General features: G+C 48.2%; 1 protein-coding gene and 2 pseudogenes across 2 annotated transcripts; 2 read left to right on the top strand and 1 right to left on the bottom strand.

Moving 5' to 3' along the window:
• Nucleotides 1-44,786: 44,786 nt before the first annotated feature.
• ANXA11 (annexin A11) lies at nt 44,787-93,587 on the top strand. 2 transcript variants are annotated; one of them, XM_028109500.2, is made up of 15 exons: nt 44,787-45,000; nt 76,827-76,889; nt 78,832-78,944; nt 79,872-80,261; nt 81,577-81,664; nt 81,893-81,987; nt 82,689-82,802; nt 84,795-84,885; nt 85,268-85,347; nt 85,445-85,501; nt 87,603-87,696; nt 89,286-89,381; nt 90,780-90,838; nt 91,036-91,158; nt 92,781-93,587. In XM_028109500.2, exons 2-15 carry the CDS (start codon nt 76,835-76,837, stop codon nt 92,838-92,840), a joined length of 1,515 nt encoding a protein of 504 aa, XP_027965301.1. In that variant the 5' UTR covers nt 44,787-45,000; nt 76,827-76,834; the 3' UTR covers nt 92,841-93,587. The 2 variants fall into 2 exon arrangements, with proteins under 2 accessions (XP_027965301.1, XP_027965302.1); XM_028109501.2 differs by lacking the exon at nt 44,787-45,000 and adding an exon at nt 57,397-57,461.
• An 84-nt stretch (nt 93,588-93,671) lies between these two features.
• On the top strand, nt 93,672-104,531 carry LOC148162165 (Y-box-binding protein 1 pseudogene; annotated as a pseudogene).
• A 22,318-nt stretch (nt 104,532-126,849) lies between these two features.
• LOC114214064 (nucleophosmin pseudogene) lies at nt 126,850-128,074 on the bottom strand (annotated as a pseudogene).
• Between the last annotated feature and the right edge of the window lie 14,938 nt (nt 128,075-143,012).

Genomic DNA, 143,012 nt, shown 5'->3' with positions numbered 1-143,012 from the left:
GGCAAACTCAGACTCCTGCTTGTTGCCACCATCTTGGGCTGTGTCGAAGGAACAGGATAGCAGGGGCGCTGGTGGAGGGAGGGGGCGTGGAATAGGAGCCCTCTCGAAGTAGCTTGAGCAAAAGGGAAAATTTGCCAGAGAGATGCAGGAATAGCTCATGCTACCTGAGGGGTGGCAGGGCAGGACTCTGGAGGAGTGAAAACAGGAAGGGAAAGCTGTCAGGACCCAGGGCAGGCCCCCTCCCAGCCTCCCTCGGAGCACTGCCCCAAGCTTCACCTCGGCTTATGTAAGAATCCTCACGACTGACCTTCAAAGGTCCTATTTACCTCAAGAGCCCCGCATCGGCTAACATCTGACCCTGACCATCTATACTCCAGTTCGAGGAGACATAATCTGATTGGATCAATCCAGCTTCTGGATTGATTCCCCCAGGGTCAAAAAGCCACCCACAGTCCCATCAATTGGACCTCAGAAGAGGCTGGGGGACGTGGGCCACTCCTTCGGTAATCTCAGGATGCTTTGCGCCGCTAAGCGGTGGGACAGGCAGGGCCGAAGAACCCCTGAGCCGGGGACTCAGTCAATCATGCTGTGTCTTTTGTCTCTGCTTCTCTCTGTATGTCAGCTGGTGCTCCCCATGTGGCTTCCAACAGCTTCGAAACCAAACGCCTTGAAGAAAGAAAGATGCTTCCACTTTCAACATGATGAGTCCCAGAGAAGAACCCTGGTTAGCCCAGCTTAGGTCACGGAGAAGGTCAGATCAACAGGATCCCGGGGGATGAGTAGTAATCTGGCACAGCGCTCCCTCTGTACACACGTGAACGGGGTTGGGACAGTTCCCAAGAAGAGAGAGGGATCAGAACAACAGGTGTCTTCTAGAAGGTCTATAGAAGTTGGAGGTGGGGGACAGGGTAGGACCACTGCCCTATCTGTTCATTATGTGAGGGTGTCTTAGAGAAAGGTAGGAGTTCAGGAATGTTTCCGTGATAGAAGAGTTACCATCTGATGCCTTCAAAGTTGCAGGGCTACCAGAACAAAAGATTAATAACCGTCTCAACAGATCCTGATAATCCGGGGAGCATGGAAGGAAGCTTTCACCACTAAAGCTCCATAATATACACATCTGTTAAGAACCTGGCCCACGCCGGGTGCTTTCACTTTCCCAGAATGCCTCCAAATGCGTTCTTTTCCCTGTTTTTCAGATAAGAGAAACTGAGGCTCAAAGGGGCAAAGTCCCTCATCCCAGCGGAGCAGGATTCACTGGAGGACTTGTGACTCCAGCTTGGAGTCTTTCCATTGTTGTGTACTGCTTCCCTCTTTGCAGACCCCTGAGGTGAGGAGAGGTCAGGGCTGGGGCTGGGTGTGGGGCCTTGCTGAATGTGGCCAGACGGGAGCAGCCTAGACCTCAGGACTACAGCCACAGGGCATGTGGCCATCGCAGGGCACTCCAGAGCTCCCATGGAACTGCTGGGGTGGGAGGCAGGTGGAGTGTTTGTGTGTCTGGGAGTTCACATCCTCCAAGTAAACACATCCATGAGGGAACTGGGGCGCCTCCCTGTGACTGAGACCGTTTGATCAGCTTCTGAACAGTAAACTGTAGCTGACCTGGAGAGACCGGCTGATACTTCCTAAGAAACCCATCTGAGGCTCCACCATCTCCAAGATGCCTGCCCAAGGACCTCCCCCAACCCCCTACTCCAGATGTTGGGGCCCTTCTGTGGCCATGATGTGGGGGATGAGAGGCCTGGCGGTGGTCAGCGTGCTCCAGGGAAGTCTTGGAGGAAATGCCATCACTGTTTACACATCCCCGTGGGACTCAGATTTAGGACAGATGAAACAGATGTGTCCTGGAAGCCCCAGAGAAGACATAGGAAGATTCCAACCCGATGTAATGAGAGACTTCCAGTGGTTAGAGATGTCTCCAGGACAAAGGTGTGTTGCTGGGTGAAGAGCGGGCTCCCCAGCGTTGGACGTATACACATTGAGATTGAATATCACGTTGGAGGACAGACGAGGAGCAATGCAGGTGGGTTATGCTAGGTGACATTCTTAGTCCTCTCCCAGCCCCGAGCTTGCAAGTGTCTGTAGTCTTCCTCTTGGAAGCTTTATTTCCATTCCATTCCTTTTGTTCTAGAGAATACTTAGATGATGAACTTCGCCGTTTGCTTCCCAGGATCCTCCCCGCCCTCCCAGCATTCCAGAACAGCTGCTCTTCCGTTCTGGTGGGACTGGCCCCACCCCAGCGCCAGGGGGAGGACTGGGCGCACCTCAGGCAAGGAGCATGAGCCCATCTCTTGCCACAGTGATAGGTGGCTGGGTGGGCAGTAACTGAAGACAAAGGCAATCAGGACCGAGTATTCTCCTGGACACGGGTTTCAGTTCATATGTGGGCATGGGGGACCTCAGCAGGACAAGCCTCAGTACACCCCAGGACTGTGGTGCACCAGCTGTGGGAAGGACTGCTCCCTCTCCCAGCGGGCAGGACTGAGGAGGCACACACTTGGGGTAACAGATACACTCAGCGCCCTCCCCAGAGCCCCTGTCCCGTTGTCAGTTGCCAACTCTGGCTTTTTTATTTGGTTTGGTCTTGTTTTTTCGGTCTGAGGCTTTTTTCGGCTGCTGGAGCCTACTGTGCCTGCTCTCGGCACAGGCCAGAAGTACCAGGGCCACTGGGTGGGATAAGTGATACATGGTTCTACACTGTTCCCCCAAATTCCTCAGTGGCCTTGCACTCCAGTTCTCTAATTGTCTAGATAACCCTTGATGGGCTATTTCCCTTCCCAAGTCAGTTTTCCATTTTCCTGCTCGTGTTTCCTGGGATCACGTCCCAAATAAACTACTTAATCTCACATCCTCGGCTCAGGATCTGGGGGAAATCTAGCCTAAAGTACCCAGCTTGCTGCTGACAGCCATCCTGAAGCCTTGTGAGAGCTCGTGTAAGGATGAGACCAGGACCACGGGAGAAGGTGGGGCAGGAGAACAAGGCAAAGTGGGTCCCTGGGGACATCGACGAGCTATGGGATCCACACTTGCTGGAAGTCTGCCTTTTCTCTAAACATTCCATTTCTGTGAACCGCACGTTTTCTTTCTAGCTTAAGCCAGCTTGAGTTGGGGCTTCTATCATTTGCACCCAAAAGCATCGTGGGTGATCTAATTCACAACAAGGAGAGCCCCCAAGCATGGCCTTGGAGGTTGGGGTGGCAGGCAGTGAATGTTGGGTGAGACAGGGAAAGAGCATGCCGTGGAGATCAATGTCACATGGACCCTTCAGCTCGGCCACCCAGCAGAGCCGCTTACTTGGCCTCTCCTAGGCTTGCTTCTTCCTCCCTGAAACAGGACAGTGTTACCAGCCTTTCAGGATTATGGATAGTTCTGAAAAAAATAACACTTGAAAAGTCGGCAGCACATAGCAAATATTTAATACACGGTAGTTATCACTGATAATAAGAGAAGGAGGAAGAAAGGAAGGCGAAGGAAGAGGGGGATTTCATCTTGCCCTTGGACTCCACGGTACAGCTCAGAGTTGGGAGGGAAACAGGGAGTGGTCGGGCCTGACCAGGGAAGGGGCTCTATCTTGGGACGCACAGGAGGTGAGGAGAGCGGGGCGCAGCTGCAGAGCACCTTCTGAGCACCAGGCACTATTCTGAGCCCCTTTTCCCTTGTTCATTCATTTCATCATCACGAAAACCCAAGAGACACACACTGTTATGACCATCACTTACTGGTCTGCAGAGAAGGAAACTGGGGCACAGAGAGGTTGAGTAACTTGCCCGAAGTCTCATAGCAAGTGTGTGGGCAGAGTCGGATTGGCACGCAGGCACTCCCCGCTCCTAACCTCTGTGTTCTCCTGACTGCAGCCCCAAGATAAGGGCATCCCTGCAGATGTTGAGTGGCTTTAATTACAGGACGGGTTCTCTCCCACAGGCAACACAGATTTACTGGTACAGGCCTGGCAACAGTGAGAACATTGCATAAGCCCCCGGTCACTGGTGAAATGGCTGTGGAATCATTCTAGGAACCAGATTTTCATCCCATCCTTCCCAGGGGAACAAGACCTCCTGTGTATTTTCCAGTGGGGAAACCAGAGAGCTGGGAAGCTGTTTTTAACCCCACTGAGAGATGAGCTAATGATGCCGGAGAAAAAATGGAGGTTAAAATAAACTCTAAGAAAAACTCGCGCATGTTTGTGAGGCCCTAAACTGTGCTGTCATAAGAGGCTGGGAAACCTCCCTCTCCAAAGAAAGCAGACTTTGACTCATCTTAAGATGGTTTAAGGGCTGAAGGAATACCACAAGGCCCTTCAAAAATGAACCCCAGGAGAGGAGGTAGGTGTTCTCTCAAGTTTCAAGTCACACAGCTGTCTTGCCCCTCCTCCAACCCCGGCAGCTCGAAGACCTAAAAAACTATAGCAAAGACATTTAAAAGCTAACAAATTAATACAGAACAGTTCTCAGAAACAAGAAGACGATATGTAAGTGAACCAGAAACTTGGAGGGATCCTTAAGAAACCCAAACAGATGATGGGTCCGGATCTAGAAAGGGCTAGCATGGCACAGAACACACACAGCTACTATACCTGGCAAACCATCACCACTCAGCTAGAGCAGGAAGGGGACTGTGGCCGGAGATACAAGTCAGAGAGTCCTTAGGATACAATACAGGCTGCAAGTGAGGATACTGAGTAGAAGGACTCACCAGGGAGAAGGTACTCCCGGTAGAGTGAAAAGAGATGAGGACAAGATTACTAGAGGATGGGCAGAGGGAGGTGATTCCATTCAATGACTAATCATTCAATTTCTCGACTATAACCCTGAACTTCACTGCTGCGGTCATTTCCCCAGAAGGCTTTCTGCAAGCAAGACACTGCTTGTTGGGAAGATGCGGATGGATGGACCAAACAGAGAGCAGAAGATGTTTCGTGTTCATGGGGCTCTTGCTCTCTTTGCCCCTTCCCGGCTGTCCCACACTGGTGTCATTTCTCCAGACATGTCCCTGCCTCCAGCTCAGAATGTTGAGCCACCCCCTCCCTTCTCCACAGGTGTGGGCCTTCAAATCCCCAAGGCAGTGATCACCAAGGGCAGGGAGCTGGGACTGAGGCCCCGGCTGGGACAGGGACCGGGAGACAGATTGGGAGCAGAGGGTCTTCTCCCATAACTGGAGTGGTAGCAGCCATGACTTGACAAACACGGGCTCTACCCACTCCACACCCAGGGAGAACAACTCGCAGCCTTGGAGAGAGGCAAGGGGAAGTTGGTGGTTGCAGTTGGTGGACTGAACACTGACATTTTCACTCCCTCCCACTAAAATGACAGCGAAAGGGTCAAGAGAAGGTATAAACCCACAAAGATAATGGGAGGAGAAGAGGGGATTAAGCAACATCATATTCCAGGCTGGAAAGCTGATGGAACAGTGGAACCAGCTTAGCACACCAGAGAAAGCTGAATTGCACGCACGCAGGTAGAAAGCCACGAAGCAAGTGGATCTACACCACAGAATCCCCAGAGGCTTGAGAACAGGCGGCATCCCTTTCCCCTGGAAGTGGGTGTGAAGGTGGGGCCAACAAAAAAATGATCGGTCACAAGCCTGTTGAATGACCCAGCTGATCTGAAAACATGTGCCCACACTTTGAAACCCTGCGTGCAAACGTTTACAACAGCTTTCTTCATAACTGCCCTGGGCTGGAAGCAACCAAGATGCCCTTCAATAGGTGAATGGATAAACAAACCAACAAAATTGTATATCCCCCTAATTGCATGTTATTAAACAAAATGAGCTCCAAAGCTGTGAAAAGACATGGTGGAAACTTCAACGCATATTGCTAAGGGAAAGAAACCAGTCCAAAAGACCACATACTGTGTGATTCCAAACAGATGGAGTCTTGGAAAAGACACGACTCTAGAGGAAGTAAAGAGCTAGTGATGCCAGGGAGTGGGGGAGCGCTGAGCAGGTAAAGCACGGGGAAGGGGTGGGGGTGTCTAGGGCTGCAAAACCACTTGGAACGATACTGTAGTGGTGCATTTGTCAGAACCCATGGAACTTATTTACACAAAGAATGAACCTTAATTTATGCAAATTTAAAAGAATCATCTAGAAGGTCATCAGATTCCAGGACAGAATGCAGGATGTGACAGAACAATTTAACTGAATTACAAATATGTGAGTGAACCTGACTGGAAGGGATGGAGCGAAGGCGCTGACCTGAGGCATTCTGGAAACGAAAGAAAATAAAGACAAAAGGAGCTGGATGTAACCATTGTGCTCTAGCTCTACTCGAAGACACGCCCCCACCCCCACCCCCCCATGGAAGTACAGCTGAACATTCTGACAATGCTATGCGTGGACTTGAGCACTTAGGTTACGGGATGGAGACTGACTTCTCACTGTCAGAGTAGGAGGTTACAAATAGGTAGGAAGAAGAGGCTAAAAATGCATAATGCAAAATAAAAATGCTAAATGCATATTTGGCTTAATATAGATACCATATAGATGGCTACATATAGGAATATTTATAGATATTTATATACACATGGCTTAATATACATACAGATATCTTTTTGCTCTATCTGCTGAGCAAGCCTGGAAGCAACAGCATCCCAACATCAGTGTGCACACCCGGTACCCAGATCTTGGTTTCTAACACTACTCTCCAATAAAAGGAACCAGGACTCCTTGGAGAAATGGCTGATTCTAGAACTGGGACCGGAAATACACAAATGAGCCAGGAGCATCTTGTAGTGCTAAAAAGTAAGAAAGTGCTCTCTTGTGTGCTCTCTCCCTCTCTCTCTTGTGCACGCGTGGGCGCGCACGCGCACACACGTACACTGCACCCACACCGATGAGGACATGTCAAAGGACACAGGAGCCAAGTGAAAGAGTTCCTAACAGCCAAAGCTAGAACAATTTGAGCAACAAAATAAAGCAGCATTGAATTACAACTCAAAGTATAAAATAAAGGTCCATGAGTCTGTAATGATATAAAAGAATAAACAGAGAACACTCAAATCTCCTGCACAGAAGAATTCCACATAATCTCTATTGATCCTTTGCCCTTAAGGGGGTAGAACATAACTCCCCAATCCTTAAATATGGGTTGTGCACAGTGACTTCCTTCCAAAGATCACAGTATGGTGGTGGGGGAAGGTGGAAAGAGCCACTTTAGAATGGAGAAACCTGAAAATAGTACCTCAGCCAGGCAACCAAAGTTACCCTCCTCAGTGATAAGCCATGTTGATATTACGTACTCTTGATAGAATCTGATGAAAATGGCACCATGCCTCTCTGTAGTCTTTCTCTCAAGAACACATAATTCCTGCCTGATCACTAGAGAAACTTCAGAAAAAAGTCCCAACTGAAGGACATTCTACAAAATACCCAACCAGTACTCCTCAAAATTGTCAAGATAATCAAAAACAAGGAAAGTCTTGGCACAGTTCTCGCCAGGAGGAGACTAAGGAGATATGACTGGACACAGAAAGTTTATTTTTTTAAATCCATGGAAGCAATAAATCCTAGATAAGACTAGCTAGAACCCAGAACACTTGAAGAATCTACTCAACAAGCAGATATAGAAATATTTTCTGATAAGAGTATTTTGTTCAAGTTCACTCATTATAAGAACAGATCAAGGATTTAAAAAAAAACTGGATCTTTGGATGAACATGACAGAAAAGTAAAAATTTTAGTAAAATCTAATCTTAGGATGACAGAGAAATAATTCTATCATATTTGTATTAAAAGGGAGTTATTAGAAATTAGTGTAAAGTACATATACTCTTATATCATCACTTCTGATTTTTAAATTTAAGTCCACAAGCGCCATAAAAAGACGTTAGATATTATTCTTGTAGAATACGAAAACATTGGGGGAAAATGAAATTTTCTCTTTGGAATGAACTCAATATATTCTGCCCCCCCAAATAATCTAAGAACAAGTGTAACCCCTGGAGCCATTCCCTCCCTCGCTACACAGGTTGGGGACTGTCTGTTCAGCTCAGCAGAAGCCTGAGGCTTCATTTTCTGGACAGGATAAAATGAGGATATCCAGACAGGAAGACAGCAGGCACGGATGAGTGGGGAGTATTAAAAATGGGATTAAATGTAAGTTTACTTAATAGATGTTGAAACCTTCAGTCTTCTTCCCCCACTCTAATCTTGGAGCACCAGCAGTGAGGCATATAGGTTCCAGGCACGGACTATGTAGGCACTCCCTGACAAAACGTCTGGCCTGATTGCCTAGAGAGAAGCCCATAGTCACCAAGCACCCCTTCAACACACCCACGCACGCACGCGCACGCACGCACAACACCCAGTCAGATTTTGGGGTCTTCCTCAGACAAGAAGACAGCCAAGAATCACCTATCTTTTGAGGAAAGCCTCTACTAAGAGACAAAAGCAACTTGGAATAAACAGAGGCTGTGTAGGGAGAAAACATAGGAAAAATGGTCATGAATATCTTCAGAGAGATGAGAGGGATTATTCCATACATGAAGCGAAAAGAGGAACCATAAGAAAGAGCATCCAAAGGAAAAAAACGAGCCCTTAGAAATTAAACACATAATTAGAACAAAAGTTCAGTACGTAAAGAGAATGAAAAAGACACGCCAAAGACTAGGAGAACATATTTGCAAAACACAGATGTGGTGAAGCCTTGTAGCTAAGATATACAAAGAACTCTTAAAACTGAGCAGTAAGAAAACAAGCGACCCAATTAAAAAATAGGCAAACGATCTGAACAGATTCTTTCTCAAAGAAGATATACAGATGGCAAGTAAACATATGAAAGGTTGCTCCACATCATATATCACTAGGAATTATAAATTAAAATAACAAGACACCACTACACACTTATTAGAATGGCTACAATCCAAAACACTGACAACACCAAATGCTGGTGAGCATGTGGAGCAACAGGAATTCTCAGTCATTGCTGGTGGGAATGCAAAGTGGTACAGCCACTTCAGAATGCAGTCTGGAAGTTTCTTGCAAAGCTAACCATAGCCTTCCATACAATCCAGCTCCTTGGTGTTCACCCAAATGAGTTGAAAACCTTTGTCCACACAAAAACCCGCATGTGAATGTTTATAGCAACTGTACTCATAATTGCCCCAAACTAAAGGCAACCAAGATGTTCTTCAGTAGGTGCATTCAAAAAGTATCAATACAAGCAAGTTATTTTGAAATATGGAAGTAAATACGAGCAGAATTGTTAAAAAAAAATTGGAAGTAGTTACTTCTGGAGAAAAATAAACAATGAAGACAGAATAAGAAACTAGTTTTTGTTGTAACAAAAGAACAATTTGCCTCTTTGACTATGTCCATGGATAAATGTGATAAAAATAAAAACAACAACAAAAAAAGAAAAATAGAAAACAAACTGGAGAGGAAAGAAAGCTCACACATAGACTGAGCACCACTCTGAGCCAGCACTGTTCCAGACACCTCTTCGTACTTTTCCTCACTGATTCCCCCTGCCCCCAACCATGAGCACGCATCACCTCCCCTATGATGTGGGTGAGAAAACAGAGGCCCAGAGACACCAAGACCCTGCCTGGGGACAGATGTCCAGCAAGAACTACTCAATCTGTCCATCTCCTCTTCCCACCCCTTTGGGCAGCTCTTACCAACACATTATTTTTCTTCTGAATTAGTTCCTCTAAAGAGTAAAGGTCTGGTCCCTTCCCCAGTGCCTTCCTCCAGCCCCTGCTGACTTGGGGACGTAACTCTGTCAGTGGTTTAATTCAATCCAGATGGAAGGCTCCACTTGGCTCCTAAAGCATGCCCTTTGAGAGTGCTGAGATTTGCAGATAAACCTTGAGATGTGAGAGGAGAGCAAGAAGACAGGAGGGTGACAGCATATGAAGTTTGGGGGTGGGGGAGTCACTTAGGGATGAGTTTGAACCTGATGGAGAGCCTCCTGCACAGCTGTGAGGCCTGTGGCCAGGGTTTGGGCTTGGGCCACCAGCCCAGAATCTTAGAGGCAGAGACTCATGTGCTCCGCCCATCACAAATTCCCCAAACACTTTTGAATGCCCAGCAGCAGGCTTTGGGGTGGGAGCTGGGGTACAGTGTTGAATCAGACATAAACCTCTGCCTTGAGGGATTCATGGTCTAGCAAATGAGACAATAAGATGGGCAGACAGATGGGTATCCAAATATTTATGGTCCAGTGGTACCAGAAAAAAAACATAATAGTAGAGGCAGGGGCAGTATAGCAGGAGGACAAGAGTCATAGTCTTGAAGGAATTGACATGGAACTGGCTTATGAAAAATGAACAGGCACATGCCAGGGAAAGAAGCTGGGAGGCCCACCCCAAGCCCAGAAAAGAGCAGGTGGCAAAGGCATAGTGGCTTGGAAGGATGGTTAATCATAGAAGCAGGGTGAGAAAGAACTCTAGGGTTGCTTGGAGCAGTCCCATATAGCTCAGAGGTGCGGATGTCATGAGACAGGGCCTCCATTCTTGGTCCTTCCTCTTGCTGGTGGTATGACCTAAGGAAAGTCACCTCTACTCTCAGGGCCTCAGTTTCTTCATATGATTAACGAGGAAAGTAGATTTGAATTTTTTAAAACAACATGAAAATAATATGTTACACTGTATTCTTAAAAAAAAGAAAACCCAAGTTATATACCTGGGGTGTGATGAAAAACAAGTTTCTTGGCCCAGTCCTCCCTACTTCTGACTTATGTCCCTAAGGCAACCTCTTTTAATCATTTATGTTTTGTTTACTGAAGTCCTTAGTCTCTGAAACTCTGAATAAAATGTTTATGGATCTGTTTTTTGATTTACTGACTTTAGTCTATTGACTTCATAGTATGAAAAACAAGAATTTAGTTGGGACCCCTGGGTGGCTCAGTCAGTTAAGCAGCTGCCTTTGGCCCGGGTCATGATCCCAGGGTCCTGGGATCGAGTCCCACATTGGGCTCCTTGCTCAGCAGGGAGCCTGCTTCTCCCTCTCCCTCCCTCTGCTTGTGCTCTCTCTGTCAGATAAATAAAAATCTTTAAAAAGAAAAACAAGAATTTAGTTCACATAAACTCCCTCCTTTGTCTCTTCCTCTCTGTTCTATCTTTCTATCTATCTATCTTTCTATCTATCATCATCATCTAACTCTGTGTTCTATTATTTACATTTGAACATTTTTAAACAATGTACTTATACTTCTATTTCTTGTTTTCTCAACGCTATTCAATATCTCGACAATCTGTTCAAAAACTAGGCTATTAACTCCTCCACTTTTTATTTCATTGTCCCCCCCAACTTAAGTATTCCATTGACTACACATGTATTTTTATATTATCAAGATCATTAACACTGACATTCTGTCTTTAATCCTAAGTTTCCATGCTTTGTTTACCAGTTATTTTTAAAATAAAAAATATGATGGATCATTAAATTCTACACCTGAAACCAATTTTACCATATATGTTAACTAACTAGAATTTAAATAAAAAATGAAATTAAAAATTTTTTTTACTGTGTAATCAATAGTGTGCTATAATTACATTGCCTTTATTGTTTCTCTTGCCTTTTTTTTTCTTGGAGTTGATAATTGCCTTTCTTTTCTTTCTTTTTTTTTTTTTTTTTGATAATTGCCTTTCTATTTTCCTCACATTATCTTATCTTGCCCTCCTCCTAGGTTATTCCAGTGTCACAAGAATAATATAAAATCTATGGAATTTCTAGATTGTAAGCTCCACCAGGCAGGCATTTTTGTGTTTTGTTCACCGCTGTGTGTCTTCATCTGCTATATTGAACCTGAAGTCAGAATGATTTTTATCTAACCCCCAAGACTTTAAAAACTCAGTTGTACCAAAATAACTTATTTTTTTAATCTTGATTTTTTAAAAAGTTTGTTTATTTGTTTGTTTAAGCAATCTCTACATCCAACATGAGGCTCAAACTCATGACCCCGAGATCAAGAGTCGCATGCTCTTCTGACTGAGCCAGCCAGGCCCCCAGTAAATTTATTATTTTTTAAATTTTATTCACTTGGGGCGCCTGGGTGGCTCAGTTGGTTAAGCAACTGCCTTCAGCTCAGGTCGTGATCCCAGAGTCCCGGGATCGAGTCCCACAGTGGACTCCTTGCTCAGCAGGGAGTCTGCTTCTCCCTCTGACCCTACCCCCTCTTGGGCTCTCCCTCTCTCACCCTCTCTCTCTCTCAAATAAATAAATAAAATCTTTAAAAAATAAAAACTAAAAAAATAAAATAAAAATTTTATTCACTTATTTTATTTTATCATTTTTTTAAGTAGGCTCCACACCCAACCTGGGGCTCAAACTCACAACCCTGAGATCAAGGGTCGCATGTTCTATCAACTGAGCCAGCCAGGCTCCCCTTCAAAACAACTTATTAAGTGTCGAGTACCATAAACATAAAATTATTTTCATTATTTCTATTTAATTCTATTACTTTTATTCAAATGTAGTAATCCTCTCCATCACCTCCCAGACTAATGATTATTTAACATCTGTATGCAGTAATGAGAAGCTCACTTTCTGTATTTGGGCATCTCTGATTCTGAGAACATCTTTCCTCTTTTAAGTTTAAAATTGCCTCTCTGTAATTTCTTGCCAGTGGGCCTAGCTCTTCTTTCCAGGGTCTCAGAGTGTCAGGCAGCTTGCTGCGTCCTGGGTCAGTCGTTTAGAAATAGGATAGCTGCATCATGACCTTCTTCAGGCTTAGCTTTTGTAAAGCGAACTGTAGCACCTCTCTTCCTCCAGCGACCCTGCAGGTTCCTATCCCTCACCATCTGACCATGCTGCCCAAAGGGCAGTGCCTACAACTGCCCACAGACTCGGGGCCCATTTCAACACTCACAGTAAATAGTAGGTGTGCAAATGGGTATTATTTTGTTAAATTTTCTTAAACTCTAAAGCCCGGGAACAGCGTGAGGACCAAATATAGAAAACAGTGGCAACACAATCTCTCTTTGCTTTAAAATGTCAGGTCTTAATATGACACAAAATACATACTGAAAGCTCAATACTGACCCTGCCTTAGTATTGCAACCACAACACAGCCCCGAGCATGGAGTTGTGTTCAAAGCAGGTGCTCATATGGGTTTGTGCCTGAACCCCAGACCAAAAATACAAGCGGGTTTGTGGTTTTTCACTTGTTTATGCAAAATAGAAAAATTGAGGACAACATAGGAAATATTTTGTAAAGTTAAATTTATTAATTTAGAGGACTTTTCTTTATTGGGACCCTCTATTCCTCTTCCTTGTTTTGATATTAAAATAAGAATATAGATCTTAAAATTTGTATTTGATTATTTTATAAAAGGTTGGGTGATTCCCATTTAAAAGCTCCAGGAACATTTTGGGAAAACTGAAGTGCAGATCAGATCATATTTTTTAAACTAATTAATTAATTATCTTTGTGAGAGAGAGAAAGGGCACTTGTGCATGAGCGGGAAGGCAGGGAAGAGCAGAGGGAGAGAGAATCTTAAGCAGACTCCCTGCTCAGCTCAGAGGCGACACGAGACTCGATCTCAGGACCCTGAGATCATGACCTGAACCGAAATCAAGAGTCTGATGCTTAACCCACTGAACCATCCAGGCACCTCAAGATCAGATAATATTTTAATGGGTTTCTTGGAAGTATTAAAAGTTGGGAACTTCATGTTGTCTTCTAAACTGGGAGTGTGGGTGAGTTTGCTTATAGGCCCGTGGAATCCGAAATCCAGGAACCACTGGGCTAAATAAATGAGTGGAGAATGGAAATCCAGACGGTCTCCAACTTCTGCTGCAACGTGAGCTGGGGGCCTGCATTAGGCAGCCTTCATTGAGGAGATGGTCAGCTGGGAAGGGCCCTGGGTCAGCTTGCTGGCTCTTGGGCTGTGGAACGGGCTGGATGTGTGTGGGCCTGGAATGAGCCTTGTTGTCTTTTCCTCTCTTGGAGCTGTCCTCCAGGAGGTCCTGTGCCTGTACTTCTCCTCAAGAAGGAAGGGAGGAAAGAGCTTTGTTATACTAAGATGGGTAGAGCTGAGCATCCAGTAAGTGACAAAAGAGGAGATATAAAGAGGAGTGATTTGAGGCCAGAAGCCCAAGAAGCCCCAGGCTGGGTGGGCTGAGGAGATCTGGGAAGCCTTCCTGGGGGAGGAGGAGTCTGTTTAAGCCAGTGTGTAGGCCAGAGTTGGGGGAGGCATAGAAGTGGCAAAGGTGCATGATGTCTGCAGGGACCATGGAGGGAAGAGTCCGGTCAGGCCTGATGGTAGTTAGGGTGACCTTTCTATATGTAAGGAGGTGTTAAACAGGGGAAAAGGGGTTCCCTGTTGATTAATTTGGGGAATGCTACATTTAACAAGTCAGGCAGCCTTCCTTACCACAGGGCTTTTAACATGGTGGTATGACCTGAGAATCTTTAGGAAGCAAGTATTCCGTGTTCCCCCAGTGATGGACCCTTTACTCAGAAAATGCTCCGGAAAGTAGGCAGAAAAACGTGAAGGAGCTTGCCTGGCTAAGATCATGGCAAGCGTGATGGACGTTCTCAGGCTCTCAGGCTTCCCGGTATAGGAATGTGGGCTGAGTACTAACCATGCAGATTCCCGGGCCCATCTGCCGATAAGAGCTCTGGAGCAGGGCCCAGGAATTCACGCGCCTAACAAGCCGGTGCCCATGCAAGGGTTCGAGCGACCACACTTTGAGAACCGGCAGTACAGATGGGACAGTATCAGTGATCCAAAGGCCTGGAAACTACAGTTCAGACAGCAGTCACGGATCCAAGCCTCTGCTGGGGTAAGGGGCTGACAGCTGAGAGCCTCTGATCAGCTCCTCCTCCCCCTGCTGTAAGGGATGGGGGTGGGGAGAGCTGAGCTGCCTGTGCAATGGAGGAGGGCCCAGCAAAGCCACTTGTCTTCCCCCTGGTGTCGGAGATCAGGTACTGCAGGTCAGGGCTCGCAGACTTAGAGAGCAGGCCGGCCAGCCGCTGCCCCAGGAAAAGTAAGGGGACAAGGCTCAGCTCAAACCTTGCTTCTTCCAGGAAGCTTCTCCTAACTTCCTCCCCCTCTCTATGCTCCTGCAGTGCTCATTTCTGAAACATACCACCTCACTTTGCTACACCTCCTCCTGATGTCTCTAAAACAGTTATTTTTGAGCTTATGCAAACACTGATAGCATTATCTCATTAAGTGGTCAGCCTTAGGGATGCTATCGACAGCTGAAGGTCTATGGATATTAATTAGAGTTACAAAGATAGCAACCAAGGAGCAAATGCCAGGGATATAGCTGAAGGGAGAAGGGGGAGGGGAGACAGAGAAATCTCCCCTCCAATATGACCCAACTTCAATAAAGTAGATCAATCAAGAGACAGCAGAAAGGCTACCCACTGTCAGGCTCATCTATATGACACTGTGGAAAAGGCAAAGTCATGGAGACATAAATTAGCTCAGTGGTTATCAGGGAAGATTTGGGGATGAGCTGAAGACAGTAATTGCTTTGCAATCAGGCTTGGAGGCGGGAAGAGGGGGAACCACACGGCAGAGCAGGGGTGGGTTAGAGAAGGTCCCAGAGCACACCCTACCTCCGGAGACCACGTGGCAGTAGTGGGGAAAGATCAGCCTGCTCAGCCAGCACACAGAACCCTCCCCACCCTCCCCACCCTGCCTTGGCCACTGACTAATGTCTTAAGGACGTGAGAGGCCCAGAAAATACGCTGCCAAAGATTCCATGAACGGCGGGTCACAGGATCTGGGGTAGAAAACGAGATCAACATTAAGAGCGACTGACTTGATTAGAGCTTCCCATGTACCGGGTATGGTGTGCTATGGGCTTTATAGGCATTATCTCATTTAATCCTCACAACAATCTTATGGAGCTATTACTACCCCCATGTAACAGAGGAGGGGACTGGAACCCAGAGATGTTAGGTAATCTGCACAAAGTAACACAGCTGGTAAGAGAGGATGGGATCTGAACACAGGCACCTCCAGCTTCAGAGCTCTTGGCCTTAAACAGCACTGCTCTCTATTGCCACACGGGCCATCTCCCACCGTCCCGGTGACAGTGGAGTCTCTTCCCCCACCTTCCTGCAATGCATCCACCCTGCCTTGGTTTGCACACCTCTGTTGGTGGGAACTCACTATTTTCCCAGGAAGGTCGTGCTTAAATGAACTTAAAGTTGACTTCTGAATACAGGCACCCACGCTCAGTTAGCCCTCTGGGCCCTGAGTTAGCCGTCAGTGCTGCCCAGCAAACATTGCCACCTGCTCTTGGGCACTGGGGAGGATTGTACTTCCTGGCCTCCGGGAATTAGGTGTCCCACGTGCCTTCCTCTGGCCAAGGAAATGGGGACAGACCCTTCATAGGCCAGTGTGCAATTCACCTCCTTCCTATACTGCAGTGTTTGGGGGGCTCACATCTGGAGGAAACCCCACTCGGCTTGGATCCCTGAGCAGCTAGGACGAGCAGAGCCCCCACCTGATCTGTGCTGTGCTGTGAGCAAGAAGTAAGCCTTGGCTGGGTAAGCCACTGAGATTTGGGGATTGTACATTACCGCTGCAACACTTAGCCTAGGCTGGCTGCATGGGCCACAGAGCAAGTCAGTCTGCTCAGGGCCAGCAACAATCCAACCTCCCCCAAATCTTCTCTAAGCTACATAACCCCAGTTTTTCCAGCCAAGCCTCCCATGACTTGGTTAGCTGACTTCTTCCCTGCTCTTCTCTTCTGGATACACTGCAATGTGACAACTGGACACAACACTTGGCAAAGCCAGTTGCCTCTTCCCTCCTCCTCAGTGCCCTACCCTAGGGATGCAGCCCATGTTTCACTAGGCCTTCACCAGGAAGGCAAGGCCAGCTCCACTGCCGGATTCCATTCTGACCTGCCTGGCCCTAATGCTTTGGGGCCTGGATAAAGAGAGGGCTCAGGATTTAGAGTTAAACTGACCTGGATTTTTAATCTTGGCTCTGCTACTAACTTAACTGGGTCACTGTGGGCAAGTTACTTAACCCCTCTGAGCCTTTTTCTCAAATGAAGAACGATATAATAAGACCAACCTTGTCAGTATCAGGTAAAGTACCCAGCCCCTCCCTGGGGTCCAGTGGCTCCGTGCAGATGCTATTTCCCTTCCTTCCCCCACTCCATCTCCTTTAGACTCCCAAGATGGGGAAAAGGGAAGGCATTTCTGGAATGAGGCTCCGGGTAACTCCTGTACCATGGCTGTGCCCTAAGCCAAGTCTCAGGCCAGTCGTGGGGAGGGGCCCTCCTGCCCTCCTTTGCAGGTCGCAACTGTCTGCCCCCCACCCCCATTCCAGGGGGCTGCCCCATGGGGCTGGGGAAGAGGGAAGTGGACTCCAGGCTGCAGATGTTCAGTGTTCAGAGACACGCTGCTGAGCTAATCCCAGGGCTGTTGGCAAGGCTGGGCCAGAGCCTCAGAAGTAGGCTTCCAAGAGGCCCTCTCCTGCCTGCCGGCTGCCTGTGGCTCAGCTCGAATTTCCGAGGCCCCCAGCTCAGGAACAGCTGTGGGGCTGCCCCTCCCCCCATCTCTCTCTTCCCTTCCCCCCACATGAGTCAAAAGGACAGTGTTGCTGCGCTAGCTGGGGGTCTGGACGGGACCCAGACGTCTCCCAGCCAGTTCTCTGAAGCCTCAAGGAGCTCAGGGCCATGGGGTTTCTTGGGCTTTTCAACTTGGAGACACGTTTCCTGCTGCTCTTCTCTTCGCAGAAAACCCCAGGTCCGGCTTTGCTGCTCGCATTTTTGCCCTCCCCTCTGCTCCCTGGATGGCGGCGCTTCTCAGGATACCCTCTATCCAGTGCGGTGGGGCGGAACTGGACCTGGGGTGGGGTTCAGCAGCAACCCCACCTACAAGCCTCCCCAGCCTCCGCCTCCCCCCAGGTCTCCACCCGCCTCTTCTAACTGCCTCCGTTCCCATGTCGCCAGCATCACCCCCCGCCCCTGGGTAGAGGGGTGTGCGTGTGCGTGCACGTGCCCGTGGGTGTGTGCTCACTACCATTTTCTGAATGCTTGTTACAGGAAAAGCTTGTGTTATTTTATCCTCAACTCTCTTGCTTCTTCTCTTTGACAAACACGGAAATAGACAAAAAGAGAGGGTGAGAATCTTGACTTGTTCACAGAAATAGGAAATGACAAAGCCAGGATGTGACCCCAGTTTTGATGCTCTGATGACTTCTGCACCCATGCCCTTTCTCCAACCAACCATGGAGCCTGGGAAGGACCAGTCATCTGCCTGGGAGCATGTGGGGCAGCTATGTGATTTACCCCCACTCAGATACAGAGCCCCACCTGAGCCACGGACGTATGTGCTCCTTTAGCTGAACACGTTTCAAGAGTGACACTGAGGAGAGCCTGATTTAGCTGGGGGAGCGGGGGGAGATCCCCACCATCCCAGGGTGCTGGGATGAAGTGCGTTGATGGGAAGGCAGAATCTGTCGCCCTCGGCTGGGTCCCCAGGCTCTGTCACAGGACTGTTCCTTTTCGGGTTGGGAGTCTTCCAAGTGAACATAAGGGTACTTTTCATGAATGAATTAAAATACAAGCCAGCGTCCACCGAAGAAACCAGGTTTGAGCCAAGCAGGGAGAATACCTGTCCTCCTGGGTTTGTTGAAGGATCACATGGAAGGGTCCACCAGGTGTCTCCTAAGATGTTCCCAAGGGTAATTTTGACACTATACAGTCTCTGCCTATAATTACAAACTAAGCCCAAGCATGAACACTTGTCCCTTACTCATGGGGAACTTGCTTCTAATGGTGAGATTCCAGGACTGGAGAGAAGTCTGGGGAGAGCCTGGAGACCTGGGGGCTTCCAGGGACCTTGGTCTCACTTCGAGGCCCCTGGAGGTCCGTGTTGCTCCTCCCCATCTAGATTTTCAGTGTGGGGCAATGCAGGAGTGTTGGACAGAGAATGGGATCTGGGCTCCAAAGTGGCTCTTCAAGGGGACCCAGGGCAGGTCACTTATGCTCCATGTGGCCCCCACTTTTCCCATCCGTCAGATGAGGCTGTTGGACAAGTAATCCTGCTGAGACTCTGGGGGCCCTTGGGGACTCCATCTGGAATGGGGAGGGCCCCAAACCCTGGCCCGGGGGCAGCACCAACTCTAAGACTTGCTGTATCTTGCCTGAGGTCCCTGGAAGCCTCTGCCCACTACTGGTGGTTGCCTCTGGTTCAGGGCTGGCTTCTGGATCTGCTTCCAGAAGACAGTATCATCACCTCATTTTCCAGGTGAGAAAGACACCTCTGTTGCCTGTGGGGCCTTCCCCAGCCCATCCCCTTTCCAATACCTCCATCCTCCTTCTGTCTCTCTGTTGTGAAGCTCCCATGTCCTGGCACTGTCCTACCCAGGCCTGCCCTTCTGCAGAGCCTCAGGCTCAGGTCCTCGCAGGACTCCCCCATAACCAACTAGGTGCCCCCATTCCCTGAAGGATTGCCCCCTACCCTTTTCTTCTGTTTCAAAAGTCTACATTTTGGCTTGCAATAGTCACAGGCCCAATTTCCTTTCAACACCAGCTGGGTGACCTTGGACAGGTCACCTCAACTCTCCAAGCCTTAGCTTTGACGTTTTGAAAGAGGGGCTACAATAATAACAGTAATTCCAGCAGTCACCATGTGTTGGGTGCTTATAATGAGCCAGACTAGAACTCAAGTCCTTACATACAACTCAACACCAAAAAACCCCCAAATAATCTGATAAAAAAATGAGCAGAGGACCTGCATAGACGTTTCTCCAAAGAAGACATCCAGATGGCCAACAGACACATGAAAGGATGCTCAACATCACTCATCATCAGGGAAATGCAAATCAAAACCACCATGAGATGTCACCTCACACCTGTCAGAATGGCTAGAACCAAAACGACAAGCAATAACAAGTGTTGGTGAGCATGTGGAGAAAAAGGAACCCTCCTACACTGTTGGTGGGAATGCAAACTGGTGCAGCCACTCTGGAAAACAGTTTGGAGGTTCCTCCAAAAATCAGAAATAAAAAAATTAAAAATAGAAATACTATATGACCCACTACTGGGTATTGACCCAACAAATAAAAAAATACTCTAAAAAGATAGATGCTCCCCTATATTTTTTGCAATATTATTTACAAGAGCCAAGATATGAAAGCAACCCAAGTATCCATCCATAAGAGAATGGATAAAGAAGATGTGGTATATATATGCAATGGAATATTACTCAGCCATAAACAAAAATGAAATCCTGCCACTTGCAACAACATGGATGGATCTAGAAGGTATTGGACTAAGTGAAGAAAGTCAGAGAGCGCCCAGCATTGGAAGCCAAAAGTCCTGTTGTCATCACTCAACCCTTGGGGTGAGCAGAGCCCCAACCAGAGTCGTCCCCAAAAAGTGCCATGGAGACGGTGAGTGCAAACGAGCCTGTCAGGCACCATCCTGCCCAGACAGCATTATGACAGCCCCCGAGGCTTGCTGGAACAGCTGCTGGGCAGTGGGTCCCGAAGAGCCTGGTTTGCTTTGGCTTTTATTTGGATCCCGTGGCCCATGGCTGAGGGAGAAGAGGATGGGAAGAGAAGGGAAGGTGGGAAGGAGGGAAAGGAGGAGAGAATGAGCTCCCTCAGAAGCCTCTGAAGCTCCTGGCCGGTGAGTGGAGTACCTGGTGTACAAAGCCTCCTTGTGCCTGAGTCTCACCGGAGCCCTCCTGAACGCTATCAACGGGACAGGGCTTGGGCTGTCCAGGTGGGGAAACTGAGTCTCAGAAAGCAGCAGTGGCTTGCCCAATCAGTAGCCAAACCAGGGATCAAACCTGGATCTTCTGATTCCCAGCATGGGTTTGCTCTGCCTTCTAGACATCAGTGCGGGGCCTGGGTGCGGGCTTGCAGGGACTGTCCTGCCCTTCCCGTGGGCCCATTCCACAGCCGGGCAAGGAAGTCAGCAGGTCAGTCTCCTTACATCCAGTGGGGAGGGGACGGAAGAGCCAGTGCTGGAGCTGGGGCCCTGGTTCCAGCTGCCCCCCACGGCTCCCAAGGCAGAAGCCTCTTCTGCCCTTGCACCTTCCCTCTCCCTCTGCAAAATGGAAAACTTTGGTTCCCTGGCAGGTGGTTGCAGGGCCAGATGGGACCATACCTGAGAAAAGGGGTTGCAGGCTGTAAAGCCCTAACCTGAGGGAAGACGAGCTCGTGGACTCCTCTGGCGCATCGCGGCCCCTGGGGAAGGTGAGGGTCAGGCTGTCCTGTCCTGCTAGAGGAGGGATTGGACCCAAGTGTGTATTTACCTCACCCCGCTCTGGGGTCAGCTTCAGGCTCTGCTGGCCAGGAACACAGCTGAACCCAAGCCTGGCCCTCAGCCCTGGGAAAGAACTACACACAATGACAATGTGCTTTCATCTGCCCACCTCCCCAGACATGGGCTAAATTAAGTGCATCCCAGGCAGCAGATCCGTCCCTATAAACTGTACACACTCTTCCTCCCGCCCCCTCCTACCCACAGCTAGAGTTGACAGGCACCCCAACCACAGCCCCAGGGGCTGCCCTCTGGCCCTTGGCCGACCCTGGGCAGTGGGTGAGTAGGGGGACAGCATGGGGAGGGGAGCTGCCTCCATATACCCTCACCACAGGCTGAAGCCCAGTCGGGGCAAAGTAGCTGCCCCCCGCACCTCCCGTCTTCCCCTCTTGCTTCCACACATACTTTCCCAGCCCCTTCTAAATGCTGCACCCTCTCGTCTAGGCTTGTGAGAGATAAAAATGGATCCCTGCCCTCACAGAACTTACATTCCCACCAGGGGCACAAAGAGGGGACCTCCTGGTAAATTGAGCAGTGTTACAAGGCGGCGAGTGCTACTCTGAAAACAGAGAAGGAAGAGAGCCCCGTGAAGGGGTCAGGCATGCCAGTGAGGTAGAGGGGACGAGGAAGCATGGCAGTGTGAAAGAGGGAGGTCTGGACAGGCTTCCCAGGGAGGATGGCGGCCCAGGCCACCGGACCTCCCCCCGCCAAAGGATTTAAGGTTTTTGATTGCTGGCATCTGGCATTAGTTTTGCCTTTTTTCAGGGGTGGGAGGACCCAGAGTGGTTGACAGGGCTATTCTGGGTCAGGCTCGGGGACAGCTTCTCTGTGTCCTGGGCAGGGGGGAGGCTCTTCTGGGGATGGAAGTCCCCCCTGGAGCTCAGAACAGCTTGTGTGCCTTGGGGAGACCTGTGGTGGGGATCGGGCCAGAGTGAAATCCCCATCTGCGCCGAGCATTTGGGCCTTATTTACACTGGGCCTTATTTAAAACAAAAGAAACCCCAGTCGAAACACACTGCAACAGGCCTTGGCAGGGCATGCTGACCTAGCTAGGCCGGGGTGCTGCAGCACCTGAGGTCCGTGAGCCATGACGTGTGTGCCACTAGAGCCCGGGGTGTTTGTGCCAGACCTGCATACACACACACACACACACACACACACACACCCCACACACCACACACACTCATACATACTGCTCATCACACATCCATCTACATGATGAGAACATACCCACCACACACACCCCCCCCACTACAGCACCAGACTCAGAAGGACCCACCACACACACTCACACAGACGGATCCTCACATGGCAGAGACCCACAACACATATACACACCCCATATGCACATACATGAGATATGACAGACCCGGCTCACATGGGCATGCATACACATACACACACGTCCAGACACACATTGTATATCCACCCACTACCACATACACACACGCCACACGCCACCACACTTTGTCGCACATAAGGAGCAGGCCTACCTAAAGCATCCTCTGTCACTTACATAGTTGAGTGAGTTCTGACTTTCTGACCTGGTCCACCTGACAACCACTTTATGATTGATTGATTGATTGATTGATTAGAGAAAGAGGGAGAGCAAGTGAGGGGAGGGGCAGAGAGGAAAATCTCAAGCAGACTGAGCGGGGAGCCCGTCAATGCAACTTGGGGCCCAATCTCAAGACCCTGAGATCATGACCTAAGCAGAAACCAAGAGTCAGGCGCTTCACCGACTGAGCCACCCAGGCGCCCCCTTTCTGACAACCACTTTTATCTCTGTTCCAAGGCAGCTCGGACTGGAGTGAGAAGGTCAGAATTTTCTATGTGTCGCTTCATAAAATGCCCACTAAGGAAGGGCATTTTTCTTTCATCACGTGGAGCTCTCTGGGACAAGGAGAAGATCCTCTGGCATAAATATCAGAAACCAGGTTTTACTCCTAGCCTCCTGGCTACCGGTTCATGTATGTCACTGGGTAAAGATACTTTACCCCTCTAAACCTTCTTTTCTTCATCTGCAAAATGGGAATGAAAACTGCATTTTCCAAACTTCTCAGCTGGAGTGAAACTCCATGCAAAATGGCTTTGCAACTTGAAGCAATGCCAACACAAAACAGGAATTTGGACGAATTGTATAGGCTTTGTTGCCTAACCAGGCAGGAAGCTCGGGTGGGTGGGAGGACAGCATGTCTTCTTGTCCCTGGTCTCCCCTGTGGCTTCCAGGAGGAGGCTTAATGGAGTCACGTGGAAATCGAGATGGGATCTCTTCTCATCCCAGGACCCCGCAGGAAGTGCTTCTTGCCAGAAACCATTCTCCCATGGGCTGTCCAGGGCCGAGAAGTTGGGGATAGGGAGAACAGCAGGGCAGGCAGAGAGCCTAGCTGGGGAGGAGAGACAGAGAGCTGCAGCATCACCAGGCCTAGCCTGCCTACCCTGCTCAGGGCTGACACCAGCCCACTCTGCAGAAAACACTGGAAGGATGCCTGTGCTGCAAGAGAGCTTCTCTGTGCGAGGTTATAGTTGCTCTGAGCAGTTGCAGGGCTGGGGGTCCTAGGCAAGAAGGTGAATAGGTCCCTGGGGCACACTGTAAAAACACGCAGTCAGCTCTTAAAGCTTCCTGGAAAATGGGGACTCTGTCCTTCTCAAAATCCCCAAAAGGTTGTAATGGTTTGTGTGGGGGCCCCAGGTTGGCAGCTCTGAGTCACTGCTACTTTGACAATCCTAATGGCACTGTCTGGAGCTGGGGCAGCAATCCTGTGGCTCTGGGGACCAGGTTCACTCATTCTAGTTTTTCTGCCCTCATCTTCTGAGGTGTCTGCATTCCAGCCCAGGAGATTGTGGGGTAGCCTGTAGTCTCTGCCCCAAAGGGCAGGGAAAGAAGACCTTCTTCTGGTCATCCTCTGTTTGTCACCCTTCCCCCCACTTCTTTCTTCCCCTTTCTGCTTTGCACTTGGGGAGGCTCACCCCTGTAGACCAAGTCCTCCTGGCTCCTCTGCCTCTGGTTAATGATCAGGTTGACCAAAGGGAGGCGCAGGGGACTTCTAGAGGGCAGGGAACGAGGCCCATGGTTATTCCTCCCTGGCTCCCCTCCCTCCTTATCAGCATGTCTCCATCACCAGGTGTGACTTCCATGATGACAGTTCCCTCAGGAGACCCCTCTTCCATGGCCCTGGCTCTCAAGGGGTCCAGAACACAGTTTCCTCTTCTAATCCCAGCAGCCTGGGATGGTACAGCCTTCCCACTGTGGCCAGTCTCTGGAGCCTCTCCATTTCCTGCCTGTTCCCCTCACCTGCCCATATATCTGTCAGTAATCTATTATAGTATCATCATGGGGGTCACCTGAGGCAACTCTGTTTCCTGTGGAGACCCTAACCCATATGGTCCTTACGCAAGAGTGATGTATAAACATCTGGCCCAGATGGAATATTCTTGACTCTTGGTGTCTAAGCTCTGGATCATCATCAACAACCCTTCTCCCTCTTCTCTCCTTGCAGATTCTGCTTCTCCTACTGTATTTCCTTCTAGATGTGCCGTGTGTCTCCCCCACCAAACACTGGTCTGAATATCTTCCATTAAGTAAAAAATGACTATTGGGGCACCTGGGTGGCGCAGTCAGTTGGGCGTCTGACTCTTGGTTTTGGCTCAGGTCGTGAGATCCAGCCCTGCATTGGGCTCTGCACTCAGCAAGGAATCTGCTCGAGATTCTCTCTCCCTCTCCCTTTGCCCCTCCCATTCATGCATCTCTCTCTCTCAACTAAATAAATACATCTTTTTAAAAAAATGACTATCTCAGTGCCTGAATGAATTGGCTGAGAACCCGAGGGGATGAGACTGCCTCTCTCAGGTTCAGTCAAAAACTTGGGGAAGCCAGAGTCAGTTGTCAACATCCCTCTTTATGCAGGAATCATGTGAGCTAGCAGATAGCCAGCCAAGTTCTGCTTGTGTACTTCCAGAGATGGGGAACTCGGTACTTCTTGAAGCAATCCATCCTATTTACAAGTGGCTTGCTCTAATAAGAAGCTAGAATCAAAATCTGTCTCCCTCTAATTTCTGCCCACAGGACACCGTTGTGACCTTCACACAAGTCCGCTCCTTCTTCCACACAGTAGCCCTTCAAAGACTTCAGTAGCTGTGTCCTCCTGAATCTTCTTTTTTCCAGGCACTTTGTGTCTAAGACATCCTCCATGTGGACTTTGATGTTGTGTACCAGCACAATTCACAAGGTTTTTGTTCATTAAGTCCCACACCTGACCAGTGAAGGCTACCCCTTCCCCTGTTACTCCTAGGTGGGGTAAAACATACTCCATGGCCAGCGAAACATAGCAAAACATAGCAGGTTTCCCGCCTTTGAAGGCCAGCTCTGATCGTTTCTGTCACCAGTTCCTGTCCTCAATGTCACCCAAATTCCAAGACACTCCCGTAATCGTGGACACACAGTAGGTGCTCAAGAAATACTGGTTCCCTTTCACCTTGCACGATCATCTCAATACCTTCATGTTATCATTAATCCAATAAAGAAATAACATGTTTCCAGCACATACTACTTCTGGAAGACACAAAGGCATTTAAAATATATTAAGGCTTCACCAAGGGGCGCCTGGGTGGCTCAGTCATTAAGTGTCTGCCTTCGGCTCAGGTCATGATCCCGGGGTCCTGGGATAGAGCCCCATGTCGGGCTCCCTGCTTCGCCCTCCCCCACTCCCCCTACTTGTGTTCCTTCTCTCTCTGTGTCTCTCTCTGTCAAATAAATAAATAAAATCTTTTTTAAAAAAAGTCTTCACCAAAAGGAAACAATTACAAAGACATGTTCCCTACCGACAAGAAGCTTAAAATAAAATATAAATAAGCAAGTGAACAATGATAAAACACTGTAATAAGTGTTATGTGGTCCCTCCTTCCAAATTTTTGAAAATTATTCTACATAGTTTCCTGGAATATTTTAGAGTGAGGTAGTATTTCAGTCCTCTTAGAGGTAACCAAACACAGAACGTGCATTTGTATTTTTAAAAAGTTACCATTAGATTCTGGATATATTATAATATATCTTGGAGTACACCATAATGATCTTTTCTAATTTGTACATTAAAAAATTTCCTTGGAGTAAATAATTTATTCTTTATTGATTTACTCTGTTTTATAGGTACTTAGAAGTTTTCATCCCCAAAGCCCATGGAACAACACTTTTAAAGTGTTGAAAGTAAACAAATCTGCCAACATAAAATTATACCCATTGAAATATACTTCAAAACTCAAAGTGTGAGGTTGTGGGAAAATGATAATGACATCATTTTTATTAATTTCTCCAAAGATTTATTTATTTTAGAAAGAGACAGAGCATGTGTACATGCAGCGGAGGGGAGGGGTGGTGCAGAGGGAGAGAGAATCTCAAGTTGACTCCTGGCTGAGCGCAGAGCCCAGTGCAGGCCTCGATCCCAGGACCTTGAGATCATGACCTGAGCCAAAATCAAGAGCTAGCCGCTTAACTGACTGAGCCACCCAGGCACCCCATGACATCATTTTTAAATCTCCCCTAATCATCACATGTAAACAGAGCAACTAGACAGCAAAACCAAAAACTCATGGACAACACAGCAGAAATAAATGATAAAATTATAGCAAAAACAAAACAAAAATTCTGATAAGACTGATCAAGGAAAGAGATAAAAATGACCAATGTTGGGAATAAAAGGAAGATACCATTTAAACCCTGCAGATATTAAAAACATAATAAAAGGGGGCCTCTGGGTGGGCACAATCGCTTAAGTGTTGGACTCTTGGTTTGGGCTCAGGTCGTGATCTCAGGGTCCTGAGATAGAGTCCACTTGGGCTCCGCTCTCTGCATGGGATCTGCTAAAGTTTCTCTCCCTCTGCCTCCTCCCATGCTCGCTTGCTTGCTCTCTCTCTCGCTCTCAAATAAATATAATAGATATTAAAAAAAATAAAAAGATACTAACGGAGTGTTATAAACGACTTTGTCAATAAACTTGACAATATAGATGAAATGCACTTCTTTGAAGGATACAAATTACCGAATCCAAATTGTCCTATATCTAGTGAAGAAATCAGACCAAAGAGAATCTACAACTGAGCTATTCGAATGGATAAGAATATTTAGCAAGGTCATGGAATACACAATCAAAATATAAAAACAGCTTGCATTTCTATTTACCAGCAGCAAACAGAAAAGATACATTTTTTAAAAGATGCCATTCATAGTTGAAATAAAAGATACAAGGTGCCTAAAAACAAATTTTGCAAAAGATGTACGAGTGGAAAAAAAGTGTAAATCTTTAGGAAAAAATATTAAAGAAGACAAGTTAAAGAAGATACAGACCACAGTCATAGATTGTAATATTCAGTACCTTAAAGATGCTAATCCCCCCACAGCTGACTTATAAATATAATATTATAATTCATATAAAAATCCCAACAGGTTGTCCTATGAAATTTGATGAACTATCTTAAATCTTATTTGGAAGAGCCCAAAGCCAAGACACTCTTGAAGAACAAGATGGGTACATTACTTTACCAGACATCTAGAATTACTAGAAAGCCATAGCAATTAACACAGTGTGGGTTTGTTACAAAGACGGACCAATTAACAATGACATGAAATAGAGAGGCCAGACACAGACCTTCCTTTGTTCAAAAACCGCATTCATGACCAGACTGCAGTTGCAGATCTATGAGGAAATGATGGACTAGTCAATCATTAGTATCAGGACAAATTCTTATCCATATGGGGAGAAAGTGGAGTCAGTTCTCTCCTTCACACTGAGGGGGGAGAATCAATTTTTAAGAGTTGTAATAAATGTGAAAAGGCAAAACTGGAATAATTCTAGAACAGAGTGTCTTCATGACCTCAGTGTATACAGAGAACGTTTTCTTAAACTCAGAAAGTAAAATAAATACAGGAAAATGTTGATAAGGACAACTACTATATTTGTTTTCTATTGCTGCGTAACAAATTCAGCACCCATTTGTTGGCTCACAGATGAGCAGCCCAGAAGCCCACCCACAGCATGGCTGGGTCCCCAGCTCAGGGTCCTACGGTCCAAAATCAAGGTGTTGGCTGGGCGGTGATCTCATCTAGAACCCTGGGTCCTCTTCCAAGCTCTTGGGATTGTGGCAGATTTAGCTCCTTGAGGTTGTAGGCCTGAGGTCCCCGGGTCCTCGCTGGCTGTCAGTCAGGATCTGTTCTCAGTTCCTAGAGACCACCTGCATCACCACGGAGCCCCCCTCCATCTTCAAAGCCAGCAATGGTACGCCAAATCTTTCATGCTTTGAATCTCTGACCTTTTCTGTTTCTGATCTCTAGACTCAGGTTTAAAAGGACCATGTGACTTGGTCAGGCCTACCTGGGTAATCTCCCACTTGATTAACTCATACTCAACTGATTAGTTACCACAATCACATCTGCAAAATTCCTTTTGCCACAGATGACACAATCACCAATGATACCTGTCATATTTGCAGGTTTTGTCCATACTCTGGTGGAGGGACATTATACCAGGATGAGGGTCATGGCGGTCATCTTAGAATTCTGCCTACTACAACTACATTATCATTAACTACTTCTAGTCTTCAAAAGACATTTATAAGAAGGTAGAAAGGCAAGCTACAGAACGGACAAAAATTTACCAATATACATAGATGATAAAAGAGTTGTATCTCAAATATATTTTAAAACTCCTACAGATTAATGAGGAAAAAAAGACAAAACAAGAGAAAACCAAAGAAATAAACAGGCATTTGACAGAAGGAATGCAAAATAACAAATGTATGAAAACATGCTCATTATTAATTGGGGAAAAGTAAATGAAAACCCAGTAAAACACCATTTCACCCTCACCCAATTAGCAAAACTGTAAAAAAATCTGACAGCATCAAGTACTTGCAGTGAATTTGGAGTAATGGGAACTTGCACACACTTCTAATGTGAGTTTCCATTGGTGCAACCTCTTGGGATAATGAATTGTAATTAAAGTTGAAAATGCACCTGGTCTATAACCCAACAGTTCCACTCCCTGGGTATATACTTGACAGAAATATACACGCATGGATGTCCAAGGGAGCAAAAAATCTGGAAACAATAGGAAACAATGCAAATGCCGTCCACAGTAGAATGCGTAAATAAATTAAAATATATTCATATAATAGATGACTTCAGAGGCAACAATATGGTTCCATTTCTTAAAATTGATGGAGACTACACAGGTGTTGGTTCCACTCTTCCTTCGAGAAGTATTTTCAACTCCTCTGTCCCTTCCACTGAGCAGAAAGAAGTCAGAGGAGGACAGATGCTTAGAGATCCGGAGCCTAACCCACAGCTTCACAAACAAGGAGACAAGGGAAGGGGACACATGTCAGGCTTTCCAAGGGCTTCTCTTGGCCTGTCCTCTTTTCCGTCTCAGTACCCGTCTGTAACATTCTCTTCCTCATTCAAGGTCCTCCTTTCAGCTGCACCCAGTGAGAAACCCAAAGTTCAGAGAGGCTGAAGGATGTGCTTGAGGCACACAGGCATGGGAAGGCGTCTCTAGCTCTCTGGAGTCGTGACCTCTTTATTGGCAGCATCCAAGGCTAATTCATATCTCTCTTCTATAGCATCTTTGAAGATAGTCCCTTATAAACAGTAAGTATTCACCAAATGCCACCTCCTCCCTTAGCTAAGTTTACACAAGAGCTTTGCAAAACTCTTATTTTGATGCTGCTACACAGGAAATGACCAGCAGATGACAGCATTTACCTTTCCTGGCTCCTAACTCTTCTCAATTGCAAGCAAAAAGGGAGAGAAGTTGGATTTTCCCTTCCCTTCTCCAAACTCAGCCGTCAGTATGTCCTAAGCGCCTGTTTCTCCCAGTCAAAGCACTCATCTGCCTACTCGTTTGCTGAAAAAAGCGTACTCTGCGTCTGCAGAAACTCTGGTATTAGACACTGAAAGCGGAGAGCACAGGGATATGCAACAAGGACATGAACACTCTTACTCCCTACAGAGCCTTATGAAATGCTGATTCCCCCCGCAGCGCTGGGATGCAGTGGGCAGAGAAGGCAGCTTGCTTAAGGTTCCCATTGTCATTCAGGGAAACAGGCTCAGAGAGGCAGGGCAATGTGCTCAAAGTCACACAGCAAGGTCAGGTTTTCTGATTCCGAATCCAATGCACCGTTTTACCAAGTTAGTTTTCGAAGGCAAAACCTACCCTGAAGGCATTGTTCAGCCAGATATGCAGACAGGAGATCTGAAAGTTAAAACACAATCCAAAACGCTATATGGTGAATAATAAAGGCACAGCATAGAAAAGGTGTGGGGGTTCAGAAGAGCACACCGTACCGTTTTCAGGGTGGGGGTGTGTGAAGGACTGTGAGGTCAGGGAGGAGCTCCGGAAAAGAGAGGAGCTCTTACCCTTGAAAGCAGTCAAGATATACAAAAGAAAAGGAGAGGAGGTGGAAATTGTAGATCAGGATGGCAAATGTGTGGCCTGGGTTCACTACTTCCTTTATCCTTTCGCTGTCTCCAGAACCCACGTCCATGACAGACATCATTAATCGATTGTTGGACTCTTTCCCCCTGAGCCCAGGGCCTACCCAGAATCCATTTTAGCACAGGGCTCTGGGCATCCCCTACCAACCCATCGAGGATGGAGCGACAGAGGAAGGCTCCTTGCTCCTCCCAACCCTGCTCTGCGGCCTCCCTGCTTGCTTGCTATCCTTTACTGCTCACTTACTGGGGGTCAGGAGCTGCACTGAGTCCTTTATACACACCTTCCATTTAATCCACTTGACCACAAAATCTCAGTTTTACAAGTAAGCAAAACTGAGGCACAGAGGTGCTAAAAACCTCTACACAGCAGAGCCAGGATGCACAACCCAAGCCCATGTGTCTTCAAAGCCCATGCTCTGAAATTGCTAGAGAGTTGTGTGAGCCAGTATGGGGGAAGGGCTGTGGTTGAGGCCCTTGATGGGAAGGTAGTAACAATACTAACGGGGCTGTGGTAGACACTGAGTCCCAGAGAACGGAGGGCATGAAAGATGCTTTGTTTGCTCATGCATTCCTTTGACATATATTTTATAAGCACCTAGTATATGCCAGATGCCTTCTAGATGCTGGGAGTATAGCTGTTAACAAAAGAGACAAGACACCCCGCCCTCAATCAGGGTGTCTAACAAACAAGTAGGTCAGCTGTACTATATGTCAGGTGCTATGGGGAAAGGGTGGAGAGAGTCATAAGGAGCTATATGGGCTTTCAAGTCTGGGAGATAAGCGAGGGCCTGGACGCCTGAGTTTTTTTGGAGTGACTGAGGCAAATGGAGATAAAGCCCTAATGAGGTGGACCCTGAGGCTCTCAAGGCAAATAATGGTGGTGAGGAGTACATGTGGGGAGGAGAGAGCGGGGCCTGACAGCAATATGAGGAATTCCAGAGGCCTTCTTCACTCTGCCGAATGTGATGTGGCTGGGGGAAAGGCAGTCTTATCCAGAATATACAGGCTCCTGAGTCCCCTCTGATTCTGGTAGGTGTGGGATGGAGGCAGAGTTCCATGTATGCATCATACAATATTTGAGCACCAGGGCGCCTGGGTGGCTCAGTCGTTAAGCGTCTGCCTTTGGCTCAGGTCATGATCCCAGGGTCCTGGGATGGAGCCCCGCATCGGGCTCCTGTTCAGCGGGAAGTCTGCTTCTCCCTGTCCCAGTCCTCCTGCTTGTGTTCCACTCTCACTGTCTCTCTCTGTCAAATAAATAAATAAACCTTTAAAAACAACAACAACAACATTTGAGCACCTAAGGGAATCGATTTCATTCTTCAGGGGTCTCTGACCACTACCAACATCTGGCCCTTTGGACGGGGTTGGAGCAGAATGGAAGGTGAATTTTCAGCTTCTGGGTCCTTACTCCCAGCAGGGCCATGAGTAGGCACTTACCATGCCAAAAATAGTAGAAAGTATCAAAACTGGTGTTTGTCACTATCGACAAGTAGCTTGGTGTTTAGTTGGTGGAGGAAAATGTCCATTAGTCTGTTCAATAGGAACCCAGGAAGCCTGCTGTTCAGAGCACAGTGCCCTCTGTGTGCCCAAGCTGACAGATGGATTAGCTAGGCTTTGGGAGAAATAAATACGCCAAAAGAAAATGGGCTTGGGGCTTGGGGTGGCTCAGTTGGTTAAGCATCCAACTCTTGATTTCGGCTCAGGTCACGATCTCAGGGTTGTGGGATTGAGCCCTGTGTCAGGCTCTTGTGCTCAGTGTGGAGTCTGCTTGTCCCTCTCCCTTGGCTTGTGTTCTCTCTCTCTCTCAAATAAATTAATGAAATGAAAAAAAGGGAAATGGGCTTGCCCTGCTAGGGTTCAGGTCTACCTTGGGTGCATGAGCAATGTGGAAAGAAGTGGAGAAAGAGGAAGAAATGCCACCCTCCATAACTAGGAAGGATTTTAGAAGTCTCATGGCCAGTTCTTTCATTCCATCTTGCCAGAGTTCAGTGCTTTATGGAGGCTTTCTTGTGGCCGCCAGGGAACCATGAATCATGTTCTTCACTTGGGGTGTGTGAACATTCTAGGAGTAGTATACCCCCAGAGCAGGGTGGATCAGTGTACATATGTGCACATGCATGAATACATGGATCCATACATGTGTGTATCCAGCTTTCTTCAAATGCCCCTAATGTGTCTATGCCAGTTATCAATTTATTACTTTTCAGCTCCAAATTCACCCACAAAGAGCTGCTGTGTGCTAATGGGCAGAATCCCCATAAGCATCTTGCCTTTACAGTGAGCATTCTGGTAAGCCTTCTCGGCAGAGCGTGTTGGGAGAACTCCACAGGAGGAAGGGGCTTCTGCTGCTGGTTTTGGCAGGTGTTGGACATCCTGTGGTGCTCTGCCCCAGCTATGTGACCAAGAGGGCCCCCAGATACCTTAGAGTCCTGTCCAGCCTGGTGATCACCTTCCCTTGACCCTCCCAACACAGACACCGTGTGCTCCTTGCCACCCACCTGCACTGCTATCTGACTCCCTCTACCTGCCCACAGATCCCACCACCGGGTTGTGACACACCTGTGCTCAGGCAGATTGCTTCACCCTTGTCTACCAACTGAAGACCAGCTCTGGCCAAGGCACCTGCAAATGTCTCCACCATCCAAGGGGCTGCCATGATACCTTCTCCAACAAGGTCTGACCCACAGCCTTGAGAGGTAGCCCCCTTCTGAGGTTGTATTCCCTTCCTTGGGTTCCCTTTCTCAGCTGTAGGGAGAGTAGCCCTAGAGGGTTCTCTTTACATCCTATAGTTATTCTTTTATCATTGCATAATATTCTTTATAGTAAACTCCCATTGCTTAAACCCCTATGTAATTCCTGTCTCCTGATTGGACCTATACTGATATAGAACTTGTGGCTCTCCAAAGATCCACCACACCTAGTCTTGGGTCAAACAAAAATAGAAAACTCTCAGCTCATTGCTTAGCACACAGAAAACAATAAATCTAAGTGGCTATGTTACTACTCTATGTCAGAGGTGGAGCCCAGTTCCCCTGCTACCAAAGGGTTGGCAGCTCCGGGGAATCTGTCTTAGGCACTTCCTCTTGCCTGTTCAGCTTGAGCTGTGTTCTCCCCTGGGGTGGCAGTAAAATAACAGGAAAGTAGAGCTATCATTTATGGAACACACTTCATAGGAAGTGGTGTGTCAAGAGCTTTATGTGTATTATTAGTCCCATTTGCAGATGAAAAAAGCTAAGGACTAAAGAAGTTGGAAAGTTGCCCAACATTTCACATCTGGCCCAGGAAGAGTTGGAATTTGAACCCTCGCATATCCTATCCCAAAGCCCAAACTCTTAACCACCATGATGAATTTCTTCGTAGCAAACATCTATTGCTGCGTCAAGCTCTGTGCTAGATGATTCACAGTAGTTATATAATGTGTTGTCATAACAACTGTGTTTGGCAAGCAGTGTTTTGGTTCCTGTCATACAGATCAAGAGACTACATTTCTTACCCAAGGCCACTCAGCTAGTGAGCATGGGGGCAGGATTTGAAATTGGCCCTCTGACTCCAGAGCTACACCTTTAACATCTAGAGTATACTGCTTCCCTGGCTCCCATAATGGAAGTGAATGTTGGGGGCAGAAAGTACTTAGATCTGGAAACCGTGATGGGTGCAGCATTGGGAAACACATGGCGCTTGACTTCATATATGGTGCCCATTCATTTCCAACCATGCCATGTGGGATAAAAGATAAAAAGCTAGTGAGGGAGGATAGAAGACTCAATAGGCCTCCCTCCCGGGTCATCACCCTACTATACCTGTCCAAACCCCAACTCTGTGTGAGAGGGATAATCTGCAGGCACTTCTATAAGACTGGTTTGGAGAGACTTATGTTGGTCTCCAAACTTCCTCTAGGGAGGGGATTCCCTGACACTCAAGATGGTAGGCACAGCCTCTAGAGCACCTTGCCAACACCCCATGCTCTGATTCCATTTCACCAACAGGGCCAACCTGAGTGATTAGTCCCCTTTGTACAGTCTCATGCTTCTTTATCAGCTTAGCTCTAAGACCCTAGCAGCAGATAGGGAGAGGGAAATGGACCTATTATAAGATCCAGAGTATTTGCAGGTTGCTTTAAAAAAAAAAAAAAGCAACTATTCCAGAGAGTGAGACCAAATAACACATTCGTTTCTACAAGTTGTCCGCTTAGAGAGGTCACTATGGACATAACAAGCATCGTGCTCAATGACATCCCTGCAAAAGACAAGGGGTCAATGTTCAAAGCCATATTTTGCATAATGTCCCTCAGTATAGATTGAGGGCCACCAACCAAAACACAATCCACTAAAAGTAAATCTTTAAGAAGCCATGGGAGGCACTCAAGCACACAACTCTGCTGCTCCAGCTGAATTGGTAATATATATATATATATTTAAGAATATGTGTCTAGAGATTGAATAAAATACATACTTCATAGGTACTTGTCCACAAACAGCATTTCTTTTGGCCAAACTTTTAAAAAGTACATTGTGGCTCTACGGCTGAAATTCGACTTGGAATGTTGGTACTTTCCATTGCCATTTAAGAAATGAGCCACATGCCTTAATAATAAACTCAACCGGGACTTCAATTCAATCCTCTGAGGAAAACTCAGGCGCCAGCAAGCACATGTTCCTAAAGCAAAGGCCAACACACATCCCCTACAAAGTGCGTCAAGGGAGTCCCTGCTTGCTTTAGGAGAAACCTGGACACAGGTGGGTAACTGAATCCCCACAGTTCCACCTCATACCGTGCAATGGCAATAAAAATCAGCCTGGAGATACAGGAAAGCAGGTATGTAAGCACAGGGCCTATTTGGCCACACAGGCAAATACCTGCAGCACATCTCATTTTGAACAGCAGGCCCTGCTAGTTAAACGTTGTGAAATGCACTCCCAAAGTAACCAAACAAGGTAGCTCTCTATTCATAACTATTTTCTATAAATCCCCTAAAGTTGGAGGATATCTCTTAAAATGATTGCTTCAGATCCAGATCCCATTTGCACCCCCATACTCTACCTTCCATCTGTAAGGCTAAGCCTTGCTGACTCTGGGGGTGGGTGGGGAGAATCAACTGGCTTCTCCTTGATTTCTCCCTCTGGGGCACCCAAGTTAAAGCATCCTCTATTCTACCAAGTCAGTTACCACTCCTCCATATGTTTTTGTCTTCAAAACATGTGTTGGGGGTGGCTGGTGCCTGGGTGGCCCGGTTGGGCGTCCGACTCTTGATACCCAGCTCAGGTTTTGATCTCAGGGTTGTGTGTTTGGGATCCACATTGGGCTCCATGCTGGTTGTGGAACCTACTTAAATAATTAAAAAAAGGGGTGCCTGGGTGGTTCAGTTGTTAAGCGGCTGCCTTTGGCTCAGGTCATGATCCCAGGGTCCTGGGATCAAGCCCCGCATCAGGCACCCTGCTCTGTGGGAAGCCTGCTTCTTCCTCTCCTTCTCCCCCTGCTTGTGTTCCTGCTCTCGCTAACTCTCTCTCTCTGTCAAATAAATAAATAAAATCTTTAAAAAAAAATAATTTAAAAAAAGTGTTGAAATTTTGCACACCATTTTCTTCTCTCTTGTTCCTTTTGCCTTTGCAGGTTTTCACCTACGCTATTCCTCTATTGCCGTGGTATTAGGATTTGGGGAGGGTGAGAAAAGAGATTGTTGCCAATCAACCACGTTTCACTGGACACATCCATTGTTCTAGTCTCTTTCTGTAACACCTGATGGATGGATGGTGGCTCTTCTGGAACTATCTTCCATGTCTATTATCTTTTCTTTTCTGGTTTATATTTATTTATCCCTTTCTGTTTTCAGGGAAAATTGCTTGGTCCAATCTGTTAGGTCACTAGCTCTTCAGCTACATACATTCTACCCCTTAGCTCATCCACTTGGGGTGGTTTTCTTTCTTTAATTATATTTTTTCCTTTCTAACATCTTTAATTGGTTCTTTTTCATTTCCTCTTGTTTGAGAATATTAATTATACTTACTTCAAAGCTCAGTACTGGTTGCCTTATTTGCTTTGTTGAATCTTGGAATCTGGAGGCAGACACCTTGGGTTGGCAGAATTGTGGCTTTGTGCACTAAGCTGTATAGCTTTGCAGGAAGTTACTTAATCACTTACACCTTAGCTTCCTCCTTTGTAAAAGGGGATTAAAAATAGTCCTACCCGAAAAGATTTCTGGTCAGGTTCAAGTTTCTTAACATATGCAATGTGTTTAGAATAGTGCCTGGCACATAAATGCTCAGTAAATATTAGCAGTGATTATTATGTTTCTTTAGTTATAAATCTTTTCTTTCATGGATTGGTGCTTCTCAAATGGTATTTAATTTTTTGGCAGTGAACTCATGTCTGCGCATGCGATTTCCTGCAGAATATCTGTTAGCATAACTCCCTCTGATGGAGGGATGAAAACCACTTTGCAAATGTGTGTTCCACACACTCGGAACAGGCAGGATGGGCAAGATGGGCAGGGTGGACCCTTGGGTGGATGCTCTTGTATTTGGTCTTTGGGGCTTAGCGGCTACCCTTTTCTCCTTGGCTTTGCCATCCATCCATCTGGGCCTTGCCCTGTCTTTCACTCCCTCATATGTGGAGACAAACACTCCCATCTTGGCCATCTTGTCTTCAAGGGTGGGGTTTAAGGAAATGTTCAGGAGTCTACTCATCTAGCTGCTCTCACGGTGAGTGTGGCTCACCCTCCCATCAGTAGCCTGTTAGCTGCCTTTTGTCCCAGGCCTCCTCTACCTCGGGCATGGGGTGTCCTTGTTGCTGGTCCTGCTTTTGTAGTGGATAGTATAGTACACACATTCAAGGATATATGTACTAGGTGCTCATGTGCTAGGCTGACGTGTTATATCTCATTCTGTCTGCTTTCAAGTTCTCAGAAATTCTTCAGTGCTTCTGATTCTCCAAACTTTATTTGTCATCTTCTTTAAAAATACCAGGTTTTTCCTTTCCTGAGATTTCTGGAGCTTGGGGCTGAGGAGATAGACTACAGCACATGCTCAGTCCCCCATCTTGAAGGAGGAAGTCTGAGAGCTTTCGGAAAAGATGACAGTTAAGCAGAGTCTTGGAGGATGAGTAGGAGCAACCAAGGTGAAAAGTGAAGAGAAGGATATTGCAGGCTGAGGGGACTAGATGAGCAAAGGTACGGGGACATGACATGGTATGGAGGGGAGGATGGATTACAAGCAAGTTGACATTTTGAGAGAGGCAAGAGTTGCATGCACTGCAAAAGGAGAGGCAGGGTATGGTCTTATGTGTCAGCCTTAACCTTATCTAAGCCTAAGCCTTAACCAGAGCTTAACCTTATCCTGGGGAGCATGATGGTCCTAAAGGAGTGACACAGTCGGATGTGAGGGGCAGATCTGAGGGGCATGAGACTGGGGGCCAGTAAGACCAGTTAGAAAGCTCCTGCAGGGGCGCCTGGGTGGCTCAGTGGTTAGGTGTCTGCTTTTGGCTCAGGTCATGATCCCAGAGTCCTGGGATCAAGCCCCACATCGGGGTCCCTGCTCGGCAGGAAGCCTGCTTCTAGAACCCTCTCTCACTACCCCTGCTTGTGTTCCCTCTCTTGCTATGTCTCTCTGTCAAATAAATAAATAAAATATAAAATCTTAAAAAAATAGAAAGCTCCTGCGGAGTCCAGGCTAGAAATCATAAGGGCCTGAAAACTAGAACAGTGGTACTTAAGCAATGGAAAGTAGGGGTCAGATGCAAGAAATATTTAGGGAGAAAAATCTATAGATAGGGAGGATTTTCTAATAGTACTGGTTTTCTTTAGTAGAATAGAAAGAGACCTCAGTCTTCTTCCAGTATGGTCATATGGTCTTGTAAAATTTGCAGAAGTAAGCTATTTGAGCTGTGAACAATTAATACTGCTGGTAGTATCATGTCGTAGGGGCCAGGGGCAAGCTGCCCAAAATATACCCTAATGGTGTATTGATTATTTTGAATTGATGCTATTTGGGAAAAAGCAGGTGCAAGACACTCAGCCCCTGCTCTGTCCTCCCAAAAGCAGAAAACAAATCTCCCATATAAAAATTACCCTCCCTACACTAAGAAGTAAAAAGACATCCTTATCACCAGATAGGAATTTTAAAGCCAAGAAAGCTGTAGAAACAAACCCTATTATTTTTTTACTAATTTACTATCTCAGCCCAAAATCCGCTTAGAACTCCTTACTAATCAAAGCTCTCCACTATTTCCTTTATCCTGTCAATTCCTCAGAAATGTATCATCTCTTTGTCTAAAAAGTATAAAAACTGCCTGCCTTGGTCATTTCTTCAGGGCTCAATTTCAATATTGGGCCTCTGTGCGCACATAATAAAACTGTTTTTTTTTTTTTCTCCTATTAACCTGTCTCATGTAAATTTAATTCTTAGTCCAGGGGCACCTGGGTGTCTCAGTCAGTTAAGTGTCTGCCTTTGGCTCAGATCATAATCTCGGGGTCCTGGGATCAAGCCCCGTGTCAGGTTCCCTGCTCAGTGGAGGGCCTGCTTCTCCTTCTCCCTCTGCCTCTTGCTCCACTCGTGCTCTCTCTCTCTCTCACTTGCTCTATCTCAAATAAATAAAATCTTAAAAAAAAGAATACATATTAAAAAAATTCTTAATCCAACTGGAAGAACTTGAAAGGTAGAAGAGGAATTTTTCCTTCCCTACACTGTATATTTGTATCACTACTGTCAAAGTTGGAAATACTTCTAGCAAGTTTCATGTATGGGTTATGAGATTTCTGGGCATTTAAGTTTTCTTATCTAAACTTAAACATTTCTTTAATTGGTATGGGTATTTGCCAGCTTGTCATGGATGTTCTTATTGTAGTGGTAAATTGAGTTTTGTGTTATTCTTGCTGATGTAGTTCATATAAAGTCATAATAAAATTTCATCTTTCTTGGCCTGTGCATCTAGAATTTATAGACTCCATTAGTATAAAATATATGGGATAAGTTAAGATGTGATACAGTGAGATACAGAAAGCATTTAATTTCACACACAGGCAGCACTTCTACAGTTGGTGCCATATTACACAGAGTGCTAGTAAAATATATTTCCTGAAATTGTTTTTAAAAATATCTATTTCTATATGTTTGTATGTAATCATTGCATTTGTTGCCTTATCAAGTATATTCCCTATGGGAGGGCTTCCATTTTAAATGGGTGTGGATGAGGGGTGCCTGGGTGGCTCAGTCAGTTACGCTACGGACTCCTGATTTTGGCTCATATCACAATCTCAGGGTCGTGAGATAGAGCCTCATGTTGGGCTCCATGCTCAGCGCAGAATCTGCTTGTCCCTCTCCCTCCTCTCCTCCTTCAGCTCACATGCTCTCTCTCTCTCTCTCAAATAAATAAATAAAATCTTTAAAAAAAACAAACAAACAAAAAATAAATGGGCCTGGATGAGAATAGACTTACATGCTTAAAACTTCATACATACAATGGTTGGAAGAATTTTCCATAGACTGGTTTCTGGTTCCAAACATATCAAATCTTGTTTCTCCTTCACTGCCTACATATTTCTGAAAACAGGTGCTATAGGACATGTTTATTATTGAACCATCTCTGGCTCTTCTGGCTGAATCAGAGCCATGTTCCTAGAAACCATTCCTACATTGAAAGGTGAGCAGTAATGTAACCACACACAGAAGTGACTGCAAATGGCATGAACATATCCTACTAAACCCTAACTAAGCGAAACTCCAGCTCACCTTTTTTTAGCTAAATCCCAAAAATACCTACGGCCCCTCTGCTGTGAGGGGTTTTTAGAGAACTCAGGGTAAAAAGAGCCAGATGTCTTAATTGTTTGTATTTAAAATAGCTTACTTTTGCAAACTCTACAAAAACATTGGACCACAGAAAAGTGTGCTAAGCCTCTCCCATGAAGAACCCGTAGAAGTGAGGGGCCCTGCAGTGGTATCTCAGCTGAGATACAGAATCCAAGAGAAAAAGCAGGTTGAGCGGGAAAGATGGTTAGTTCACTTTTTGGCATTATAAATTTGGGTTTTATGAGGGATATTCTGGTAAAGGTGTCTAATAAACAGCTATTTATTCGTATGTTTTTAATTCTAGTATCACCTCTCTATTAAACAAAGAAAATTCAAACATTCCAAATGGAAGTAGGAAAAGAGAAAAAAGAAACAAAGAGAAAGCGTATTTCACATGATATTCAAAATATTATTCCACCTGCCTGGCCCCTTTACTAACCAATAAGAGACTTGAAAAAGGTGCTGGAGGGCCCCCTGTGATAAGTATTGCCCCTTTTGTTGCTAGATCAGGGGAAGATCATGGGTGGGGGTACTATGAGGTCTCAAGGCAACCGCTATTTACCAAGCAGGATGGAAGAATTTTGATTTTTTACAATCTACAGCATTTTACCAATGTGTTTTAGGTGAATATCAGCCTTGAGTGTGTGTGTGTGTGTGTGTGTGCGTGCACGCACCCGTGTGTGTACATGTGTGTATCTCCTAAAAAGGGGCAGAGATAAGTCCAAAAATTTCTGTAATCATTATTAAAATAAACTAAACTCACCAATTAAAAGCAGATACTCAGATGAACTTTTTAAAAATTGTTAAAAAATTGTGTCATTTCCAAGAGATGAACCTAAAGAGCAGTAAAGCCTGAAAACAAGAGAGGAAAAACATACCAGACAAATACTATCTTAGATAGCAATACTAAAGAGCAGGCAATTTTTTAAGGAGAAAAGTGATAAAAGAAGATAAGTCACCAAAAGATAAACCAATTATGAACTTGTGTGAACCTAATAATTTGTTCTCAAAATTATAAGGCAAAATGAGATCAAATTATAGGGGAAAATTGGCAAAGCACAATAAAGGTAGAAAACGTTAAATCAACCTTCTTGGAAATCAACGGCTTGAACAGAAAAAAACCTGGGGTATAAACAACCTAAATAACTAGATTAGCAAACTGGATGGAGAAACACATAGAAAGAAGCTTGTGCATTCACAAAAACTGGGACATTCAAAAAAAAAAAAAGTCTATCAGGCCACAAAGAGGTCTCACCAAATTCCAAAAATCTCTAAGCATTAAAATTAGAAATATATGACAAAATGTTTTCTAAAAAGCCATGGAAACATGCTTCTAAATAATCCATAAATTAAGGATAAAATCCTAATGGAAAAAAAACCAAAATATTTATAACCAAGAGATAACAAAAGCATGACATGTTAAAACTTGTGATATGTAGTTAAAGCAGGATGTAGAGGGAGATTTATAATCTTAGGTACATTTATCAGAGAACAACAACAGAAAGATTTGGAAAATAAGAGACCCAAATGTTCAACTCTAGAAACCAGAAAAAGAACACCAGGGCAGATCCAAAGAAAGAAGGAACAGAACTCCAAAGATAAAAGCAGAAATGAAAGCAGTAGATAATTTTTTTAAAAAGAATGAACATGATTAAAAAAAAAATAGGGATGCCTGGGTGGCTCAGTCCATTAAGCGTCTGCCTTTGGCTCAGGTCATGATCCCAGGGTCCTGGGATGGAGCAGACATTGGGCTCCTTACTCAGCGGGGAACCTGATTCTCCTTCCACCTGCCACTCCCCCTACTTGTGCGAGCTCTCTCTCTCTCTCTCTCTCTCTCTCTCTCTGACAAATAAATAAATTAAAAAAAAATAAAAATAATTAAAAGTTGATTGTAAAGTCTGGCCAGACTGATCAGAAGCAGCCTTTCTGGATCTTGTACTCTACACTTCCCTCTCATCATTGACCCCAAGGATCCTTTTTACAAGCCTGTATTTTGTGAGGTATTAGGGATTTATTTGTTTCTCCACTAGAGAAGAACTGTGTTTAGAGCAAAGGAGTTTTCTTTTCTCCCTCTCTCTGGGGCACCCAGCACAGGGCCGGTCACATTGGCTGTACTCAAACACTGTCTGTACAATGACTCAATATAAGAAAGATTATAAGGGTCCTGTACTACTCAGAGCTCTGAAGCACCTGACCGGTTTACAAGGCACTCGCTTCCCCTTACCTCATCTGATGTTTGCATCAGCCCCTAGCAGCGATGAAGCAGTGGTTACTTTACAGATTTTCAGAGATTATTTGGAAGATTTCCTAAGCCACCGAGGCTCAAAGAACGGATCACTTCCAAGTGACAGGACCCAGGTGTTTGCGCACCAAACCTTTTCCCCGACACAAGTGTCCCCAGCGAGTCGGAGCTCAACACGACGTCTGTTAAAAATAAATGGTTGAAAATCACAGAAAGGTGAGCACAGTGGTAGCTATTCACCATCCTGGGCCTTGAAGAGCTCAGTCCTGACGTAGGAAAGTGTGTGCTACATGCAGAAGGAATTCCGCCCCTACTGATTTATTTTTTTTAAGGTGGTATTTAAGGAAGCAGTAGCTCATCTACGAAAAAAGTGAGCCATTCAAAGAAGCTTGCCTTTGAGGCCGCCGGGAGCCCCGGCACGAGCGGCGCCGGTGCAGGGTGTCCAGGCAGAGCCTTGAGTGGGCGCCAGGTGTGACCTTCCGCGACGAAGCCCCCAGCCCAGGGCGCACCAGGCGACAGACGCTCTCTCGGAGCGCCGCGGGCTCGGCGGGGGCTTCGCTCCGACGCCCGCTCCTGATGCGCCGCGGGCACTGCCACCGCGGTAATACCCAGGCTTGGAGGAGTCTCCTGGTGCCACTTGGCTCGTCTTCTGCTGGGGGTGGGGGCGGGGCGTTTCCTCCGAGTCGCACTGGAGCCTTTGGCTTGAGTTTCACTCTCAACCGCCCACTCATCGCTGAAAAATGCAGTTCAGCCCTGAAAAAGGGCCGCGCCTTTGCGGGGACAGGGGTGTTGCACAGGCCGCGGAAAATGACTGGGTCCCCGGGGTTCGTAGTCGGGCAGCGACTGGCTGCCCGAGGGCGCGGCTTCCACCCGGCACCCAAAACCCTACCCAGAGTCTCCCTTTGGACCTACAGCGCCCCAGTCCCTCTCTCTCTGTGCGCTCTTAAAATGGAAATAGGACCAGCAGTGCTGTTCGCAATAGCCCCAAACCGACAGCAACCTAAATGTCCTTCCCTAAGGACCTAGGTGACACGCACGTTTGCGCACCCCTTGGGTCCTTGGGAAGAACCAAGTAGAACAAGGTGCGCTTGCATGGAAAGACCCTCCAAGATGTAGTGAGTAAAAAAGCATGTCGCAGAAAAATACTGCAACACCGCTTTAAACAGTACATCTAGGTGAGTATATATACACAGAGTGTTGCAGAGAGAAAGATCTGGAAGGGCACACCTAAAAGTGAGCTGGAAGAGTAAAGTGTGAATCTCAGTTTCTAAAAACTGCTTTTAAACTACCATATATTCATTCATTACCCGTGCGAGCTTTTTTTTTTTTCAAAAATAAACTCTTTTAGAATAGTTTTATATTTACAGAAAAAATGAGAAGTTAACACTTGGTTTCTTCTATTATTAGCATTTGCTATCAGCATGGTGCTTTTGCTACAGTGAAGGAGCCAATAGTGATGCTTTATTATTAACTGACGTCCATAGTTTATTTAGGTTTCCTTAGTTTTCCTCTAATGTCCTTTTACCAGGATTCCCTTCAGGATGCCACGCTACATTATTTTCATATCTCCTTAGGCTTTTCTTGGCTATATTCTTGGAAGACCACATGGGCACATCGTATCACTAATGATTTATCTCTCTTGATGTTGACCTTGATCACCTGGCTAAGGTAGTTTGTCGGGTCTCTCCACTATAAAGCTACTCTCCCCACCCCCACCTCCATACTGCTGCGTGACCTTCTTATTGTGGAAAGTGATCTTTACCTGAAGGAGAGTCGCTAACAATGGTACACAGGGCTGGAGGGGGCTTGGGGAATACCCACCCGGAGAACGCGGCTCAGGGCGCGACTGACAGAGGAGGCGGGCGTAGCGGGGGGCTCCTCGCCGACCTCCCGGCACCGGCGGAATCCCCTCCCGGTCCAACAGAGCCAGAAGGCCTGCGATTTTTGTGCCCCGCCCCAGGAAGCGGCTCTCGGCTGGTTAGCCCTCCGGGCAATCCCCTGGGGGCGGGACCGCGCTCCGGCCCCACCCCTCGCCCCGCCCCGCCCCCAGCGCGAGCGGCTCCGCCCCGGGCGCGCTGGGCCGCCGCCGAGTTTTCCGCCCCGCGGGCTCCTCCTCCCGCCGGGCCCTGACGGTTGCGGCGCCCGAGGAGTGCCCCGAGTGCCCAGAGAGCTGGAGTGGGACAGAGCTCCAGGCCGACCGAGGCGCCGCGGCCGGGACGCCCGCGAAGAGAGCCGCTGCTGCCCGCGGCCCCGTTCGCCCCTCGCGGCCCCCACCCCTGTGGTCAGTGGCCAGTGGCCCGGTAAGTGAGGGCTCCCCGGCCCGCCGGAGGCACGGGGCGGGGCGGCGGCAAGGGACCGGGTGGCGGCAGAGCGCTGCGGCCCGGCCGGTGAGCCCCGGACCGCCCGGCGCCCGCTCCCGCCTCGGCCCTGCGGCTTCCAGGTTGTACGGCGGCGCGGCGTTTGGGGGGGGGGGCGATGGTGGTGTCGGGCTGTCGGGCTGGTCCCCGACGGGCTGCGTCGGCCCGGCTGCCTTGGCTCGATCGGCCGTGGGGAGCTGCCCTCCCTGTGGGGTCGGCGGTGCACAGGCCGGTCCCCTGTGGCCAGGGCCTCGTGACTGTGCTGCGCGGCTGGGGTCAGGGGTTCAGCCGCTCCTGGGTGGGCGTGGGACGACCGGGTGAACTTGCGACCAGGTGAACTTGCGACCAGAAGGCGACTGGCTGGTGTGGGGATGGCCGGTGGTCCGGGCCCCTCTGACCCAGCCGAGTTCTCGAGAGTGTAGGTGCCCTTCCGGCTTGTGCTAAGGAGAGCTCGCAGAGGAGGCTGGCTTCACGAACTTTCCTCCTGAACCCGGAGGACGCAAATCCTGGGAGCTGCTGCTGTTGGAGATTATTTGTAAGGCCCTTTGAGAGAATGCGGAACCAATCCCCGGGCGTTGTGTTCACCTGTGTGTTTACCCTCTCTGCCTTTCCCCTTGAGCTACAGTTTGAGGGAGGGATTCTTGAACTTTACTCACTTCCTGGGCTCTACCTAGCCCGATAAAGGCTTAAAAAGGCAGAAACCCAGTTTATTGGTTTAAAGGACAGTTGCAAAGTTCCCCTTCCGAGGAGAGAAGTTAGGCTAGCCAGTTCTAGCCCAAGCAAGTTAACAGTTGGTCCCCAGGGACATTTCTCTCCGCTTCCCCCCATCAGTGACCTTGCTTTGCTTTGGGTATCCAAGGTAGCCAGCCACTCTGCTCTCTCTCCCGATCCACCCCCCCCCCCACCACCACCACCACGCTTTACTTCTGGCTGCCCTGATGGGGGATGAGCCTCTTCCCTGCTCCCACAACAGGAACAAAAGCTTGCAGGGGAGGGCAAGGCTGGGTCCAGGAGCTGGACATGCAGGGTGTGTTCTTTTGCTCACTCCTAAATGACTCTCATTATGTTCCTTCATTCCTTCCTTGCTTCAGTCCATTGTTGGGGATTCCAGGAGGATTAACAGGGCTCCTTCCCTCAAGGCACACTCCTGTGCTTCTAGGTGGTCCCTGACAAGACAGACCAGGTGAGGTGCCAGGGAAGTCTGTTGCCCTGGCATTGGGTGCTCAGTACCTCAGGGTCCTGCATCCCTCCATAGTCTTGTCTCTTACTAGTCTCTGTGCCTTGTTTTCCTTATCTTTAAAGTGGGGGTAATAATACCTACGTGACAGGGGCATTGTGAGGATTAAATGAGTTAACACTTTACAACCATACAGCCCAGGCACTGAGCTGAAATGGTAACTGTTAGGCCATACCGGTGTGCTTTAGGTAGATGTCATCCACATGGGGTAAAGCTTACGGCAGGGCCTGGGACAGAAGTGTCAACAATAATACTACAGTAATAATAGCTGTCGTTTCTTTCATGCAGCTGGAGGTCCAAATTGAACTGCTCTCCTGCTAGCTCCTCTGTTGTAGTTCATGTTGTTCTGCCCTCCTGGAATGCCCTCCTCCCCCATCTCTGCCCATGATTCCCCACCCGCCCCGGAGCCATCCAGGGGCCTGCTGCTAGCAGGAAGGGACAAGACATACTCTGAGCCCACGCAGTCCTCCTGCACTCCTTTGGCATCCCTTCTCCCTCCCTGCCTTGCTTAGTATTTGTATGGCCACGTGTCTTATCTCTGCCCTGTCCTTTGTCTTTGGACGGCAGGGGCTGTTTCTTACTCCTCTCCTGTTCTCACAGCACCCGCGACAGGCCTTGCCTAATATATGTGCTCAGCAGAATTTCACTGCGCAGAAGAGGCAGACCCAGAAAGTAAGGTTTTCCTTGATCTTAGACCTTGAAGGCTGGGTTTGGGTAGGCAACAAAAGAGAGCCTGAGATGGAAATAGTCCAGATTGAGAGGTGGCAGTAGGGGCTGCCTGAGAGGCGCCTTTGATTCCTTTATGGAGCCAGGGCAAGGGTAACAGATAGGGCCCACCCTGGATTGCTGTACCTAGAAGGCCAAGATCGATTAGTGATGCCTTGCTCATGTGATTCCGGGGAGGATGGGTAGTTTGGAGTGACAGGAGTAAGAATCCAGCCAGAATAGGTTAGTGTGGGTTCTTGGGAATGCACTGCAGTACAGAGAGACAAAAAGCCGGTGTAGGCAGGAGGTGAATGTAGAAAGGAAATCTGCACCGAGTGCTGGGGGTCTGTGCAGAGAACCCAGGGCCTTTCTAGAGCTCTCTCCCTCCTTCCTCTTGGATTCACCTCCTTCTTTCCTCCCTCCTTAAGCCTGAGGCAGCTTCTGGCACTTGATCCCATGGGGGGGGGAGGGCGGCACCCGGGGAAGAGTCTGTGTGCTGATGTGCTTCACAGTCAAAGCCAAGCAGGCAGACTCAGGTCTTTCTGGACTTTTCCCTACAACACCTACTGATGTCATTGTCCCCTGGTGCATCAGGAATTTGAGTGATCCTAGGTAGGAAAGCTCTTAGGGGAAATGAAGAAACTGAAGTTTCTTTGTTGGGAATTTGCATTTTTAAAAGGAGTTGTTGAAATTTCAGTGGAGCTTTCTAATAATGGCTGAAACCACGCCACAGTGGGCCTGCTGACCCTGGCCCCAACACCACGTGAAATAAGGGTATGATGTCACCCGGTGGTTTGAATTTGGGAGGATCCTAACAGTACGTAGGGCCCTAACAGTAACTCGAACACGCTGATGGGAGAAAGTAACCGGTGAGGGCAACTGAGGACGCAGGAATCAAGAGTTCTCACCCGTTTTGGGTCACTGGGACAAGTTGTGGAGCCACACAGGGTCCCAGTGTTCTGGATGGTAAAATGCCTACCTCATATGGTTGTTTGCAGAATCTGGTGAGATGTTTGCAGAGGGGGTTTAAGATCAGTCAGGGTATAGCCATGACAATGTTGATCTCTTGGGTGCATTACTGCAAGAACCCTTGAGATGGGCAGGAGTGTGCAGATGGCTGACGCCTGGCTCTGTGATCCCTTAGTGTCTGGTCTTCCAGGGGCTTGTGCTCCTGAAAGTCCCACTGCCTCAGCAGAAAAGAAGGGAAGAATTGCTCCTGAAATTGCAAGGGAAGTCTGGTGTCCCCAGCCTTTGTCACCTGGAGCCTGGGGGGAGGCCGACTGGGAGGACCATGAGCTGAGAGGAATCAGAATGAAGGTGGAGAGGAGAAACCCAGAGGGGCTTAGCTGGGCCGGGGGAGCATGTAGCAGATTAAGCCTGGAAGTGGCATCTCTGGGGGGAACAGGGTGTTAATGTCGGGGGCGGGGGCTGGTGATAGCAGATGTGAGTTGGCCGTGTCCACCTAAAAGGTCACGGCTATTTTTAGGAAGTGGGTGACAAGGCATCTTTCTGTTGAACCAACATTAATGAGTACCCACTGTTTGCCAGGCCCTATGCTACCTGCACAAAAGCACAGTCCACCCCACCCACCCTAGGTTGTCTGCCTGGATTCCCCAGAGACATGGGATACTGGATGAGAACCAGGTCTGGAGGGTGGGCGAGATCATGATTGTGAATTCTGTTTTGGACATGGAGCATTTGAGGTGCCATTGGGGTACCGAGTAGGCACGTGTGTCTGGGCTAGAGAGACATTTTTATCTACATTGTATCTGCTATAAAGGGCATGATGAGGTTGAAGAACTCACCTTGAACAGCTGAGTAAAGGAACGTGAGCCCAGGAAGGAGCTAGAAAAAGAGCAGTCCATGAGGGGGAAGGAAGAACCAGACAGTGTGAGGTCACAGGATCGAGGGCGAGTCCACTTCAGTAGGAGGGAGTGGCCGGTGGTGGCTGTTGTTGCTGTGGGAAGTGACAAGGGGGACACTCAGCACGTGAGCTATGGCTGTTCTGCTGGGGTGTTGGTGTAGAAGCCAGATCAGAATGAATGGGCGGAGGAGTTGCAGGAGTGCAGATCTGGCCATGATCTGAGTGTAGACAAGCTTTGAAGGGAAGGAGAGGGACTGGGTGGTGCTGGGGGAGGCCCACACTGAGGGGGTATTTGTTTCTGTTTCTCAGCTCATCTTTCTCCCATTCCACCCGGAGGAGTTAGCAGTGTGGGTGACCTGCAGCCTAGGGGTCCCCCCTCCATCCCTCTGTGTCGTATGGACACAGGCACCTGTAAAGGTTTGCTGCTGCTGCTTTTTTTTTAAGATTTTATTTATTTGAGAGAGCGAGAGAGAAAGCACAAGCAGGGGGAAGAGGAAAGGGAGAAGCAGACTCCCCACTGAGCGGGGACCCCGATGCGGGGCTTGATCCCAGGACCCTGGGACCATGACCTGAGCCGAAGGCAGACGCTGAACCGACTGAGTCACCCAGGGGTCCTTGTAAAGGTTTGCTTCTTTCACAGAATGGATTCATGCTGCACACCTTACTCCGCAGCTTGTGGTTTTGATTAGTTTATCACGGTCAGTAACTCTGGGTGAGTGGTGCTCAGGGTCAGTAGCCACTGTAGAATGTTCTATAGTGCAGAGGGACCACAGTTTATACAACTTTTCCCTTATTGATGGGTGTTGAGACCATTGACTATTTTTATAATTTGAAATAGTATTGGAATAAACAACCTATAGGACCCTGATTGGGATGTCATCTAATGTATTGATAAGGAAGAGTTGACATTTTTATTTTTATTTTTAAAGATTTTATTTATTTATTTGACAGAGAGAGAGATAGCGAGAGAGGGAACACAAGCAGGGGGAGTGGGAGAGGGAGAAGCAGGCTTCCCGCTGAGCAGGGAGCCCGATGTGGGACTCGATCCCAGGACCCTGGGATCATGACCTGAGCCGAAGGCAGACGCTTAACGACTGAGCCACCCAGGCGCCCCGAAGAGTTGACATTTTTATATTAACTTTTCCAAATCAGGGACAGATTACAGGCCTTGTAATACATCTTTAGTAGATATTATGAATGGGATTCCAACTGGATTTGCTAACCAGATAATTTTTTTTGTATCCTTTCCACTCTTTTTCTGTTTCTTGGTCATTAATTTCAACCTTTAACATTATTCATTCCTTCTTACTTTTGGCTTACTTTGTTGCTCTACTTTTAATATCTAAATTGGTTCGTTTATATTTTTAGTCTTTTATTTTGATTTAAAAAGCATGTAAAGTGGGGCGCCTGGGTGGCTCAGTCGTTAAGCGTCTGCCTTCTGCTCAGGTCATGTTCCCAGGGTCCTGGGATCGAGCCCCGCATCAGGTTCCCTGCTCAGCGGGAAGCCTGCTTCTCCCTCTCCCACTCCCCCTGCTTATGTTCCCTCTCTCGCTGTGTATCTCTCTGTCAAATAAATAAATAAAATCTTTTTAAAAAATAAAAATAAAAAGCATGTAAAGCTCAACATTTTTCGTGTGTAGACAAGCTCTAGCTGGTGGGCCTTTGAAAGGCTCACCATTCTGTTTCTTTATGGTCACCATGTAAATCAGGGATTTTTTTTTTTTTAAGTTTGTTTATTTAAGTGGTCTCTACACCCAACACAGGGCACAAACGCATGACCCTGAGATCAAGAGTCACACATTCTTCCAGCTGAGCCAGCCAGCTGCCCTGCCATGTAGATCGGTCTTGATCCAAGGATGTTTTAGAAGACAGCATCCTGAATTTCTAAGTGGTTTTGTGGGGAGTATGATCACATTTTAATGTGGACTGCTGGTTTTATTGGGTTATGATTAGTGAATGTGATCAGCAAAATTTCTTCTCGCTGGGCTGTATTAAGATTTTCTTTGTGGCAACTCTATGATCCATACCAGAAGGTTTCACGGACAAGAAAGGCTATGTATTCTCTGTGGGACACAGACTGTAGATATATCTGTTAACTTGAGCTTGCCTGCCTTTCCTTGCATTATCGGTCTGTCAAATTCTGAGAGATGTTCCAAAAATTCTCACTATAATCTCTATTTAAGCCAGGCTGTACTTATATTTGTTCTAGATGTAGTAATCTGACATCCATGTTTGGTGTATACAGGTTTATCAAGCTTATCTTTGCGGATTGTACTTCGTGTCATTTGTTGCTTATTTAATGCTTTTGGCCTTTGGCTTTACGTGCCACGTTATCTGTGTTTCAGGAGACTATATTGCCAAGGGTCTGGGAAAATCCTTTCTTCTTGACAGACCTAAAATGAACAAACAAGTGCATTTTGTAAGACGGTAAGTGAAAGGCTCAGAAACATAGAGGCAGGCTCATTAGCCAGGGGGTTTACACCAGGGCCTATTTCAATTCAGGCTTATGGAGAGCAGGTGGTGCTCGGGTCTCCCCCACCTGCTTCTCAGCTCCCTGATTGTCATGAAATAATCTGGTCCCAATGGTCCCCACGATAGTCAACTTCTTAGGAGGGATGGGTATAATAATAATTTCCTGCAAGCTCCGGGGACAGGCCCAGGTACTGCTTCTCTCCCTTTGTGGTTCTTGCTCCTTCCTTTGCATCTGAAGACAGGGACAGCTCTGCCTGGCAATTATACTGTTCCTTCCTCATTTGCAACAGCACAGGGCCTTTCTCCATTCTGCAAAGGATGTGACAAAATAGTACACAAAAATGTCCCAAGGCCAAATGTGGAGCTATGAAGACTTGGGCCCTGGCCTGGGTGGCTCAGTCAGTTGAGCATCCAACTCTTGATATTGGCTCAGGTGATGATCTCAGGGTCGTGGGATCGAGCCCTGTCTCGGGCTCCAGGGTCAGTGGGGAGTCTACAAGAACTTCTCTTCCTCTGCCTCCCCCATCTAAAAAAATAAAAAATAAAGACTTGGGCTCCCAAGTCTTAGGCTCTTTTCTGTGCTTGTGTTTTAAGTCACATCAATGGGTTTGAGGGAAAATCCTAGTGAGTAGTGTCAGAGTCCTGTGTTTTCAGGTAAAGGCAAGTGGCTGGAAATGGACTGGAAAAAAACCTCAGCCTGCTGAGGCAGGATTATTGAAAAGTCCCCAACATATTTTTAATATAAATATTTCCACTTCTCATTTTCCTTTGTGTTTACTTAGCATGTCTCTGCCGGCCCTTAATTTTTAATCTTTCTTTCTCAATGTTGGAGCACCGGGTAGCAGTCTGTTGAGCGTCCGGCTCTTGGTTTCGGCTCAGTTCATGATCTCAGGGTTGTGGGATCGAGCCCCATGTCGGGCTCCACACTGAGTGTGAGCATGGAATTTGCTTGAGATTCTCTCTCTTCCTCTCCCCCTCTCCTGCTTGTGCGTTCTCTCTCTCAAATAAATAAATCTTTAAAAAAAAAGACAAAATGTTTCTTTTGTGCTCAGCACATGACTGGGGTTGGAGGATGGCAAAAGGCAGTGATAACAGCAACAAACCAAATTTGGTGGTTTCTGTCTTTGATAGAGAATTCAGACTTCACATACCAGATATTCTTGATTTTATTCCTTGCATCTTGTTTTCTGTTTATTATTTATTATATTTAGGTGTTATTTCTGCTGACTTGGGTAGGTTTCTCATCATCCCTCTTCCCTACCTCTCCTACATTACAATTCAGGTTTGGTCGTAGATTAAGAGAGGAGCCCCCCTCTCTCTTCAGAAATTGGAGGCCAGGGTCAATGTCTGCTCCATGAGGTCGTCCTGGCACCAGGCTCCTTGTGTAAAATTGCCCCCAGCATTCTCTAGGGCTGAGGTTTTCAAATGTGAACATATGTAAGAATAACCGGCAAGGTTTGTTAAAACACAGATTTCTGGGCCCCACCCTTAATAACGGCTCTGATTTAGGAAGTCTGGGGTGAGGCCTGGGAATCTTCATTTTTGACAGCCACCCCCGCTGTTGCGTCCATGTGGGGACCATCCCGGATAGCACTGCTCCAGGGGCTTCCCTTCACCCACGTGACCCGGGGCAGCTGACTTGCAGGGCCAGGCCCTGCCTGGTTGCCAGCGAGGCTTGGAAACTAGTCCTTATTTGAGGCTACCGTGTGCCAGGCAACGGTTTGTGTTCTGCGCCGGAAGTAAGAGAGGGCAGATGGTTGCAGGGGACAACCAGAAGTTCCTGGGACACCACCCACTGCTGTCCTTAATTTGAAACTCCTGCTGTGCTTAATTTGAAACTTCAGCCTTGCCATCGGCCAAGCCGGTATTCCTTAGGTCAGGAAGTGGGAATGGCCCGTCGCGACGGTGGCAAAGCCAGCAGGCAGCGCGGGGCACGGCCGCCGCCAACCCCATGGGCTGGCGCACTAACGGCCAGTAGCTGCTGCCACCGCTTTGCTGACGCTCTGAGGACCCTCACTCCTTCTAGGCTGCCCCCACCCCCGCCGCCCCAGAGTCGGGTCCTTTTCTCGTTTTGTCTTTCCCAGGGTAGCCTTTACATCTCCCCAGGCCAGAGGCGGGGGGGGGGGGGGAGCACCCAGAAGGGAGCTGAGTGGAGGGAGCTGGCGTGGGCCGTGACTGCGTCAGCCCGGAAGTCCAGAGACATGCTTCCGGTCTGTGTCCTGCCTCCAGCCAATCCTGAGACGGCAGGCAGATCCCCTCTGCCCTCGGGGCCGCGGCTCCCCACCATAGAAAAACAGGCCGGTTGGAGCAAATGATTTCATGAAGGCCACTTCCAGGTCCAGTATTCTAGGATTCCTGTGTAAGCCAATGCCAGGGCACCGGGAACCGACTTTTTATTTCTAGGACGTGTCTTTCAGAACTGGCTCGCTCAGGTTCAGCCCTGTGGTAAGGCTTCAACACTACCTCATTGCTACTCGCCCAGCCTCCCTTGTCCGGAGCATCTCCAGGCTGCTCGGCCCCAGGTGCCAACCCTCCCAGGACAGTCTGAGGTGCGGCCTGGCTAATGATTGACATAGGTTCTAGCGAGTCGTACTTCATGCATGGCCGGTGGGTGGGGAGTTCAATGTTTAACAGCACCTTGTGCAGCCTTTTTGTTCAGTGTGCCTGGGAAAATATGGTCAGGGTTGTGGAGTGCTGCCTGGGGCTCTCTGGCTTGTTTCCGTGGCTTCATGGCACTGTGCCCGCACACGACAGGTGAGGCAGATCCCCATGAGGGCAGGGCCCTGGGGCTCTGCCGTCTCTGCAGCGGATGAGGCCACTTACGCCCTTCCTAGCAGAGTTAGGGATGTTCATACACCCTTAAAGCACTTGTGGTCCTGCCTTGGTGTGGGGGGGAGAGAGGAGACTGTCCTTGCTGTGTCGTCCTCTCTGCCCCCGGAATTCCCGGAGCCTATGCCCCAGAAGCTCTGACCAAAGAGGCCATCAGAACAGGTGCCACCCAGGATGCGGAAGAGATGAATCAGGGTCCACTGGTATCCTGTCACCGTGCCCGGCCCTGTGCTAGCCAGTGGCAGGAGGGGGGAGGCCTGTCCTACAGCCTGGGCTCTGCCTCTTGCACTGAGAGGCCTAGGAGATCATAATTCTGGCTCTGACACCAGTTGGGTGTGTGACCCTGGCTTGTCAGTATCATCTCTGAGTCCTGGTTCCCTTGAGGTGATCGTATCTATCTTGTAGGAGCATTGTGAAGATGAATGAGGTGATATATAATGAGGTAATACATGTCTCGATCATGGGTCCTGGGAAAAGGGGAGTATTGTTTGTATACTAGAGGATAGAGAAAACATTTTAGGCTAAGTGCTGATAAGTTCCAGGAAGAGCAATCTTTAGGGGTGGAGAGATCAGGGTGGGCTTCCTGAAGGAGGTGGGGCTCTGTCTTGGCCAAAGGAAGGCCAAAATTGACATAGGCTTAAGGAAGGCATAAAGGAGCCAAGGAAGACAGACCGGATAGAGGGAACTGACTGAGCAGAAGTCCTGAAGATAGAAAGTGCCAGGATAACACCCTGACTGAGCCACAAGCATGTAGTTCCTGTGATTCTTTCCATCACACATACACGTCCAGGGACCTGCCATTTTCTTGCCATGGCACAGTGTAACTCTTGGGCCAGGGCCCTTTGGCAGAGCTTAGGATCCCCCCTGCACAGGGGTAAGCCCATGCCTGAGATCTGAAAGAGAATCTTCTCCGCTGTGATCTGTAGGCTCAGGGTATCTTTCCACTTCCAGCAGCAAAAGGTTGGCCGGGGACTTTGTCACCCTTAGAAGAGAAGCTGCTGGTAAGTGTTATTTGAAGGAAAGTTTTCCTGGAGACTCTAGGTGAGGCTGGGGGCCCTCAGTCAGGTGGTACTGGAATAGATACTCTCTCGTGTCTTACAGGTTTGAAGGGACTGAGCTTCTCCCAAGCCATTTGAACAGGCCCTCCCTGCTGCCTTCCATCCTGGTGCTACCCGTCACCCCTCTTACCCCAATTCACTGTGAGAGAGGGCCTGTGACAGGCTGTGGGCTTTCGGATGGATCATTGCCTCTTAACTGGCAGGGCCCTGGGTGATGTCATCTGTCTCTTTGACTACACATGCAGGTGCCTGCAGGGATAGCCCAGCTTGGGACGGTGGGCAGCTGAAGTAGGCACGCCTAGCTGAAGGGGTAGTCGCTGCCCCCCTAGCTGTGTGTTACCCCAAGGAAGTATTGGACCTGTGTTACCAGATGTCCTATTTTTCCATTAAAAAAAAAAAAAATTTAAGTCAGGTCCAGCTCTTTTATAGCCCCCTCCCCTCCCCCCCCGGAAATAAATGTGAACTTCAAAACCCTCATGGAGCCCCAGGTTCTGGGCAGCACAAGTCCACAACCACGGACCCCTCGCAGGCTCCCCCATTTAATAAGTGAGGGAGAAAGATGCTCAGAAGAGCCTTAGGTTGGTCAGAACCCATCAGAGAGAAGCCAGTTCTCTAGACTCTTCTCCCACCTTCCTCTCCCAAAGAATGCATTTCCTGATCTCTGCCGTAATCTCCATTCTTCCTAGGAATGGCTCTTAAACCCCTTGTGGGTAGCTTCCTGCAACTGCTCTATTGTATTTATGTCCCCAGGCAGAGGGAAAGCCTGCTGCAGGCCAGGACTTTGTTTTTTCCTCTTCTTTCCCCAGGTAGCCTAGCCCAGCCCTGGGTGCCTGTCTGAGCCCTGAAGTGGAATTACTATGAAGATAATGGAATGTAAGCTTCAGCTTCAGGAGACCCCCCCCCCCCCACCTCACTTGCCAGGGTGTGGTCCTAGCAGTGAATTTGCAGAGTCCTAGCAATGTTGTATATTCATTTTCTTGAAGAAGACCCCCAAAAATCGTATGAGCTCCAGGCCCCGCAAAACCGGGACCGACCCCTGTAGATGTGGTGACTGGCTGGCATCCTGTCTTTTGGACAGTGAGCTCTTATTCTGGGGACAGGAAGTGGGGGGTCCTGAGCCAGCCCTCTTAGGATCTTGCTGTGTCACCTGGGCATGTCACTTCCTCCTCTCTGGTTGTCAGTTTCCCCGTTTGTGAAATGAGAGCCGAGGTGGCGTGGGTAGGAATGAACTGAGTCATTGCTAGGGCAGAGTGAGCTCCCGTGCCCCAGCTGCGTGGTCCTGGCCGACTGGGGTGTGATTGCCCCGCCTGTGTAGACTACACTGCCAACCTTTGCCCTCCCCAGAGCATTTGCATTGCTGGCTGGGTGTGTCTGGCCTGGCCACACACAATCTCTCACAGCCCCGAGCCTCACCATGGTGATTCGTGTTGACGGATAATACAAGGGAGCAAAGCTTTATTGAGCTTTTATTCCCAGACCTGCAGGAGAGGCAAGCACCTGGTCCTTCCTTTCTCGGTTGGAATAGTTGATTTTGTGGTCTTGGTGGTTTATTGCTTCCCTTGTCAAAGAAAGCCTCCTGGGTTACGTAGACTTACGCTCCGATCTTTTACACAAGGAGAACAGAGGCCTTTTCAGAGAGAACACCATAGAAGGATCTGGAAGGAAGGAGATCACTGTCGTTGTTAGTTTTCTGTTGTTGCCATAACAAATTACCACAGACTTAGTGGCTTAGAATCACACAACTTATTTTGGTGGTAAAATATACATAATATAAAATTTACCATTTTCAGCATTTTTTAAAAAAGCGTGTAGTTCCAAGGCACCAAGGACATTCACACTGTTGTGCAGCCATCAGCAGCACCCATCTGTAGAACTTTTCCATCTTCCTCAACTCAAGCTCTGTCCATGAAACAGAAGCTCCCCAGACCCCCCTCTTCTCCACCCCCGGCCACCACAGTCCTCTCCATCTGCATTGGGCTGCTCCAAGCACCTCCCAGGAGTGGAATCACACAGTGTTTGTCTGTCCGTGATGGGCTGATTTCTCCGCACAATGTCCTGTCGTAGCACCTGTTGCAATCTCCTTCCTTTTTAAGGCCGAATAGTAATCTCTTCTGTGTTCTACACCGCGTTTTGTTTATCTATCCCTTTGGATGGACATTTGGGTGCTTTCCACCTTTGGCCCTTATAAATACTGCTGCTGCAAGCTGTGGTGTCCATAGGTTCGGGGCCCTGCTATCGGGTAAGTGCACCTGCCGTACTGTTTGCCACAGCGGCTGAGCTGTTCACCACACATTTCTGTCTGACACTTTTGTCTCACATGTCTCCTGGTGTTTGTGGGTGGGGTGGTATCCTTTCTGGAGGCTCTGGAGGAGAATGCACCCTCGTCTTTTACAGCTTCTAAAGGCCATCTGCATTCCTTGGCTCGTGGCCGCTTCCTCCACGGTTGGAATCCCCCTCATGCTTCAGATCTCTCCTCCTCATTTTTTCTTTTCATCCTTAACCAACCAGGAAGGGGTCTCTGCTCGGGAAAGGACTCATGTAATTAGGTTGGGCCCACCTGGATGGTCTAGGAGACCCTCCCCATCTCAAGATTGGCAATCTTCACCACACCTGCGAAGTCCCTTTGGCATGTCAGTCACATGTTCCTAGACTCGGGGGGATCAGGGTGTAGACTGTCTGGGATAGTTTTTCTTTAAGTTTTTTTTTTTTTTATTTATTTGAGAGGGAGAGGGAGAGAGAACCCCAAGCAGCCTCCATGCTGAGCATGGAGACCAACACTAGGCTTGACCCCATGATCCCTGGGATCACGACCTGAGCCAAAACTGAGTCCGACGCTCAACTGACTCCGCCCCCTAGGCGCACCTGGGATATTTTTGAAGGACCTCCTCAAGGAACCTGATGGTGCCCTGATCTCAGGCCTTGAAAAGCCCTCCCCTCCACCCCTTCTCCTTACCAGCATTGTCCTGAGACACCCCATAATCGTACAGTTGGTTAGGCATACTTCTGTGTGGGCTGGACACCTGATCCCAGACACTGAACGATTTGGGTGTATGTCCAGGATCTTGAGTGACCCTTTCCAGACATCAGAGCCTGTCCTCTTTGGCCACTTGGGAGAGACCAGCACTGTGTGAGTTGGTCACAGACTTAAGAGAGCTGTCCCATACTTGACAAAGATTTTTTCTTTTTTTTTTCTTTTTTTTCTTTTTTTTTTACTTCATTCAGTCCTCATATAACTCCAAGGCAGGTGGGCTGGTCATATCTCTGCAGACAGCATAGAAGTTCAGAGAGGTACAGTTACCCCCGGAAGGTCACATAGCAAGTGGTAGAGCCAGGACCCAGACCAAGCTAATGCTTCTGAGGAAATCAGTTAAAGCTAACGGAGCACCTACTACTGTATATGCTGATACACTCCATGGTGGGTAGCTTTATATGTGTGTGTCAGTGTATCCAGTCCTCACGGCCACTTAGTAAGATAGATAGATGTGCCTTCCCCAATTTTACAGGTAGCAAAGAAGGCTCAAAGAGGTCAGGCAACATGTCCAAGGCCACATAGCCAGCAGGTGGTAGAGCTGGACTTGGAATCATCGTCCTTGGACTTGAAACCCTGTGTGTCACCCTAGTTCCTCTGCAGCAGTGTTAGAAGATGCTATCAGAGCTGTGTGGGCTGTGGGTAAAATGCATACAGCAGAGCCGAGAAGTTTCCTGTGACTGTCCTGTGATATTTGTGGCTCTTGGGGTGGGGGGAGCGTGGGTTGTTGTGATGATGGGGAACAGGTTTAGAGTGTGGGAGAGAGAGTCATTGACGGTAGAAGGCCCCGCAGAGTATCTGGGGTTGGATGTTGGTGATGCTTAGACTGCATGACCAGAGATGAGCCACTCGGCTACCCCTTTCCCCACCCAGAGGAGGGAGGGGTCCAGGGAAGGAGCTCCCCCAGTTCCCTCCGGGCCAAGCCACTGAAAGTTGTGTTGTACAGACAGTGACCACTGCAGGGCGTGGAGGTGCTGCACCCCCGGGGGCCCAGGTGATCCTGGAGAAAGGGCGCTTGGGCTGGACTTGGTGGGAAAGGGAGGAACTTGAGAGCTAAGGGGGCAGCCAACAGGGCTCAGGCACCCCCGGCACTGGTTAACATCTGCTGGCCCCTCCTGCTTCACTTCTCAGGCGGTCTTGGGAGAAGTCCCTTCTGCCAAGGTGTCACTGGGAGCAGTCTCCCCCAGGTGGAAGTGATGAAGCACAGACACAGACCTGTCTCTCCTTGGCCTGCACTGCACTTGGAAACATAACCCACAATTTCCCTTTTTGGGGTGGGGGCTGTTTCCTTAGGGCCTGACCACAACTTGGACTTGTCACTGCCACTGTGTCTGTCACAAGAACCTTGGCATCTGCAAGGACCGAGGCCTGAGGCCTCGTCACGTTCTGGGCTTGGGTGTGAGCCGATGTTGACACCATGTGTGGGTTCACCTTCATTTTCCATTGCTCAGAAATCCCAAGTTGGGATTGTCCTTTGACTAAGTTCCGGCCCTTCCGGAAGCCAATTTGGTGTGGTGTCGGGGGAACCCTCCCATGAACAGGAAGGAGCCAGGTTTGTGGGAGAGCTGTGCTGTGGAGGGGTGGGAGGGAGACCCACGAGCACAGACTGGTGTGTGAAAGTGGTCACTCCTGCCTCGCTCCTCCCCGTAGAAGTGCCGACAGCAGGTGCCTGGGTGCCCGCTGGCTGGAGCTTTGTGCAGGGACGAGGGGGCTGCTTCTCTGGATCCCTCCTCGCGGGCAGTTTCTTCTCCAAGAGGCCTTTTCAGAGGTGATTCTCCCCGCGCACCGGCCTCCCGCTGCCCCATCCGCTTCTTGCCTTGGCTTCCCTGGCCCCTACCATTCCTGGGGCTTGGACCGGGCCCCTGGGCACCCAGGCATGCAGGAGGGAAAGAAAGAAAACTTTGCCAGTTCCCTGTAGGTGGACTCCCCCTTGGACTACCCCTTGGGGAGATGGGAGCATCCACCACAGCCGCTCCCAGGACCTACTGCTACAGGGCTGGGTGTGGTGTGGGAGAATGAGCTGGTGGGGGGCTGGGTTCCCCTCATCACACCCTCTGCCCCCACCTCTGGTGTTACTCCCCGACTCCACATCCTCTCCCCGCACTGCCCCCATGTTTCTCATCCCGAGTATTAGCAAATGGCCCTCTAGTCCTGTTTGCTATTCTGTCCTGGAGAAACGGCTATCATGAAAGGTTAAGTAATATTAGGAGAATATATTTGATATTTAATTATTACTATCTGCATTTTACACTTGTGGAAAACTGAGGCCCAGAAAGGTTAGGTAACCTGCCCAAGGTCACATACCTAGTAGAGAGCAGGACTGGGATTTGAACCTGTGTGGTCTGGCTGCAGAGTTAATGTTCTTCCCACCACCCTATGATGGTGGGAAGAACTTTGATGCCGTTGATGAAGTACCTGGGGTCACAGTGAGGCCTGATGTCCTGATTCCTAATCCCAGGCTATTCCATCGTCAGTGTTTTTCAGTTTCTGAGATACTGGATTCTGGGGCCAGTGAGCTCCATGAGGAAGTAGAGTATAGCATAGGGGTGAAAGTCCTGGGCTTTGGAGCCTGGCTGCCTGGGTGTGAATCTTGGCTCATTTACTACCTGTAACCTTGGTTGAGTTCCATAATCTCTCCCTACCTCAGTTTCCTTATCTCTAATAGGGGATCATAATCTTAGTGTTTGTTTTTGTAGAGTTGTTGTAAGGTTGAATTCCATGTAAAGCACTTAACAAAGTGCCTAGCACCTAGTAAAGTTTTCATATTCATAAATGTTAACTATTGTTATGATTGCCTAATAAGCTGGAGAAATTTGGGGATAAAGTTAAGCAGACTCCTTTGTTACAGGACTTCTCAGAGCCTTTACCATGCTATTATGAATTGGCCCTTTGGGGAGGGGATGTAGTAGGCAGCACTTTCCAAAGTTTTTGGACAACTAATCTCTCTATCCTTTTAAATTGCATCCCTCTAAATTCTCAGCTTGCAAGATGTTAAGCTGGTGTCTGAGAACACAGTTCAGGAAGCACTGAGCTGTATATCAAGCTGCTTGTTTCTGCTTGCCAAGGTTGAGTTGGGGATGGGGGTCCAGGTTATTGCTGAGCCAGCTCCGAGTGACTGTATGTGGCAGAACTCTGGCTATGCCTGGCTTCCCTCCTACCCTGTAGGTGTGGGGACAGGGAAGAGGTGTGAGCCTAGGCACCTGAGGATCTCTGGAACCTCCTGGCCATGAGGAATGGCCTTGGCAAACCCTAGTTCGAAGCATATTTACTGCACTTCCTTCTGCCCTGGGAGGAGGGGTCTTATGGTAGGTCACCCGTGGTGGGACTGGCTGGGACCACCAGACAATCCAGCCCAGCTCAGGTGGTTTTGCAGCGTGGCTCTGTTAGGAGAAAGCAGGCGGCAAGCAGAGTTCTACCATGACGTTCTCCCTAGTGTGTGTGGGGCTTGAGTAAACAGTGTCCCTGGTGTATTTTAGCTGCAAAACTAAGGGGGTTGGAAATTAGACAACCTTCAAGGTCCTTTCCAATAGGAACATTTTGGGATTGGGGTAAAAACCTAAAGAGGTGTCCCCTTTAGGAGTCCTAAAATACAAAAGGAAGGACACGGCCTGAGAGGGGAAAGCCCCCTCCAACCCCCCCCCCCCCCACTTCATGCCCATGGGATAGCAAGGTCTGGGGAGATACGGACCCGGCTCCAGGTCATTGGTTGGGATCCTTTTCCATAGGAGATTCTTAGAAGTGGATTACCCCTTTTTTTTTTTTTTTTTTTGAGAGAGAGAGAGAGGGGCAGATGGAGAGAGAATCTTAAGCAGGCTCCATGCCCAGCGTGGAGCCGAACACGGGGCTCCATCTCATGACCCTGAGATCATGACCTGAGTTGAAATCAGGAGTTGGAGGTTTAACCAACTCAGCCTTCCAGGTGCCCGAAGGAAGTGGATTACTTTAAGTAGACGTTTATGTCTTGCTTTGGGCCTCATTCGCAACCTGTCTGGGTCATTGCCTCCTTTTATCCAGCCCAGTGACCAGGGGAGGAATGCCCACCACTCCCAAGGCAGTATATGGAGGCCAGGAGCTGCTCAGACTGGCTGAGGGCGGGCTAACTCTTCATCTCCCCGAACAGTGCCAGGAGCAATGCCAGGTAGGAATGTGTACCATTAATTACCCCTGAGTCTGCCCAAGCCTAGCCTGGTACTGGAGTGAGGAGAGTTTGCAGATAAGCAAATAAATCTCTTGCTTTAAAACAGTTGTATACACATGTGAACAAACATAAACCATAGATACACGCACATGCATTTATGTGTGTGTTTGGGGGGGTTCTTGAATTACACATTAGAAACTGCTCAGTGGCGACCTTTGGGCAGAGGGTTAGACCTTTGGTTTTCACTTTGTGCCTTTCTGGTTGTATTTGAATTTCCCTACAGTGTGTTCTAATCTTTTTATTTTATTCTTTATTCTATTTTTTTAATTTTTAGTTTTAAATGTAATTTATTTTTTTAGAGCAGTTTCAGGGTCACAGCAAAATGGTGTGGAAAGTACATTACTATGAACACCATCAATATCCATCATCACCACCCCTACCAGAGGGGTACATTTGTGGCAATTGAAGAATCTACATGGACACATCCGGAGTTCATAGTTGACCTTAGGGTTCACTTCTGGTGTTGTATGTTCCATGGTTTTGACTACTGTACCCACCATTTTAATAGCATAGAGAATAGTTTCACTGGCCTAAAAAAAATCCTCTGTGTTTTGCCTATTCATCCCTCCCTCCTCTGTAATTCCTGGAAACCACTGATGGTTTTACCAGTGACTAGTTTTACCTTTTCCAGACTGTTGAGAGTTGGGATCATGCAGTATGTAGCCTTTTCTCATTTTCACCTCAAATCCCTGCGTGTCTTTTCATGGATTGATAATGCACTTCTTTCTAACACTGAATATTTCTTCATCTGGGCATTTATCCATTCACCTACTTAAGGACTTCTTGGTTGCTTTCAAATTTTGACCTTTATGAATAAAGGTGCTATAAACATCTGTGTGTAGGTTTTTGCGTGGACAAGTTTCCAGCTTACTGGGGTTAATACCAAGGACTGCTGGATCATATGGTAAGAATGTGTTTAGATTTTTTTTTTTTAAAGATTTTATTTATTTATTTATTTGACAGCGAGAGAGACAGCGAGAGAGGGAACACAAGCAGGGGGAGTGGGAAAGGGAGAAGCAGGCTTCCCTCCAAGCAGGGAGCCTGATGCAGGGCTCGATCCCAGGACCCTGAGATCATGACCTGAGCCGAAGGCAGATGCTTAACGACTGAGCCACCCAGGTGCCCCAGAATGTGTTTAGTTCTGTAAGAAACCGCCAGACTGTCTTCCAGAGGGTCTGTACCATTTTGCATTCCCACCAGCAGTGAGTGAGAGTTTTGGTTGCACTGCATCCTCACCAGCATTTGGTATTATCACTGGTTGGGACTTGATCTCATTGTTTTATTTGCAACTCCCTAATGATGTCTGATGGGGAGCATCTTTCTTGTGCTCAGAAGCCATCTGTGTGTCTTCTTCAGTGAAGTGTGCAGGTCTTTTGCCCATTTTTTAAATCAGAATTTTTTCTTACTGTTGAGTTTTTAAGAGTTCTTTTCTATATTTTGGATAACAGTTCTTGATCAGATGTGTCTTTTGTAAACTTTTTCTCCCAGTTGGTGGCTTGTCTTCTCTTATTTTTTTTTAATTTTATTTATTTATTTGACAGAGACACAGCAAGAGAGGGAACGCAAGCAGGGGGAGTGGGAGAGGGAGAAGCAGGCTTCCGGCCGAGCAGGGAGCCCGATGTGGGGCTCGATCCCAGGACCCTGGGATCATGACCTGAGCCAAAGGCAGACGCTCAACGACTGAGCCACCCAGGCGCCCCTCTTATTTTTATTTTTAAAATGTATCACCAGAGAATCATCTGAGGTGCATGACTTAAACTCTATATTTAAATTCTTGTATCAAACAGATTGAGGTCTTAATATTAAAGAATGCATACACAAGGGGATCCTGGGTGGCTCAGTCGTTAAGCGTCTGCCTTCGGCTCAGGTTATGATCCCAGGGTCCTGGGATCGAGCCCCACATCGGGCTCCCTGCTCAGCGGGGAGACTGCTTCTCCCACTCCCCCTGCTTGGGTTCCTGCTCTCGCTATCTCTCTCTCTCTGTCAAATAAATAAATAGATAGATAGATAGATAGAATGAATACACAAATGAATACTCCACAGCCCCGAGGCTGGGGAAGGCCAGTGGAGGGATCATCCCACAATAGCCCCCACTCTAGTCCTGGGCCTGCTTGGTTTGCTGCTGGGCATGGAGGGGCGGGAGGTCTCAGGGGTGATGCTTCCAGGCCTCAGCCTCCACTCAGCTTCAGCCTGCTGCACGCTCTGGGTCCCGCACCAGCCTTCTGGGGAGGATATTTCTGTATCCTTGTGCCAGGCATAGCACTGCCACCACCCACCCATCCTTTCCCTTTCATGTGCTGGAAGTCAGGCTGGACTCCAGGAGGTGTGCAGAGCCCAGCCTTCCTGATCCCCCCGTCTCCATCTCCCCTGGTTGAGGTGGGGAAACGACAGGGCTCTCCGTTATGGCAGGGGGATGAGTGAGTGGGAGGAGTAAGGTTTTTCTTGTTCTGGATGATTCTGCCTCTTCTGTCAACACGGCATTTCTAGATTCCTGTGTTTGAGGACTCTGGCTACTGCCCACTTGTGGAGCCCTTGAAATTTAAGTTATACTTGCAGATGTATACACAGCTTGAAGAAACAGGCCCTTGAGAAGTCCCCTGTATAGCTGCCATATACTTTCAACATTCACCTGATACTCTGAGGCTTGGTTCTGATGGGGTCCCGGGATGCCCAGGTCTTGGTGCTTGTCCTCAGAGCTGACTACTGGGAATAAAGGCTGGATAATATAAGCAAGAAAGTGTCCCAGTACCTACAAGGAAGGAGTGTTTCCTGGAGTGTGGAGCACAGAATCAGTTATATCAGAATCACTGGGGGTGGGGAAGGGGTGCTTGTTTAAATTTCAGAATCCTTGGCCCAGCCCAGGTTGAAGGGCCCAGAATGACTGGGGCCGGGGCATAGGCATTTTCAGCAAGCTGTCCAGGTGATTCTGACGCGTGATGAAGCAGTGCCACCCAAAGTGTGGTCCATAGTCAAGTAGCATCAGCGCCACCGGGAAGTGTGTGGGAAATGCAGATTTGGGGGCCTGTCCCAAACCTACCGATTCCGAGACTGTGGGGAAGATAACCAGCAATCTGAGGTTTACCAAGTCCCATAGGTGATTGTTTCGCGGACTGAAGTTTGAGAAGCCAGAGGGCCACAGCTGGATGAAATCGAGTGCCTAGCAGCAGGGGGATGGCCCTAGTGGGGAAGCAGGGGTGGGGTTTGTGCCACACAGTCCCCAGAGTGGCAGGACTGGAGGCTGGAAGTGCCCCAGAGGCTGGTTTCTAAAAATTGGAATAATCCCTAAAGAGGCCAGCTGTCTACCGTGTGGAATACGCTCTCTCCAGTGAGTCCCCATGTCAGTGTCCGGACCAGAGCCACCTCAGAATGGGCGATATGCCCCGGCCTGCCAGAACTGCTGACGGACAGGAGGAGAGCCTTGGTCAGTGCGGAAGGTGTCATGATACCTGTGGACACCAAAGAGAGTGCAGATCTGCTGGATTGTAACTCACTGTGTTCTCCTCTGTGGTGGAGAGCGAGTGCCAGGCAGGCAGTGGGGAGGGGAGAGCAAGGTGCGGAGCCCCTAGAAGCCTACTTGAGCTCACCTCCGAGCAGGGATGGTGCCAGGAACGACTTCACCCGGTACAGCAGGCCCTGTTGGTGGCCGAGGGTAGCTGAAGACTGGACGATGAGCAGATTTCTTAACGTTGAGAAAGGGGAAAGCAGGTAGACATTGTGAGTCGGAGAGCCGAATCCCCGCAGCCTCCGAGTTGGGTAGGCACTGGGGGTAGGGATGGTTCACCCCAAGGGCACCCCAGGTCATCCAGCTTCCGTGGCTGTCCTCCTAGGCATTACTAGGCGGGTAAACCGGGGGTCTCTAGGCATGGGCCGTGTGTTCGAATCCTCATCTGACGTGGGCCCTCTGTACACCGTCGTGGAGTTGATGGGGAAACGTGTGTGGCGTCTTTGGGGTAGAGTTAGGGGCCCGAGTGCTGGCTGCGTGGCTGCACCTGCCGCTGTTGGGCTTGGGTGTGGTTGGCCGTGACAGTTCAGGACTGTTGTCCTTGGCCTTTTTCCTACCAGTTACTTGGAAGAAAGCAGATGTCACGCGTACCAAACAAAGCTGGGCGCTAAGATGTTTGACGTTGGAATGTCCAGACACCTCAGCGGGCTGAGCAGCAGGCAGAATGCGAGGGAGGAGTTGGACAGGATCCGCACCAGGGCTGCGTGCCCAGGACGCTCCGTGTCCCAACCCAGGGAGCCGGGGAGGGGGGACATGTGGTCCGGCCCTGCCCTCTGCTCTGCCGGGACCACAGCTGAGGCCTTGGGTTCTGAAAAGAGCTCCGAGACAGAGAAGGGAGTGGTACTGCACAGAGAAGGTGGTAGGGAGATGAGGCTGCTCTCAGGGGAGGGCCAGACCGGGGGTGGTCTCTTGGGGAAAGGGGAAGACCCAGGGGGCTCACTGCCAAGGGACAGCTTTTGACTTCTGCTGGGAAGTCTGCAAAGCCCTCCTGGGAATGTGTGCTATCACCCTGGGAGCAGCCTGAGGCTGCCCCGCGGTCCTGCCCCGTGCGGGGAAACACGAGTGGACCCTCTGGGTCTGAGTCCCGTGGTGCATAAATAAATGCAGTAGTGCTAACCCCAGGTTCCGAGCCGGGCTGCCTGCGGCTGAATAGAGCCTGTGTGAGGTGTTCAAAATCTTGGAAGAACAGCCCTGGCCTCAAGTGAGCTCAGAAATTGCCACCTGAATGGACCTTTTTTAAAGTTGTTTTTTTAATAGGAAGTACATGCATGTGGCCAAAAAATGCAAATATAAACTAAGCTTCATGTCTATAACCAGTTTTTCCTTCCAAAGACAACCAGTGTCACCAAGTTTCTTGTTTATCATTCCAGGGATGGTGTGTGTGTGTGTGTGTGTGTGTGTGCGCGTGTATACACCACCAAGTTCGTCTGTTTACAGCTTTTTTTAAAAGATGTTAGCTTAGTAAATACACAGTTTATACCTTGATCAAGAATGATGATCATTTCGTATGCCCATATATAGAACTGGCTAATTGTAAAAATAGCTACAGAGTGTTCATTGTACGGATCTGTTCTAATTCACTTCACCAGCCTGCTGCGGATGCATAGTTAGAGGTTTGTTATCACAGAATGCCCCAGTACAATCCATGTCCCTGTCCCTTCACACAGGCATAAGTGTGCCTGTGCCCAGGAAATAAATTTCCAGAAGGTGAGTTTCTGGTTCAGAGCAGGTCGTTTTACATGTTGACATCTCTGTATTTGTAATTGGCGACTCTAGCATCTTAGTGTGGGTAAAACCTTCCGTTCCTTTTCTATAACTGCCTGTTTATATCATTTGAGTTTCTCTATTGGTCACTGGGTTGGTTTTTTTTTTTTTTTAAGTGCAAAACATTTTCCTTAAATTTGTTATTTCCCTTGTCTTTCTGTTGTTTTCTTTATTTGTTTCTTATTGTGCACAACTTTAATTTTATGTCTTTTTTTAAAATTTTTTTAATTTTTTATTATGTTAATCACCATATATTACATCATTAATTTTTGATGTAGTGTTCCATGATTCATTGTTTGTGCATAACACCCAGTGCTCCATGCAGAATGTGCCCTCTTTAATACCCATCACCAGGCTAACCCATCCCCCCTACCCTCCTCCCCTCTAGAACCCTCAGTTTGTTTTTCAGAGCCCATCATCTCTCATGGTTCGTCTCCCCCTCTGACTTACTCCCCTTCATTCTTCCTCTCCTGTTATCTTCTTCTTTTTCTTTTTTCTTAAAATATGTTGCGTTATTTGTTTCAGAAGTGCAGATCTGTGATTCAACAGTCTTGCACAATTCACAGCGCTCACCGTAGCACATACCCTCCCCAAGTCTATCACCCAGCCACCCCATCCCTCCCACCCCCAACCACTCCAGTAACACTCAGTTTGTATCCTGAGATTAAGAATTCCTCATATCAGTGAGGTCATATGATACATGTCTTTCTCTGATTGACTTATTTCACTAAGCATAAGACCCTCCAGTTCCATCCACGTCGTTGCAAATGGCAAGATCTCTTTCCTTTTGATGGCTGCATACTATTCCATTGTGTATATATACCACCTCTTCTTTATCCATTCATCTGTCGATGGACATCTTGGCTCTTTCCACAGTTTGGCTATTGTGGACATTGCTGCTATAAACATTGGGGTGCACGTACCCCTTCGGGTCCCTACATTTGTATCTTTGTGGTAAATACCCAGTAGTGCAATTGCTGGATCGTATGGTAGCTCTAATTTCAACTGTTTGAGGAACCTCCATACTGTTTTCCAGAGTGGTTGCACCAGCTTGCATTCCCACCAACAATGTAGAAGGGTTCCCCTTTCTCCACATCCCCGCCAACATCTGTTGTTCCCTGACTTGTTAATTTTAGCCATTCTGACGGGTGTGAGGTGGTATCTCATGGAGGTTTTGATTTGGATTTCCCTGATGCCAAGCGATGTTGAGCACTTTTTCATGTGCCTGTTGGCCATTTGGATGTCTTCTTTGGAAAAATGTCTGTTCATGTCTTCTGCCCATTTCTTGATTGGATTATTTGTTCTTTGGGTGTTGAGTTTGGTAAGTTCTTTATAGATTTTGGATACTAGCCCTTTATCTGATCTGTCATTTGCAAATATTTTCTCCCATTCTGTCAGTTGTCTTTTGGTTTTGTGGACTGTTTCTTTTGCTGTGCAAAAGCTTTTTATCTTGATGAAATCCTAATAGTTCATTTTTGCCCTGGCTTCCCGTACCTTTGGCGATGTTTCTAGGAAGAAGTTGCTGCGGCTGAGGTTGAAGAGGTTGCTGCCTGTGTTCTCCTTTAGGATTTTGATGGACTCCTGTCTCACGTTTAGGTCTTTCAACCATATGGAGTCTATTTTTGTGTGTGGTGTAAGGAAATGGTCCAGTTTCATTCTTCTGCATGTGGCTGTCCAATTTTCCCAACACCATTTGTTGAAGAGACTGTATTTATTCCATTGGACATTCTTTCCTGCTTTGTTAAAGATAAGTTGACCATAGAGTTGAGGGTCCATTTCTGGGCTCTCGATTCTGTTCCATTGATCTATGTGTCTGTTTTTGTGCCAGTACCATACTGTCTTGATGATGACAGCTTTGTAATAGAGCTGGAAGTCCGGAATTGTGATGCCGCCAGCTTTGCTTTTCTTTTTCAAGATTCCTCTGGCTATTCGGGGTCTCTTCTGGTTCCATACAAATTTTAGGATTATTTGTTCCATTTCTTTGAAAAAAGTGGATGGTATTTTGATGGGGATTGCATTGAATGTGTAGATTGCTCTAGGTAGCATTGACATCTTCACAATGTTGGTTCTCCCAATCCATGAGCATGGAACGTTTTTCCATTTCTTTGTGTCTTCTTCAATTTCTTTCATGAGTATTTTATAGTTTTCTGAGTACAGATCCTTTGCCTCTTTGGGTTAAATTTATTCCTAGGTATCTGATGGTTTTGGGGGCCATTGTAAATGGGATCGACTCCTTGATTTGTCTCTCTTCTGTCTTGCTGTTGGTGTATAGGAATGCCACTGATTTCTGTGCATTGATTTTATAGCCTGCCACTTGACTGAATTCCTGTATGAGTTCTAGCAGTTTTGGGGTGGAGTCTTTTGGGTTTTCCACATACAGTATCATATCATCTGCAAAGAGTGAGAGTTTGACTTCTTCTTTGCCGATTTGGATGCCTTTGATTTCTTTTTGTTGTCTGATTGCTGTGGCTAGGACTTCTAATACTATGTTGAATAGCAGTGGTGAGAGTGGACATCCCTGCCGCGTTCCTGACCTTAGGGGAAAAGCTCTCAGCCTTTCCCCATTGAGAATGATATTCGCTGTAAGTTTTTCATAGATGGCTTTTATGATATTGAGGTATGTACCCTCTAACCCTATACTCTGAAGAGTTTTGATCAAGAAAGGATGCTGTACTTTGTCAAATGCTTTTTCTGCATCTATTGAGAGGATCCTATGATTCTTGTTCTTTCTTTTGTTAATGTATTGTATCACGTTGATTGATTTGCGGATGTTGAACCAGCCTTGCAGCCCAGGGATAAATCCCATTTGGTCGTGGTGAATAATCCTTTTAATGTACTGTTGGATCCTATTGGCTAGTATTTTGGTGAGAATTTTTGCATCCGTGTTCATCAAGGATATTGGTCTGTAATTCTCCTTTTTGATGGGGTCTTTGTCTGGTTTTGGGATCAAGGTAATGGTGGCCTCATAAAATGAGTTCGGAAGTTTTCCTTCCATTTCTATTTTTTGGAATAGTTTCAGGAGAATATGTATTAATTCTTCTTTAAATGTCTGATAGAATTCCCCTGGGAAGCCATCTGGCCCTGGGCTTTTGTTTCCTGGGAGATTTTTGATGACTGCTTCAATTTCCTTAGTGGTTATAGGTCTGTTCAGGTTTTCTGTTTGTTCCTGGTCCAGTTTTGGTAGTTGATACTTCTCTAGGAATGCACCCATTTCTTCCAGGTTATCTAATTTGCTGGCATATAGTTGCTCATAATATGTTCTTATAATTGTTTGTATTTCTTTGGTGTTGGTTGTGATCTCTCCTCTTTCATTCATGATTTTGTTGATTTGGGTCATTTCTCTTTTCTTTTTGATCAGTCTGGCCAGGGGTTTATCAATCTTGTTAATTCTTTCAAAGAACCAGCTCCTAGTTTCGTTGATCTGCTCTACTGTTCTTTTGGTTTCTAGTTCATTGATTTCTGCTCTGATCTTTATTATTTCTCTTCTCCTGCTGGGTTTAGGCTTTATTTGCTGTTCTTTCTCTAGCTCCTTTAGGTGTAGGGTTAGGTTGTGTATTTGAGACCTTTCTTGTTTCTTGAGAAAGGCTTGTATTGCTATATACTTTCCTCTCAGGACTGCCTTTGCTGTATCCCAAAGATTTTGGACAGTTGTGTTTTCATTTTCATTGGTTTCCATGAATTTTTTTAATTCTTCTTTAATTTCCTGGTTGACCCATTCATTCTTTAGTAGGATGCTCTTTAGCCTCCATGTATTTGAGTTCTTTCCGACTTTCCTCTTGTGATTGAGTTCTAGTTTTAAAGCATTGTGGTCTGAAAATATGCAGGGAATGATCCCAGTCTTTTGGTACCGGTTGAGACCTGATTTGTGGCCTAGGATGTGATCAATTCTGGAGAATGTTCCATGGGCACTAGAGAAGAATGTGTATTCCGTTGCTTTGGGATGGAATGTTCTGAATATGTCTGTGAAGTCCATTTGGTCCAGTGTGTCATTTAAAGTCTTTATTTCCTTGTTGATCTTTTGCTTAGATGATCTGTCCATTTCAGTCAGGGGGGTGTTAAAGTCCCCCACTATTATTGTATTGTTGTCAATGTGTTTCTTTGCTTTTGTTAATTGCCTTATATAATGGGCTGGTCCCATGTTTGGGGCATAGATATTACAATTGTTAGATCTTCTTGTTGGATAGACCCTTTAAGTAGGATATAGTGTCCTTCCTCATCTCTTATTACAGTCTTTGTTTTAAAATCTAGTTTGTCTGATATAAGGATTGCCACCCCAGCTTTCTTTTGGTGTCCATTAGCGTGGTAAATGGTTTTCCACCCCCTAACTTTCAGTCTGGGGGTGTCTTTGGGTCTAAAATGAGTCTCTTGCAGACAGCATATTGATGGGTCTTGTTTTTTAATCCAATCTGATAGCCTGTGTCTTTTGATTGGGGCATTTAGCCCATTTACATTCAGGGTAACTATTGAAAGGTATGAATTTAGTGCCATTATATTGCCTGTAAGGTGACTGTTAACTGTATGTTCTCTGTGTTCCTTTCTGATCTTTGCTTTTTTTAGGCTCTCTCTTTGCTTAGAGGACCCCTTTCAATATTTCTTGGAGGACTGGTTTCGTTTTTGCAAATTCCTTTAGTTTTTGTTTGTCCTGGAAGCTTTTTATCTCTCCTTCTATTTTCAATGACAGCCTTGCTGGATATAGTATTCTTGGCTGCATATTTTTCTCGTTTAGTGCTCTGAAGATATCTTGCCAGTCCTTTCTGGCCTGCCAGGTCTCTGTGGATAGGTCTGTTGCCAATCTAATGTTTCTACCATTGTAGGTTACATATCTCTTCCCCGAGCTGCTTTCAGGATTTTCTCTTTGTCTCTGAGACTCGTAAGTTTTACTATTAGATATCAGGGTGTTGACCTATTATTATTGATTTTGAGAGGGGTTCTTGTGCCTCCTGGATTTTGATGCCTGTTTCCTTCCTCACATTAGGGAAGTTCTGTGCTATTAGTTGCTCCAATATACCTTCTGCCCCTCTCTCTCTTTCTTCTTCTTCTGGGATCCCAATTATTCTAATGTTGTTTCGTCTTATCGTATCACTTATCTCTCGATTTCTGCCCTCGTGATCCTGTAGTTGTTTCTCTCTCTTTTTCTCAGCCTCTTTATTTTCCATCATTTGGTCTTCTATATCACTGATTCTCTCTTCTGCCTCATTTATCCTAGCATTTAGTGCCCCCATTTTTTATTGCACCTCATCAATAGCCTTTTTGATTTCGACTTGGTTTGATTTTAGTTCTTTTATTTCTCCAGAAAGGGTTTCTCTAATAACTTCCACGCTTTTTTCAAGCCCAGCTAGTATCTTTAAAGTCATGATTCTGAACTCTAGGTCTGACATCGTACTAATGTCCGTATTGAGTAGGTCCCTGGCTGACGGTACTACCTCTTGTTCTTTTTGCTGAGGTGATTTTTTTCGTCTTGTCATTTTGTCCAGAGGAGAATAGGTGAATGAGAGAACCAAATGCTAACAGGTTTACAACGTCCCCAGCAAATATACTGTATACAAATCAGAAAAGACCTGAAACCAGGGGAAAAGAAAGGGAAAGAAAGAAAAAAGAAAGAGAAAAAAAAAGATAAAAACAAAAACAGAACAATACAAAAAAAGCAGAATATGATCAAATATGATCAGGCTAGTGCATAGATCAGTGACACACACTCGATTTTGGGCGGATTTTGGGCGTATTTTGGTCTGTTAGAAAAAAGTGCCTCCTAAAATTTTAAAGGAAGAAAGACATATATGTACAAAATAAGGGTTGATACAATGAAGGGATGGAAGATGACTGTAAAGATGAAAATTATAAAAGATTTTATAAAAGGACTTGATAAGAAGTTGTTTGAAAAAAGAAAGAAGATTTAAGAAAAATAAAAAAAGGAAAAAGGGAGAAAATGTGATCAGGCAGGAGACTAGAACAAAGCCATACACTAGTGATTTAGGGTATATTTTGATATGTTAGAAGAAACTGTATGTCAAAATTTTAAAGAGAGAACAACTTATATATATAATGCAAAAATAAGGGTAACTACTATGAAGGGATAAAATATGAGTCTAAAAATGAAAAATAAAAAAAATTTTTTTTTAAAAAGGGATTAATAAGATGTTGGTTGAAAAGGGAAAAAGAAAAATAAAAAAAACAGTTAACAAAAATTAACTTTGATGAACTAATGAATCATGGTTAAAAAAAAGCCATGAATTCTATGTGCAGTATTCCCCCAGCGCTGGAGTTCTCCCGTTCTCCTTGATCGGTAAACTTGGTCTTGGCTTGCTGGCTGTTCGTGCTGATCTTCTGGGGGAGGGGCCTGTTGCTGTGGTTTCCAAATGTCTTTGCTGGAGGCTGAATTGCCCCGCCCTTGTGGGTCCGGGCTAAGGAAGCTGCTCGGGTTTGCTCTCAGGAGCTTTTGTTCCCTGCAAGCTCTCCGTACAGCTTTGGAGGACTAGGGTGAAAATGGTGGCCTCCCAATCTCCACCCAGAGGAGCCGAGAACTCGGGGCCCCGCTCCTCAGTGTGCCCCCAGAGAAAAGCAGTCACTCCCGTCTCCCTGTTCTCCGGCTCACCTGGCCTGTGACCGAGCGTTTCCATCTCTGGCACCCGACCCCGTGTGGAGTCTCCAAACTCAGCAGATCCCTGCAGTGCGTTCCCGCACCGCTCCTCCTGGGGGAGGAAGGGGAGTCTCCCCAGCTCTGCTGCTTGTTGGGTCCCTGCTGGAGGAGCAGTGGCCCGACTGGGCTGCGGATCACAGTTTATGGCCACCCCGAGCTGAGAGCCCGCGCCTCGGCTCCGTCTCTGCAGCCGGCTTCCCTGCTCTGGTACCTGGGAGCTCTGCCGCACTCAGGCATCCCCGGTCTTTCTGTGACCCCGAGGGTCCTGAGACCACACTGTCCCATGAGGGTTCCACCCCCCGCTTAGCCACTGCAGCGATGTCCCTCCGCGGAGCCGACTTCTAAAAGTTCCGATTTTGTGCTCCGCGGCTCTAGCACTTGCCAGAAGCGGCCGGCGGAGGCCCCTCCCCCGCCGTCTATCCTCCCGAATATCGCCTTGGATTCACCTCTCCGCACGTCCTACCTTCCAGTAAGTGGTCGCTTCTCTGTTCAGAGAGTTGTTGTTACTCTCCTCTTCGATCTCCTGTTGAGTTCGTAGGTGTTCCGAATGGTTTGATCCCTATTCAGCTGAATTTCTGAGACCAGACTAAATCTAGGTCTCCTACTCCTCCGCCATCTTGCTCCGCCCCCCTAATTTTATGTCTTATATTTAAATCTCTGGTTTGGCTGAGATTAGTTTTGATGATAGAACAGGGTAGTACCCAGCTTTTGGCTTTTTCCCCCCTGCTCTAGCCATGGGTGGGGCCTTTTGGCCTCATTCCTCTGGGAGGAGAGGTGAAGGGTAGTGAGGGGTCTTTGGTGCCCAAAGCTTGTGCTTAATGGTGATCTCCAGAGGAGAAGGGTGTCAGGGACATAACCTTCGCTCATGCTGGCCTTGTGCAGGGCTCTTCCTCTTTCTTCCAGCAGAAGGTTCCTGGCCCATCCATCATTCGGATTTCCAGGCTCTCCTCATCAGCAGGGTCTGAGGATTCCGGCAGGGGGGTCAGCCTGAGGGCAGGACCTGGGAGGGCTTTGGCCTGATGGCTCAGCCAGCCACAGGGAGAGGAGTCAGAGCGAGGGCACCACCACAGGGGCCCTCAGCAGCCTCACCGCGGTGCGCAGGGGAAAGGGTCTTCAGCGCACACCGCAGGTGGCCAGTCCTAGCTCTCTCCAAGGTCACTAGGCTATCACCTGGCCTTTCGCAGCTCTGTCTACAGTCACCTCTGGGCGCACTGACCAAAACACATCCCCATGCATATCATCCCTGTGGGTCCCGTAGGGACTGGTGGCACCTAAGGAAACCCTTCAGCCTCCTTGCAAACACCATGCGCATATCTCCAATGTAGCTGTGAAGGGCACCTAGAATCCTGTAGGTGAATGATGGCATCTAGAGCAGTGGTTCTCAACGTGGGATCCCTGCACCAGCAGTATCACCTGGGAATTAGAAATGCAGATTCTGGTTTTGCGGTGGAGCTCAGCTACCTGTGTTTAACAAGCCCTTGGGGCGGTTCTGATGCACACATTGCAGTTTGAGAACCAGGTTGGGGCCCGATGTGCGGGGGGGGGGAGGAGGTCACCTGGGGTCAGCAGGTGTGATGGTGGAGGGGGCCTGCAGGTCCCCTGACACCCTTACCTGTCACTGGACACCTCTGCAACTGCAGCAGCCACTGGCGAGCAGGAGGAAGTAGGTTGCACAGGTTGCAGCAGATCTGGATCCCTCCTGGGCAGTTTAAGTGGCATGGAGCATGGCAGAGGGGTCTGTATACAGAGGGACTTTGTGAGAGCAGCTGTCCCACCCAGCGCCAACAAGCAAGAGCCCTGGGTTCCAGGCCTTTCTCCTGCCCTACTCCTGATCTGCAAGTCACTTACCCTTTCTGAGCTCCAACTGCCTCACTTGCCCTCATTCCAGATCCTGGATCACATGAGCCTTCCTGAGGTCTCTTGTCTCTAGCAATGAGGATTTCATGCCATGCTCCCATGCCTGATGAACCAGAGGTTGGAGAATGAAAAATGTAGCTTGGGGCAGATCCATGTTGGCCACCGTGGATAACTTGGGGTCTGTAGGCTGGGCACAGGGGACAGGGGCTCTGGCTGGATAGTGATGAAGACCCTGGAAAGTAAAGACAAATAGACCTGAGCCCCTGAGAACGAGGCAGTGCAAGCTCGCCTCTGAGGTTAGAGAACAGCTCCACACACTCAGCATCCCGTGTCAGTAGAGGTGGGAGTGAAGCATGGGGGAAAGGGGTTTGCAGGGAAACATAGCCACTCATGCGTGGTAAGCCCTGTCATGGTGTGTGTGGGCACAGGTGCGGGCCTGCCCCTGGTCGCGCTTTCTAGTTGGGGGCCCAGCAGGTGGAAGGTAAATTGGGTTGAAGTCAGGCCTGATGTAGCCTCTCCTCCTGCAGGCGCCTGGCCTGTGGCAGTTGCTGGGCTCAGCAAGGCCGGTGGGGGCTCCCGGCAGAGCCTGAGGACGCTTGCTTTCCTCTTCCCTTTCAGATTGAACCATGAGCTACCCAGGTTATCCCCCGCCCACAGGCGGCTACCCCCCAGCTGCACCAGGTAAGAACGTCTGGGGCAGGGGGAGGGGGGGAATGCGCTCTCAGCTCAATGTCCCAAGTGAGGACAGGGAGAGAGTAACAGTGCTTTCCGGTCATCTCTCTACCCCAAGGGTGCAGCCAGAATGGGGAGGGGCTGGAGAAAATCCTGGACCCAGGGGCCCAGAAAGGCCTGGATTTGAAGCCCTTCTGGAAAGCCAGGACGAGGCCAGGACCCAGTTTCTTGCTTTATTAGCTGATAGCAGCAGGCAAATGCCTTCTTTTCTCTGGGACTCTGTTTTCTCCTTTGCACATGGTGTCCCGTATCTCTCCTTCACTGGGTTGTCCCTGAGACTAGTGAGATAGCCCGGTAGAGCCCCTGGCTCCATGTCCTCCGAAGCAGCATTTGGTGATGATTGCTCCCGCTCAGCAGCAGGGCCCCCTGCCAGGAGAGGAAGTGGGGGCAGTTGCTAAGGGTCAGATGTCCCTGCTGCAGCTCCAGAAGCTGTGGGCTGACGGCACTGGGGCTGTACCCGAGGCCAGGCTGTCAGAACCCAGCCCCACCTACACCACATCCCTTCACAAACACATCAGCTGCACTGGCCCTGGCCCTTCCCAGGTTCCTGAAATGAGACTGGGTCGCCATGGTAGGGGAGCAGATGGGGGGATCATTCCAGGCTGGTTACTCCGAGGTTGCCTGAGCCGTGCCGCCCCTTGCCCCACAGCGCCAGCAGGCACGTTCACTTCCCCAGAGCAGAGGTCCTTGAGTCTGAGCACCCATGACCCTTAGGCCATTTGTGGCCCACCCTGCCATTCAACAGGCGGAGAACAGGTCGGGAGCAGGGAGGTGGCTTGGCCACCGTCACGTGGCGTATCGGGTTGAGCAGGGCCATTTCCCACTGAACGAGGCCTGGCCCACGTGTGCCAGTGCTGGCCTCATGGTTGGTCTTCTGCCTGGTAGGGATGCTGCCATTGAGTCCTACCACCGCCACCTCCACCACACCACAGCAGAGAGGGAGCGGGCTGGGGATTCCTGATCCGCAAGTCACTTACCCTTTCTGAGCTCCTCTGAGCATGCCGTCCTGAGTGGCCCGGAGCCCTGGATCGGAAAAGCTAAACTCGAGGCCCTCGGGGCCTGCTCACTGCCCTGGTCAGAAAGGCACCTAACAGGCCAGCGGCCCACACAACGATGCTGGCTGTGGCCTGGGAGCCCCTTGTCTCAGTGTCGGCCGCGGCCTGGGAGCCCCCCGCACAGGCTTTAGGTCTTCGTCCCCATCCAGGAAGTTTGAGGCAAACTAATCATCATCCCCACGTGTCGGCCGAAGAAGCTGAACTAGAGGGGCTGAGGGCCCCACCCCAGGGCACATACCTGGTCCCTCTGGGTTCAGAGCTGGGGCTTTTTACCACTCTTCTCCAACTGCCCCCCCTTGTAGGGATGGGTGTCTGTGTTGCATGACCCAGCCCTGTCTCCTTCCACCCTGCCCTCCCTCCCTTCACAGACTTGTCACTGCAAGTAACCCAGTCGGCAGGACACCCACCCTTCCCTGCCATGCTTTCCCCTCACTGTGGGTTCTTGGTGCTCTCTGAGCTCACGGCTGCTCATGCTGAGCACAGTGACCCCAGATGATCTGTTTTTATGTCTGTGTTTCCTTTCCATGATGGTGAGCCCAGGAGGGCAGTTCTGTCCTTGGTCCTTGGCCCTCCTACCTCCTTAATCCCAAACACTCTTGGGAGGGTTTGCTGATCCCCACCTTCCTGCCTGGAAGGAGGGGGAAGTTCCCTCTTTTCTCTTCCTCCAGCAGCGGGATTGGGTTCAGCTTTCTTGCCTGAGTGTTTCTGTGGGGTCTGGAGTGCTGTCTGCCAGGCCCTGCTTTGGCCTCCCCACCTGACCGCCTGAGAGCTTGATGCTCTGCCTTTTCCTGTGGGGAGTGCCGGCAGCCTGCTAAAGGGCTTAGTGTTGCTTTTAGGTGGTGGTGCCTGGGGAGGTGCTGGCTACCCTCCGCCCAACATGCCCCCCATCGGGCTGGATAACATGGCCAACTACGCAGGGCAGTTCAACCAGGACTACCTCTCAGGAATGGTGAGTCCAGCTCTCCTGCTGGGGCTGCCCCTGGGGGTCACACCTGCATGGCCAGAGGGACAAAGTCTGCTGGCTTGAGTGAGTGGCTTCAGAGGTGTCTTGTGTGTGTGCCTACCTGTGGACACCGAGTATTGAGCTGCGCCTTAGAGCAAAGGGTTTTCGTTGGAGCTCTCTCTGCTCACTGTCCTCTGCATCTCGATTTCCTATCTGTGAAATGGAGGGAAGGGGCAGGCATTGGGTTGCCTGGTCTCTCAGGTCCCTTTCAGCTCTGAATTGGATGGGGGTGGTGCCTTCATAGAATATGTATTGAGCGCCTTTTGTCTGAGCACAGCATAGGATCAGGAGGGAGGTGAGCGTATGTATGCGTGTGCCAGTGTACCCATGCATGTGCATATTTGTGTGCGGGTGTACGTGTGGATGACTGTTCTGCTCCGGCCTGGGTGCGGGTGCCTGGTAGCATAGGCAGACATGCTACTTTTATTTGTTAATTGGTTTGTAAAAGAATATATTTTATAATCTAGAAACAAAGGCTTGCTCAGTGTCAACCGTGCAGCCAGTGCACAGTCTCATTTGTGCCAGGCTTGTTCTAGGCACTGGGGATATGTGAATATAACAAACAAAAATCTCAGCCCTGAAGCTCCTGGGATGACAGACAGTCACCATAAGTAAACTGTGTGGTGTTAGAGTAAATATGGGTACCTTGGGCATAAGAGCAAATAAAGAAAGGGCTCAGGAGAACAGGTAGAGGGGATGCAGGACAGTAGTTTCAAGTTGGGTGGTCAGGCTGGGCCTTGCTGAGAAGCCAGGGGTGCTCAGACTCTGAGCTCTGAGCGCTGCTGGGCTCAGGCCAGGGAAGGATGGATGGACGGGGTGTGGCTGTGCTCCTCGGGGGGCCATTCATCTTACGCTTGCTTTGTGGACTTTCAGGCATCCAACATGTCTGGGACATTCGGAGGAGCCAACGTGCCAAACCTGTACCCTGGGGCCCCCGGGGGTGGTTACCCTCCCATTCCCCCTGGGGGTTTTGGGCAGCCCCCTTCTGCCCAGCAGCCTGTTCCGCCATATGGAATGTATCCGCCCCCTGGAGGAAACCCGCCCTCCGGGATGCCTTCATATCCGCCCTACCCAGGGGCCCCTGTGCCAGGCCAGCCCATGCCGCCTCCTGGCCAGCAGCCCCCGGGGCCCTACCCCGGACAGCCGCCGATGACCTACCCTGGGCAGCCACCCATGCCACCTCCTGGGCAGCAGCAGCCAGTGCCAAGCTACCCAGGTTACCTGGGGTCTGGGACCGTCACCCCTGCTGTGGCTCCAGCCCAGGTGAGTGCCTGTCCCGTTGCCCTCTGTCCAGGCTTGGGTGCCAGAGGCCTGAGGCTCGTGGCCCAGTGTCCTCTGCCAGCAAGGCCAGGGAGGGTGCAGCGGATGGAGAAGGGCTCTGTCCTCCATCTATAACTTCTTGTTTTAACAGAGTGTTGCTTTCTCTCACACTCCCCACTCCCGGTTTGTATTCTTAAAGACCTTGGGGAGCTGCCCTGTTTCTCACAGCTTGGTTAGATGTTCCATGTGCGAGTTGGATCTGAACGTCCCAGGGTACTCATCATTCCTCCTGTGTCATTTACTGCCTGGGCTCTGTGCTTTGTCGGAACTGTCCGGGCCCCTGGCCTCAAGCCGTGTGCCCAACGGCTTAATCTTAAGTCCCCCGAGGTGCCTCTCAGGCTGGTCTTAGAGGGTTCTTAAAACCTCCTTTGGCTAGGGAAGATTGTTGGCAGTTCCTCCGGGGCTGCTCTTGGCTCATTTTGGAGAGCATTTCATGTTTGCAGTGCCTAGAATTCATTGTCATGGTTACGTGGCCAAACCAACCAAGCACAGGGCTAGTGGTATGTGCTCGACTACTATTATTAGACGGAGGGTCCCTCTCCTCCCTGCCCCCACACTCCCCTACCCCTACCCCTGCCCTGCTCTCCATCTTCCCTCTGCCTTCTCCCTCATCCCTTCTCCGAGCTTCTCTTCTTAACTCTGTTAAAACCGGTAGTGCACTAGCCCCAGAAGGTAAGCCACCAGGAGACCACTTAGGCAGGAAAATTTGTTTGCTGGGGAGTGCAGCTGTCAGTGTTATGAAGGGGTCCAGCAGGCAAGCAGGTCTGAGAGCCTAGAGAACAGTGCTAGGAAAAGCAGAGTCCAGGAGGCAGTGAGGCAGTGCGTACCATGGTAAAGGCCAGACACCGGCATTTCTGCAGGGAACATCTTTTTCTCATCTGCACCGAGGTGCTCCATGGACTACCCAAACCCTGTCAGGAGGGCCCTAATACGTGCTCACATGTGCTATGGCAGTGAGCTTCCCAGGGCTGCCCCCCCATCAGGAACCCAGGCCCCGTCCTAAAGGATCTGGGCATAGGGCAGATTTTCAGCATCAGGACTCAGCTAGAGACGGGCTTCTAGCCACGGGAGCCAGGCAGAAGCCTCAGCACCAGAACATGAGGATATCTAATGATCACAGTAGGCTCACTCAGTTACTGATTACGGGCTCCTTCCGGTACCCCAACTTGTAGTAAAAAGGTCACTTTCAGAGTCTGGGGCGGGGAAGTCTTGCATTTGGGGGATACAACATCTTACGTGAGTCTGTTTGTCCGAGCAGTTTGGAAACCGAGGCACCATCACAGATGCTCCTGGTTTTGACCCCTTGCGAGATGCCGAGGTCCTGCGGAAAGCTATGAAAGGCTTTGGTGAGGAACCCTGGGTGGCTCGGGTCCTAACTGCCCGCCTGACTTGCCAGCTCTGTTCAGGGCTGCTGGGAGGAGGGAACCTGGTTCCTGTGGTGGTGGTAGAAGAGGAGGTAGATATGGGGGTGCAGTTGGGATGCCCAGGAGAATGGAAGGGCCCAGGCCAGGGAAGCCTCCAGTGCAGAGCATCCCCACAACTTCAGCCCTGCCCACATCCACCTCTTCCCCCAGGGACCGACGAGCAGGCCATCATCAACTGCCTGGGGAGTCGCTCCAACAAGCAGCGGCAGCAGATCCTCCTGTCCTTCAAGACCGCTTATGGGAAGGTGAGTGGGGGAGGGGTGGCAGGGAAGGGAGGCCTGGTCCCCACTGAACTGAGGCATAGATCTCCTGGGTGGGCAGTAAGGCCTATTAGGGCATTTTCTGCTACCCACCCAGCAGTGACCTCTCAGCTGATGGCATCTTCTAGAACAGAAGGATGCTCCGAGGGGGAAATCCAAAAGTTCACAGGGCACTGAGGTTTGATGAGAGGCACCCAGAGATCTGGGTTCTAGCCCTGGCTCTGCCATGACTCACAGAGACCATGGACAGGTTATTTCCCTTTAGCTCCTACTGGGCCGGTTTTTCCTCCTGGGGACCCAGGCTGCTAATCCCTGCCCTCTTCATGACCACCCTAGGAGGTGTAGCTGGGAGAGGAGCTTTGAAGGAAAAGGCTTACAGTTCCACACAAATGCATGGGGATGTATTTTGAACTTCTGGGCTTTTGAATCTTAGGTAAACACTGGGTAAGTTGAATAGACTGGTGTTCTGGCCCAGTGCTTCTCCAGCTTGAATGTGGGTCCCCTGGGAAGCTGATTGAATTGCGGGCTCCAACTCTGCAGGTCTGCGCTGGCTGAGATTTGGCTTTTCTGCCAGGCCCTGGCTGATGCAGATGCTGCTGGTCCTCAGATCTGGGATGTTGTCCCTATTAGTCACCTCGTGTGCATTCTCAAAATAGGTTTGTTTGTCTGTTTGAATATTCTGTCAGGATTTGATCAAAGATCTGAAATCTGAACTGTCAGGAAACTTTGAGAAGACAATCTTGGCTCTCATGAAGACCCCGGTCCTCTTCGATATTTATGAAATAAAGGAAGCCATCAAGGTGTGTACATGTTTGTGTTTGTGTGTGTGTGCTCACATGGATACACAGGCCAGGGAAAGGCCTGGACTGCACGGTGGGGCTGAATCCGTTCATTAGCTGCCGTTGTCAGTGCGGTTCCTGGATCGTCTCGGGTTGGAGTCCAAGTGCTATGGAAAGGGTGACTTCTGGTGACTCCCCAAGAGGCAAAACAGGTGTCATTCATCATCGGGGGCATCTGAGTCCATCTTAAAAAGCATGGTGGCAGCGGGGTGGTAGAGCTGGTGGTGACATGGTGATAGGAACAGGGGCAGAGGCCTCGGGTGGTATCATCCTGCTTCATTTAGGACTCTGTGTGAGCAAACAACAGAAACACTCTTGAGGGGTTTAAAGGAAACAGGTGCAGAATCGGTTATGAGGGTAAAGGTGAGCTGCCCAGCTTGAGGAAGGGCAGGGACCCAGGCAGGATTTCTCTTGTCTCTGCTGCTTCCCGAGTGCCCGCTTCAGTCTTCATCTGCTGGGCGCAGCGGATCCCTGTTGACCCCACTCCATTTACCTCTCAGAGATTCGGCCACAGAAAGGACCAGCTGTCCCTCAGTCCAAATTCCAAATGGGAGCAGACTCTGGCCTACTTAGGGTTTACTGTCTGTCCCTGGTCAAGTCACTTGTGACCAAGGGGAGTGTCGTCTACATTCCATAGTCTCGTGGCTCCCAAGATCCACAACAGGTATCCCGTGGATGGGGAGGGGGCAACTCCCACAGAAGGGGGACATCCTTGTGAATTGAGCAGGTGCTCCAGAAGGAGTCTACCATTTTTCAGAGGCTTGATAGGCACAATGACTCTTCCTGCCCCCAAGAGGAGAGGCAGAGAATTCAGTATGGAGCCTGTAGGTGGGAGAGGACCCTGCTGAGATCCTCAGACACACCTTCCTCTAGGGAGGGGTCAGGAAGCAGTTGGGGACAGCACCCAGGAGCGGCGCCCAGACCTCTGCCCGGCCCAGCTGCTGCCCCTAGCCGGCTTCACAAGGTGGTGGCAGTTGTGGGGAATGGGAAACCACACGGGGCTGGGGTCGCCTGTCACTGACGAGCCATGTGTCCTTGAGCAAGGAAAATGGGACCGCGGACGCCCTTTCTTGTGGCGTGTGGTGAGCATTGAGCTCGGTGGCTAGCAGAAGCTCTTTGCAAGCTCTGAGGAATCACAGTTGTGCTCAGCATGAAAAGAGCTCCTCCTGTGCTGTGCTTCCTACGTGACTGGCACTGTTCTAGGTGCTTCACGTGGGTAACATTTAACCCTCAGCACTTTGCAGGAGGTAGGTGTTAGTGGTGCTCCCATTTGATGCACAAGGAACCTGAGGCACAGAGAGGTGAAGAAGGGCACCCGAGAGGTCACACAGCTAATAAGCAGCAGGCCCAGAGTCAAGCCCGCCCAGCAGCCAGGCCGCTGCCTGTGTCCTCGGCCTTCTCCCCGCCCTTGACGTGCTCCTCTCTCTCTCTCTCTCTCTCTCTCTTTCTCTCTCTCTCTCGGCCTCGTTGGTGCCGCCTCTTCTAGATGTCTTCAGATGCTCCACAGTCCAGTCCAGGACTCTCCTCTGTCCACATGTCTACTCTTGCTTTATACCCATTTTTCAGTTGTGTCTTGTCTCGTTCATGAGCTGAGCTTGGAATAAAATGGATCTGGGTCCACATCTCAACCCACCATTTCCTGTGTGGCCTTGGACAAGGCACTACACCTCTCTGATGCTCAGTTTCCTGGTGGGGGTATGAACATGGTCCTTCATGTGACCTCTGTTCATCACCATGTCGCTGTCATGATCTGGTACTTTTCAGGGCCTGGGGCAGTGGCAGGGAGCTTGGCTGCCTCGGGTGGACCCAGCAGCCCCACCGGGGGCGTGGGCCTGCGCTGGTGGCTGCTACTGTTGGGACTGGTGCCGTGGGGCACAGGGCCCCTGCTCTCTTCCCTGGGTGCCAGAAAGGGAGCTGTAACAAGCTTGTGGTTTGTGCTCTCTGCCCCCTTAGGGAGCTGGCACTGATGAAGCCTGCCTGATCGAGATCTTCGCCTCCCGCAGCAACGAGCACATCCAGGAATTAAGCAGAGCCTATAGAACAGGTTAGGCTGGCGCCTGCCCCTCAGCCCTCCACAGACTCCTGTGCTTGCTGGGCCTTGGCCACACCCTCTCCCACAGCCTCTTAGACCTTCCTGGCCTTCTTACCGCCTCATCCCCTGCCCCGCCAACACGTGGGGCTTTGATCCAAGACCCAGCGGGGCAGGTGACTAAGGTAAGGGAGGGGTAGGAGGGAGAGCCTCTAGGGTGTGGTTTAGGCCGATCCTGACAGATGCCAGGTTGGCCTGGAGGTCACAGCCCCCGCGTCCCTGGAGGGCTGTGTGGACCACCTGTCTCGTCGCACCCAGGGCTCCTGGGCCCTTCTCTTGCTGGCGTCTGCTGCTGACTGTGGCTGCAGGGTGGGCCTTCCCTGTGTCTCCCTTTCAGAATTCAAAAAGACCCTGGAGGAGGCCATCCGAAGCGACACGTCGGGGCACTTCCAGCGGCTCCTCATCTCTCTGTCTCAGGTACCTTTCCCATGACAGAGTTCGGGGCTCAGAGCAGAGAGAGGTGGAAAGGGCACTGCAGGGAGCAGCCTTGACCATACCTCCTGCTTCCTTTCAGGGAAACCGGGATGAAAGCACCAATGTGGACATGACGGTGGTCCAGAGAGACGCCCAGGTGGGTGTGATGGCCAGGTGCCCCAGCTGGGCTTCCTGAGTCGGGGGGCGCCCCCTACTTTCTTCTTATTCCACGAGGGAGGAGCTCTGGGGTGGAAAGAGTGACGGATAAGGAGCGGGTTCCAGATGCTGTGAGTCTCGGGTGGGCTGTGCTGCTTATCACCCATGAGACCTTGAGTGTCCCCCCGCCTCTGTAGTCTTCTGATCCTGCCCTCGGCGCGAACCTGGGAGACAATCAAGTATGACAGGAGTTGGTAGGTCATGATGGGTGTGGGATTTCACGTGACCTGGTCCTCTTCCTGTGGTCGGTTGCATATGTCATTGTGTTTGCAGACAGGCAGACTTTCCACTTGACTGTTAATGCTTTTGAAGGTCGGAGCCTAGAAACCAGCTGTCACATTAGTTGTGCAGCCTTGGAATTCCGCAGCCGGGCATGACTGCAGACAGACGGCGAAGTTCTCTCCCGTTCCCTGTGTCCATCGGGTCGTCCGAGCGCCTCTGTAGAGGAGCTTGGGTTTCCCACGGATGAACTCGGACCACAGCAGTTGTGGCTGGAGAGAGTCGCAGCTTTCTGGTGGGATGGAGCTGGCTAGGACTCTCTCCCGCTTTGTTGCCCCTGCCACCCCCAGCCCGGCACTCCCCAGGAGCGGCCAGCGATCCTCTTCTGTCTGCCGTCTGTCAGGCAGAAGAGGACCTCTGTGGAGGGGCCTCTTTGTAGGGCTGGAAGACGGCTGCTCTCTCGTCTGGTCCGTGTCCTTTCCAGATGGGGAAACGGGGGCTCAGAGAGGCTGACCCTTGTGCCTGGAGGAACCTGGAGGCAGGGACTGGATAAGGGCCCGGACGCCTGGCTTGTTCCATGTGTCCCGGCTGCACCCCAGATGCCCTCCTTCAGGGTCTGCCTTAACATCTCCCCTGGCTTGAGACATGCACTCCCATTTCTGCACTCAGGGCTGGGCAAACCCAGGCTGCCAGCTCTGTTGCCGCAGAGGGAATTTTCCTGTTCCCACTTTCCTGTCAGACGGGCCTGGCCATTCCCTGGCCAAGGCAGAAGCTGCCTCACTTTCAAGGTTTTTTTGTGCCCACTTCTCTGTCTTCTTAATTATGGATCTGTACCTGCCTCACCTTCACCTGTGGGGTCTCTGAGCCCCTGGTGGCTGCCCTCCTCCCCGGCCGTCGGTGCCTTGAGATCCCAGAGCCACTACCTGAGGCCTGGGGAGTGCTTCTGGGCCATCTGGCATGAGGGGTTGCAAATTGGCAAATATTTGGGGTGCAAACTTGCAAAAATTTAACAGGCAAGTACAAATTCTGCGCTTTTGCCAACATTATTATGGTATATACAGGGAAGCACAAGGAAAGTGCCTGCCACATGCAGTCCCACACTCACAATTTCCATCTATTCATTGTCATAGTATTTATTGCCATAATATTTAGTGTTCCCCCTTACAGATAGGGAAACTGCTTATAAAGATTGGGAATTTCATATAGAACTCTGGATTTCTGGCAGCTGTGGGTCCATTCTCTATTAAAGTCCCCGGCAGGTGCTGAGAAGTGATCGCCCCTCTGCGTGCTTAGCCTTTGTCCCCACCACCCTCTGGCCTCACAACTGGCCTGTTCCCCTCATTTAAGTCACCCAGCTAATCCCTTTGAGCTTTCAGGTTTGTGACCCCGAATCTAATCTGACCTTCGCATTTCAGAGGTGAGAAAGTGAGGCTCCAAGAGGGCCGTGGCCTGCCTGGAGCCCCATGGCAAGTTGGCAGCAGAGCTAGGACTCCAGCCCAGCCCTTGCTGTGTTGTCCCTGTTGTACTGCTGCTCCCTCTCTGGGGTTAAAGCTGCCCCTTGCCTGTCCCGGCCTCAGCCGGCCTCGGTTCTCCTGGTCCTGAGTGCCTGGCCCCCGGCCCCCACCCACCAGCCTGCCTCAGAATCCTCTGTTGCCCAGCGAGACGACGAGGGGATGGTGTCTAGTTCTGCACGGTGCATGGAGCACAGCCAGGGCCCCGCCCCCATTTCCTTCCCCAGTGGGCCTGCACGGCTGTCCTGGGTGACCCGGGCCCGGGCTGCCGGGTGAGACCTGCACTGCATTCCTATCTTCCCCTCTGTCCAGGAGCTGTATGCAGCTGGGGAGAACCGCCTGGGAACAGACGAGTCCAAGTTCAACGCAATTCTGTGCTCCCGGAGCCGGGCCCACCTGGTGGCAGGTAAGGCGGTCCCAGGCCTCCCTAGGGCCAGATAGATGAGGGCAGACAAGGTACGAAGGGGAGACAGCTAGCAGGAACACTTGGCAGTCCCACTCCATAGGGCTTACTCTTCCTTAAAAGAGCCCCCTGGTGGCGATATAAAAGATCTTAGCAGCGGGTTTCCGGAGTTTTCGGCATGCATCTGGTTCTGCAGGAAAGCAAAGGAAGAGGTGAGAGAAATGGCAGCCCCCTGCTGGCAGGTGTCTTTATACACCGGAATGTGGAAATTAGAGCTGAGAAAGCCTTCAAGAGCACCTGATCTGATGCTTTCCAAAGCGTGGCATACAAAAATCAGCGTAACAATTGATCGTACAGTTACAAAAGTACACTGTTTACTCATTCATTCAGAATCTATAAAACAAGCTCCTGCCATGGGCCATGTCCCAGAGTGGGCGTGGGGAAGCAGCAGGGCACAGCATTATGGAGTCACTGCTGTCCTGAGGCTCACATTCTTGTTCTGGGAGACAGGCAGTAAACAAAAATCAAGTGAAATCGGTACCAGCTGGTAAATCCTTTAGTGACAATAAAGTTGGAAACAGAGATAGGGAGTGGTGCAGGGGTCAGAGATGGTGCTTGGGGTGGTCCTTGCTGAGGTCATGACATTTGAGTTAAAAACATGACAGAGCTGCAAGTGCAAAGGCCCTGGGGGGGCCGGGTAGGACTGAGAATGACAGCCACTTAGCAACACGGTGATGTTCTGTGCACGCACTAAGGCCAGAGCTAGAGTTGGCACGTGGTTCTCCACTGGGCCATCTGCCTCTCTAGGAGCCTGGAGTCCCAGTGCCGTGGGTGCTCAGTGTGTCCTCGGGTAGGCTGTGGGGGCCGGACAGGTGTTAGCTCATCATCCCGCTGAGAGACAAGACAGACACATGGAATGCTGGAGAAGGAATGTGGGCATGGACCGGAAGTGAAGGGATTTGAGAAGAGAGCGAAAATTCTGTTGGTGTGTGTGGAGGGGTGCTGGGTGGGGTAGTAAGGTATGGCTTGGGTGAGCTGTGAGCTGATGGGAGCGAGATGCACGCGTGTCGTGGGGTGAAGAGCCTGCCTGACTTGAGAGCAGGGTGGGTGGGCCTGGTCAGTGGGGCCGCCTGGCCTACCGCCAGCTGAGGGGAGAGGCTGGCTCTGGCAAGGCTCCGTGTTCGTTTGCTCGGGTGGCCACAGCAAAATACCACACACTGAGTGACTTACGTGACAGATACTCATTTTCTCACTGTCCTGGGGGCTGGAAGTCCAAGACCAAAGTGTCAGCGGGTTGATTTCTTCTGAGGCCTCTCTCCTTGGCCTGCTTCTTGCCGTGTTCTAAAACACGCTCTCCTCCGTGTGTGCATCCCTGGTGTTTCCTTGTGTGTCCTGATCTCTTCTTACAGGGCCACTGGTCAGATTGGATTAGGGCCCACGCTAAGGGCCTCGTTTTAACTTAATCACCTCTTCAAAGGCTGTACGTCCAAATACGGTTACGTTCTGGGGTGTACTGGGGGTTAGGACATCACCGTATGACTTTGTGGGGACAGAATTCAGTTGGTAATTTATCCCTTCTCTCTTTCCACTAGTTTTCAACGAGTATCAGCGGATGACGGGCCGAGACATCGAGAAGAGCATCTGCCGGGAGATGTCCGGGGACCTGGAGCGGGGCATGCTGGCCGTGGGTAGGCGTCCTGGGCCTGCCCAGCCGCCGGCCCGCCCGGGGCTGCTCCCCCTTCTCTGGCTGCGGGGTAGTGGCGAGCACATGATCCAGGATTGCTAAATCCTGTGCCCAAATGGTGGGAAAGCAGCCTGCTTCCCAGCGCGCAGCGTAGCCGTACCTCCAACCACCCTGGCGGGGTGCTGTTTGTATTTCAGGCACAGCTCTGGGGCAGGGAGCTGCCGTGTGGGCACTGGTGGGAGAGCGACCAGCTGCTCTCCCGGAGGAAGATGACTCACATCCTGCCAAGTTTCCTCTAAAAATACATCCCTGCAGGCACTTGTCAGATGTGTGTGATGGAAACACGTGGAAAGATTTTTACTTGCAACAGCAGAACAGGCCCTTGCTCAGGAAGGCTGGCTTTGCTCCCGGCTACGTGGGGCGCCTCTTGCAGGGCCTGACCCGCCCCACGGCCGCCCACCTGCTCAGGCCTCGCAGCCTCTCCGTACCCTGTGGGGAGGTCACAGTCTGCCCATCTTGAGCTATGCTTTTCTTTCTTTCTTCCTTCCTTCCTTCCTTCTTTCTTTCTTTCTCCTTTCCTTTCCTTTCCTTTCCTTTTTCCTTTCCTTTCCTTTCCTTTCTTTCCTTTCTTTCCTTTCCTTTCTTTCCTTTCTTTCCTTTCCTTTCTTTCCTTTCCTTTCTTTCCTTTCCTTTCTTTCCTTTCCTTCTTTTCTTTCTTCCTTTCTTTTTCTTTTTCTTTCTTCCTTTCTTTTTCTTTTTCTTTCTTTCTTTCTCTTTTCTTTCTTTCTTTTCTTTCTTTCTCTCTTTCTTTTTTTATTCGAGAGAGAGTGAGAACTAGAGAGAGAGCACACACACACAGGGAGAAGGGGAGAGAGAAGCAGGCTTCCCACGGAGCAGGGAGCCCGATGTGGGGCTCGATCCAAGTACCCCGGGATCACGACCCAAGCCGAAGGCAGACACTTAACAACGGAGCCACCCAGGCGACCCACGCTGTGCTTTTCCTGGAGCCTTCTGGCCGGGGCAGATGGCGGGTCCTCCCCATTTCCCTGCATGTCCCCATGACACAGGGATCATGGCCTTGAGACACTCATGCCGCTTGGCCGTCCTTCCTCCATGAGGGTCACAGCCCCTAGGTTGCCCCACACGCTGGAACAACCAGATTTCTAACCTACATGGCTCCTTTCACCACACTGTTGCCGGAAGGAGGTCGAGGTTGGGGTCCGGCATGTTTGTATTCCAAAGAGCCAGAGCCAGGATCACAGATAATTGAGCTTGGAGGAGAACGAGGAGAGGAAGGTGGATGTGTCCCATGTGGCCTCTCACAAGGACACTTGTTCTCTCCATGGCCCCTTGGACCAAGAGTTTTCTGCAGATGGAGTCACGCTCTGTTTCTCTCTTCTAGTGAAATGTCTCAAGAATACTCCAGCCTTCTTTGCTGAAAGGCTCAACAAGGCCATGAGGGTACGTGCCTCACACGTGCAGGGATCTGGGCAGGGGGTGGGGGGGCGGTGTCTCAGCCCGACCTGTGACCCCGCCCTTGCTCAGGGCAGAAGGCACAAGGAGAGCCACCCCTCAGCCAAGAGGACAGAGGGCCCATGGGCAGGAAGGTGGGACAGTAAGGAGGCCCATTGCTCATGCCTTTGGTGGACTGTCTTCAGGGAGCAGGAACGAAGGACCGGACCCTGATTCGCATCATGGTGTCTCGCAGTGAGATCGACCTCCTGGACATCAGAATGGAGTATAAGCGGCTGTACGGCAAGTCGCTGTACCACGACATCTCGGTACGGCCCTCGGCGGGGATGAGCGGGCTGCCTACTGTGGACCTCCCTGGCCACCCTCTTGTCCCCTGTACCTCCCTGCTCGGAACTCTGGCCGCCTCGGCCCTGCCATGCACAGGCGTCTTGCCTGTGGGCTTCGTACTTGCTCTTTCACCTTCTCCTGGTTTGTCCATTCGCCCCCAGACTCTTAAAAGCTCCTGAGGGCAGGCTGGGTGTTGACCCTGCTGGCACCCCCCACCCTACATCCCCAGCACCCACCACCCCTGCTGCTCAGTAAAGGAGGGGAGGGGGAGTCCCAACACCAGTCTCAGAGAAAATGCAGGGCCTCCCCACCTTGGTACTTGGTCACCCTATGAGTCTATGACCTTTTGGTGAGGACTCCCATCCCGAGGTGACGAGTCCTTCTGTCACCCGGCCGCACGGCAGAGACAGCCCTGGAAGCACCTGGGCACCAGGGCTCTGGGGTCATTTGGCCTGCAGTCTGGTCTGGCTCTTCTCACTTGCTGACTGTGTGTGACCTTGAGCAGCTTCCTTACCCTCCCTGAACCCCAGTTCCATCATCCCCAAGACCAGGGTGATAACAGTAGTCCCCCCAAGAGTTCGGGAAGTCTTGAGCAAGGCAGTCCTTGTCAGGCACCTGGTGTCACATAGCTAAGTGTCTCAGAAGCACTAGCTTCGCTTTGGCCGGCATGACAGAACGAATTCCTCTGACTGTTAGGTTCTGAGCCCATGTGAGCCTTGAAACCGGAGTCACCACAACCAGCTTCTAATTTCTGGCTCCCTCAGATTTCATGTTGGGCCTGTCACGGAGAAGAGCTCATCTCCATTTTCTGGCTATAAAACTGCTGCTGTTGATCTCAGAGGATTCATAGTTATTCACAAAGTGGCTTCCGTGGGCCCGTGGGCCCGTGGGCTGCTGGAAGAAGTTACAGGCCTCGCCCCCGGGGATGGCCGTGGCAGGAGGAGATGGTCAGATGTTAGCTAAGCGTCAGGCGCATGGCCGGCTCAGTCGGTAAAGCATGCGACTCTTGATCTTGGGGTCATGAGTTCAAGCCCCACGTTGGGCATAGAGCTTTCTTAAAAAATAAGTAAATAAAAAATAATATTTAAAATAAATATGTATATTTTAAAGAAGTTAGCTATGTGCATTCTGCACTTCCTCTGATGGGATGTGACAGAGAGGTCGGGGTGAGCTGGGACGTCCAGATGATGACAGTGCGTGCATGGACGCTCCTGTCGCAGTAGACTACACCCCAGAGCGCATGTCATACGGCGTCACGTGCAATCTCAGTCCAGCACAATGAAGACACACTGAGAAAAGACCACCACGAGTTAGCCCTGAGTTCGGGGCTTGGAGGGCTGTTTTAAATTTTGCATGTTTGTTTATTTTTCAAATTCTGGCTTTGATCATTGGGGTGAGTGCAGCTGTCTTTTCTCAGCAGGGGCTTGGGGAGGCTGACCCGCACGACTCGTGCTGGGTTTGGGCCGCCGTGACGCCGCGTGCGTGGGCCTCCCCGACCCTGGGGCCGCGTGGTGGGGAGTGCCCCCCCTGGAAAATTAGGAGGTAGGAGGCCACAACTGGCCACAGCTCCCTTCACTGATGTTTTCCTTGTTTCTGCGACCAGGGAGACACTTCGGGGGATTACCAGAAGATTCTGCTGAAGATCTGTGGTGGCAACGACTGAGCTGTGACTGGTGGCTCACACTTCTGTCCACCTGCCAGCAACAGCGGTGCCAGGAAAAGGTCAAAAGAATGTCCATCTGTTTCCAACAAATCCACAAAAGAGCTCCCCAGGTATCCCAGTGCAGCCCGTCCGTCAGTAGAGCCTTGGCCCATCCTCCACCTCCGCCCTCCTCTCCTGCTCCGTACGTAGTGCTCATGCTGTAGGACCTGGGTCCCTCTCTCAGGGTGCCTATACCCCCGCCAGCCCTCACGGCCGCTTGCTGTTAAAGTAGACGTTTTATTCCTTGACTCGTGCAGTCAGTCCCTTTGGCTTGTGGCTGAGACTCTTGGCTTCGTATTAGTCGTGTAATTTTATATCTTTATTTGGAGACACCTTTTTTTAATAGTCCTTGCCAGACAGATGCATATAAGTCTTTGCTGCATACACATTTTGGGTGAGAGGTTGGCGGGGGAGCGCCGTGTCCTCAGTAAGGAGTAAAAGGGAAGACCTTTAACGGTAATCTTAGCGTCTGGTGAGAATGTGTCCTCAGCTTTGTTATTGCCAAACTCACTTCAGTTCTTAGAGTTTTCTTAGGAAAGAAAAGGCCAGAAAGTCATCTGTTCCTTCTTCCATGCAAAACCATGAGAACAAAGCCAGCTCCCTGCCAGTGACAGGGTTTCTTGTAATTTGGAATGTGCCTTAAACCTGAATGTCAATAGCCAAAAACTTTCTAAATTAAAGTCAGCCAGCTCTGGAACATTTTGGAAATGTTTGCCTGGTGCCAGTTTGTTTTCTTCTGCCTCATGATTCTGCCTGTAGCTCAGGGTTCTGGCCTTAATACCCAGTGAAAATTTATGTGACTTTAAGTAGAAACTTCTGCTCAGGAAACTGTGAGCGTGGGTCATTTACGGAAGCCTGGGTTGTAAGGAATGAGAAGGGAGGTTCCTGAAATCCATGCTCGGGGCCCAGATGCTAAAGAGGTGTGTGGATTTTGCTCAGATGTGGGCGCGGTGTAGTCCACCAAGGACAAGGAAGGAAGAGTGCAGTCCTTCATCCGGGTCCTGAAGAAGAGGCATGGGCAGGAGGGCATATGCATGATTCCTGGGGTAGGCCTCATGGCCGCATGCTGGAGAGGAGGGTGGGGACAACCCAGAGAGGCACAAGACTAGTGCCTCCCCCCAGGGACCCTTTGGTCTGAGAGGGTGCTCCTGGCTGTGGTCCTGGTGGGCCTTTGGCCCCTTGGCTGGTGGTGGGTAGGAGAGGGTGAGTCCAGAAGGGGCAGAGTTTCCAGACATCATTGTTTTGTCCAGAAGCCTGGAGCTTTCCTTGCTGGCTAGGGGTTTGACCTCCTTTGTTGGGAGCTTAGAAAGGAGAGAATTCAGGGACTGAGGTGGGAGATCAAGCCAGCTGGGCCCTGGCAGGGACCCCAAGGAATGGCTTGTCCCCAGACAAGCCATTGTCTGCCTGGGAATACCCCCCTCACTCTCCCCTGGACATACGGAGAGGAGAGGATGGCCCAACGGGCACGGGGCAGTCCTGAGCAAGACCCTAGCCTGCTCCACCTAGACCCACCTGCCTGAGCCATAGAAGTTGCCATGGGCACTGGAATCGATGGTAGGCCCCACTCTTCGCTTCAGGTCCGCCTGCCTCCATGCCTGCAGCCTCTCAAACAAGACCCCGCATGCTTGGCTGAGGGCTCCCCTAGGGCAGGCCCCTTGCTCTGGGGTGCCAGGTGGGCCCTGCCTGGTGGGATGGATTGATTGGCATGACAACTTGCCGCACACCCGGGCGGACCCCGGCAGCCTGCTGAGCTGTGCCAGGGCCTACATTCAGCCCCTCTCTAGGGAGACTGGAGATGTCCTGTGACATTCCTTTGCCTCGTTGTCTCACCAGAGGCTGCACCCTGGTGTCCAGCAGGCAGTTTCTGACTGTACGTGCGTTTACTTTGGTCCTCAAAGAGTCTTTTCAGGCATTTGATTTATTGCCAACATTTAGGTATTGAGAGATTTTGTATTTTTTAAAAATTTGGAATTCTGGCTTCTCTTGAAAAATTAAATTCTGGCAACCCTGCAGACCAGGAGCTGCTGAAGCCAAATTGCAGCTGCCCCCTTTAAGCATAAGCTCTGTTTTGCCACAGGCCCTACCACTCCCTGTTGCATGTTACCTGTTTGGCCCCTGTAGGCCTTTGAGTTTGAGACCCCTGGTCCACACACTTGGGGACCATCTGTGTCCACCCTGGTCTGGGTCCTGGTTTCTCTCCACCTTCCTGTCCCCAAAGCTGCCCTCTTGGTCATGCCCATGGGACCCAGCCCATAATAAGTATGGGCTGGAGGACAGCATGAACTTTTCACTGAGTTCTCTCCAGGGGTAAAGGCATTTACTGCCTTCCAAGGTCATTGGGAGGTTATTAACTCTGTTGATTATGCTCCGGACAAAAAAGATGGGGAGGGAGAACTTCAACCTTACAGGTCATCTCTTTCTGGGAGAGAACTACACCTGGTGGTGTTTGTCGTTGTTGTTGCTGTTGCTCTTGTTGTTTTGCCTCCTGGAGGTGTTAGTCAAGACCAGTTCTTTCTACACATCTAACATCACTTCCAGAAGAACCACTAGAAGATGAGATACCAGGTGAATTGAGCCCTGAGTGAATTCTCAGCAGCTGTGGGGCATTGGAAGGAACATTGTGTTAGGGGCAGGACCGGGACTCGGGTGAGGCAAATGAGTCACTTGTCTTGGGTGCAAAATTAAAGAAACCATCCTTACTGTATATCAGGCTGTATAAGGGTGCTTACATTGTGGATGGGGAAATGGTCCTCAAGTTGTGGTTCTCAAACCCCGGTGTGCATCAAGATCATCTGAGGAGCTTGTTAAAATGCAGGTCCCTGGGCCCCAACCTCACAGAACTGAGCAGGCCTGGGGGTCAGGAAACTGCTTCTGTATCCTGCTTGCTTTGTCATTCTGATGCTGATCTAAATGCCCCTGAGCTCAGACAGAACTTCTGAGATAAAGGTGTTCCGTTCACACAGAGGGCAGCAGGTGAGGTGGAGGCAACCTGTGTTTGGAATTCAGTCAGGTGATGGAAGATGGGACAAGTCTACTCCCAGCTTTGGAAAGAGGGATTTGAAAGACGAACCTCTGCAAATGCCCATGGTCAGGGCAACAGCTGGGTGACCATGCCATGTCCCTCCTCTTGCACTGGCAAGGAGTTACAGCTCTAGCTTAGGACTTAGCCCCTTTTTTCTGCTGTCAGTTCCTTTCTGCCCTGGCTGATGGAAGTGGAGTCAGACTTGGAAACAGAAACAAGCTAAATCATCATGGCTTTCTTCCCCAGGCAGATAAGAGCTTAAATTTTCACCCCATCAAACCTGAAAGCTCTCTCTGGCTGTATTCCTTTAAGAGATAGGGACATCATTACTCGGTCCTCTGCCTGGCCCCTTACAGGGACTTTCCCAGTAAAAGATGCAGTCAATGAAGCCCTCGGCTCTACAAGGGACTCCTACCCTCAGCGCTCACTCCTTGGAAAGCTCCCCTTGGCCCAACACTGGTGCCCACTCTAACCTGGTTCCTTCCTACCTACAGTAAGAGTTGACATTGTCCTGAAGCAGAAAGAGCACCAATCTGGGAGTCAGGTATCCTGTCCTGATCTCAGGTCAGCCACCGATTTGCTTTGTGACCCTGAAGTAGTCCCCTCTTTGGACCTTTGTTGTCCCTTTGTAAAATGAAAAGACAAGATCAGAGCTTCTTAAACTTCAGTGTAGTCAGCAAAAACAGTGGAGTAGGGACCTCCAAAAGTGTACCTCCTACACAAAAGCAACAAATAAGATGGCAAGAACTGTTAGAATCAACTTTATCCAAACTCTGAAAACTAATGGAAAGTCTGCAGCAACCAAATGCCTGAGAAAAAAGTCTCAGTGAGAGGGTTTTGTCAGAAACCATGCAGGACAGAAGGCAGTGGGATGACCTATTTGTTGTGCTGAAAGAAAAAAAAAATGTCAACCAAGAATCCTACATCTGGCAAAATATTCTTTAAAGATGAAGGAGACATGAAAACATTCCTGGATAAACAAAAATGGAGATGGTTTGCTGCTAATAGACCTGCCCTCCATAAGAAACACTAAAGAAAGTTCCTCAAGCTGAAATGAAAGATAATGAGCAGGAACTCAAATCCACATGAAGAAAGAAAAGACGTTGGTAAACGTAACTGCGTAGGTAAACATAAACATTCCTGTTAATATATTTTTTTATTTGTAGCTCTTTTTTTTTTTTCTGTATGATTTAAAGATGACACCAAACAACATTGTTTTGAAACCTCTAGCCAGAGCAATTAGGCAAGAAAAGGAAAAAGCATCCAAATTGGAAATAAGTAAAACTTCCTGTTCACAGATGACATGATCTTATGTAGAAAATTATAAATCATATCTACACAAAAACTAGTAGAGCTAATAAATGAATTGGGCAGAGTTGCAGGATATAGGATACATGATCAAAATACAAAAAGCAGTTGTGTTTCTATATAGTAGCAGTGAACAATCTGAAAATGAAATTAAGATCCAATTTATAGGGTGTCTGGGTCCTCACTGGGTTAAGCGTCTGCCTTTGGTTCAGGTCATGATCTCAGGGTCCTGGGATTGAGCCCCACATCAGGTTCCCTGCTCAGTGGGGAGTCTGCTCCTCCTCCCCCCCCTTGCCCCTGCTTGTGCTCTCTTTCTCAAATAAATAAAATCTTTTTAAAAAGGTCCTATTTATAATATCAAAAAGAACAACTATTTAAGGATAAATTTAAGTTGGTGTAAGACTTGTACACTGAAAGAAAATACAAAACATCCTGTGCTCGTGGATTAGAAGACTTAGTATTGTTGACATGGCATATAGTCTGTAAATTGATCTACAGACTCAATCTAATCCCTATAAAAATTCCAGCTACCTTTTTGCAGACTTGGACAAGCTGATTCTAAAATGCATATGGAATTGCAAGGGACTGGTCCCCAAATAGACAAAAAAAAGTGTTGGAAAAAGGGATCTCACACTTCTTAATTTCAAAACTTAAGCTACAATATAAAGCTACAGTAATTCAAACACTGTGGTACTGGCATAAAGATAGACATATGGATGGGACAGAATTGAGAAACCTAAACATCTGTGCTTAATTGACTTTTGACAAGGGTGCCAGAACCATTTGATGGGGAAGGAATATTCTCTTCAACAAATAATGCAGGAACAACTGAATATGCACAAGCATAAGATTGAAGTTGGATCCCCACCTCACACCCTATACAAAAGGTAATTCAAAATAGATCAAAGAACTAAATGAAACAGCTAATGCTATAAAAATCTTAGAAGAAAACAGGAATAAATATTCATGACCTCGGATTTGGTAATGGATTCTTAGATATGACACCAAAAGCATAAGCAACAACAAAAAAATAGATAAATTGGACTTCATCAAAATTAAAACTTTTGTATTTCAAGGGACAAGAAAGTAAAAAGACAACCTACAGAATGGGAGAAAATATTTGTAAATCATATCTCTGATAAAAGCCTAGTATCCACAATACATATAGAACTCTTACCACTCAACAACAGAAAGACAACACAATTTTTAAAATGGGCAAAGGAGGGAGTTCGATCAGTAGCGGGAGCGGAGAGCGGACCCCAGAGAGCCCTGAGCAGCCCCACCGCCACCGCCGGCCTAGTTACCATCACACCCCGGGAGGAGCCGCAGCTGCCGCCCCCGGCCCCAGTCACCATCACCGCGACCATGAGCAGCGAGGCCGAGACCCCGCAGCCGCCCGCCGCCCCGCCCTCAGCACTGCCGACACCTAGCCCGGCAGCACCTCGGCGGCGGCTGCCAGCGGGGACAAGAACGTCATCGCAACGAAGGTTTTGGGAACAGTAAAATGGTGCAATGTAAGAAACGGATATGGTTTCATCAACAGGAATGACACCAAGGAAGATGTATTTGTACACCAGACCGCCATAAAGAAGAGTAACCCCAGGAGGTACCTTCGCAGTGTAGGAGATGGAGACACTGTGGAGTTTGATGTTGTTGAGGAGGAAAGGGTGCGGAGGCAGCAAATGTGACAGGCCCTGGTGGAGTTCCAGTGCAAGGCAGTAAACATGCAGCAGACCGTAACCAGTATAGATGCCATCCACGTCGCAGCGGTCCTCCCTCCACGCCATTCCCAGCAGAATTACCAGAATAGCGAGAGTGGGGAAAAGAACGAGGGATCGGAAAGTGCTCCCGAAGGCCAGGCCCAACAGCGCCGGCCCTGCCGCGGGCGACGGCTCCCACCTTACTACATGCGGAGACCCTCTGGGCGTCGACCGCAGTATTCCAGCCCTCCTGTGCAGGGAGAAGGGATGGAAGGTGCTGACAACCAGGGTGCAGGAGACCAGTGAGACAGAATAGGTATCGGGGTTATAGACCGCGATTCCGCAGGGGCCTCCTCGCCAAAGACAGCCTAGAGAGGGTGGCAATGCGGAAGATAAGGAAAATCAAGGAGACGAGACCCAAGGTCAGCAGCCACCTCAACGTTGGTACGGCCGCGACTTCAATTACCCACGCAGACGCCCGGAAAACCCTCAACCACAAAGATGGCAAAGAGACAAAAGCAGTCGATCCACCAGCTGAGAATTCATCCGCTCCCGAGGCTGAGCAGGTCGGGGCTGAGCAAACGCCGACTTACCACCTCTACCAGCATCCGGTTTAGTCATCCACCGCGAAGAAATGAAGATGAAATTCCAGCAGTAAGAAATGAACAGAAGACTGGAGCTGAAGACCTTAAGTGCTTGCTTTTTGCCCATTGACCAGATAAATAGAACTATCTGCATTATCTACGCAGCATGGGGTTTTTATTATTTTTACCTAAAGACGTCTCTTTTTGGTAATGACAAACGTGTTTTAAAAAAAAACAAACCTGCTCTTTCTCAATACACCTTTAAAGGTTTTTAAATTGTTTCATATCTGGTCAAGTTGAGATGTTTAAGAACCTCATTTTTAATTTGTAATAAGTTTACAACTTGATTTTTTCAAAAAAATCAACAAACGGCAAGCACCCGTTAATAAAGGTCTTGAATAATTGTAAAAGAAAAAAAAAATGGGCAAAAGAGGGACGCCTGGGTGACTCAGTCAGTTAAGCGTCTGCCGTTGGCTCAGGTCATGATCCTAGAGTTCTGGGATCGAGTGCCGCATCGGGCTCCCTGCTCAGTGGGAAGCCTGCTTCTTCCTCTCCCCTTCCTCCTGCTCATGCTCTCTCTCTCTCTCTCTCTGACAAATAAAATCTTAAAAAAAAAAAAAAATGGGCAAAGAACTTGAATAGACATTTCTCCAAAAAAGACAAATGGCCAAGAAACACAAGATGCTCATCATCAATTAGGCAAATGCAACTTAAAACCACAATGAGTTACCACTTCACACTTAGTGTGATGGCTATAATCAGAAAGACAGACGGTGAAGATGTGGGAAAACTGAAACCCTTATGTACACAGTGTTAGCGGGAGTGTAAAATGGTATAGCCACTGTGCAAAAACAGTTTGGTGGTTCTTTAGAAACTTAAACATAGAATCACTATTGGACTCAGCAATTCCATCCCTAGTTAGAGACCCAAGAGAAATGAAAACATGTCTACACAAAAACTTGTACATAAATATTCATAGCATTCATAGCATTATTCATAATAGCCAGAAAGTGCAAACAGTCCAAATGTCCATCAGTTGATGTGTGAGTAAAGTGTGGCATATCCATCCAATGGAATATTACTCAGCTCTAAAAGGGAGTGAAGTACTTACTGATACAGGCTACAATATGAATGAAACCTGAAAACATTGTGCTCAGTGGGAAAAAAATTTGACCACAAAGGCTACATATTGAATGATTCCATTTATATGAAATGTCCAGAATAGGCGAGCCCATAGAGATAGAAATATTAGTGGTTTCCAAGGGGTGGTGGGAGGGGAATGGGAAGTGACTGCTGATAGGTACAGGGTTTTTTGGGGGGTGATGAAGCCGCTGAATTTGTGCAGTTTAAAATGAGTAAAATTTTGAAATTTATGTTGTGTGAATTTTACCTCAATGGAAAACTTTTTAATAAAAACTGCACACAAATTTGCACACATATCCCCTGGGGATCTCACCGAAATGTAGATTCTGATGCGGGATCTCTGGGTTGGGCCCCAAATTCTGTATTTCTGCCAGACTCCCAGGTGACGCCACTGCTGCTTGTCTGTGGCCACATTTTGAGTGGGGAGGCTACTCTGAAGGCCCTTGTGCTGTGTCACCTTACCTGGGCCTCAGGTGCCTCAGCTCTGAGCCCACTCCCTCCCTGTCTGCCCCCATAAATAGGGAGGGCAGCCCCACAGGCCACCTGAGGTCTCCCCGTCTGCGCCCCTAGGAGGACGTGGGCCTCAGGGCCTGGGAGTAGATGGAGAAGGGGCTGTGGCTATAGGGGTCACTGCCAGCAGACACGGGGCGGGGGTGGGGGGGCAGGGGAGCAGCTTTTATTTTGCACCAAGCTGAGGAAGGCAGGCCCGGAGGCACGGCTGTGTTCTCGGAGGAGAGCTGTCCCACACGTGGGTCACTTCCAGGTGCTGGGCAGCTCAGGCTCTGGTGCTCCAAAGCGATCTGAAAGAGAAGGGGTTAGCTCTTTCAGATCGCTGAGTGCTGCAGGCCCCTCTCCGAGCCCCGGAACTCCTATGCCAGGGAACACAGGGCACAGGGAGGGCGCAGGGGGCAACCCCCTATGGCCCCATCAGAGGGCTCTGTGGTGACGCAGGACGGGTTCCCTGCATGGGACCCGAGAGGAGCCCCGGAGCCCTGAGGCGGGCACATGGCCAGCGGAGGAGGCGGCGGCTCTGCGTCCAGGGCTGTGCTAGGCGGGGCCCAAGGGAACTGCACCAGCCCTTCCAGAAGCCCTGGGATGCCGAGCTGCAGCGCCCCTAGTTGGGGGTTGGGGCACAGAACTCGCGGGGTGAGCTGGGGGATGCCTCCCCGCCCGGCCCCAGGAGGAGCCGAGGCCTCTCCCAGCTTGTCCAGGCCACACCCGTGCGGTGGTGGGCAGCCACCCCCAGCCCGAGCTGTCCCCTCTGCTGCGCGAGCCGCTCACCGTCTCCGAGGAGGTCGGGGGCGGGGCCCAAGGGCCCCGGGGGAAGGTTCCGGGCCAGTTCCTCCAGCTGACCCAGCAAGCCTTTCACTTCGGCTTCCAGGTGCTCCACTGTCTTCTCCACCGTCTAGAACAAGAGAGATGGGAGCGGGGCGTGGGCGGAGCAAGGGACAGAGGGAGTAGGGCACGAGAGCGGTGCCAAGTCTTGCTTCATCAGCCACATCCTCAGGGACACCTGGCAGCCCAGTGGGCGCAGCAGGGAGAGAACTGAGTGCCAGTTCTGAATTTGTGCGGCCTCTCAGGTCCCCAGATGACAGAATCCCAGAGCTTCGCTCTCTAAGGCCGCTCCTGGCTCTGGCCCGAAGCGATGCACTCCCTCAGTCACACAGTCCGGCGCGGAGCAACGCTGGGATTCCTTTTTCCCTTTCCGGAATTCAGTGGGAGCTCACATTCTTTTTGCCGCCCCGCCCCCTGGTGGACACTCTGCCAAGTGACAGGTTTGGGATTTTGAAACGTTCTTTAGTCCGCGTTCCTAACTTCTTCCTGAATCAACCCCTTTAGCAGTCTGGTGAAGCCTACAGACCCCTTCTCAGAAACACACTTTAACTGAAAAAATAAAGCATATAGGGTTTCCACGGACCCCAACCGCGTTAAAACCTTATTCAAGTACTAAATATTAAATCTTTGATGTAAAAATGTATGTATTTATTAACTCATTAAATAACATGATCTAACATCAGGTCTAACAACTACTGTAATTTTGACATGCTGATTAGGATGAATGATATGTTGATATATTCACAACAACTATAATGGGATGAAATCTGATTTCTATTGAGAACAAAGTCACAGTACTGGTAATACTACAATGGTTTGTTGTCTACTTACAATGAATGGGAATGCTACATTTCAGTTAAAGGTTTGTGAAAGTAAAGTGTAAATCTTTATATACCCCAGTGTTACAAACCGTGGCTGTGTAACAAAACACAGTGACTGAATGTCCACCGTTTCGGTGTGTAAGGACGTGGAGATCTCTAGCTGGAGGGAAGCAAGGCCCCTGCGGAGGCAGAGCCTGTTGACGGCTGGTGAGCCTAACAGCCCTGGTAGGGCAGGGAGATGTTTCACATGGTGGCCAGGGAGCCAGATTGGCCTGGATTTCCCCCCCATTTTCCAAAGCAAGCTTCTCCTGAGCCCTAGAAAGCTACCAGCCTGGCAGGTGGTCCTGAAACTGCGTGTCCTCCCAAGTCACCCTGATTACCTCCTCTATGACGTCTAAACGGTGGTGGACAGCCATGTGTCTGTCACACCCTGCGTTCCAGGCCGGGTCTCCACGGGAGGGCACAAAGGGCTCAGCAGCTGTGGGAAAACAAGCCTTGTCACCATTTCCTATAAACTAGAGACCCCTGCAAAGCACTGGGCTCCACGAGGTGGGTCCTGAAAACAGTCACAAAGAGAAGCAAAGGAAGGCTGAGTGTGGGTCAGGGCGTGAAGATGGGACTGCCCCAGTCACTCACTTGTCTCTATGGCCCTGGTCACCTCCATAGCCAGGTGGGCTTCTTCAAGGAGGTGCTGCCTGAACTCTGTAAGGTAAGGAAGGGGGGAAAGTTTCCCACCAGACAGAATGGCGTGTGCAAAGAGGGAAAGGCATAAAATGGCACGGTTCTGTGCCCAAACCCTCACGGGGGTTGGGGTGGCTGGAAAGTACAGGGTGGAGACGGGAGGAGAGTGAGCATGGGCCAGCTGCCCCAATAAACAAACCTTATTTGGGGTTTATTTCAACAGAAGAGTCACATGGTCATATACGAATTTCTTTACATACAGAGAACGGATTGGAGGGATTTGTCGGACATTGGATGAGTAGTTACCGTGTACCGCATAGTACGCTAAACACGTGTGTGAACTCAATCAACCTTTACAACACCCTATTTAAGATCCCCAGTTGATGCACAGAGGGGTGAAATGCTATGTCCAGCGTCACACAGCGAGTAAGTGGAAAGCCTGAGGTTCATCCTGTTCGGCTCTTGGTTCAACACTTTTCTCCCCAACGTTGGTTCCTCCTTGGTTCTTCTGGCACCAACCAGCCCTCACACCGGAAGTCTCAGGGCCCTGGTTCTGAGCTCAGGTTTCAGTGTTGGCGGCCCCGAGACGCCTATAGGGCATCAGAGTTGGCTGGAACCTTGGAGAACCCTGACACTCAGGAAGAAGGCTACTGCCCCCGAAACGAAGTGAAGCAAAGAGCTTCACTGAGGATGAGGCGGTCAGCGTGGGCTGAAGCAGCAGGGAAGTCTAGCAAGATAAGGATGGAAAGACAGAGCAGTGAGAAAGTCATTGCTAAATCCCACCCCAGCATTGTTCGCGGAGTAGTGAAGGCAAAGCACAGTCTAGATGCGGTGGGACGAGGGAAAGAGAGGTCCAAAGGTAGAAAGTGGGATCCTGGGAAGCTTCGCTCTGCAGGAAGGGAGATCGCCTGGGTGGCTCAGTTGGTTAAGCGACTGCCTTCGGCTCAGGTCATGATCCTGGAGTTCCCGGGATCGAGTCCCACATCGTGCTCCCTGCTGCTCAGCGGGGAGTCTGCTTCTCCCTCTGACCCTCCCCCCTCTCGTGCTCTCTCGCTCTCTCAAATAAATAAAATCTTTTTAAAAAAAAAAAGAATGTTTCTTGTTGTTGTTTCTGTTCTTTGAAGAAACAACCACGCTGACAGCCGGAAGGACAGTAGAGCTGAGGCGAGGACAGGCTGGGGACCCAGGAGTGGGGGGGGGGTGCGGAGGCAGCGCTCGAAGGAGGGGGTGAGGAGCAGAAGTGGTAAAGGCCGACCTCTCCTCAGAGGGCCAGGAAGTGGAGTGAGCTCTCACCTGCTGGCCTCTCTTCACTCTGTAAAGGATGAGGGGAATCATCTGCGGGAAATGCACGTTGGCTTACTAAAGAGGAAGCTAGTTGTGAAGCTTTCAGGAATTCTGTGTGTGGGGCTATTAAACACAGCCATGGAAATGGGAGGCATGGTGAGAGTATTTACATCATGGAAACCAGCTAATGACTTGTTTTTGTCTTCGTCTTTGCTTTTTCAAGCCACTTTATCAGCAGACCACTGGGGAGGGGGCTCGAATACAGAGAGGGCTTCAAAAGGAGGTGAAGAGAAGGAGGCCTGTGCAGAAGGACCCCACTCCAGGGGGAACGGGGAACGCTGGAAGCCAGTCCCCCAGCGAGCAGGGGGGTACAGAGGAGCCAGGATAGGGGGCTGGCTGGAGCAGAAGCTGGGGGCTCACAGTGTGGGGGAGCAAAGGATTGAGGATTTGACCAGCATGGAGTTAAGGGGATAAGCTCTGGAGTCTAGCTTGGATAAGGAAGGAAAGGGGACCAGTAAGAGGGCCAATAAACTGGGAGAAATGGAGGGGCTGACAGGACTGGCGGTCTTGGTAAGATGAAGGAGTAACAGAAAGAATGAATGGTGACAGACCCTGCAGTTTCAGCTCCGAGAGGTGGAGCAGCTTCCTAGTGACAATATCAAGGTTGTGGTCATGGATGTGGGCATCTGAGGCAGAGTGGGGGCAAGAATTATTGCACTTGATCTATCTAGGTGCAAAACTGTTGTAACTCTAAGACCCTGGTGTGGGCTGGGTTGCCCAAGGGGACATACAGAATTGCCCAGAAGGCTGGCAGATCTTGAGGTAAGGACGGAGATGGCAAGCCATTTTGCTGGTGATGAACGCGTAACTCTGGGAGGCTGAATGACCTGCCCAAGGTCACATGGTCAGCAAATGACGGGACCCCAATCACCCTGGCCTCCTCTTGACCCCATCTCGGCAAGTTGGCCTTCCAGAGCTCCGCCAGAGGCCCCCATCACAATCCTGAGATGTTCCTGTTCCAACTCTATCTGGATCCCAACTCCTTAGTGTAGGAATGAGGACCAAGAGCAGAGACAAAACTTCCTTCCACTATGAGCATCTTTTATGGAGATCAATTTGTTTCTATATTCTCCTTTTCATTATTTCCCTCCACTTAACTTCGAAAAGCCTCTTCAAAAGACAATGGTCTTGTTGACTTTGGGGAGGGGGCAGACATGACAGTGGTACTTCGGTTATTTTTTTCATCTATGTGTGGCTGGAGTGAGTACTGGTTGTTTTTAAAAGGGAGTCTTTTAGAGCTCCATACTGAGATACCTAGAGATGAAATGCTAGGATGTCCTGGGTTCACATCAAAGTAATCCCGGGGGTGGGAGGAGACATGGGTAGCCAAACAAGACTAGCCAAGATTGATAATTGTTGAAACTGAGTGATGGGGACATGGGAGTTCATTCCACTCCTCTCTCTACTCTTGCATATATGATTTGCAATGTTCCATAATAAAAGCCAGTTGTCTGATGGGGTTGTTAGCAAAAAGCAGAAGCCATCGTGGGCTGCATGTGTGGATGGGAAATGTTCAGGATTGGGGGGGGACCTGGACTAGCCTGAGGGACCCCACCTGGAGGGTTGTGCTCTGTTCTGGGCCTTTGAGAGGCAGAAGCAGGGTTAGAGGCAGCTGTGGTGAAGGGACTCAGAAGCTTGACTCGTTCGTCTCAGCTGAAAGAACCGGGGAGCCCAGCCGAGAGAGGAAGGACTCCCTGGGGGCAAGAAGAGCTGCTCTCACCCACAGGGAGGGCTGTCCGTGAAAAGGGGGTCTACCCAGTGGGGGCGTGGGTCCACAGATACCCCTCCGGCCCCGGCTCTCCCCGGAGCCACGCCTGCACTCTCCCAGACCCAGCTCGGGCGGGGAGGAAGCAGTCTGACCTGGCTGGCCAAGTGTGAGGATCTGCCAGCCCTCTAAGTCATGAACAACATGAGTCTACTCCCCTCCGCAGCCCTAAAACATCCTGTTTTCTACATGTCTGCAATGAGGTCTAACTTGGCTCCAAAACCCCTCCAGGGAAAAAGGATTGGCTGAGGTTGCTCTCCGCATCGCACAGCACGAATCCCTCACATCTGGACAGGACTGCGTCCTGGGCGCCGCGGCACCAGTGTCCGTGAGCTCATCCGAGGGAGAAAGCCGGGGCGGTTTCTCACTCCGCACCCGCACTGCTGCTCCCTCCGCCAGCCGGGCCCTCACCCCTGCACTGACCTCTCCGCCAAGGGCCGGAAACACCCAGGAGACCCCTGTTCTCGCCCTCCTCGGCCACGAATCGCTGTGGGCCTGTGGGAAATTTCCTCTCCTCGCTGAGCCTCTGCCGCCCCCTTGCTAACACGGGGTGGGGAGGCCTGAGGCTCTGTCCCCCCCCCCACCCCCGGTGTAGTCCATGCGGGATGCCGCTCTGTCTTGCTGAGGGGCCTCATAAATTTGCTACAAGGACAGAGCTGGTGTGAGTCAAGGACAAGTTGCTTCTTGGACCAGAAGCTCTCGCAAAGCAGGAGCTGGCCGTCTTGCTTATCTTTGAGCTCCTCTGTGGGAAGGGGCTCAGGGTGATGCCTGCTTCACAGGGTTGTTGGGGTGCTCACGAGTGGGGAAGGCTGCAGGGTGGCCGTGAGCGTGCTCGAGGAGCCAAGGCTGTGGTTCTCCATGTTCCCTTCCTTCCTGTGCTCCCGCCCTGCCCCGGCCAGTTGGGAAATGGACCTTCTTGGAGGCCGGGTTGTTTTCCCTGGCCCGGCTCCCACTCAGGGCCTATGTGCACCCTGGATGGCGGCCATGGGTGGAACACAGTGCTCTGGTGAGAGCAGCCTGCGGTGGAGGCCAGAGGCCCCGCGGAGGTGCTGGGCTCACTTCTCCAGTTAAAGAGACATTTCCACTGGGTCCCCATCCTCTGAGGCGGGAAGTATGGCCTCTCCCACCTAAAGGCATAGGAGACCTTTTGTATCTGGGACTTAAAACACTAAGAAAGCAGGTACAAGTGATTTCTGTGATGACCCGTAATTTCTCAGAGGCAACCCTGAAAATTGCCGTGCCTTCTGAATCATCAAAGACACACTCTGCTTTGACCAGTGATGTTTGTCACTTAGGGGTTAACTGTATTTGACCACATTCAATATAACAGAATAATAAAATTTACCACATACAATATTTGTATTAAAATTTGTGATTCATTTAAAACCATCAGTGGTTTTTAAACTTTTTTTTTAAAGCAGAATACTATTTTCAAACAATTACATGAAGAGCTCCAATAATGTGGAACTGCTCTGCTAAACCAAGAGAGAGAACCTCGAGCCCCTCAAGAAAGAGCTCAGATTCTGAAGCACGTCTTGGTTTTGTTTTGGGAGAGACACGTCCTCCTATCCTCCTTGGACCTGAGTCTTGCTAATCACTCTGAGAGCACATCAATGTCATTCCAGTACATTCAGTATCTGATTGTGGCAGGTAAGCTGGGCTACTATCACAAAGGGCCCCCTCAACTTTGCACGTGTTTATTTTTTTTCTCATGTACGAGTTCAGAGGTAGATTGCAAAAGCCCACAAGGTGGAGGAGGTCTAAGAAGCCATCCAGAATGAACCTCTCTCGGTGTGCCATGAAAAGCACACAAAGCTGGGTGTTAGAGATGCAGTCCCACCTCAGGGCTTACTGATGGTGCTCTTTGCCCCTCCAGCAGAGAGTGAGGGATCTGCCCCACCAGGTCAACTTTGCAGGATTGCTGTGTTTGCTACTTTGCACGATTCAAGGGAATCATGTACTTGAAGATGCCTCAGAACGGCCAAGTGATGTGCAAATGCTCTATAGGGCATCCACCAGGGGAGCTGAAGATGGAGCAAGGCGGAGATTGCTCCCCAGGGCTCCCCCTCTCCACATGGAGCCAATTCTCTGATGGATCACTTCAACCAGTTCTCAGGATGAGAGGCATCTATTCTAAGAATAAACTTCTACAAGGGCCCAAGGGATGTTTGGGAGGAACTTCTCCAACAAGGACACAGAGGGCTCAGTGCTGACCTGGCTCTCTGTGCTCTCTTAGAAGCCAGTCCCACTCACTGGACTCTGTTTCTTCACCTTTACAACAGGCATAACCATACTTTATATTGGAAGTTACTATGGATTAGTGATCGCTCATGATGCACCAAGCTTACTGCTGAGTGCTTGTATACATTATCTCATTTGATTCTATTAAGAGCTCAGTACTCTTACCTCCCTTTTTTACAAATTAGAAAACCAAAGATCAAAGAGACTGAATAACATGCCCAAGATTACACAGCTACCAGGCCGTAGGGATGGGATTTGAATCCTACCTGCCCGACACAGTCTATACTGTGCACTAGCTGTGATGTGACCCTTTGTAAGTTAAGGGCCTCCTATCTTGGGGTCTCAGCTGCCTCCTGTGTAAGAGGGAGAAACTTAGCATGTCTGAATCCATATTGCTTCTATTTCCCTTGCCACTGTGACCTATAGCTTAGAAACTTCGGCTTTGCCCTGCACATAGGCATGTTAATCATTAAAGGAATTTTGTTTACAACCAAGATTTACAAAAACTGCTTTCTTACCCGAAACCTACCTCACTGGAGGAGGCAGAGAAGTACTTACAGAGTTGACTATGCTATGTTTAAGATTTAAAGGAACGATGTGACCAAATTCCTACAGGCAAAGATCAACTGACCAAGGGCAAAGAAGTTACACGACCTTTTCCTTTTTTTAAAAAGACTTATTTGGGCGCCTGGGTGGCTCAGTTGGTTAAGCGACTGCCTTCGGCTCAGGTCATGATCCCAGAGTCGCAGGATCGCGTCCCACATTGGGCTCCCTGCTCAGCGGGGAGTCTGCTTCTCCCTCTGACCCTCTTCCCTCTCGTGCTCTCTATCTCTCATTCTCTCTCTCTCAAATAAATAAATAAAATCTTTAAAAAATAAAAATACATAAATAAATAAATAAAAAGACTTATTTATTTATATTAGACCGAGAGAGAGTGGGGGTGGCGGGGCAGAGGGAGAGACAGAATCTCAAGCAGACTCCCGAGTGCAGAGCTCGACACGGGGCTCAATCCCAGGACCCTGGGATCACCACCTGAGCCGAAATCAAGAGTCGGACGCTTAACTGACTGAGCCACCCAGACGCCTCAACAGGACCTTTTTCAATGCAAACATCAGTCATTTTTTGACTCCAATCCCCTCCCACTCCCCCCCTCTTCCTAACATAAAAGAAGCTCAACTCTCATCCTCAGACAGGTTGTTCTCTGGGACTATCCTCAGACAGGTTGTTCTCTGGGACAACAGTCCACCATCTCTTCGTTTTGTTGGCTTTCCAAATAAAGTCACTTTCCTACCCCAACTTCTTGCCTCTTAACTTACTGGCCTGTCATTCGGCGAGCAAACAAACTTGGACACAGTTACAAAATGAGGGGTTGGACAGGAAATGGGGCCAAGGGGATCTGTTCACATGACATCTTTGCAGCTGTTTTGGGGCCCCCCAAGAGCCCAAATGTGTGCCTTGGATCAAACTGTCTTTAAGTGGTTCACTCCCACAATATCCATTTGTGTAAAAAGAATGCCATGACCCTCACAACAGTCCTTCAGCATCTTCCTGTTTCACTCAAAGCAGAAAGCAGAATCCCCATGGAAGACAGATGGCCATGGGGACTTGGTAGGCAGTGAGAGCACACCCAAAGGGCCCCAAGGCATGGGTGACAATTGGTAAAAGGATCAGGCTCTAGGACTTTAGATCCCTCTGACAGGAAAACAGGAAAGGAACTCAGCAGAAACCTTAACTTTTTTAAAAAGGGCTCTATAAGTATCACAGTTTGCTTCCATCAATACATAAAGAGTTTTTACAGACCAACACAGTACCACAATTGAGAAGTCTAAGACAATTCACAAGAATTTGTAGAAATGACCTATATGTGTTTAAAGAAAAAGCCCAACCTCAGTAGTAATCAAAGCAACAAATCATCTTAACAGGGCACCTGGGTGGCTCAGTTGGTTGAGCGACTGCCTTTGGCTCAGGTCATGATCCCGGAGTCCCAGGATCGAGTCCTGCATCGGGCTCCCTGCTCAGCGAGGAGCCTGCTTCTCCCTCTGGCCCTCCCCCCTCTCATGTGCTCTCTCTCTCTCTCACTCTCTCGAAATAAATAAATACATCTTTAAAAAAAACATCTTAACATATTCTTGCGTAACAGCAGATGTTTCTAGATCTAACTACCAGTTTATAGACAATACGGGGGAGAGAAGAACATTTAGAAGACTCCTGGTAGATACAGTCAGCTGAAATCTAACATGGAGAACTTTATAGAACAAACAGCCCAGTTGCTTCCACAAATACATTTTAAAGAAAAGAGGGGGAAGAGAACTTACATATTAAAAGAAACGTAACTGAAATAGCAGCCAAAAGCAATATGTGTACCTTATTTGGATAAAACAAAGCCAAATGTAACAACATGACATAATTAGGGACATTTAAACACTGATTGGATATTTGATGATATTAAGAAATTATCGTCCAGGGGCGCCTGGGTGGCTCAGTCAGTTGGGCGTCTGACTCTTTAATTTCTGTTCAGGTCGTGGTCTTGGGGTCGCAGGATCAAACCCTGCATCAGGTTCTGTGCTCAGTGGTGAGTCTGCTTGAGATTTTCTCCCTCTCCCTCTGTCCCTCCCCCTGCTCTCTCTCAAATAAATAAATAAATAAATAAATCTTTTAAAAAAGAAACTATCGTCCATTTTTTAGGGTGTGATAATGGTATTGCGGTTATGTTTATTAAAAGATTATTTATCTTTGGGGCACCTGGCTGACTCATTTGGGAGAGCATGTGACTCTTGATCTTGGGGTCATGAGTTCGAGCCCCACAGTGGATATACACATTACTTAAATAAATAAAACTTAAAAGATTACTTATCTTTTAGAGATACTTAAGGAAATGTTTATGGATGAAAATATATGATGCCTGGAATTTCCTTTAAGATTATTGGAGGGAGGAGAGAGAATGCAGGTGACAAAGGAAACAAGACCGGCCACGAACCAGTATCGCTGAAGCGGGGTGGGAGGTACATGGGGGTTCACCATGCTGTTCTGTCTTTACATCTGAGAGATTTCATAATCAAAAGTTAAGAAAAACAGGGGCGCCTGGGTGGCTCAGTTGGTTAAGCGACTGCCTTCGGCTCAGGTCATGATCCTGGAGTCCCGGAATCGAGTCCCACATCAGGCTCCCTGCTCAGCAGGGAGTCTGCTTCTCCCTCTGACCCTTTCCCTTCTCATGCTCTCTCTCTACCTCATTCTCTCTCTCAAATAAATAAATAAAATCTTAAAAAAAAAGTTAAGAAAAACAATGGTAAATTGTCTGAAGTCTGAAAGATTCTACATAAAAATATGTGAACTCAGGGTGAGATTACATTAACTTTCTCCCTTTTAAAAAAGTCTGTAGCAAGGAGCGTGCCTAATCAGAAAGGAAGTAATGTTTGAAAAGGGTTTTAAATTAAAGTGTATATAACAGTCACAACTAAAGCGGCCGCAGAAAGTGGGCGGCAGCCAACTCCTCCCTCTAGGGGAGCACAGACTGAGCTTTGTGCCCTCAACCCCTGGAGGTGGGGACTCAGGAAGGAGGGGCGGGGGGAGGAAGGGGGGAAAGTAGGGGGAAAGAAGGACCTGCCCTGTGGGTTCTGTGCTGAGCACAGTCCCAGCCACACCTCACACAGCCTTTGAGGAGGCAGTCGTTGGTCCTCTGTAATTGATAGGTGGGGGCACTGAGGCTCAGAGGGATCACTGAAGCTGAGGGGATGAGAAGGGGACAAAACCTGCTGAATTCCATGCTGGGGACTTCTTTCATTCAATTCCTGCAGCCAGCTCTCTGGAGTGGGTATCATTTTCCCCAGCTTACAGAGAAGGAAACAGCCTCCCAGAGGGAAGGCGACTCACCCAAGAAACTCAGCCAGGGGCTGCCCAGGATGGGCACTGGACTCCACCCTGCCCCTGGGCGCTCACTCCCACAGTGGGCTGTGCCCTGAAAGGCCCTGGGCGGGAGGCTTCTGTTCTAGGGGCAGGGCACTTCACCTGTGTGATTCACATCCTCTGGCTCTGGGCTGATGGGTGAGCAGCCTGGCAGGGGCAAGGGCCCCCCTGAGGGAGTAGGAGGCCTGGATGCCTGGTGAGGCCTCTGGCTTGGCACCCCTGGGGAGACCTGAGCCTTCCCCTCACCTGTACTGCTCGGATGAGCACCAGCTCCCACTAGCTGAGGACTGCATGAGACTCTGGGTAAATGTGAGTGTGGCTTATAAACTGTGAAGTACCACATGATGTGCAGAGCCTCGGGGTGGTGCAGTGCGCATCTGTGTGCAAGAAGTCTCTCTGCAAAGCGCCTGGGTGGCTCAGTTGGTTAAGGACTGCCTTCGGCTCAGGTCATGATCCCAGGGTCCTGGGATGGAGCCCCGCATCAGGCTCCCCTTCCTTGGCGGGGAGCCTCCTTCTCCCTCTCCCTGCCACTCCCCCTGCCTGTGCTCTCTCTCCCTCTCTCTCTCTCTCTCTCTCTCTCTCTGTTAAATAAATAAATAAATAAATAAATAAATAAATAAATAAATAAAGGCTCTCTGCAACTGCCCCATCTGAGCCTCACCTGAGAAGGGGCAGCACTAAGGCTGTTGTCAGGGGAGGGGAGAGGGGACGGTGCAAGGCAAGGCCCCCAACGGGTGGAGAACCAGAGGGCCTCTCCCTCCTGCATCCCAAGCTCCCCAACCCCCCCCCCATCACCCAAGGCAGCTCAGGCCCTCAGGGAAGATCTCTGGAAGCAGGGAGACTGGCCTCCTCACCCAGGCCGCAGAGCCCTCCAGGCCGGCCAGAGGACAGGTGAAGCCGTGGCCTCTCTCCTGGGGTCGCCTGCCTGCCCGCTGGCCGTGCTGGTCCAGGCCTGGGTCATCGCCTGCCGGAACTCAGCTTCTAAGGCAGTGCCCGTAACCCCAGGCCTGGGGGCCTCTGCAGGCCCTCTGGAGGCAGCTGGCCCTGGGGGTACTGGGGGATGTGTGCCCACCCTGCGGACTTAACCTCCCTCCCTGCGATCCTTGCCTCCTCTCTCTCTCCTCGGGGCGTCGGGTCTCTACACTCTTTCTCTACATTTCGGTCGTTCTCACGTCTCTGTTCAACATCCCCCCCCCCCCCCCCCGGCCCGTCGCCCTTTCTCCAGCTCTCTGCTCTCCCTCCGACTCGGTTCCACCCCCGGCCCGCCCGGCCCGGCCCCACTCACCGGCGGCGCGGAGCAGGGCGAGCCCGGCCAGCGCGCAGAGCAGGGGCTGCATGCTGCCGGCCGGCCGGCCGAGCGCAGCGCAGCGTCTGCCCCCGGGGCCCGCGCCGGCCCGCCCGCAGGAAATGCTCGCCGCCCGAGCCAAAATTCCTGGGCGGCTCCGGGCTCTCCGGCTCGCGCGATCCGCCCCCTCCGGAGACCCCGCGGGCGGAGGGGCCGGCGTGCCAGCCTGGGCGCCCCCCCCAGCCGGGCCCCCAGCCCTCCCCGGGCGCCGGAGAGCGGGAGGGGGCGAGGCCTGGGCTCCGGGCCACCGCTCCCCTCGCCCCGGCGTTTAGGAGCCCATTTCACAGACCAGCACACTGAAGCGCCTTCCTCCGGGTCCCGCACAACTCAGGCCCCGGACCTGCACCCCGAGCGCACCGAGTGTGGAAGCTTTTCTCCGTCCACCTACGAATAGGTCATTAATTCCATCGGCCAGTGTCTGGCCCTCAGAGAGGGACGCAGAGGTGGTGTCTGCCTTTTACAGAAACTTCCTGTTCTGCTACCGGGGTCCCAGCAATGCTAAATGATATTTTAAGGCCGCCTAAGTGGCTCAGTCGTTAAATGTCTGCCTGGGGCTCAGGTCATGATCCCAGAGTCCCGGGATCGAGCCCCGTGTCGGGCTCCCTGCTCGGTGGGGAGCCTGTTTCTCCCTCTCCCTCTGCCGCTCCCCCTGCTTGTGTGCTCTTTCTCACTATCTCTCTGTGTCAAACAAATAAAATCTTAAAAAAAAATAAAAGATACTTAAAAAAAAAAGGTAAAATCGTGACTTTCATTCAGATATAACATGAGCAGGTGCTGAAGATTTTCTTTAGTTCGCTCTTCATGAGGGATCCAGGAAGAGGTGACAATCCGTCGGAAGAACAGACACACATCTGGAATATTGTCAAGAATGTGCCCGCGGAGGTGAAACTGGCTTCTTCCACACCCAGAAGGAGAAGTAACTGAACGTGTAACAGGAATCTTTTGCATATCTGTAGACAAGAATTATTTTAATTGCTTCCTATAACTTACAGACTTGTAAAATGGCTTGAAGGCTAGGAAAGACCCAGAGCCCTAATTGAATCAAAATCCGAATCATGGGCTCAGTCCGTGAAGCATCTGCCTTCAGCTCAGGTCATGATCCTGGAGGGGAGCCTGCTTCTCCCTCTCCCTCAGCCTGCAGCTCCCCCTGCTTGTGCTCTCTCTCTGTCAAATAAGTAAATAATAATAAAAAAAAAATCTTAAAAAAGAATCAGAATCACAGTGTACAGCAAATACTTAAGCTCTGTACTAGAGAGTGTTAGATAAAGCATGGAGGAGGAAGGAGAGAAGTTAATTCTCAACATGGCATGTCTGCCTCCAGGAGTTCATGCTCTAGGAACCACCGTCAGATTAATAAACCGCAGCTCAGCTTTGATGGATTTACTTCTACCTAGACAACCTCTGTGATCTTCACTGCAGCTCCATGAGGGGCGCATCCTTAAGTCCCTTCTGCAGATCAGGACATTGAGGCTCCGAGGTGTTAAGAACCTTGACATAGTCACGTGGTGAATGCGGAGTCAGAATTTGAATCCAGTTCTCATGTCTCTGCGGGCCAGCCCTTCCACAAGGCTAGACTTACACATGGTCCCTGAGAGCCGGGTTTTCTTTCTCAATCTAAGCAAACCCAGAATAAGAGTTGGGTGAGTTTTTCAGTGAACTTCAAACCTCCACCTCCCCTCCAGTTCAGAACACAATAGCCGAAGATGCGCCCACGCAAAAAGTGCAAAAAAAAAAAAAAAGGTTAACTTTTAATGAAAACAAAAATCGAAAGCTACACAAGCTACAGGCATAGGGTCTGCGCTACAGAGCTCTGAGTGGTTGGCCCGGCCCTGCTAGTCCGCTAGTGCAGACCTTATCCACCAGGTACCCCCGCTGGGGTTCCTAAGGAGCCCTTGCGGCGCGCCGCCTCGCCGCCTTCTGGGTTCCCGCCTGTGGCTGCGCAATTGCCCTCTTCAGCCACCACCCAGGGACCCTCACTGGTCACTTCCTCCTCCAGATAATAGCCCCAGGCAGAAATTCCTGTGCTGAGTCAGCAGATCTTGGACAGAGAATTGGATCTAAAGCTCTCCTGAGATTAAGGGTGCCCATAGGATCTAGCTCAGAAAAACTTTTTTCAGAATGGCAACAATTTCTCACACTTAGTGGGACATTCCTCAGTAGTTTAGCCAGGTGGGAAGTTGTCAAAGAACAGGCGAACCCACAGGGATTCTTGCAGCTCAGAGCAAGTGGGCTGCTTAATATTTTTGATTTGCAAAGAAAACAACACATGGGCTATGCTTTCTTGTGGTGGTAGAGTCACGAAGTAATAAAGCATACAGAGTAAAACCTGAAACTCCTCCCTGTCACCAAGCCCCCAACCCCAGGCCCAGCCAATCCAGTCCAGTTCTCTCAGCGTGGTGGACTCTTCCAGTTCCTTTTCTATGCATTCTTACCCATAAACATATATTCGTGGGATTGAATAATAGATATTTTGGGGATTCGCTTTCACATTCATGTTCATCTTAGTCATGACATTAAATCTTGAAGATCATTCTGTTAGTACACATAAATCCACCTCATTCCTTTGAAGGGTTGCAAAATATCTCATGAATGGATGCACCATCATCTGTCCAGACAATCCTCTATTGGATGGTTTGTTTCCTTTCCCCCCAATATAAAGCGGGCTTCAGCGAACATCCTTTTGCATCTATCTCTATGTACACATTACACATTCACGTGTTTCTGAAAGGCTAGATTCCGGGAAAAAGAATCATTGAGTCAGAGGGACTTTAATATTTTGGTGGATATGCCAAAAACTCTTACTTAACCTCCAAGGGAGGAGGCAGGCACTGAGTTCTGCCCCATGGGGCACCCAATTCCCTCCTAGTTAATGTCGGAGCAGTGCTGCAGGGGGCGCCATTGACATAAAATACTTCTGGAATGGAGCACCAAGTCCCAGATCTAGCAGCCAGGCACATTCTCCAACGTTGGATATTTATCTCTAAAATTTTGATAATTTGATGACGAAAAATGTGACCTTGTTTTCATTTACATGCTAAATATTATGAGTGAAGTTAAGCTTTATTTGCTTAGTCAAATACTTTTTTCTGGGGTGCCTGGGTGGCTCAGTCGTTAAGCGTCTGCCTTCTGCCTTCGCCTCAGGTCATGATCCCAGGGTCCTGGGATCCAGCCCTGCTTCCGGCTCCCCACGCTGCCTGAAGCCTGCTTCTCCCTCTCCCACTCCCCCTGCTTGTGTTCCCTCCCTCACTGTGTCTCTCTCTGTCAAATAAATAAATAAATAAATAAATAAATAAATAAATACCTTAAAAAATACTTTTTTCTATTCCCCCCCCTTTTTTTTACATATTCTGATTATTAATCCAGCACCTGTGATGTATGTTGGCAATGTTTCCTTCCATTCTTCCACGGTCTTTAACTTTCTTTGCAGTGTCTTTCATCATACAGAAATTTTAGATATTTAGGTGACCAAGTCTCTCAGTCTGTTCTTTTACGGCTTCTAGGTTTTACAACTTTTATGATTCCTCACATCAAGACTATAAAAATATTTTCCAATACTTTTGCCAACTAGCATAAAGCATTTGTTAAGGTATAATCTCTGATCCATCTAGAATTTTTACGTGGTTGCAAAGAAAGATTCAAACTTAAATTTTTTTCCCAAATGAGCATCTAAATATCCTAACACTCCTTCTTGCATAGCCACTAATCGGATCATAAGATAAAATAGCTATTCATTTCCAAGTGGAGTTCTGGAAAAATCTCTAGCCATCATGTCTGCCATAAGGTCAAAGAAACAAAAATGAGAGAACCTTATCATTTCAATAAGGACTGAAACTATTGTTTGATGAAATTAAACAGACATCCCAGACGAAAACACAACAAACTCTGAGAGGTAGAAATAAAGGAAGTAAAGGGACATTTCCTTAACAAGGTAGCAGCGTTTGCCTCACAAGAACAATTCACATGTACACAAGGGAGAGAGGGGAGAGGCATTCTCTGTTAGGCTAGGAATAAGGTGAAGACGCAACCATAGGGGGCACCTGGGTAGCTCAGTCAGTTAAGTGTCTGACTCTTGGTCTCAGCTCAGGTCTTGATCACAGGGTTGTGAGTTCAAGCCCCGTATTGGGCTCCACACAATGGGAAAAAAAGATGCAACTATAATCACTATTTATGCACAGTGTGATCCATGCAATGAAGCACAAACGAAGCATTCTGAAGGAGACAAAATGTGGCTAATTGTAGAAGGGTCCATTGCTTTCTTAGAAAATCCAGCAGAACCAGAGCAACCTGAGTTACTGCATGAACTGACTGGACTGAGATGAATGTCTGGAAATCAATTTAGTTCCACATCCCAACAGAAATCAGTCTAAACACGCACAGGAAAATTTCTGGGCCAGACGACATTAAACAGTTTGTTAATACCCTCCTTCCAACATTCTCTAGAAATGACCAATAAAACTAAAAATGGGGAAAACTGGCATCAGTGCCAGGAACTAGGGAAATACGTCAACCCTATGCCAGGCCTCAAGGCAAGTCGGTGGCCAGGGGGACGAAAGACAATGAGCGTCAGTGTGTCTTATTACTCTGTTACTTGCTGACCTTCTTGGAACCTGGTCTTGGGCAAAGGCTGTCCATGGGTTTTCTCATTTAATCCTTGTGCCAATAAACCTATAAAGTGGGTATGCTTACTTCCATTTTTCCAATAAGATATGCTTGGTCAAGGTCAGAGCAGGGCCAACCCCAGGTGGAAAGCCATGTAGATCTGATTCTAAAATCCACGCTTTTAAGTCGTATCAGGCCTCTTGACTCTCAGGCCCCAGGCCAGTAAGTAAGTAGTTAGGATGTCTGGGGGGAGGTGGAGGTGAGTAAAGGGCAAATGGGGTATTGGGGGGCTCAGAGTGGCAAGTTCTTGGCAGTCAAGGGGAAACACCTAGAGCATCCTGCGTAAATGAAGTGCTGTAACTTGCAGAGGCTTTTTATTCAACGCTTCCTGTCATCCTGGCAGGTTGCATCAAGATCCGCAACGTGAGGCTCAGAGAAGTTAAGAGGCGGCCCAATGTCACACAGATCCCATGTAGAAATGTGGGGATTTGCTCCCAGGGAGCCCATGTCTCCACAGGCCACCCTGCAGAATGTGTGGGCCTCCTACCGCGCTGTGCTGCTGGGGACAAAGGGAGGGGAGCCAGGCAGAGGCTTGCTCTCCTAGCCCACACCCAAGGCAAGAGGCCAAGGGAGACAGGAAATGGGGGCTGGCCATCTCTCAGCCCAGTGGAAAGGGCCTCAGTGGCTAGAAGTGTCGGAGCTGGGCCACACAAAGCCTCCTTGTCTTCTTGTCTCAGCACAGGCAAGACCTCAGGGCTGGGTGAGTCAGGCCACCTCCTCTCCACATAGATGGAGGAGGCTACTAGCTGAGCACCCCACAGGCCGTGGTCAGAGGAAGGGAACCTGTGGGGTATGGTCATGGATGTCTCCATTGCCAAGTGGAAAGCAGTGGGGGGTAGGGGTAGGTGGAAACTGACAAGTTGAAATTTAAGAACTTTTTGTTTTTAATTCCACTCCCTTTATTGCGTGCAGTCCTGAATCTTCCCAGATAGAAGATGTAAGGAGATGGGAAAGTCTGCTGAGTACAGGGAGACAAGAAGTCGGGAGGGGAGAAGTTTAATATTAACAATGATAACATCAGTAACCACAGCCCCGAGAGCTGACATTCACTGATTCCGACTGTATCAAGCAGAGTTGGAAGCCCGTGAGCTCCGTTTCTCGGTGGCTTTCAGCTGCTACTGTAGGAGGTGGGTTCTGTGGTCAGCCCAGAGCTTGGCAAGAGCAGCTTGCCAGCCGGTGTTTTCTAAAGCCATGAATCAGGCTTCTCTGAAGCCTAATGGGGTCTGGCAAGGTATCCCGCCTGCTCAACTTTGAGATATTTTGGCAGATTCGCATTGCTCCATGTCCATTCAGGTCATCATAAAAGGCACTGACACTTCCCGAGAATGCGTTGGTGATGCATGATTCCAGCATCCTCCATGTGGTGGGTGGGGGTCAGCTGGCATTTCCCCTAGCTCTCTGAGAATCTTGTCTGCAGTGCTTTCTTTTTTTAAGTTTTTTTTTTTAAGTTTTTGTTGTTGTTGTTGTTTATTTAAGTCATCTCTACACCCCACGTGGGGCCTGAACCCACAACCCCTGAGATCAAGAGTCACACACTCCTCTGACCCAGCCAGCCAGGTGCCCCACTGCTTTCTAGGGAGATCTCATTTTGCTGCTCGAGGCTGGAGTTGGGGTAAAATGTAAACTGTCTGAGGACGCTGCTTGGCTGACTATTCAAAGCATTTCAGTTCGAATCCGTCAGTAGGGGAGGGAAGGAAGTGGGTTTAAACCCTGACTCTGTCCTCACTGGCTGTGTAGCCTTAGGAATATGACCTCCTTTCTCTAAGCTCCAATTTCCTCACCAAAAAGAGGGGGTAACAGTAACACCCCCTCCCCGCAGAAACTGAATTCCCCTGCCTGCCTCTGGTCTGCTTTCCCGAGCTTTCTTTGCAGGTTGAGTTTCTTGAGGATAGAAAGGGTGTGAGCACTGCTTGACAGGCCTGCAGGGGGCCCTCAGGGGGAGTTCAAGGTTCCCAGAGAGTCAGTCAGGAAAGTCAACTGCTGACCAAGTAAGAGCCAGCCAGCAGAAGCTGCTTCCAGAGGAAGGTTCAGAGTCCCAGCCCCATGAAGGTGATCTTTAAACACTAGGACTTTTCTTTTCTTTTCTTTTTTTAAAGATTTTATTTATTTATTTGACAGAGAGAGACACACAGCGAGAGAGGGAACACAAGCGGGGGAGTGGGAGAGGGAGAAGCAGGCCTCCCGCAGAGCAGGGAGCCCGATGCGGGACTCGATCCCAGGACCCTGGGATCCTGACCTGAGCCGAAGGCAGACGCTTAATGACTGAGCCACCCAGGCGCCACAACACAGGGACTTTTCTAATCACTGTTACTACATGCCTTCGAGATCGGTGGGGGGAATGTTTGGCCTGATTGTGGAGGGCCTTGAAGGTCACTCTCGGGAGATTCTGCCTTTATGCTCTGGGCAGAGGTGCTGGAAGAGTTTTTGGCCAAAGTGTGAGACAATCATACCCAATCCCCTTCTTCTTTTAAAAATCTTTTTCTTTCAAAATAATTTTAGACTTAGGAAAATAATACAGCAAGTTCCTGTATAGGCTTTACCAGCTTCCCCAAATAGTAACATCTTGAATGACTACAGAAGAATTAGCAAAGCCAGGAAATTAACATTAATGTAATAGAATTAAAGAATTTACAGTTTACTCAGATGTTCCCAATTGTCCCCCTACTGTTTTCATTCTGGTCTAGGATGCCATCCGTGATCCCAAAGTGCATTCAGTTGTCATGTGTCTTTGGGCTCCTTTAATCTAGAACAGCTGCTTTTTTTGTGTGTCTCAGAACTTTGAGGGTTTATCTTAAGAGTCCAGGTCAGTTATTTTTTCCTTCATAACCTTGACATTTTTTTAAGAGTATTGGCCAATTTTTTTTTTAAGATTTTATTTATTTATTTGAGAGAGAGAGAGAAGGAGAGACAGTGAGAAAGCACAAGCAGGGAGGAGAGGGAGAAGCAGGCTTCCCACAGAGCAAGGAGCCCGATGCAGGGCTCAATCCCAGGACGCTGGGATCATGACATGAGACAAAGGCAGACGCCCAACTGACTGAGCCACCCAGGCACCCCTGGCCAATTTTTTATAGAATGTTTTTCACCTTGAGTCTGTCTGATGTTTTCTCATGCTGAGCCTTGAGGTTATGCGTTTTTGGTGAGAGTCCCACAGAAGTGATGTCGTGCCCTTCCCAGTGCATCGGATCAGGAGGCACATGTGATATTGTCGTGTCTCATTACTAGTCATGTTAATTTGGAAGGATGATGAGGTAAAGGTGATGTCTGCCAAGTTTCTTTCTCCACTCTAAATTATTGCCTTTCCTTTTGTAATTAACAAGTATCTTATGGGGAAATACTCTGACACTATACAATTCTCCTATTTATCATCATACTTTCAACCTACTAAATTTAGCATTCATTGCTGATTCTTATCTGTAATATTTATTACCATTGGCTTTCCAAAGGTGATTTTCTATCTCCATAATTCCTTCTGCATTGATTAATTGAAATTCAATTGGAAGGAAGAGCTGTCCCTTCTCTCCCATTTATGTATTTATTCAATTATTTCAGTATGGACTCATGGATATTTATTTTATTCTCTGGGTTATAATCCATTACTAACATTATTTGTTTTGTTGCTCAAATTGTCCCAGATATGGCCACTAGGAGCATCTTCAAGTTGGCTCCTGTGTCCTTTTGAAATACTCCCATTCTATCCTGAGCCCTTCCTTACTTCCTGACAACCACAAGATGTTTCGGGCTCATCTCATATTCCCATTACTCTCATCCTGGACTCAGTCATTTCTCCAAGGAACCCGGGTTCCTTGTCTTGGAGAATGGTATTTAGAAACTAGGATTTGGGTGCTGGGTGTGCTCCTTGCTACCGGGGTATCATTGTTTCTAGGCACTCTCAGCTGACACACTAAAGAATATAAAATAAAGAACAGTTCTGAAGCTATTTTATGGGTATTCTCGGATTGAGAAAATAAGTAAATGTGTTTAATGGGAGCTAGGTTCCTCACCATCAAAGAAAGGAATTGCAAATAAGGAAAGGGGGAAGGGCAAAATGAGCCCTGTTGTGCTCAATCAGAATTGGAAACATCAGCATGAACCCATGGCTTTGTATACATAGGCAGATTGATAGATGCAGAAATAAATATGATCTAGCACTTCCACTCCCGGCTGTATATATACCAAACGGAAACACATGGTCACGAAAAGACATGGACAGGAATAGAGACCTTCACCGTCACCACAGTCCCGAAGCAGAAAACTACCCAAATCCCCATGGACAGCTGACTAGATCATCAACAGATCTACCCCTGCATGCAACAACATGGGTGAAGCTTAGAAAAATACAATTCATGAAAGAAGTTTTCACAAAAAACTTCTGTATGGTTCACTTTACACAAAGTACGAGAACAGGCAAAATTAACCCATGCTGCGAGAACTCGGTGTTGAGTCCCTTCGTGTGTGCCCTGGTTGGCAGGTGACTGCAAAGAAATGAGGGGCCCCTCAAGGGCCCATAATGTTGTGCAGTGCGATCTGGGCACTGATCACACGGGTGTGTTCCAGTCTCACAATGACCATATGTACACTTCAATGAAGTTTGAGGGGCCCCTGGGTGGCACAGTTGGTTGAGCGGTGGAGGCGGACTCTTGGTTTCAGCTCAGGTCGTGATCTCAGGGTCATAAGATGGAGCCTTGCATCTGGCTTCATACCGAGCACAGAGTCAGCTTGAGATTCTCTCCCTCTGCCCTTCCTGCTCATGCTCTCTCTCTCTATTAAAAACAAAAACAAAAACAAAAATACTTAAAATAAGAAAAATAAAACTTTATTTTATTTTTTTAATTCTTTTTTTTTAAGATTTTATTTATTTATTTGACAGAGAGAGAGACAGCAAGAGCAGGAACACAAGCAGGGGAGTGGGAGAGGGAGAAGCAGGCTCCCCACAGAGCAGGGAGCCCGATGCGGGGCTCGATCTCAGGACCCTGGGATCATGACCTGAGCCGAAGGCAGACGCTTAACGACTGAGCCACCCAGGCACCCAGAAAAATAAAAGTTTAAAAAAAATCTTCATGTTGTCTTCATTTCAGCTCAGCTGCTGGAGCAACCCCCATTAACCAAACAGAATGAGAGCAATCTCTAAACTTCAGGCATTGAAGGGATCCCTGGAGGGCTCAGTCCGTTAACCGCCTGCCTTTGGCTCAGGTCATGATCCCAGGATCCTGGAATCAAGTCCCGCATCGGGCTCCTCAGGCAGCCTGCTTCTCCCTCTGCCTGCCACTCCCCCTGCTTGTACTCTCTCTCTCTCTCTCTGACAAATAAATAAATACATAAAATCTTAAAAAAAAAATAGTTTAATTCTTTCTCTTAATCTTAGTTGAGAAAGCCTGTGGGCAGTAATTGAAAGATCATGCAAATTGGTATTGACCTTTATCAACTCTCCTCTGGCAAACCCCCCACCTGCATGCAGCTATCTAGACTTCACACCTGTTTGATGCTAGTCTTCTAGGGCTAGGACCCTTGATCCAGCCCCAGCTGGGGCTGTAGAGTGGGAAGGGATTGTTGTAGGCCCACCCAACTAGAAGGGTGGGGAGGTGTAGGGAAAGGAAGTGACTTGCCCAAGGCTACCCCATGCTGGGAAGAGCCAGATTACATCAGTAAAGGTCAATGTCAGCTACTGATCTTCTCAGGCTACCTTTTTTTTTTTAAAGATTTTATTTATTCATTTGACATAGAGAGACAGCGAAAGAGGGAACACAAGCAGGCAGAGTGGGAGAGGGAGAAGCAGGCTTCCCACTGAGCAGGGAGCCCAATGCAGGGCTCAATCCCAGGACCCTGGGATCATGACCTGAGCCGAAGGCAGACGCTCAATGACTGAGCCACCCAGGCGCCCCAGGCTACCATTTTTGTAATGAATTATAATGAGCAGGGCTTCTGTCCTATGCATTATTAAAAGTTACATTCTTTTTTTTTTTAAGGTGAAATGGTGTCTCTCAAACAGATACAACACAAACATGTGTTCTAAAGATTTTATTTCACTGATTCAATAAAGGAATGAGGCCGATTATAATTGGTTCAAAGGAGAAGTTTAAAAAGCACAAGTGTATAGGGCCCCTGGGTGGCTCAGTCATTAAGCGTCTGCCTTCGGCTCAGGTCATGATCCCAGGGTCCCGGGATCGAGTCCCTCACCGGGAAGCCTGCTTCTCCCTCTCCCACTCCCCCCTGCTTGTGTTTCCTCTCTGGCTGTGTCTCTCTCTGTCAAATAAATAAATAAAATCTTTTTAAAAAGCACAAGTGTATAGAAGTAAAGGAATAGTGAAACAAATGCATGAAGGAAAGCAAAACCAGCTTTTTCCAGAGTGGGAACTTCTACTCGTCAAGACAGAATGTGAATGTCTAGGGACAAGAATTATTTTTCATCGCTATCAGTTACCTCCATTTTACAGGACTGCAAAACAGCTCCCATGGAATCAAAACCAAAATGCAGAACGGGGTGCTACAGGCAATGCATAGTTTTCCACTGAATGAAAATTTCCTACGGTTTCTTCCCCTTCTGATCAAAAACAATTTCATCTCTTCCCATGCAACTCATCAATACTATCATATCAAATGGATCTAATTATTTCTGGTACCTCTCTTTTTATAAGGTGAAGTAACAAATCTTTCGTGATTTTCCTTGGGCTTTCTGGGAGATCTCAGATATCCTTACAATTTTACTTTGTTTTATGTTTAGGATTGATTTGAGGAAGGCAAGAACCCAAAGTTTTCAGGAGATTTGAACACGTAAGGTAGGATCATGGGTGTCTGAGAAATAATACTTGTCTACTTACTTGAAAGTGACATTAAAGAAAATGATATGACTGTAAAGCACTTTAGCTCTCTCCTAAGCAAGAAACTTGGTTTTCTTAAACAATTAAAGACATAATAAAATCAACGTAAAAGTCAGATATTCTGGTAAAACTCGGAGTCTTTGCTTTCTAGGCAGATCACAGGGGAAAAAGAATAACCCTCTATATTATGGGTAACAATAAAACAGGAAACCAAGAAAACGGGGCCATCAACATTAAGCAAATTTTTCTAATATTTTAAACACATTTCCTAGTGTCTCAGACTCAGGTGTTATAAACCAAGGCAAACAAAATTCATTGTGCTTCATTTTTTTTCATTATGCTCTTTCATATTTTACAACAAACTGACTCTTTAGGATTGATCTCAGAGGACCCATGAGGTCAGAACTAATTTTATAACACTGCTAAGATGCTATTAACTTGCAACACATTCATTTTTGCTATTTTCAAATGAATTACTAAATAAGCATTAAAATTTTTTTCGGTTTCAATTTCCAAGACAGTAAATATCACTAGTTATAACCCACAAATAAAGCTGTTTGGTGTCCTCAATATGCTTGAAGAATGTAAGGGAGTTTCACCAAACAAACCAAAAACAAACAAAACCCCCCCAAACCAATGTGAATTCTGCTGCTTTAGGAAAAAACTACTCTTTTCCTGGTAAAACAGAAGGACACACAGTTGAGTTTTGTTCTATTGTTCTTAGCATAGTGTAACTATTGTTCTTAGCATAGTGTCAATCATGCTCAGTGATTATAACTTTTAAGCAAAGCAGCTTCTGTTTCGCAGAGAAAACCAGAGATTGGAATACTCATGAAGGTCCACTGTCTCCCGTTAGCATTTTAGCAGACAAACAGAATTCACAAGGACACAAAACACAGTTTTCTGCCGCCACGTGCATCCCCTAGAGTACAGCTTCTCCAAGTGGCAAAAATGAATACATTCATTAAGAGACCCAAAGTTATAGGCTATCCATAGCATATAAAAAAAGAAGCAAAAGTATGTAAACTTAAATTATGCTTAGTATGCGTGTCTCAGGGCCCCATTTTGCTTAGAAATAATCTACATACCCAGTGAATATACACTAATCAAATCAATCAGTCCAAGGTTTTAAGTTACCTAAAGATCCTAGAAATTATTTTTAAGCCGATAAACTACAAAACATAACTTGAAAAATAAAATTCATTAGCATAACAATACAATTTTGTTAAACACGGATTTGCATTTACAAATTTTTTTTTACTTTATTAAAATACTGAGTTTATTTCACATGTATATTTTTGTCTCCCCACCATTTCCATTTGTCTAACCACCACTACTACTATGTCCTATCATAACATTCCATACATACTTAAAACCAAGCAAAGGGTGGAGTTCCATCTTTAAAAACTAAACAGGCATTTTGGACAACACATTCTTGGCAATGGAACCTGGACAACATTTATCAGACACGGTAGGGAAAGTTCTCACTCTGCATTATAAAAAGGACAACCAGATATCAACTGTTACAGAAAAGAAATAAGACGGAAAATTTTAACAAACTGTTTAAACTATTTTCTTAAAGAGACTTCCTCCACTGCCAGAGATCTTGAATAGCCTCTTGGTCAGTCATCGGGAAGCAATTCTTCACATAATTGATGAACTTGGCTTCCACTTTGGGAAGAGAACCACCTTTTTCTATACTTGCTTGCATTTTTGCTTTAATGTCTTCTACAGAACTAGGTCCTTTCGGTGTTTTGGGCGTCTTTTCCTGTTTTTTGAAAGATTCTTGACCTTTTGTTCTTGGTGTTGACGGTTTTGAGTCTTTTCCATTCTGGTTTGATTTTTGTGCATTTTTGGCTGGAGTATCTCATATAGATTTCTTTACTGGAGCCTTTTCTTCAGCTTCCTCATCATCAAAATCATCATCATCATCATCTTCATCATCATCATCATCGTCGTCATCTTCATCATCATCTTCATCAGCAGCAAGTTTTACTTTTTTCTGTGGAACCTTGCTACCACTTCCAGGAGCAGAACGCTTTCCAGATATACTAAGGAGTTTCACGTCCTCTTCCTCTTCATCTTCTGACTCTGCATCTTCCTCCACAGCTACTAAGTGCTGTCCACTAATATGCACAGGCCCTGAACCACAATTCAACCGTAAGACCACAGGTGGTGTTATTTCAAAGCCCCCAAGAGAAACCGTTGGCTGTACAGACATTTTCAAAGTTGCCAGTGTGACTTTAATTGGACTGCCTTCATAATTCATTGCCTCTGCTTCAACAATGTGCAATTCATCCTTTGCACCAGCTCCTAAACTGACCGTTCTTAAAGATAACTGGTGCTCATTTTCATCATTATCCACCTTAAAGTGATAATCCTTGTCAGCCTTTAGTTCACAACCGAAAAGATAGTTCTGGGGCCTCAGGGGGCTCATGTCCATGTCCATCGACTCTTCCATGGGGTGGTGGCATGCACTTAGGTGGAAGAGAAGGCGGACGGAGATAAACGACTACTGTTCCACACAACGGCTGCGCAGGATGGAATCACACCAGGGCTGCATTTACAAATTTAAACATGTAAGATCGCGCTAGCTTATTTGATGAGTAAATGTGTGTCAGTTTAGGAAAAAACACACACAAGTAGAATACAAATGTATGCTCCTGTATACATTTCAAGAGTTATTTTATTCATATATAAGCAAATAAACATACATACATTTCTGCTTCATTACAAATATTAGCATATTTGTACACTTTATTTAACTCCACCTATTTTTTAGAGATCTTCTATTTCAGCACATAAAAGAACTTTGTTTTCTTTTACGGCTGCGTAAGATTTTATTATCTCCTATCACAAATAATGCTGCAGTGAAAAATCTTGTCCATGCATTATGTGCATGCATCAGAATATATCTGTATTTCTGGTTCAGAGGCTATATGCATTTGCCATTTTGCTTGATAACGCCAAATTGACTTACAGAGGTGACTCCAGTAGACGCTCACATCAGCAGCGTGTAAAAATGCCGTTTTCCTCACACAAGCTCCAACAAGTATGTTATAAAACTCTTAGATACCCTCCTCAACATGATAGATGGGAAACTGTTTTCTGAGGATAATTTGAATTTGAATTTCTTTTATTATGAGTGAGGCTGAGTGTCTTTTAAAATATCCAGAACCGCAGTGCCTGGGTGACTCAGTTGGCTGAACATCCAACTCTTGATTTTGGCTCAGGTCATGATCTCAGGGTCCTGAGATTGAGCCCCATGTCTGGCTCCGAGCTCAGGGCAGAGTCTGCTTGTCCCTTTCCTTCTGCTCCTCCCCCAACTCACGTGCATGCTCTCTCTCTTAAATAAATAAATAAAATCTCAAAAAAAATATCCAGAACTATTTGTATTTCCTTTTCTGTGACCTAGATTTTCATATCATTTACTCCTTTTTCTATTGTCTTGTAAAGCTGTTCCTTATTGAATTGTGGGAGTTCTTTACATATTATGCCTTCAGCATATATCAAACTCCTCTATATACTTAGATCTGTTTCTGGATTTCCTACTCTGTTTATCTGATATGTTGGTATATTCATGAGCCTGCTTTTCATTACTGAAGCTTTGTAATGTGCTGTAATATGTGATAGGGAGAGTTCCTCTTTGTCTTCTAGATTTTCCCCCTGATTCTTCTTGATTCTATTTTTCTATAGGAACTTTAGAATCAGCTCCTCTGGTTATAAAAAGTTCCCATTTGTGTTTCCTTTGTAGCTTGTTTAATTTATAGAATAATTTAGGGAAAATCAACATCTCCATGATCTTGATTCTTTTGACTCAAGAACATAGAATGTCTTTCCATTTGTTCCAGTCTTCTTTTGTGTCCCCCAGTAGCATTCCCAAGCCTTCCTGGAGATTGTTATCAGTTAGCTTTTGCTGTATAATAAACCATCCCCATACTTAATGGTTTTAAACATCAGCCATTCTTGAGCTCCTGATTCTGCAGGTTACCAATTTGGGCTGGGTTCGGCTGAGTGGTTCTTCCGCTGGTCTCTGCTGAGCTCAGGTGGGCTCACTTATGAACCTATGATGAGCTGTGGGACAGTGGGCACTCGCAGGTTAGGATGGCCTTGTTGTTTGGGAGGATTAGAATGGCTTGGGACTCTATGGGGTATCTCACCCTCCAGAAGGTCAGTTTGGGTTTTCTACATGATGTCTCAAGTACATTGAGATTTTGGATTAGCTCTTTGAAATTATATGCAAAGTTGCATGTACAGGTATGGGTGGGTACATGTGTGTGTACTCAGGGCACAGGTCCCATGCTTTTATCAAATCCTAAAAAGGGTCCATGATCCAAAGCTGTGATCTCCCCTGCTGCAGAATTAAGATGAAGGCTTTTGTTCTCCCTTCTCAATAGCAGGAAGCATCCTCCAACCTTGGGTTTGTAAGTAATCATCCTATGTCACTGTGACCTGCTGGGGGGGGGCGCACAGAAATGCTCCCATTCTGCCCATCCTCAGTCTAACAGAGATGGCCTTTCCTCCCATCCTATGGGCTAAAGGCTCATTCTTTCGGACTCGGATGGGCCTAGGACTAACTCATCACTCAGATCCGGTTGTCCCGATGGCTCTACCTTTACATCAGGTTGTAAGCCTCATATTCTGTTGGAGGAATGTAAATTTGGACAGCCTTTGTGAAGGGCCATCTGCCAATATCTACAACAATGCTAAATGTGCATACCCTTTGACTCTGCAATTCTACTTCCAAGAATCTGGTCCATAGATAATGAAACAAATGTACAAAAATGATATATGGTATACTAAGGAAATGTTTAAATGAATGAACTCTAGCTACATATACCAGCATGGAATCACCTCCAAGACTTATTGTTGGAAAAAGAAAGCATCTTGGGAGAGCAGAGGAGGGGCTGAGCCCTGCCTCCCTAAACTCTGAGAGTTCCCTGGTCCAGTGAGCAATGGAGAACAGGGATTTGGGCCCCAGCTTTGTGGCATTGGGCACAGTCCCTGGGTGTGAAGGGCAGGTGGAGGTGGCCATGACACCAGCTGTGGGTGATGCTGATGACAATCTCTAAGTTCATCTGAGAGCAAAGAGGGACATGTAGCAGGTGCCAGAGACCAGGGTGCAGAGGCCCAGACCTACTAAGCCCCTTCAGCAAACATTTCCTGTGAGGGAGCCCTGTCATCACCCTCATTTTACAAATGGGATTGAGAAGGGATAAGAAACCTGCCCAAGGTCACCCTGGACTCCAGAGCCTCCTCTCAACTGTGGATGTGCTCCAAGATTATGGAAGGGCACCTTACTAAGGGGGTCACAGCCAGCTTGTCACCTAAAGTTACACAGGCTTTAGACACTCTTTAAATCATACTGACATTGAGAATTTTGCACCCCAAATTTGAAACCACTGAACTAAGAAGAAACAGGAAGGAAGGAAGGAATGAAGGAAGGAAGGAAGGAAGGAAGGAAAGAAGGGGAAAAGGAAGGAAAAAGAGAGTATAGCAAGTATCTTTGCCCTGGAATAATTCTGCTTTTAACTCAGTTCCCTAGGACTGAAAGGGTAGATGAGTGGAGAATTCTAAACTGTTCCTACCAGTCCGCAGATTTTATTCCTTTATGAACCTAGAATATATTGAAGAATTTGTGTGTTGTGAAGCTTAAATGGGAGAGTCACATGTTTCCGACTGAGGTATAAATTTAGTTTGTAAACTAAGCGTTCCAGGGATGGCTGTCCCTTCTGGGCCCCCAAGTGCACAGGAAGTCCCAGCCCCAGCAGATAAGTAGAGAGGACCGGGGAGGAATTCTGGTGGGCTGATGGCTGGGGCAGAAGTATGGTAGGCAGGAATATGTCATTTTGGGTAGATCTTAGTGAGGAAATTTGCCTCAAAGCAGAAATGCTGACTCAAGCTCAGTGAGAGGTAAATCTGGTTGTACTGGGGTGAGGTTAGATTAGAATTTTTAGAATAGGCAGGAATTGAACTTTAAATAAGTACCAGGCTTGTGAATCTCCGATTTGCTGTGGCTGATCCATGCGCCTTCATGAGAAAATACATCTCTTCAGATCTCAGAACCCAGGGACTATCAGCAACATAGCGTGAGCCACCACAGTAACGCGGCTTCGCTAAAAACAAAACCAAACAAAACGTCAAGCACTGGCCTGGAAGGCAGGATGCGAGGCAGCTGGTTTCCCAACTCTGCCCCTTACTTGCTGTGTGAGTTTGATTTTTTTTTAATTGTTTGATTTTTTTATTTATTTTTTAAATCATAAAGAGAGAGAGAGCACAAGCAGGGGGAGCATCAGGCAGAGGGAGAAGCAGGCTCCCTGCTGAGCGAGGAGCCCGATGTGGGACTCAATCCCACGTCGATAGGATCATGACCTGAGCGGATGGCAGACGCAGGCTGAGCCACGCAGGCATCCCACTGTGTGGGTTTGGATAGTTAGCTCACCCTTTCTGGGCGTTAGTCTCTTCCCCTCTGCGAAGGGAGGTGGTGGGTGGGAGGGGCCCAGAGCATCTGAGGTTCCCCGCACCGACCACCAGTCCTTCCTGCTCTCGGCAGCAAGCCCTGGGAAAGCCGCCTTGTTGGTAAGCCTGCCGCCTGCATTCCACCGCATGGCCTGGCACTCAGAACCCAGGCCAGGGGAAGGCATGCCTAGCTCAGCAGCCGCAGAGGCTGGTTGCGGAATGAAGGACGGTGGTTAAGATGGGTGTAAATGTGTGTAAATGTGTGTAAATGCTTGGAACAGTGCTGGGCATGTCGGCGCATATTACCTACTTAATGATAATAACATTATTATTATCGTTTTTATTATTCAACGTCAAATCTTAACTTCCTACCTAATGTAGGAATTCTCCCTAGGACAATACTAGACAAGTGGCTAGTCTCACTCTTCTTGAATACTGCCAGTGATGGGGAACTCACTACTTATCCCAGTAAATTGTACTCGTGAATGGTGCTTCTGGAATTTTAAGGAATTTTAAAGCTGGAAATCTATAAATCATCAAGTTTAACTGCCTCAAGAGGAAAGCCAGGTTCAAGAGGTGAAATGATTTGTTCAGTATTGCATATGGCTAGTTATACAGCATCTGCTATCCTCTTCTGCCTTCCGGTCTTACTAAGTCCATTTTCCTTAGTGCATCTGAGAGCCTTGGTGCTGCATCCACCAGTGCCCCCCACCTTCCCCAAAGAACAATTCCTGGAGGTCCCAGGCTCTGTTTGCTGGGCCTCTTTGGATCCCAGACCATATTAAAGGTTCACTGATCCACCCCTGGACCCCAGGATAAGAACTATTTTGGAACTTCTAAATGATGAAGGTCGAGTTGTCCTTGCTACATTCTTCAAGACAGTCCCCTCCCCTGCATCAATATCACACGGATCATTCAGCTTCCCTCTATTCCTGGGCACACCCTTTAGGTTGCCCAGCCCCCTCCAGTCCCAGTGGCCTCTTAATCTTCGCCTTGATCCTTCTTGAAGATATCTGGTCTCTGGCTCACAGGCCCTGGAGGCCAGTGTCCATTTACCTCCCTGCTCCACTGGTCTGGATGTGGTGGTTACCGCTGACCTCCTTGGGGCTATGTCCCCCGTGGCTTCTAGCAAGTCCTTGGTCAGACTCACATTCAGATGGAAATGTCTTTCCTACTTGTTGCCATTTCAAAAGGACATTCAAATGAATCCCTTGCTTGGAGTAGAGGTGGAATATTTTCTATCTAAGGAATTAGATGGTGGAGTCCATTTTGAACATGTATTTCGTGGAGCCGTATATCTCACTGTGAATATATTAACACCAAGGAATGATTTTATGCTGTGTTTACATCTGTCATCCAGAACCAATGGGCCATGAATGCACATTACAAACATAGGCCTTGTATTTAGAGGGATCCAGGCTTGATTCCTGGTTCTCCACTCCCTGGCTCTGACTTTTAAAGAGCTCTACTCAATTTCATTAGGCCCCAGTTTTCTAACTGGGAAAATGGGAGTGGTGCCTACTTCTTAAGGGTTAGTGAGTTTTATTTATTTTATTTTATTTAAAGATTTTATTATTTATTTGAGAGAGAGAGAATGAGAGAAGGAGAAGCAGACTCCCTGCTGAGCAGGGAGCCTGATGTGGGACTCGATCCCGGGACTCCAGGATCATGACCTGAGCTGAAGGCAGTCACTTAACCAACTGAGCCACCGAAGCACCCAAAGGTTAGTGAGTTTTAAAGGAAAGAATGCAAGCAAGGCACTAAGCATAATACCTGGCTCACCGTGAGACTTCAGTTAACGTTTGCTCTTACTATTATCAACATAGAAGCCATTCTGTGAGATCCCTGCAGTTTCAAAGGAGATCATGGGATGACTTAAGGAATTCCGGCCTGTGGCCAACAGCGTATTTTGCAACAGGCGTGACAGGCCACCAGGACAACACTAGTGACACACGGAACACTTAAATTCCATAATATATTTATTTTCAGTTTCCTAGGAAATACTCTGTAATACGCAGAACATACGCCCAGCAAGCTCGCCAACAGTGCAGATGTTAAAGCTTTGTAAATGCTATAAATACCCCTATTCCATACACATATGCAACATATTATTGCCGCATCTTTCATCAATGGCAAGAAAACCCCGAGGTCAGCGGAGTGTTTGCAATATGTGTATATTGCTATGGAGACAGTATCAAAGGCAGGCACCCATCACATGAGCAGGATGTAGGGCTTTAGGGCAGCTAACAGTGATGGAAATAATTCTCACTCTTCACGCACCATTCTTGGACAATATGTGTAAAATGTTTGGGCAGTTAGGCATGCTGTTGTGAGCAAGACTTTGGATGTTTCATCCAACACTGCTAGCAGGCAGCTTGGTGAAATATGGAGAATTCAGGGACGTAGGTCTGCCCTCAAACTGGCTGGATGACATTGGTGGTCACCTTGCTTCCCAGGCACTCAGTTTCTCCTAGTGTAAGATGAGGGGGGTGTCTAGCTGAAAATTTCTCCAGTCCCTTCCAGCATTCTGATTACAAGTGGTCTGCCAAGCATGATTTCAGCTCATAGCCTGTGTCATTTAATGCCATTCTAAGTGGAACAAAATTAAGGTAGATTTTTGGAGGCATCCAAATTGAGCTCTGCTTAGAACTTGGCTTAGAACTTGGCCAGCCTGAACTTTCTTTTTCTATTGTTACCTGGCCTGTTCACAGACAGATAGGCTCCAGCTGCTTCTCACACTGTATTGGAGACAGATCTTTCCCCCTCCAAGGGAGCAACATGGAATGTGAGCAACTCAGCTCTTGTTGGCAAATTGTCAGAAATTAAATGAAAATCAGATTAAGTTACTAAACTCACACTGTCCTGGAAGTCCTTCTCAAGAGGTCAGGTTTAGTAGCAATTGACATATTCCGACATGATCAGGTCTTTAAGTCCTAATATCTCTCAATAGATTCATTTACATTAAAGATACTCGCTCACAAAACCACAAGGTATGTTTTGCACGAATGCATGCACAGCAACGTGTTGGAATTGTTGCCTGGGAATGGGGGCAGAAAGGACGTGGGGATGAAAGGAAATAAAACAAGAAGGGAGCAGACACCGAGACTCGAAGAGACAATGAAACTTGGGCATAGTGACATTGGTAGTATGTATGGGGTAACAGTGTGGACAGAGCTGTCACTCAAAAGCCAAGGACCCTACTCCTTTACACCATGATGCCTTTCGTTCTTCCGCAGAGACAACAGCAATAAAGGATTGCAGTGTGCCTTACTAATTAATCAGTTCTCTCAGAGGGGTGCTATGTTTTTACTTTGGAAAGTAAGTACCTGAAAGTTTCCTTTTTTTTTTTCTTTTTTCTTTTTCTTTTTCGAGAGAGCTCAGGCAGGGGAGGGACAGAGAGAGAATTTTAAGCAGACTCCACAATCGGTGCAGAGCCCTGTGTGGGGCTCAATCCCACGACCCTGAGATCATGACCTGAGCCGAAACCAAGAGTCAGACGCTTAGCCAACTGAGCCACCCAGGCGCCCCTGCAAGATTCCCTCTAATGGAGCTTTCTCTTTATTAGATCTTGTCTTTTTTGGGGTGATTTCATTTCCCAGTAACAAGAAAATTAAGGTAAATTTATTCAACTTGGGTATTCTGAGGTCACATCAGGGGAACAGTTTCATTTCACTGAGATTTAAGAGGACTCTAGAGGGTTAGAAAGTGGAAAGGTTTTCAAAATTTCATTCTTAGTTTGATCTACCACTTTCCCAGGGATGGGCCCCCCAAATCCTATGTCAGGTGTTTTGTGAAAGAGCCTGTTTTTGTCTGGAAAATCTACTCCATGGTGGGCATCTATTAAAGGAATTGACACCTAAGGAAAAGGCAAAATAAGAATATGTATTTGCTTTCATTTGCAAAATTATACACTGGAGGGATAAATCAAAATTAATGATATCTGTTATGGGTAAGGATAAATAAAAGGGTAAATGAAGGGTAGATCAAAGAATAAATAAAAATAAGATTGAATTTTCCCTGTTGCCAAAAGGTAAAGAGGATCTTTTCCTCCTTCTTCTTTCTTAGAGTATCCTTAAGAAAGTGTATTTGTGAATATATAATTTTTATAATATAATAATAAATATATAATATATAACATAATAATATATTTGTATTTATCAGTGTACTTATGAGTAAACTGTATCTATGAATCCTTTCCCTGTTCCTTTGATATGCATATAAACCTTATATAAAAGCTAACTAAGCCTCTTTTTTTATGGAGGGTCTCATGGTTTTTAAATTTTATATATATATATTTATTGTTTTTAATTAACATATAATGTATTATTTGTTTCAGGGGTACAGGTCTGTGATTCATCAGTCTTACACAATTCACAGCGCTCACCATAGCACATAGCCTTCCTAATGTCCATCACCCAGCCACCCCATCCCCCCACCGCCCCTCCAGCAAACCTCAGTTTGTTTTCTTTTTTCTTTTTTTAAGATTTTATTTATTTATTTGACAGACAGAGACATAGCAAGAGAGGGAACACAAGCAGAGGGAGAGGCAGGCTTCCTGCTGAGCAGGGAGCCTGATGTAGGGCTCGATCCCAGGACCCTGGGACCATGACCTGAGCTGAAGGCAGACGCTTAATGACTGAGCCACCCCCTCAGTTTGTTTTCTAAGATTAAGAGTCTCTTATGGCTTGTCTCCCTCTCTAGTTTTGTCTTATTTCATTTTTTTCCTCTTCCCCTATGATCCTCTGCCTTCTTAAATTCCACATATTCAGTGAGATCGTTTAATTGTCTTTCTCTGATCGACTTATTTTGCTCAGCATAATACCCTCTAGTTCCATCCACATTGTTGCAAATGGCAAGATTCCATTCTTTTTGATGGCTGAGTAGTATTCCATTGTGTATATATACCACATCTTCTTTATCCATTCATCTGTTGATGGACATCTGGGCTCTTTCCATAATTTGGCTATTGTGGACATTGCTGCTATAAACATTGGGGTGCATGTGCCCCCTCAGATCCCTACATTTGTATCTTTGGGCTAAATACCCAGTAGTGCAATTGCTGGGTCATCGGGTAGCTCTATTTTCAACTTTTTGAGGAACCTCCATACTGTTTTCCAGAGTGGCTGCACCAGCTTGCATTCCCACCGACAGTGTAGGAGGGTTCCCCTTTCTCCACATCCTTGCCAACATCTGTCATTTCCTGACTTGTTAATTTTAGCCATTCTGACTGGTGTGAGGTGGTATCTCATTGTGGTTCTGATTTGGATTTCCCTGATGCCGAGTGATGTGGAACGCTTTTTCATGTGTCTGTTGGCCGTTTGGATCTCTTATTTGGAGAAATGTCTGTTCATATGTTCTGCCCATTTCTTGCTTGGATTATTTGTTAGTTGGGTGTTGAGTTTGATAAGTTCTTTATAGATTTTGGATACTAGCCCTTTATCTGATATGTCATTTGCAAATATCTTCTCCCATTTTGTTGGTTGTCTTTTGGTTTTGATGACTGTTTCCTTTGCTGTGCAAAAAAAGCTAACTAAGCCTCTTGACAACAGTAGCACCCAGCAATGTTTTTGCTAAAAGCCTGGAGCCAGGGCTCCTGGGTGGCTTAGTCAGTTAAGCCTCTGACTCCTGGTTTCGGCTCAGGTTATGACCTCCGGTTGTGAGATCGAGCCCTGCATCCAGTTCTGCACTCAATGAGAAGTCGGCTTCAGAGTCCTTCTCCCTCTTGGGGTGCCTGTGTCTGCCTTGGGTCTGATCCAGGGTCCTGGGATCAAGCCCCACTTCTCCCTCTCCCTCTGGCCCTCCCAGCTTGAGTTCACTCTCTCTCTATCCCTCCCTAAAATGAATAAATAAAATCTTGAAGAAAGAAAAGAAAAGAAAGGCTGGAGCCATCTCTTTGAAAAATGTAAACCTCAAGGACAATGCTCCTTTCCCCCTCCTCCCCATTCCCTGGTCACTATGGGAGGGTTAGCCTAGGAGCCTTGTTCCAAGATGTGACTACCTTCTCATCCGTAGAGAGAGACGTCTTATCCTCCCTTATGATGAGGGTAATTAATATGGGTGGTCACCCCAATGACCATGTGAGTTTGGGAGGAGCTATGAACGAAATACAGCACAGGGGGCTGTCGGATCCCCTTGCAAGGACTAGTTGTGGTTTGTCTTGAGAATGTGTGCGGAATGGGGGGTGTTACCTGCTTGGCTGCATAGAAAGGTAAGATTTCTGGGGCGCCTGGGTGGCTCAGTCGTTAAGTGTCTGCCTTCTGCTCAGGTCATGATCCCAGGGTCCTGGGATTGAGCCCCGCATCGGGCTCCCTGCTCAGCGGGAAGCCTGCTTCTCCCTCTCCCACTCCCCCTGCTTGTGTTCCCTCTCTCGCTGTGTCTCTTTGTCAAATAAATAAGATCTTTAAAATAAAAAAAAAAAGAAGGGTGAGATTTCTTTCTGTCTTTGCAATCTCATGCTCAGATGCACATCATAGTCTGGTTTAGAGCTTATTGAATAATAAAACGGTTTTCTTTCTTTCCTACATTTGTGGAGAGGATGTTCTGGTTTGGCAGGAGATTTCATGTTTAACTTTTCCCCCTCATGTTACCTGTAGGGAGAGGGTAGGGATGGAGAACAGAATAAGACCTCTCCAAATACCTTTTTATATAGTTTTGCCTTTTGAACTTTGTCAATGTCTTATATATTAAAGGATGTAAGATAAAATTAACAACGCTAGGGAAAAAGAAAGCCCTGAAATTGAATACAAATTAGCAAATGAGCCCAAAACCTAACTGAATACCAAACCAATTAATAGCATATTCACAAGGAGACAATAAATATAACTCCATAACATATGTCATAATGTATTGAAAGGATCAAATGAGTGCAAAAACAGTTTGTTGTTGGGGCGCCTGGGTGGCTCAGTGGGCTGGGCATCTGCCTTCAGCTCAGGTCATGATCCCGGGGCCCTGGGATCAAGTCCCGCATGGGGCTCCCTGCTCAGCGGGGAGCCTGCTTCTCCCTCTCCCTCTGCCCCTCCCCCTGCTTGTGCTCTGTCTCTGTGAAATAAATAAAATCTAAAAAAAAAAAAAAAGTTTGTAGTAATATTGGCTGATGAACTGAAGTCTTCTGAAACCATTTTGTGTGTGTTGTAGGACTGAGTGATGAAGAAAACACTGATGTTCAAACCAAGGCTCTCACTGTGGGAGGAGGCAGCACAGGGACGGGCAGGGCCCCAAGGGGTAGAATTGCAGGGACAAGGCATCAGCATACACTCCTGATTAAAAAACAAAACAAAACAAAAACCTATGTTCTTAAGTCTGGCCTCTGAATGGTACTACAGCAAAGACACCCTTGACAGCAAGGAACACACCAGATCTTAGTTGCTAAATACCTTTCTTCAATTAAATTAGGAAGCCAAACTTGGAGAAATGGCTGATTCTAGGGCTAGGGCAGGAAAATCAGTTTGTTGAAAAGACTCAAAAACAGATTAAGGGCATTTCAAAAGGACACATGAACCACCTTGAAGGGCCAACTTGGAACATCAAAATGAATAATGATAGAAATGGTTTATAATATATAAAATTAAAAAGAATCCGTAAGTTCATAGTGATGCCTCCAATATTAAGCGAACACATAAATGAAAGTAGTGGAGCAGGGAGAAAGGAAACCTCTTCTTTGCAGAATGCCAACTAATAAATGTAAAAGAAATGACAGAAATAGGAAAATCACCAGTTTATAAGCATCATGGTAAAAATTGGTTGAGGTGAGAATCATCAATGGATACTTCAACCATCGGGAGCACGTGGTCCTGTGGTATTGAAGTATCAGCCTGCACACCCCGTATTAATTCAAAGGAAGGGAAGATGTCTTTAAAATGGAGAAAACCAACTTAACCAAGTAATGAAATTTAGCATCATAGATAATGGGACCAACATCCCCGCATGTCTCTGAACTGATGCACTGAAAAGGACCTGGCTGTGCTCCTCCTGGAGCCTTTAACTTCAGTCTGATCACGAGGAGGCAGACAAAATTGGGGGCCATTCTGCAACATGGCTGGCCTGGGTGCTTCAGAAATGTCAGTCATTAAAGGCTAAACAAAAACAAAACAAAAGGCTGAGGAATGCTTCTAAAGAGCCTAAGGAAACCTGACAACTAAATACTTTGTGTGATTCTGGACGGGATCCAGGACTCTCCCACCCCAGCTGTCCCAGAGGCTCTGAATGACATCATCAGCACAATGGGGGAGATTTGAATCTGTACTGGGTAGAGGATAATGTTAAATTTCCTGGAGGTAACAATTATGCAACACAACGCTTGTGTTCTTAGGAGATGCACGCTGAAGGTGAAGTGCAGTGGTGTCTGCAAATGCTCTCAAATGATCCAGGGGAGAAAAAGAAACAATTATATGCTGAGGGAGAAAAAGAGAGGGATAAAGCAAAGATGGCAAAATGTCACTAACTGGTGAACCTGGGAGGTGAAGGGCGTATGGATGTTCTCTGTACTCATGTAACTTTTCTGAAGGCTTAAGAATTTTCAAATAAAAGCAATTATATACCCTATTTTTGTCCATATGGCACTTGCACCTAATTCCTCAGTTCATGTTTATTTATCCCAATTATTTTCCTAAACTTATCAGTATATTTCCCCTTAAGAAGGCAACTATTTTAACTTAATGTCATGACCAGTGAACTTACCCCACTGCTCCCAGCCCACGCCGCTCACACACACAGAACCTGCCTGCGTTTTGGCGAGATTGCACGTGATTGCACGTGATCCATGCGCATGGTCAAGTTTGAGCAGCACGGGACGCATTGCTGGCGATTAGCAACCTTCCAGTAAAACTGTTACTTAGTATGTTACAGTTTTACAATTGCTTTATCTAGATTATTTCATTTAAATTTACCATACTATTGTCATCCCAGGCACAGTGTAAAATTATTCTTACTCTTTTAATCATGAAACTGAGATCCACAAACGTGACAAACTTGCCTAAAATCTTGTGGCTAGAGCCAGGTTAAATGGCACACTTCAATCTCATCGAGTAGTGTAATACTTTTAAATTGTTACTAGTTTGCTGACTGTATCATTGATGTACATGGTGATCTAGGTAATGATTGTGCATTATTCTCGCATGTATCAGAGAAAAAGTAAAATGAACAAACCAAGCGGGGCATTTCGTAGTTATTCCTGCCTAGGAAGATTTTTTAAAGCGAATTATGTGTAGTGTAGACATGACTAGTCTTGTGGGGGTGGTCCCTACATGCCTGAGGTTTAGGGAATGCTTCTCTATATTATAGATGCCAATACTCTCATCTGTGGTAATGTCAAGATATTGATTTTAGTGGCAATTTTTATGAACGAATTTCTGTTTACTAGGAACATCTCATGCCACAGCTTGGCACAAAGAAAAAGTGAAAGTTCTTTTGTTAGCTAGAAGCTAGATCTGAGCAGTGGGAAAAACGCCCTGAAGCAGAATCCCAATCCTTGAAGGGGAATGATAGAGACTAGAGCCGGAGGCAGGGACGGTGATTTAAAAAATGCTACACATTGTAAGCCTGGGAGCTCATCATCCTGACCCGTGGCTTCCAAGACCTTGGGCCTGATACATCAAGAGTGACACGTGCCCAACATGCGCTCTCCTCTTCCATCTCTGCCCCGGGGTAACCCCTAGACTTACTGTAATTCATTTGCATTGCAAGTACAGCCCCCTCCATGGAGAAAGGCTGCCCTGACTATTCTGGGACCAAGCTTGCAGGGTCAAAAACTTCCCCTCCCAACCTGTGCGAGGAGTTTCGCAAAAGTTTGGAAGCAGCCTCCTTTAGAGACCACCGCACTGTACCTCACAGCTCTTCCCAGCCCAGAAAGACCCAATAATATCCAATTCCAAAACAACCACTCCAAGAAACCTGTCTCCTCTCCCACTAATAAACTGCTCGATGATTGCTCCTTTCCTGCTGTCTTTATTGGAGCACGGAGCCCCACATAAATCTTTTCATGGGGAATCCAAGGACCGAGACCTCCATTCACACCTATGACGCAGACTCGCCCACCCCTGACACTGTCATAAACACTTCCCTGAACAGTATCAGGGTGCCAAAGGCATCTTCCTTAATCCACCTTCGTGATTCACTGCAAACAAAAAAGAGACAATCGATATACTCAACCCTATTAAAAAAGTTTAGGAGCCGTCTTAAAATGTTTATAGAAATTACAAATATGGGGGACAACAGCTGGGTGGCTTGGTCACTTACACGTCTGCCTTCGGCTCAGGTCATGACCCCAGGGTCCTGGGATCCCCTATCGGGCTCCCTGCTCAGCGGGGAGCCTGCTTCTCCCTCTCTCTCTGCCGCTTACCCCTGCTTGTGCATTCTTGCTAACAAATAAATTTAAGAAAAAATTACATGTACAGTATTTTGAATACGATTTTCAAGTATCCACTGTGGAATCAGGATAGATCTCTTCTTCAGAGAGAAATGTGAAATAATTATAGTCTCTCGCTGTCCAACACTATGATAAAGAGAGAACAGTTGATTCCCAATTTGATGTGGATAAGCAGTCTTGCAGCGAGAGGTCTCACACCTTTACAAATATATTACTCAGCCACCCTACTAGCATCTTTTTTCCTGTGCCAATAAGGTAATGGGATAAATGATATTTATGCTAACTGAAGAGCTTTGATTAACAAGGCTCCAGGAAGGGCCCAGGCAAAGATAAAAATGTGACTGCACTGTGTTCTCGAATCTCAACGGCAGGTTCTCCAACTTTTTTTTGTTTTCAGATCCTCCGTGTAAATACGTAGGGCTCTCAAAACAAGTTGTTTTGCTCAAGAACCTCTTTACATCTGGAACATGACCTCTTAAGCCCAAGCCTTGTTTTAAAACCATGGCTTAAAAAACATGTTTAGATGTGGATTGCATGGGGTCCTGAACAGGCAGGTTGTTGACGAGGAAACACTGCACACTGGCCCGTCACTGCTGAAGTGCTGAGGTCATTAGTTGTGGGTTTTTCCATGAGTCCTTTTTTATT

This window comes from Eumetopias jubatus, unplaced genomic scaffold (genome assembly GCF_037043125.1).
Source record: "Eumetopias jubatus isolate StellerSeaLion01/CBP00866 unplaced genomic scaffold, mEumJub1_p1.0 scaffold_17, whole genome shotgun sequence".
Classification (NCBI taxonomy): Eukaryota; Metazoa; Chordata; class Mammalia; order Carnivora; family Otariidae; genus Eumetopias; species Eumetopias jubatus.
The sequence above is the reverse complement of the archived record's forward strand: the minus strand, read 5'-3'. Positions and strand labels throughout refer to the sequence as shown.

Coding starts and splice junctions, on each gene's coding strand:
- ANXA11 (XM_028109500.2), top strand. CDS start 76,835: ATGAGCTACCCAGGTTATCCCCCGCCCACAGGCGGCTACCCCCCAGCT. Junction 90,839..91,035: donor GGCTCAACAAGGCCATGAGG/GTACGTGCCTCA, acceptor GACTGTCTTCAG/GGAGCAGGAACGAAGGACCG. Junction 91,159..92,780: donor CGCTGTACCACGACATCTCG/GTACGGCCCTCG, acceptor TTCTGCGACCAG/GGAGACACTTCGGGGGATTA.